At 53.1% G+C, this 141,322-nt stretch overlaps 3 protein-coding genes across 10 annotated transcripts in view; 1 reads left to right on the top strand and 2 right to left on the bottom strand.

The window, feature by feature from the left end:
• Positions 1 to 54,175: 54,175 nt before the first annotated feature.
• Positions 54,176 to 84,732, top strand: PAX8 (paired box 8). The gene is made up of 11 exons (XM_067703954.1): positions 54,176 to 54,200; positions 54,860 to 55,025; positions 57,460 to 57,657; positions 59,484 to 59,572; positions 59,854 to 59,979; positions 60,217 to 60,392; positions 63,583 to 63,703; positions 64,160 to 64,366; positions 71,240 to 71,341; positions 77,839 to 77,925; positions 79,371 to 84,732. Exons 1-11 carry the CDS (start codon positions 54,176 to 54,178, stop codon positions 79,445 to 79,447), a joined length of 1,374 nt encoding a protein of 457 aa, XP_067560055.1. The 3' UTR covers positions 79,448 to 84,732.
• Positions 84,733 to 91,532: 6,800 nt separating this feature from the next.
• On the bottom strand, positions 91,533 to 129,198 carry PSD4 (pleckstrin and Sec7 domain containing 4). 4 transcript variants are annotated; one of them, XM_067704414.1, is made up of 17 exons: positions 129,055 to 129,198; positions 107,128 to 108,212; positions 105,895 to 106,020; positions 105,517 to 105,595; positions 104,644 to 105,025; positions 100,634 to 100,810; positions 100,117 to 100,197; positions 99,869 to 99,981; positions 99,601 to 99,659; positions 99,354 to 99,443; positions 98,285 to 98,538; positions 97,771 to 97,931; positions 96,625 to 96,695; positions 96,370 to 96,533; positions 95,701 to 95,845; positions 95,275 to 95,418; positions 91,533 to 93,754 (listed from the first exon to the last, which is right to left on the bottom strand). In XM_067704414.1, exons 2-17 carry the CDS (start codon positions 108,097 to 108,099, stop codon positions 93,497 to 93,499), a joined length of 3,276 nt encoding a protein of 1,091 aa, XP_067560515.1. In that variant the 5' UTR covers positions 108,100 to 108,212; positions 129,055 to 129,198; the 3' UTR covers positions 91,533 to 93,496. The 4 variants fall into 4 exon arrangements, with proteins under 4 accessions (XP_067560515.1, XP_067560517.1, XP_067560516.1 ...); XM_067704416.1 differs by having other exon boundaries at positions 98,285 to 98,328; XM_067704415.1 differs by lacking the exon at positions 129,055 to 129,198 and adding an exon at positions 119,104 to 119,215.
• A 10,789-nt stretch (positions 129,199 to 139,987) lies between these two features.
• The window catches only part of IL1RN (interleukin 1 receptor antagonist), a 15,222-nt gene continuing 13,887 nt past the window's right edge, over positions 139,988 to 141,322 (bottom strand). For all 5 annotated transcript variants that reach the window (XM_067704410.1, XM_067704409.1, XM_067704412.1 and 2 more), the window contains one exon: positions 139,988 to 141,322. This exon is cut by the window's right edge and continues 19 nt beyond it. In XM_067704410.1, the coding sequence (XP_067560511.1) occupies positions 141,126 to 141,322 (197 nt within the window). In that variant the 3' untranslated portion in view covers positions 139,988 to 141,125.

The following is a 141,322-nucleotide window of genomic DNA, read 5'->3' as shown; positions in this document are numbered from 1 at the left end:
CATTCCAACCATCCTTTTTGTCTCTCCAGAGCCCAGGGCACTATCCCCCTGCCCTCTGCCCTGGGCCCACTTTGGCCCTCTCCTCACCAACACCCAAGAAGCCCAAACTTTCCAGAATTTGGCAACAGAGGAAAATCCAAGCCAACAGCTAGAGGAAGAAGTGGGGGGAATAGAAAGCAAATGAAATGTTAAAAAAAAAAATTAAGCAATACTTGCATTCTCATTAGTAGGAACATGTGAGATGAAGCACGCGACGTTATTAGGCATTCTCTCGATTCAGTAAACACAAGCTGAATAAATTTATAAGTATCAGCATTAAGTGAGATTTAACGGGGAGCTGTTTATCTTCCTCCTGTCAGGCAGGAGGTGACGTTCTCCATGTATCACTCGCAGGCCGTGCAGTCTCCACTTGCCTGCCCCGGGCGCCTGGGAGCTGCATCCCAGCCAGTGACTGGGTGACTTGAGGACACGCGACACCACTCTGAACTGCAGCGTTAAGAAACCTGGGCAGCCTCGTAAGGCTGTTGGAGGATCAAAGGAGGTGCTGTTTAGCCAGCACCTGGTGTGCAGTAGGTCCACAGCCAGACAGTTTCCCTGCTTTCTCATCTCCAGCACAGAGCTGGAGGAAATGTCCCTGCGGCCGTAGGCACCGCCAGCCTAGATGGGGAGGAGACAGGTGACAGGTGCAGGGGATGGCAAGGCAGCCCAGGGGAGGATGTGTACTTGGGGGGGCCTCAGTGTGTATTACCCTGGCTCTGCTGCATCCACGTGTGGGACTTTGTGTAGATGATTCCATCTGGCTAACCCTCCATTTCCTCCCTTGTATCCTGAAAGTCCCTCTGACGCCCCAGCCTAGGTGACAGTGGTCCAATGAGGCCATATGCAGTGAGTACCAAGTGTCAGAGAACAAGGTCACTGAGACCAAGAAGGCTTCATGGAACAGGGGACCTGAATGTTGGCGACATGTGGTCCCTGCTCCTCCGTGATGCCCGCAGCCTGCCTCCTCCTTGCCTGGACTCCACCTCTGCCCAAGCCTGTTCACTGGCTCCCAGATTCCGAAGACCTTCCCAGACCACACAGCACCTCCTGAAGCCGTCAGCTTCCTGTGCAGAGCCTGGACATCAGGTCACGTCTAGGCACCCATCCCATACTCTCTCTCTCTCACTCTCATAAAATAAATCATATTACATCAGATAAAGCAAAACCTGCACTCCTGGTCTGTCTTGTTGTGTATGAACTGCTATGTCAAGAAAAGGCGCAGCAATAGGCCGCCAACAAAGAAGTGCTGAACATGTGACTGACCAAATTTTCAGCTATTGGGTGAGGCTTCCTTTACTGAAAGAAGCCATAAGGTCCCAGCAGAGTCCTTGAGAACAGAACATATACTTGGGCTCCTTATGAACCGGGACATGCTCAAAGGTGTATATTTCCCAACACATGACAACCCCTGAACACTCCTTCCCTTCCCTCCTCCCTCTACTGAGCCCTCCAGACCCCAAACATCCACCCCGGAACAATATCCCTAAAGTTATCCCGAGATGCTTTGCCGCCAGGCAGTATTTCCATGGTGCAGTGTGGGACAGCACCTCACCGCCCCCCACAACACACTGCAGGCAGGTGAGCTCATTTGAGGCCCCCTCTGCCCATCCCAGGAATGGTCAGCAGAGGTCAATGCTATCCTTTCTAAAAAGAAAGTAAATAAAAGCAGGTAGCATGTAAGGGGACCACACAGGGGGCCCCAGGGAAGTCCCTGAATGTCTCAGAACGTCTGCCTCCTTGTCGATGAAGCGAAGGTCTTCCAGTCTTCTTCAGCCCTGAATCTTAAACATCACCATTATTATGCTCCCTGGCTGTGCCTGGAATGAAGACTCTGGGGAACTGAGCTGTAGAGAAGTAGCATCAGCTGCTTATTTATAGATCCTTGAGTGCAAGTGTATAGACTTTTATGGCTGAGATAAGCGCTCAGGCAGATTCCATCGTTCAACCACATTTATAGGAAGCGAGCAATGTGTGAGGTTCTCTACCAGAGATTCTGAAAACATTGCAGAATTAGTGTGGAAATCATATATCCCCAAACAAACAGCATATGAGAGAGAGGGTGCCCTTGGGCCTCACTGCATCTGAAACCAGGCCTAGAGTTATCTATATGCCTAGGTTGTCTGCTACTCATGTTCTTGCTATTGTCGCCGTGAGAGTCCCAGCCTGCAGAATCAAGTGTAGACCAGACTTTCTCAGGCCTCGATAGCCTGAGTCTAAAGCTGGGGTCACAATAATGGCAATAAGGCACATGTCACTGGATGGGTCCCACCCACTCTTGTGGGAGCCTGTCCACATTCAAAGTGCCACAGTATTTCTGGAAACCTCAGAACAAGTTCACAGAAACTGACATGAATGCATGGAAAATAAAGACCAGGAGGGTGGTGGTGTCATTACCAGCAACAGGGAAGCCAAGAAGAGAAACAGTTGTTTCTTTGATCAGGCGATGTGTGTGATTGTGTGTGTGATGTGTGTGTGATTGTGTGTATGTGACATGTGTGTGTAAAGAGAATGTGTTGTGCTTGGGATTTATTACCTTTGAGGCTCTTCAGTGATTTCCAAGCAACAATGCTTGCCCTGAGCTCGAGAGACAGTCGGGCCAGAGAGACATATTTGTTATCTACTTCGAAGAGTGCACTGAAGCATGAAGGTGGGGAGTAGGCCAGAAGAGAGAGTGAGTTGAAAGAAGAGAATACGACCAAGGCCCCAACATTAAAATGCACTTTGAATTGGAGATGGGGAGAGAAGGAAAAGACATAGAAGATGGTATACCTGCAACAGTAGGGAAGGCAGAAGGAGCTGCAGGTGTGCACAGTACCCGGATGTCAGCTCAGCAGAGGGATTCAGGGAGGAGAGAAAAGGTAACCATGACAAATACCGCAGGGCAGTCACAAGGATAGCGACTGAGAAAAGCCATTGAATTTGACATTGATGACCTTCGGGGGGACCATGTGAGTAACAAGGTGTGGAAAGAAACCGAACTACAAAAAGCCAAGGAATGAGTTGGCAGAGAGAACATTTGTGTCCCCACAAAATATACGTTGAAGTCCTAACCCTTGGTACCCGTGAATGTGACCTTGTTTGGAAATAGGGTCTTTGCAGATGTAATCAAGTTAAGATGAGGTTAAGGTTAGGGTTAGGGTTAGGGGTTAGGGTTAGGATTAAGGTTAGGATTAGGGTTAGGGTTAGGGTTAGATGGGCCTTTAATCCAATATGACTGGTGCTCTTATAAGAGAGAGGAGAGTGTCACGTGAAGACCTGGACACACAGAGGGCAGGCAGCCATGTGAATAAAGGCAGAGACTGGAGTTATGCCACCATAAGCCAAGGATTGCCTGAGTGACCCGAAGCTGAAAGAGGCAAAGAATCCTCCCCTAGAGGTTTCAGAGGAAGCATGGCCCTGCCAGTACTTGGATTTCAGACTTCTGGTCTCCAGAACCATGAGAAAGTAGACTTCTGTTGCCTTAAGCCACTCAATTTGTGGCACTTTGTATGGCAGCCTTAGAAGACAAATACAGGCAGTGAGTATAACTGTAAGAATCTGTTCATGAAGAGACGGAATTGAACACTTTTAGCAAAGGGAATGCTCATTTTTCATGGAAATCCTTGAGTGTGTTCACAGACTAAGAGAATGGAGTCCATAGAGAGGGATAAGTTGGAAACTCAAAACAATGAAAGAATTAGTGTAACTATTATATCTCCAAAAAAAAGGAAGACTAGTTAATGAAGTGTAGAGGAGGCAGAAAGAGATTGAATTGAAAACCCAAGCGACAGAATTGGCCTTAAAAAGTGGGAGGGAGGCATCTGTCTCTGAGGCCAACTGTCTTAGCCTCAATTCTATGGAAAGCAGAGCCTGAGGCAAAGATTGAAGTGCTCACACTTTATAGAGGAGAAATGTACAAGCCCAGGACAGTGAGGTTTAGGAAAAATCAGAAGGAAGGGAAGGGAAGATGTGAAGCACTTGATGAAATGCATTATTGTGCAATTTCACAACAAGCTGTGAAGACACACAGTGGGGCACCCATGAGGCATGTTTGCTTAACGTGCTGAGCTTCTCCGTAAGATTTACAAAGAGAAATCAAACCTTGAAATATCCACTGAAAGAGGAGAGGAATTTATCTGACCCCCCTCTCATTTCCCACCAATCAAGATTTATTCAATAGTGAGCAAACGCCCCTGAACTTCTGGATTGCCCCATTCAGTCTTTGTCTGCCAAAACACCAAATCACGTGGTGTGATCAAGTCCGTAAGTGGAGGGATGACTCAGAATGGAATGGGCACCAAACAAGAGAAAGGAGGAATCCAAGATAGCACACAAAACTTGTGGCTAATATAGGTATACCTTATTGCGTTTCACAGATACTGTGTTTTTAGCAAATTATCGTGGCAACCCTGCATCAAAGCAAGTCTACTGGCACCATTTTCCCAACAGTATTTGCTCACTTCGTGTACTCATGTCACATTTTAGTAATTCCCACAATACTTCAAACTTTTTCACTATTGTTATAATTGTTTTGGTGATGTGTGATGAGTGATCTTTTATGTTACTACCGCAAAAATGACACACTGAAGGCTCAGATGATGGTTAGCAACAAAATATTTGTTTTTGGTTTTTTTTTTGCAGTACACGGGCCTCTCACTGTTGTGGCCTCTCCCGCTGCAGAGCACAGGCTCCGGACGCACAGGCTCAGCAGCCATGGCTCACGGGCCCAGCTGCTCCACGGCATGTGGGATCCTCCTGGACCAGGACACGAACCCGTGTCCCCTGCATTGGCAGGCGGATTCTCAACCACTGTGCCACCAGGGAAGCCCAACAAAGTATTTTTAAATCAAGCTGTGTACATTTTTTAAGACATAATGCTATTGCACACTTAATAGACTACAATAGAATATAAACATAAACTTTTACGTGCACTGGGAAACCAAAAAATTTGTATGACTCATTTTTTTGTGATATTCACATTATTGTGGTGGTCTGGAACTGAACGTGCAGTATCTCCAAGGTCCACCTGTACACCAAGACAAAGGGGAGAATGGATGAATGGAAATACAGAACCTTGTTTTTATTTTATTGGGAAAAGGTGAGGAAATTGACATTGAATGGTTATTGATGAGACATAGCTCAAGTAAACCATGGGAAAGGAAGGGGTGGGGAATACAGCTGAGACCCCTCAGCCTTAAGGAAGTAGGAGAAATCAAATATAACTAAGATAAGCCTTATTACAAATGTTATATTATGGAATCCTAGAATTTATTTTCTTTTTAATATTTATTTATTTATTTTCTTTGCACCGGCTCTTAGTTGCGACAGGCAGGCTCCTTAGTTGCGGCACGTGGAGTCTTAGTTGGGGCATGCATGTGGGATCTAGTTCCCTGACCAGGGATTGAACCTGGGTCCCCTGCATTGGGACAGTGGAGTCGTATCCACTGTGCCACCAGAATTTCAGAGCTGGACATTAGAAATCACTTTGCTTGCCTCTTTCACTTTAGAGATAAGGCAACAAAGTCCTGGAGAGAATTAGTGATAAGTAATTTCATAAATTTACAATGCTTGTTAGTGGAGGAGTCTTTCCTCAGTAATGAGCATTTTGTGCTTTTTTTGTGGACAGTTTTGAACCTGATAGTCCAACTCTCTATCATCTTAGTTACCCATGGCGGTGGGAAATCCTGCGAGTCAAGAGGTTGTAATCCAGACACTTCTCCACCTGGTGGAATCTACCTGAATTACAGGTAGAGTCTAGTCAATGGGAAGAAACAGCAGAGGACAGTCTGGGAATCCCAGAAGGACACTTTAAGTGCCCAGACCTCCTTCACAGACCCAGACCAGCTTCTCCTGGACATTTTTCTTCCTTTGCCGTAGTCCTCAGAGACTCGGCATGTTTGCTGTCCCTGCCTCTCCCCGCAACCCACACTGTGTTCCCCACTCTGTAGCTCTATTTCCTGTAAAAGGAAATCAGAACTAAGGAGAAAGAAATTAACAAAACTTGTGACATTTGTCCAGCGCTGGTCCTGGCCTCTAATTCTTTGAAAGATGAACGGCCACACACATGCACACACAGATACGAAGTGCAGGGACAGAGACTCTATACCTGATGGACCTTCTCTCTCTTTTTCCTTGACTCTGAAAGGTGAGCCTTACCAACCTCAACCACTGCCTTCCACCCCCATTGCTGTCATTTGTTCCAACTTCTCTCTAGGAAAGGCCATGTGATCTCTCCCCCAGGATGACTCCTTGTCTCATGCAGAAGGTCCAGCCAATGCAGAATAAAGCAACTACTGGACTGAGAGGGGCATCCGTGATATCTCCAGACTAGCTTCTGGGAGGACAGACTCCCTTTGGGAATTTGACCACAGTTACATTTAAAATGCCAAGAAGCAACTGATGTGTTAATTCACCAGATCTCCACATCAGGGCTAGAGGCAGGCTTAAAGCTCAATGAAGTCAGTTGAGGACAAAGAAAGAAAGAAGAAGAAATTCTATTTTCTTGCTCTAGCAGTGAAAATATTCTCTGAGCCTTCTGCTGACAAAACACTCTTACGGCCAAGAGTAGAATTTCTCAGAGCAGACAGAAGAATGAGTATAGTCTTAGTTACCTAGAGCTGTGTAACAAAGTACCACACACTTAGCAGCTTAGAGCAGCAAACATTTATCATCTCACACAGCTGCTGAGGGTCAGGAATCCAGGGGCTCTGCAGCTCAGGGTTGCTCAGAGGTTACAGCCAAGCTGTCAAGCAGGACTGCAGTCATCTAAAGGTTGGGCGCTTCCCTGGTGGCGCGGTGGTTGAGAGTCCGCCTGCCGATGCAGGGGACACGGGTTCGTGCCCTGGTCCGGGAGGATCCCACATGCTGCGGAGCAGCTGCGTCCGTGAGCCATGGCCGCTGAGCCTGCGTGTCCGGAGCCTGTGCTCCGCAATGGGAGAGGCCACAGCAGTGAGAGGCCTGCGTACTGCCAAAAAAAAAGGTTGGACTTGGTCTGGAAGATACTTCCTTCACATGGTTGTTGATGGGCAGAGTGGGGGCGGAGCTTAGCTCCTTGCTACACCTTCCATTTCACCGTCGATCTTCTCTTCTTGGGTAAACTATCCTCTATCCTTTTAATTCATCCTCAGTAGGTGTGGCTTAGGGTCCCTTTATGCTCCCCTGGTCCCCTGTGTGTCTGTTTCTCATCTTCCTCCTTTGAAGGTCATTAGAACTGAACCCACAACCCAGGGATGGTGGGACTCAAAAGGAGTGTGGAGGGAATACCGGCACTTTTACCTGGGAGGTGCTGTTATTACGAACGCCACCTGAGACTATCATCTTTCTGTCAGCCCTGCATCTGCTGCAAATTGTACCTGCCCTAAAGATCTAGCCCTTGAGGGTCACGCTTTCCGCTTCTTGGGTGACAGTAAGCTAATCGAACGGCCCAGGGTTTGCTACCAAGTCCGATGGGCCTTTGGATTGACATTGTCACACTCTTCTCAAGACAAGCACCTCTAGAGTCACAGTGCCTTCATTAGAGGAGACACCTATTGAGGGTCATTTCAAGCAAGCTGTTCTTTCAAGTGTTCTTTGTTCAGAGGCCAAAGCCTGCAGATTCAAGGGTCTTGCCCAGCCGCTTGCCTTTCAGATAGTCTCCCTGGTCACTGACCGCTGGTCTCTGGAATCAGAGGGTCTAGGTCCAAATCCTGGCTCCAACACTCATAGTTAGGGGACTTGGGTATGGAAGCCCATTAGAGCCTCACTTTGCTCATCTGTGAAACAGATCAACACTCACCTCATCAGTTGTTTATGAGGGTGACATGAGATTATGCTACTGGAAAGTGCCCTGTGGGAGGTGCTTGCTGTCATCATTCATGGCAGCCTCCCCACCTGTCCCGATTCAGCAAGGCACACATGGCAAGGGAGATGGAGAAAGGGGAGCACTCACCCCATTCCGAGGTGCATGGCTGGGAAAACGCTAATGAAAGACTTTTATCTTCCATGTGCTTCACCATCTGGTAGGGAAGAGGAATGAGGTACTAACCTTTTTCACTGAAAACAAACCTCTAAAGGAAATCCTGAGCTTACCCCGCCCTTCCCTGGGCCTAGAATGGTGTTGACTGTCTGTCTGTCCGTCTGGGCTGGCTCCAGAAGGCAAAGGAATCCCCTGGGCTCCCGGTTCCAGAAGCTTCACATGATAAATTGAGTGGGAATGTTGCCTGATTTCCTCCGGAGCATCGCAGGAGGGGCTGACGTCGTGACAGCCCCTGGGTTTACACTCGGGAAGATTATTGGGACACGAGCCAGTGAATAAGAGGTTCTGAACCCTTCCACATGCTGGTCTATGTCTCTTTTCTCCTCTGTCTTTAACATGGAAGACTGAGTCTAATTCCGAGCCCATTCATCCATTCATTCACTGTTTGTTGTCTTCTCTGTGTCAGACACTACATGGAAGAAATCACAGCAGTCCCCAGTATCCCACCGCCACGGCGTCTGTCTCCCAGTCTAAGGAAAAGAAAAGGGATTTGTAGAAAAGGAAGAGCTGGTTCACAGAAGTTGGGAGGTAAATCATCAGAGTCAATCTGGGAAAAGGGATAACAACTTAGCCGAGATAAACAAGCCTTCTCTGCGTCTCCGCTTCCTTATCTTTAGGGATAGGACCAGCCACATAGAGGAGGGTTGACCCCGCTCTTGTTTCCCTGGCCTCGAGACATTAGGACATCCAGAGGGAGAAGCAGGGCACAGACCTGGTGATGGAGGAGACTCAGGTGAGTGGGGCACCGAGCGGGCTGGTGGGAGATTATGGAGAAAACGTCAGGTCTTGAGGAAACCATGAGATGGAGGCAAGTGTGGGGTCAGAAGAAAAGGCCTTGACCTAGAGTTTCCCAGGTCTGTGTCTTATCTTCTCACTAGAGCGTAAGCACCTGAGACGGAAGGAGTCTGGTCTTTCCAAGGTGGAGCTTCCTCTCTTCCTGAGAAAAGATGGGCCTGAGTTTAAACCTGGTGCTTCGAAGCATCAGAACCTTCTTCTGAATACTCATCAGTAAGTGTCTGGCATTGGCTGGCGGTTCACGTCCTGCTTCCCTCTGGACTCCCGTGCCCTTCAGGTGAAGCCTTCCTGCAGTTTTATCCACCCTCTACCCGACATCACGGTTCTTTGTGTAACCTCCAATACAATTCTCCCAATCAGCGATCAGTTCCTTCGGGACAGGAGTTGTGATTTGTCCCCAAATACCGCAGGAACTCAGTCCAGGGGCCGGCAAACACGGGTGATTGGAAAACACCTGCCTTCCTCGTGGATTCAATAGGCGCGCACCAAGGACCAGCCCTGAGGCTGCAGAGACTTAGAGGACTCGCCTTGGCTTCAGGGACCAAGGCAGATTCGGTCTGTAAAGGCCCTTTGAAGAAGGAAGCTGGGGCCACGCCCGCGCAGGCTTAGCAAGTTGCGGCCCCTCTGCTTCCGTTGGCCCGGGGCCGAGCCAGGCGCGGCGGCCAAGGGGCTGGAAAGCTGGCAGCTCCCCGCCCGCCGTGCGGAGTCCCGGGGAGCAACGCTCAGGGAACCGGGGCGCAGTCGGCTCTGTCCCGCCTTCCAGGGCACCGCGCGATGATGCTCCGTTAACCTCCTGGCTCATTGTGATACTGAGGCTGCATAAAGGGAAGGATCCCATGCAAATGAAGGCCAGTGGAGCGGAAGGCTAAGTACCTTTAATTAAAAGGAAGGCACCTGGAGACCCAGCCGGTGGGAAGAGAGCAAGTCTGCCGCGCTGCTGGGGGACGGGGGAGACGGGCCCATGCGGGGCTCGCCCTTTGCTCGCGGCCCCTCCTCTGCAAACAGAAGAGCTGGCGGCATCACCTTGCCGCCTTAGGGCAAGGCCTGGGCGCCTGGAGAAGGAGAGGGGTTTTCTGTCCTTTGCAATAGTTCTGACTTAGTGCCGCTGGCCCGGCACCCTAGGACCAAACTTTCAGACCCCAGTCAAAACTGTCTGGAGGAAATCATTGGCCCCAAGTGACCAAGCAAGTGAGAAACAGAGTGAGGCTCCCAGGACTGCCAGTGTCAGGGCCATCCTGCTGCCGGCCGGAAATCCCAAGTAGCCATGAGGTCAACAGTAACCTCTAGGGAAGCCTTTTAGAGCCCACACTATTCAACATCTTCATCATCATCGTCCTTAACATTTGCTTTTAAACCCTGGGCCATATGCTTTTCTTACCTCATTTAATCCTCACACACCCATATAGGTGTTCTAATTATCCCCATCTCAGCCACTGAGAGCCCCAGAGGGCTGAATCACATGTGTAAGCCCTACAATTGGTGGCAGAGCAGAGCCTCCAAGACTAACCAACTCCAAAGTTCAAGGTCTCAGGCCCTTTTCTTTAGGGGTGAGGGCAACTGAGAACAGTGGAAATGGCATACACGCAGTCCCCTGCGTAGCACCTGACACATGGTTTGTGCTCCCAGGGTAGGAGCTCAAAAACTGCAATGCTCTTCATCCCGTGCCCAGACCTCCCTTCACGTGGCAGGGGGAGTATGTGCTCCCCTGGAGGATGATTCTGGAGAGCCAAAACATGGGATGCAGACATCACCTGCTGGGCCCTAAGAGCCAGGGTTATGGGCAAGGATATCTCGGGTACCTGGGTCCCAGCCTCTAGACCAACATCTTTCCTGCAAAAGTAAGATGGAGAAGGGTAAATGCTGGTTGCTGTCTCTCCCTCTCTCTTTGTGGAAAGGGAGGAGTAGATCCTCTCTGTGCTGACGATTAGAACAAAGCCGACCTGGGATCTCTAAACCCATCATGAATACCTGGAACCCAAGGTGGCCTGGATGACTTCAAGCTCCTTGATCCAGATTCACCTCTTTTTTGCACTCACTACGTACCAGGCACTCAAGCATCTTGCAGTGCACTAAGCAAAGGAATATTCCTCATCCACCTGCCTGTTAACATTGAGGTTGCTGCAGTCACCAAGCTGAATGCTACGCCCTCTCCCTTAGAATCACTTATAGTCAAAACCACAAATGGCCTAGGCAGGTTGGGATCCCTCACAGTCACTAAATGCCTGTGAAATAAAACCTGACAGTGAGTTTTGCCTCAGTGTCACCACGGTCCAAAGCCCTGTAGGACCGCTCACTCCTAGAAGGGCAGTAGCAAACGCAGTCTCGTTGTGCAGGCCAATATTTTACAGATCTCGTTTCAAGATCATCTGCTATCACATATGATAGGCATTATCATCCCCATTTCATAGATGAGGAAACTAAGGCTCAGAGAGGTTAAGTAGTTTGCCCAAGGCCACTCAGCTTGTAAGTAGGAAATGTGGACTGTCCCCTCGACAGCTCTGTCTAACTCCCCAGAAACCCACCCTCCAAACTCTCCCTGAGCTTAACAGGCTTCACCCAGAGTCCAGTAGCTCCAAATCCTGCTGTGTTCTGTGAAGGAAGATCTTTCTCCAGGAGGGGACTTCTTGGGAATTCCTGGACACAGTCGCAACAGGAGGAACATCTCTGGATTTCCGAAAAAATCAAAGTTAGTGATCGACAGTCTTTGCCACCCAAAGTAAATGCTGGAGGACAATGGTTAATGCCAAAGGGTCCCCAAGAGTCAAACAGTCATGGTCTTGTCGACGTCTGCCACTCCTTGTGGGGCCTGAAGCCAAAGTGGGCTTGTTGCTTCCTTCTCACCGGACCTCAGAGGAAGCCGGAGTACGTGGGTCTCACAGAAAAGACCCCTCCTTCCCTAGGACCATTGGGACAACACCCTCCCCAGTTCAGGCCCCTGTAAATTAGGGCCCCCAAAAGGTTCTGGCAGTGGTGGAATGGGGTGTGGTGGCTTGGCAAGGGGACCTGCATGTTTAGCACAATAACCTGATAATGTGGCTTGTTCCAACCCAGCAGTGCTCGCACATGGTCACATGTCCCCTGGGCAGGAGGTACTGTGACCTTGCCCAGAGATCTGGAGCCTTCGATGGAGGAACTGAATGCCAAAGAGGAGGAAGGGGGTCTGGCTGACTCCCACTGCCCCTGGGATGGGGGGACAGGGAGGTCACTCCCTGTATACCTCCCACTGACCCTGGCCAGGACCTGAGCCCAACTCCCACCCAGATTCTGCTCAGGGGATCTATAGCTGCCCGGAACAAAGAAGAGAGAGGCAGGCAACATCCCCATGGAAAAAGTTAAGGGCTACTGAGTTTCTGCTTCCACCACTAATTGCCAAGAGCCAATGAGGGGCACGCACAGCTGATTTTGTCCAGATTTTGTCCTGTTAGCTGCTGTGTGTCCAGTGCCCAGCATCACGCTGTCACAATGAGGTCATTGTGTTATCCCTGCTGCTCACATATGCCCCATCAAATACTCACACTAACACAAATGTTTACTGAGTTCCCCCTGTGTGCCAGGCACTGTTCTAGGTACAGAGGACACCAAAGGATGGGAACACCCTGGCTTCATGCCTGTTACCTGCTCCTGGGGGAAGACAGGTGATAAACAAATGAATAAGTGACACACATACTACGTCAGATGGCGGAGAGAAACAAAGCAAAGTAACAAGGATAACGAGTTCGGGGGAGACGCTTGCCGTAGGGGGACTGGACAAAAGGTCACTGAGAAGGTGATTTGAGCCAGGAATTGGAGGTGAGACAGCAAGCCCCAGGCTCACCGGGGAAGGACCAGCAACGGAAAAGTCCAGAGTGAGAGCTAGCCTGGCGTAGGTGAAGCAAGCAAAGAGATCAGTGTGGTTGCAGCAGAATAAAAGAGGGGAAGAGAAGGAGACGTATGAGGGAAGTGATGGGGGGCAGGTGCCAATAGAGCAGGGCTTTAGAGAACAGTTAGGAATTTTGTCATTTTCTCTGGGGAAGCTGGGGAGCCACTGAATGTGAACTGGAATATATTAGAATCTCGTACATATACATGTATATAATATGTAGCAATATATATTATATATAGCAATATATACCATATAATATGTATTATACATAGTATTGTATGTTGTTATATAGTAGATACACATAGCAATAGGTAGGTATTAAAATGAGATAATGGATAAGGTAGCATTTATTCACTGCAAAGAGTTGTATCAGGCCTTCCTCACCTTCTGAGATGGCCCACACTCTGTGGAGTGTGTTTCTCTCTAAATAAATCCGCTTCTTACCTATCACTTTGTCTCTCACTGAATTCGTTCTGCCCTCAGACATCAAGAACCTGAGCTTCATTAAGTCCTGAAACCAGGTGTGTGATCTCAGTTGGAAGACTGTGGGTTTGGGCCGGATTCAAGTCCCTGTCAGGGTTTTGGCTGGGTTTGAGTCCCGGCTCTGCGGGTTGGAGCCCCAATCTGGGTTTAGGCTGGGTTCAAAAAAAAAAAAGAGTTGTATTAGTCTGTACTATTATTACAACTTCTAGGGTTTCAAAGTGCTTCCACGTACACTGTTTCACAAGAGCTAGTCAATGAGATTAGCAAGGAAGATGTCCTTAAGCCCTTCGTATTGAACATGAGAAAACATGGTATAGAGATATTGAGTGTTTTTCACTCAGGACGCATCTGCAGGAGATATTCCTCTGCACTGGTACTTGAAAGCCCGTACACTTTCCACCTCCCACTTAGTCCTTCTTTATAGAGTTGGGGACACCAAGGCCCAGATAAACCGAGTGACCTCCCCAAAGTCCCACAGCCTTGGTCCCACGTCTGGGACCCTAAGCTCCTGACTCAGCCAGTCCTCTTTTGTTACTGTCCTACATAGAGGCAGATACCCCTTGTGTAACTTTCCACCCCCTCCTTTGTCGTGGTCACTGTTTCTTTGTCACTCAGCCACAGGGGTGCTATCTGTGTCCAGATCAGGTGCTATCTTTACACACATGCCTCCACCCCAGCCCATCAATGACAGCCTGGGTCCTGGACCAACATCTCTGTTCTCTCTTGTCTGATCTGTCATCAGACAGAAACGTCCCCTTGGCCATTGAGAGGTTTCAAGGTGAGAGGAGGCAGATCTGCCTGCACTTCGGGGGACCCAAGGTCTGAGCCCTCCAGAAAACATAGGAAGATAGGATCGGGCTAGCACTTATATTCAATCTGGTCCTCCCGGGGCTGCAGCTCACCACCACCAGGCCAAATATGAAACTGACAGTCAACAGGTGACCATGACAATATTTCCACCACCCCATTCCCATCACAGCTTCTCTCCACCCTGACTGCTCCCATTAGCCCGCAGGGAATTACGGTACCACAGCCTGCCCGAGCCTGCAGCCTGGCCTCCTCCAACCCATTCTCACCCTGCACTAGGAAGAGCTTTCCAGAACACGAGTCTGGCCACTCCTCCCCCCCACCCTGCCCCCACTAAAATCTCTTTAGACACGCCCCTTTGCTTTTTAGGATAAAGTCCCGCAGTCCTTAACATGCCTAAGGACTCCTGTGATCCAACCACGCACACTTCCCAGTCCCATCTCTCAGTCCTCACCATACCTGTGTGCACACACATCCCCCTTATAGTTCCACTTTATTTCTCACTACAGTGAATTCAGTTCGCTAGCTGTGCCTGCCCCATCTCCCCTCTTGCCCCCAGCCTCCAGACCTTCACAGGTGTTATTTTTTTTTCCTGCTCATGCCTGAATATTCTACTTCCTCCCTTTCCTCTGTTTGTCTGGTTGGTTCTGCCTCTTCCTTCAGGGCTCTGCTAGAGGTCGCTTCTGAACAGCCAAGATGCTGTGAGGTGCCCTCCAGATCGTGGGCTGCCCACGTCTCCTGCTCTCCACTCCAACCCCATCACAGCAGGGAGCACACCTCCCTGCAGAACCTATTTGTTCCCTGAAGACATGATTCTTGTTTTGGTCACCACTGTGTTCCCAGGCCCTGGCATTGTGCTCAGCACTTAATAGATGTTCAATAAATATTTGTACAACAAAATACATGAAGAGGAAGTGAGGTGTGGGGTAGGGAGGGAAGGAAGGAAGAAGACGAGGGAAAGAGAAAGGGCTCTCCTGGTGAAGTCATCCAGGTGTTATATTCAGCATGATAATTGCTTCAAATTCATCATCCCTCACATTTCTTAACAGTTTACAAATCACTTTCATACAACCCTGCTGATAGGACGTGAATATTATATGCATTTTTTACTAAGTATGAGAACCTGAGAATCAGAGTGGGTGAGTGACTTTCCCTACGTCACACAGCTCAGAGCAGGACTGTATCATAAACTCAGGTCTCTCACAACTCCTCAGGCTCCGGAATGGAGAGGGCGAGTCCCAAGCATGGGAGTCCAGCTCTCTCTTGAATCTTGAAGGAGAGACTATCACACGAAACTCAGTCACCCAATTTGACCTGTGAAGGTGGCCTTGGGATCCCAGGGGGCTAAAAACCACCCTCTCTTTATTCCCTTATTAGTCTGAGGTAGTCCAGAATGCTCTCGGGATGAAAATATTCCCCAGTCAGGATGCCCACCCGGAGCTTCTGTACACTGTGGTCACCGCCCCTGGATGAGGAAACCTCACAGGCACTTTCTCACTCTGCCCATCCTGCCTACCTTCCCTCTTGAAAGGGACATTCAAGAGTCATGGGGTTTCCCTGGTGGCGCAGCGGTTGAGAGTCCGCCTGCCGATGCAGGGGACGCGGGTTCGTGCCCCGGTCCGGGAGGATCCCACATGCCGTGGAGCGGCTGGGCCCGTGAGCCATGGCCGCTGAGCCTGCGCGTCCGGAGCCTGTGCTCCGCAACGGGAGAGGCCACAACGGTGAGAGGCCCGCGTACCGCAAAAAAAAAAAAAAAAAAAAAAAAAAAAAGAGTCATGAAAAGAGAAGCCAGACTAGGCTTGAGGGAAGCCAATTAGTTCATCCCTATTTTAAAGGTGCCCACCCAGTGCTCCCACAATCCCATTTCTCATTTTCAATTTCTCCAGGAAAATATCCACGTATGTGCACAAAGAGTTCATCGCAGAACAGTTTTGATATAACAGAACAGCTGAGAGAGAAATACCCATCCAAAGGAGGAGAGTTGCTTGGACTCTATCCCGTTCACATTTTGGGCTCTGACGGAGAAGTTCTAAACGACAAGGTAGAGCTACATGTCTTGAAATGCACAGATGTTCCAGACATTGCTGAGTGGATAAAAGCAACTTGCAGAGCACAACTTACTTCCGGGATGCTGCTACGCATCTTAAAACACACACTCCCCGCAAACAGAGGTCATTATTCCTATAGTTACAGACATAAGGTATGAATAGAAAAGGTCTGGAAGAACAAATATTGAATAGATAACAGGGTTACCTCGGGCTAAGGGTTGCAAGAAGGGAGACATTTATCATTATTGTTTATTTATGATTTATTATGTGTATAAGCTAAAAGTAAAATAAATAAAAGCAAAGAAAACTAGAGAAGATTCTGGCTCCTCAATGAATCAGAAAAGTGGCAGTTACCTTCCCCCACTGGGAAGCTGAGGCCCATGCCTGCCCCTCCAGGAAGGATGCCTTATGTTCTGGTCGCCACCCTCGGAGCCAAGGGAACAGTGTCTGGGAGGAGAGTTCTCAGGCTAAATAACTCGGCAGCCCCTTCAGGGAGCAGAGCTGTTCTGGTCCATGTGGGCAGTCTCAGGGACCCTGGGGTAAGTGCACACCCACAGATCGGGGTGGAAAGGGATGAAGCAGCTCACAAGTGCCTGGGGACCCTGTGCTCTGATTGTCCCAGGAACCGGCAAGTTCAATTCTTCTCCCCAGTGCCCTCGCCCCACTGTCCTGTGGAATCTTTCGGTGTCTCCTGGGGTCCTGAGTATGGTGACAGTGACACCACCTCAAGGTCCATGAGCAACACTCTCTATCACCTGTATTGTGACTCGTTTTTTGGTTTTTGGCTGTACCACTCAGCATGAGGGATCTTAGTTCTAAGACCAGGGATGGAATCTGCGCCCCCTGCAGTGGAAGCGCAGAGTCTTAACCACTGAACGGCCAGGGAAGTCCCTGTGACTAGTTTTATTTCCAGTCACTCACCATTTCTGAGCATTCATTGTGCCCCAAGTGCTCTGTCTGACCTACACATCACAACATAATAGAAGAGAAATACCATGATTAGTCTCACTTCTCAGACTCAGAAACTTCTGCTCAGAGAAGGTGGATACTCGGCACACGTTCACACAGCCCGCGCAGGACTGTGCCAGGATTCCAGCTCTGAGCGTCAGATTCCCAGCCCCACAGAGAATGGTGACCCCTACCCTTTCTCTGCATTGTGGAGGGGTAGGTGCCAGGATTCAAGGGGCAAAGGATCCTTCCCCAGGTCTCTGGGCTCTATCCTCCGGAGTGAGCTTGAGGGAAGTGATTCTACTTGGAAAACTGAAGTCTCAGAGCAAGAGGCTGACTGTCTGTAAAGAGATCAGGAACGTGGATGAAGCGAACAGAAATTATCAGACCCACAGAGCACACCCTGAGGTTTAAGATGAGGAGTTTAGGACAAAGAAAAGGAAATGCTACCTTATGTAAAGATGAGGTACCTGAAAATGGAAAGAAGTTTTTAAGAAGTTTCAGAAAAGGTATAGGTTTTTTTTTTAATTGTGATGTAGTTGATTGACAATGTTGTGTTAGTTTCAGGTGTACAGCAAAGTGAATGTGTTATACATATACACATATCCACCTTTTAAAGATTCTTTTCCCATATAGGCCGTTACAGAGTATTGAGTAGGGTTCCCTGTGCTATACAGTAGGTCCTTATTAGTTATCTATTTTATATATAGTAGTGTGTATGTGTCAATCCCCATCTTCCTGTTTATCCCTCCCCCCTTTACACCCCAGCCCCCAGTAACCATAAGTTTATTTTCTACATCTGTGACTCAATTTCTGTTTTCTAGATAAGTTCCTGAGGATCTAATGTAAAACATGGTGACTACAGTTGATAATACTGTATTATATAATTGAAATTCACTAAGAGAGCAGAACTTAAACATTCTCACCAAAATAAACAAACAAATAAATGAGATGATGTGTGTGTTAATTAACTAGATGGTGGGAATCCTTTCACAATGTGTGCGTATATCAAATTACCAGAAAGCACACCTTAAACATCTTACAATTTTATTTGTCAATTATACCTCAATACTGCTGAAAAAAACAGAAAAAAAAAAAGGAAAATGAATAGGTGGATGACGAACTCATTCTTGCTTCAAATGTGTTCTGTGTCTGTGCTCTGCTAAGTGAGTGAGAATACAGTCACTGTGACTCCCACCTTAGTTTTATTTTTCATTCTTTCATTTACCTGGCCTGTCCGTGGGCCTCGGAAGGATAACTCTCATTACTAGATGTCAAGCTTCCCAGTAAACCACTGGTGGCCCCCAAAACTGACAAACAAGACACTTTTTCTAGTTTGTTCCCTAGTTTGTTCCAATAGCTTTCTTGGAGCTATTACAGCTGTCGTGCCTGTAATCAGCCCATGGGGGAGTGGAGAGAATGCTGCCACAGGTCTTAGATGAGTCCAAGTTCCCATTCTAGCTCTACCGTCCAGCGACAGGGTGACCCAGAGCAGCCCCTATGCCCGTGTTGCCTCAAAACTCAATTTCACTGGGTGTTGTGGAGAATAAATGGGCTTATACGGAAGGCACTCGACAGTTCCTGGCATTTAGTAATACTTAGTAAATAATAGTAGAGGTAGCTGTTGTTCTTAGAAGGAGACACCGTGCTTAGAGTTCCCTCAACCTGACGGTGTGTCCACCCTCTTATGGGGACCAAGGGTGGCCACACCGCTACGACACTGGAGCATGGAGAAAAAAACAGGGGACCAAAGCCCTGCTCCTCCAAACGCAGGGAAGGCAGGGGCTGTAGGGTCTGCAGGAGAATGAAAGAGGTCTAAGTGGGAGGAGAGTTTTGAAGCCAGCCAAGGCCTAAAGCATGGCAAGTGGCCCAGGATTACTCAGCTCAGAATACGGGAAGCCTTCCAGGGGGCAGGCAGTGAAGGCTGGGGGCAAGAGGCAGGTTAGAGCTCCCAACACTTCTCTCTCCCTCCGCTTCTCCCGTCTCCCCCCACCCTACCACCAGGGTCTCTGGTGCTTTCATCAGGGCCCTGGACACTGCCAGGCTCTGTTCTGTGATTTCTGCCAACAGCAGGAACCTCTGGCCTTCCAAGGCCACAGAGAACAAAGCCAACCCTGAGTCTGATGCAAAATCCAGGACCTGGGTTTTTTCCTTGGCGTCTCCCCAAGAACAGCTGTCAGGACGGCAGCCCACTCCAGCACCTTGGCCCATTGGCCTCAGAGGATTCTTGTGTCCTGACCCCCGCTGCTCTGGGCTGGACTCAGAGGCCCGGCCAAGGGGAGGGCATTCCTGCCTGGTGAGCTGCTCTTTTCTCTTGGGGCAGGAAAGTTTTCTGGCCATGGGAGTCCGACCTCACCCTGGCCACTCCCTGGGATCCAGAAACTTCCTTCCTGATGGGATGTGGGGTAGGTGCTGGGGACTGAGGGAACTAGGCTGGGGTGAGCAGAATTTCCAACATTAAGGCCAGGCCTGGGTCTCTAGTGCTTATCTGGACATCGAGTCAGCCACCTACCAGCTGGGTAACCTCAGATCTGGTACGCACTTTTCCTGGGGCTCAGTCTTCTCATCTGCAAAATGGGTTGCCAAGAGGCCTAGGTCATTATTTGTAACTTTAAAAAAAAACTATTAAAAAAGAAAAACAATTGACCTGTGTTATCCCCTCTATACATTGCTCCTTTCCTCTCCTTCTGTTACCTTTCTCTCTGCTTCCCCAGTGGGGTTCTTTCTTACTCCACCCCGAAAATACCAGGTCCCCAACGGCAGCCCAGGTGGCAGCCACCAGGGGCTTTGGGGTGGGCAAAGATCTCCAGAGACCTGTGCCCAGGACACATCTCCAACTCCAAAAGCCACTGGACAGATGCCACGGGTGGCTTTTTCCAAACTGCTTTTCCACTTTCCTTTCACCTGCCAGGACCTGTATTTCTATTTCTGTGTTTTGAAAGCCTGGGGGTGGGGGGAGGAGCGCAGGGTAATTAATGATTGATTCTCTGACACAGCCACCAGGAGGCCTCAGGGCAGGCTGTCGGCCATTTCCTGAGGTGTGGGACTTGGTAGAAATCCCAGCACAATTGGACAGGTGTGTCGGGGGAGCGGGTGGTGCCCTGAGCGCTTCTGCCTTCGGCAAATGGTGAGATCGGGGAGTCTGGCCCTCCCCCTCTGCCACTGGTTCTGCTTCCCTCTTTCTGGGCCAGGGACTATTCATCGCTCCCCTCACAGACACCCCCGTCCCACAGAAGCTCCCACACCCACCCTGCACCCAACGCACAAGCACAGGCTCACTGGCCCTTTCCTGCTCAACGGCTCACCTGTCCATCACCCAGCAGTCACACAGCTGTTTGAAGAACTCACGGTGCTGCTGGGAAAGGATTAAAGGAACCAACATCTACAACAAAATTTTAGAGGAGTGTCACCTCTACCCTTCTTGGAAGTATCGCCCTGCCTTTGTTGTCTAATAATAATTAACTTTTGTACAGAGCTGCAGTTTTCAAAGGGCTTTTACCATCATAATTCTATTCACCGTCACAACAAGGCTATGAGGTGGGTCTCACCCTCCCCACTCCTCACTCACACCCACATCCTACAGAGGAGGAAACTGAGGCTCAGAGAAAGGGAATGGTCCCATTTCACACAGCCAGGGCTGAAACGCTTGCCTTCTAACTCAGGGTAGAGAGCTGCTGTTTCCTCCCCAAAGGATGCACTTTAGTCCCGGATTGTTTACCATGTAGGGGAAGGTGACATGGCAGGTAAGCAGGGGGCAGGGATCTCCCCCAAGGCTGTTGGGGGCAGGTATCTCCCCCAGGGCTGGCCTCTGGGCAGTTGGCAGAGAGAAATTTCTGAGACTTTATATCAAAGGGGAGGAAGAGGTCCTGGGTTCCCTCTCCTGGGATACAGGGAGGTGAGGGGGAAAGAGAGGCCCCTGACCAAGCGGAGGGTCAAGGACCTGATCCAGAAGGAGGCAGGATTCCACCTGCACAGTTGAACACCCAGCCCAGGGACAGTGTAAACTCTGAGCTGCTTATTAAAAGACCCCAAACCCCTTCCTTCCCAGCTCTGCCAGCTAACATGACCAACTCATACTGGTTTCCCTGGGACAGTTCGGTATCTTAGCACCCAAAATCCCACATCTAGGGAACGTCCTCAGTCTCAGCCCTAACGAACCCTCCCACCAGTTTGGTGGATTTCAGCTGAACCGTGGAAAGAAAGACCATCTTATGAAGCTTCAGTGGATCAACTTAGAATTTAAAAATCACAGAACACTCACTGGGGTTAGGCAGCTACCTGGGATGTATATTAAACTCTTTGATTGTTGAACTGCAAGATACTTCATTTCTACGAAGAAACACTTAGATCTGTGGGCAGATCTGCCCAATGTTTAAAGGAAACCAGAGTTACTCTGTCTTCTCGATTTATTTTCATACTGGCAACGAATTAAATATTCTTGGGAAAACACTGAGTTTAAAAAATCATAACTGGCTTTAAATCACAGCTTGCCAGGTGATAGTCTCAGCGTGAAAGGCTTACGGACATCAAATCCGAGAAGAAGGCAGAAGAAGGTGTTTTCGTTTTGAAAAGCATGTCCTCAATTTCCCATTGCTCTGAGTGTCATAGCCAGGATGCTAAATGTATTTGGAAAGTTTAATTACATCAAAGGAAGGCTTGAGATGTTTATGCCTAACTAGAAGGATCATGAATTTTTCTTGTTTGCAAAAAAACAGTGATAAAAGGCATTTTTAAAAATTTTATATATTATATATATATATATATAATTATATATGTATCATTTCAACCTCTACATTTGCAAAGGGTTGGGATACTGGTTAATAACCGTTCTCTTGGCCTTACTTGAAAATAATTAGGTCCTATTCCAATCCCACTGTAATTAAAAAGCAGGACCAGACCAAGAGGCAGTGGAGCTCCTGTGTTCTTACTGCTTGTTGGCTTTGGAAGAACTTCTCTGTGGAGTCTCCTACTGGCCACCAGCTGTCACCTGCAGTCTGGGGAAGGGGTGCTCTTAAGGTGTGTGGATGTGTTTTTTGCATATTAAGTTTCCATATTAAAAAGAATTTTTAAAAAATGAACTCACAATTGGGACCTGACTGTCTTGATAACTTGCTGTTTTTGTCCTTTGAGAAGTTTTGCTAAACGGGGGGGAGGGAGGAGGGGACCTTGTTTTGTTGAACAGGAGGAAAGCATTGGCAAGAACGATGCAGCAGTTTTCAAGGTTATGGGTACCTGTCAGCCCCTCAGCTCGGGCAGACGCTCTGAAGTTTGCAGAACTGTTTGGATGAGGGCTCGTCAGGCTCACCCTGGAGCATTGCCTCCGCCGTGGGAGGGGAGCCTGGGTGGACGGTCTCTGCATGGCCTCCGCACTCCACCGCTCCCCTACAGACAACAGGGCAGGCACCGGAGCAGCAAACTGGCCTGTGGGGTCCGTGGGACCTACACCAAGGCCCACTTTCACCCCAGCACCTTTCTTCCCTCTCTCTCTGGGGTGCGGCCGGGAGGAGGTCTGACCAGAGAAGTGGAATATCTGGACATTTTGAAACCACAGAGCGATTTTAAATAACAAGTTTTGAGACACATTTAAAACAATAAAGCGCGAATTGTTTTTTGTTTAGAGCCATGGATGGGGTGAAGGATCCATTTGGAACATACATAGTCTTTTGCTTTTCACAGAATCATTAATTTCTGCTAAATCGAGAAACAAGGAAGGCTGAGTGGGAGGAGGAAGTGGATTAACCTGAAAGAGAGAGATTTTTTTTTAATTAAGAAAAATTGTGTGTATTAACACACCCGCGCACACATCCTTCTGAGTCACCCCAGTTGCCTCGGCCCCATCCCTTCCCTCTCACGCCGGCAGCTCTAAGCCTCTGTACCCCAGAGCTATCCCCCCCCGCCAGGCCAGGAGCATCACAGTTCTCTCAGATAGAACCCTGAGTCCAGAGCACAGCCTGAGGCTGGGGAACACCCAGGCCTTGCCCCGCCGGCCTGCTGGCGCTGCAGGACATTAGCTCGCCCACACGATCTTCCCTGTACCCGCTTCCCCCGACAGAAGAGAAGACCTGTGAGGAAGGAGGGGGGCAGCTTTCACCCCCCCTAAGGGCTTCTCATTCCCACCCCAAGGGAGCCCTTCTTATCCACACCCAGGCCCACACGGCCCCAAGGCTGCTGATTCCTGCAGACAAGGCAGGGTTCAGCTCATCCTGTCCCTTTCTAATACCCTTCCACACTGAGTTGAAATCTAGGCCCTCATGGCCCGTCCTCTGGACTCTTCTCCCAAGTTCAAAATCCTCAGAAAGCAAGGAAGGAGGCTGGCGGCTGTGTGTTTAGAAGGAGAAAGGTGTTCCCGTGGAATGGGTTAGGTGACCATTTTCATTAACTTAACAATGTGAGGCGTGGATCCTGGCTGGTGCGGAAGGAATGGGTTCAGGGGCTGTTCAGGATTTTGCCCTGGAAGAGGTCCACACCAGTGGTGAGAAGGTTACACCATCTTGCCTCCCGCCCTGAGAATAGGCATCTGCCTTAAGAACCAGGCATATAAAACAAAGTTCCCTCCCACAAAAGAAAAGGTGATCCCCTGAGCAGACTAGGGGTGAGAGGAGGGGACACAGGGTGCACAGGGGTGGCGTGTCTCTCACTTCTGGTGTCACTGACCCCGGGGGGACCCAGAGACCCTCACCCTCAGGCCCTGAGGCCTCCATCGCCCACTCCTCAAATCTTTCCGGGCCTGCTGAGTTAGGGCCCAGCTGCCTCCCTCTCCTCTCTCCACTGGAAACAGAAGCTCCAGCGAATGTTTCTAACTCCTGAGTCCACTCAGCCATGTCCCCCTTGCAAAATCCTCCCCTTCCTGCACCCCCCTGCACCCAGCCAGCCAATCCGCGGCCTGCGAGCCTCCCCAGACCCATCTCTCCGGGCCCTGGCGGGATAAAACCGGTCGGCGATGCCTGGTGGATGGGAACAAACTTCGGAAGGAGGAGAGACGCGGGGCCCAGGGCACCCTCGCGGGCGGACCCGGGCAGTGAAGGCCTGTGGCCTGCCGGCCGGCCAGGTATGCCTCCCAGGGGTTGACTGGGAGAAAGGGATGATTCGAGAAGGGAGAGGGTCCCAGGAAGCCCGGTAGCCTTTTTTCTCTCAAGTTAAACCGGCTAAGGCTGGGCTGGCCGAGGTAGAGGGCACCGGGCTGGAGTTTGGGGCTGCTCAGAAGATGCCAACGCCGGATCCTCCGGCCGGGCGCATGTGTTAGGCCGGGCTGAGGTTGGCCACACTTCACCTAAAAATCCTGAGACTCCTGCCTCGCGATGAGAGCCTCAGGGGTAGGGCCTGGGGAGGAGGTCTAAGGCAGCGGGCAGGGAGTCTCATGCCCCTGCCCCTGGGTCTGTGCAGGGCAGCGGCGTGGCGGTGGGCGCAGCGGGGACCTGCGTGAGGAAGCCCTGAGCCCTCGGCGGGCTGCGAGTGACTCCCCGGCGATGCCTCACAACTCCATCAGATCGGGTAAGGACGCGGAGTGGCCGGGACCCCCGAGCCTTCGCGTCGCCGTGCGTCCGTGCGTCCGCTCGGGTCGGTGGGGCTGGGGAGCGTAGGCTCGCGGCTCGCTGGACCCCGTGCGTGGGGGGCGCAGCTGGGGACGCCTCCGGCCTGGCTCTCCGCGGCTGCCGTCTCGCCGCTCTCGGGCCCTGAGATCCCTCCCGGCCCTGCGGAGCTGCCCTCCGCAGGCCTGGGTTTCTGCGGACCACCTGGAGCGGCGAGGACCTCTCCGTGGGGGCAGAGGGGTGTCCTTCACGCCCCAGCCGGGTCTCGCCTGGCCCATGAGAGTGGGCATCCTGCACGCTCTCAGGCCCTGCGCCGCGGCCGTGCAGGACTTGCAGCTCCCCTGCCCCCGACCTCTAAGCCCTCGTCCCCGGGTGCGCCCAGCTCTTGCCCGTGGCTCCCGGGCGGGACCGTGAGCCCAGCGGACCTCTCCAGACAAACGGAAAGGAGCCCGCGGTCCGGGGCCTGGGAGCCGAGAGCGCGCTGGGGGGCTCTCGGACTCCTCCTTGCCCAGCACCGGGCAGGCGGGGACCCACGCTCGGGGCGTCCGGCCTGCGAGGACTAAGCCCCCCACGGGGCGAACTCTCCTCCCCACCGGCGCCCGGGCCCAGGCCCTTCAAAAGCGCTCAGGGTGTCCCTGGCCGCGACTCCCGCTCTCTCCCACCTCCTGGCCCAGGCCGGGGTGGTCTGTGCCAGGAAACAGCCGCAGGGTCGGGGCCGGGCGGCGCGGTGGGCACGGCCGGCCAGGCGCTCAGCAAGTGTGGACAGCGGGCAGAGGCGCGGCCTGGCCCGCGGTGATGGATGGAGCTGGGCCGGCCGCGGGGAAGGCGATTTATGGGGCCAGGGCGCAGCGCTATCGATTTGGGCCGGTGGAGTGAGAGGAAATCAATATTTCAGATGAATTCTCGGCGAATATGAAGTCCCGCTCGGCAAACGGGACATTTGTTATAATAAGCAGGGTCGGATCGGGCGCGGCGCGCGGCTGAGATCTCAATTTAGCCCAGAGCGCCGCGGGTCCGAGCTTCGCCCGCGCTGCTTCGGGTCTGGGGGCCGAGGCTCCACGGGCAGAGGCGCAGGCCCCCCACCCCCGGGGCGCCGGTAGGTTTCTCCTTCGGGTTCGCTCTACCACCGGAGACGGAGTCAGCAGCACGCTGCCTCCCCACCCCGGTGCCCCTAGGGGCCACCGCCGTCCTGGCCGCCCTCTGCGGGCGCCGGGCCTCCAGGGGCGCGGAATGGAGACCTCACAGCCCTTCCCCGGGAGCGGCGGGGTCGACGAGCCAGGGCACCGAGGGGAGCGCCTGGCACCCCTTACTCCGCCCCCACCCGCGCCCGGGCGCCACTCAAGCTCCTTGATCACATTTTGAGGCCAGGACCAGGTTTTAGACCCTTAGTCTTTAGCCATACGGGGGTATAACGAGAGACGTCAATCCACTCGCCTCGGCATCATCAGGACGGTCTCCGAGGCCGAGCGCGCGGCGCCAGGTGCCAGAACCCGCGCCAGGCTGGGTCCCGCCGCTTCACCCCCAAGCCCCAACCAACCCCCGACCTTCCCCTGACCTTTCTGGCGGTGATAGGAGTGGGTGCTCCCGGACCTCGAATTTACCCTGCTGGACCAGACCCTTTCCTCTATGTCGCTGCTCGAGAAATAAGACGATGTCACGGTCCCTCGGGTTGGCTTGATTTTGTTTTCGCTACCTATTTTCATTACAGAAGCACTCGTTAGAATAAAAGGAAATAAAGAAGGAAAGAAGGAAGGACACAATTATTTTTACTTTATTTTTAATCAGCAAGAGACCCAGATGAGGAGACACAGTTTTTCCATTAGCTCTGAGGCAATTCGCCCGTGGGTTTGGGGAGGGAGCCGTCCACCGCTGGCAGGGCCTGGGACAGAGGTAATTTTCTGTCTAGAGGAGCCAGAGGGGCTTCTTCTATCCTCTCCCCAAAACAAATTAAAAAAAGAAAAATCTGAGGCAGAGGGAGGATGAGACTTTCTCCTTTAATTTAATGCTAATGAAACAGAAGAAAATTGCCTAAAACGTAGCTCAAAATGTTCAAGACGGTCCCCTGTTTCTTTTCTAAATCCTCTCTAGGCAAACCTGAGGGAGAGACCCTCTGTCTTTCTAATCAGTTGACGCCATTGCCTATATTTAGAGCTAAATTCATAAGCTGAGCCCTCCTGTTTTTATAAGCCCATTTCTCTTGTAGGTCTTAGAGACTTCCCTCTTTTCCCCAGGCACTTCCATTTCTGAGTTCGGCTCTGCCTGGCCCCTGCCTGGAGAGCGCCCCTTGAAGCTTCCCCTGGAGCAGCGTCCGGGGCGAAGGCGGCCGCGGGCCTTTTTTCGCGGGAGCGAGGCCACGCGCACCGTTTCCAAAAATCCGAGACGTCCGAGAAAAGTTTTGCGCGGCCTCTGCCTCCCAGGCCGCTGTGGCTCACCCTCTGCGGCTCGCTTCGCAGAGAGCTCTTTAAAGCAATATATATATATAATATATATAAAATATATATTATATATATATATATATTTTTTTTTTTTTTTCTGAAGGGATGTGGAGAGCGAAGAGTGAATGATTCTGACCTGCCGGCGGTCAGCAATATAAATGGTCTGGAAATCTACTGGGAATTTTGTAGCATCAGGGAACAAAGATCCTCTAAAACAAGAACGTTTTTTTCAAGAGTCAAAGATGCACGAGAAAAGCCACCTAAATACTAAAATGTAAACAATACTGTATCCGTGAAGAAGAGAGTTTAGTAAAAAGCAAGCAGGTTGTCATTAAAAGTTATGCTCAATAACTTCCGAGAAGTCCTCTCCCCCAGCTCCTGAAAATAGGTTATTCAAGAAGTCAAAGGAGGCTTTAGATCGAGGAGGAGCCTATCTCTAACTTCCTTAAATCACAGATGTAAAACCCCTGTTCCCTCCTCTTGGTTTTAAAAAGGGGCAAAGGGAGCCAGAGATCTATTTTCTGCCCAGGTTTCTTGCCTGGGTTGAAAATAAGGTCTCAGGATGAAAAACAGTCTTGAGGAGCTTGAGGACCATAAAGAGGTATTGGGGTTCCTCAATTCATCTTTGTTTCAAGATGGTCCGTCCTCCCACCCTCCTCAATACAAGTTAATTAGGAGATAATTTAGCTACCTTGTGAATTAGTTTTAAGATAAGTATCTTTTCAAGCTTTGTCACTTTAATTGCCCTACTGATTGATAAGAAGTAATTATTTCTAATTGACACTTTTTGATGTTTATTGGAAGCATTTATTTGGGACATTTTGGGGGTGGAAGGAAAGTTAATTAATTTTGTCAGTCTATACCCGAAAGGACTCTACCTAATTTTGCTGAAGAGGACAAAGGAAGTGAAGAAAAACAACACAAAAATCAATCTCGGAATTTTAATGATTAAGAGATATTTTGGTTCAAAGGAAAGCGTCTACTATTATAATAACATGTCAAAAGTTTCTGTTTATGACCTCAAATCTTGAATTTTAATGTGGCACATGTTTTATGGGTATGCATTTTTCCAGGGACACACTCATGATCCCCTTATACGCTAACTTCATTTTGGAGGTTACTCAGCTCTGTAATTAATTTTTGTGAATAGTAAGATCAGTAGAACTCAGTACACTCAGAATAAATACCATCACTTTTGGTAAGAGCTAACTGTAAGAAAGATTTACTAACAATCATCCTTGTTCTGTAATTATTGATAGAGTTGGGTATAAAGGTGAAACTTTACTTACAGTGACATGCCTTTTCAGACCTAAACCTCAAACCTCGGAGTAAACAGTTTAATCATTCACATCCTCCAGAATGTGTTACCGTGAAAGAGAAAGAAGGGCAAGACTAAAGAGAAAAAGAAAGACACTGAAGGGAGGCAGTGGGGGAGGGGAGGAGAGAGGGGAAGAAGGTGGCTGGAGAGGGAAAAGTGAAAGAACTTATTTCAGAAATGACGGTAGCCAGGTGCATGGAAACTTTGCCATTCATTATAAGGAAATCAAAATTCTACCTCAAAATATGTCCTTTTGAGTGCGATCTCAACCACAGTCCCTAAGCCACCCCTAACCATCACTGGAACCCCCCAATTTTCTATGCATAAAAAAGGCAGGATCTTTGGGGACCAGCTGGTCTGGATTTTGGGTGTCTAGATGTCAAAGTTTGGATTTGGTGTCCGTGAAAAGGAAGGAAGAAAATACACATTGTCTGCTGGCGGCTTAAGAAGAGATTCAAGTGTTGTTTATTTTTATTGTTCAAGCCCCTGTGATCTTCATTCCTAGTTGTGTACCCACAAGTCTTTTCGTGGATTGACTTGTGACTCTCTGACATAGGAAAACATTTCCACATTAACCCAAAGTGGAGACACACGCTGCCGCACACCCATGCACGCCTGACATCAGAGGGGCACCATCAGACAAGACGCTCTCCTGTGCCCGTTTCTTCAGCCAGTGCCTGTTTCCATCATTTATGTATTAAATCTTGTCTGCTTTTAATGATGTTTCTCCCAGATTACGTGGAGCTGCAAGAATGAGGAAACATTTTAAATGAAAAAGAAATTTAAGACGTACAAACAGCAGATAATATCGCATACCAACCTCACTATTAGTGAAACTGAAAAAAATATATAAATAATGCGAGAAAAAAACCCAGCAAGGGAGAGTTTAGTAATGGAAAATTCCCCCACAATTAAATGAAACAGTAATTTAGTGGAGATATGCCTGGATGAATTAGCATTTATTAATTGGTTCTCATAAAAACAATTTGTGTGTGTGTTTGGGGGGGGAGTGTTTAAAGTATGGATTTTTTCATGGGAAAAGTACCTCAAATATTCATATCGAATTATGTAGTGATCACAGTCTATTTTGTGAAAAATCCCAATTCTCTCACTGGAGAATTTCACCTGCACAGGGGGAGTGCGGGGGTAAGGGAGAGGAACCCCCTTTAGATCAAACGAAGGAAGCTGGTTCCCTCTTCTCTTGGGACATTTCCAGGCGTGAAACCCGTTGGCGGAGTCGGCTATGCTTAGGAACATCCAAACCGGGTCCTGAGTAGGCTCCCAGGTGACCCGTCTCCTCTGGGACACAACTGACTGAGGCAGAGGAAGCTGCTTTGTGGCTCTGCCCCTCCCCACCCCAGCTTGCTCCAGCATCCTTGCCAGCTCAGGCAGGAACTGCAGTTTGTAATCTCAGCGAGGAGCTTGCTAGGGTTGACTGGTGCGGGGATGTGTTTACTTTCTCTCGCCACAGTTGGTCTGTCTTCAGTTCTAAGCATTTTAAAGCTGCTCTATTTATCAATCCAAGAGGCGCCGACTTCTCAGTTGCGTTGAGAAACCTTTGAGCTCCGAGGTTCTGAGTACACAACAAGCCAAAAGATAAAAGACACAATTTCGTTTAAGAAGAAAAGAAAAAAAAAAAGATGATCTTAAAAGGAGAGGGCAGGGGAATATGCCCCCATTTCAGATTGCAGTTTGCTTTTGTTTTAGTTGAGACTTGGGGAAAGACTGAGTTACCAGCCCCCAGGAGCCCGCACTCCCTTCAGAGATAGAACTTGGCGGTATAATGCACTCTCTGAAAAGAAGAGAATGCAAGCCCATAGTCAGAGCTTTCTGGGGGAGTGACTCTTTCTGGAGCACCTTAGCCCAGGTTCTTTCGGAGCCGGGGCCAGAAGACAGTCTGCTTAGGAAGCGTGCACCATGCCTGCTTCCAACAGAGGTGCTAGGTGTTTCTCCTTGGGGGAAGGAGGACAGAGAAATACGTCCAAGGGTCTCCTGGTTCCTGAAAACTTCACCCTCCCAGGCCAATTCCAGTTTCTCCAGTCCACAGTCAGTGACCCTGGGATAGAGTTTCTGGGTCAGGGTAGAGTGGGCAGGGGTATCCACCCTTCCTTATGTATCTGCGGTCGTGGCACTTTTAAGTAGATCTTTGACCATTTGTAATTATGTCCTGAGGTCCAGAGTTAGGGCTGACAAGCCTGTTCGGGTTTCTGAAAACCCCTCCTGACCTCTCCCTTGGCCAGGTGGCCCAGATGAGCAAATGTCTCTTACCTGGATCAGAAAAATCTTCATGGGAACGTTTCTATTTTAAACCCACAATTCATGTCACCGAGTCTGGGCTTTACCCTGACTGGGGCTCCTTCCCCAGGAAGAACAAAGGACCTGGGTAGAACCCGGTGTCTCCTTGCTGAGGCATGTCCAAGACGAAGGGGAGGGAAGTTCAGGAGTCCCCCAGGTATATATGGGTCCTGTTTCTCCTGAGGATCCTCCCATAGTTCTGAGTGCCATATAAAATGGCAAGGATTGCCAAGGCTCAGCACAGGCAGCCCACAGCCGCTCCAGCTCTGCCCATGCCACGTTCATATCCAAAGACAGAGACACAATACACAAAGTGCTGGGCACACCCTGGCACTTAGTGAGCCCTCGGTCAATGGAAGCTCTGATTATTATCTCCAAGGGCTGTTACAGGTGTGGGATTCTGCTGGGAGAGGGCACATCCGTTGTCTCATTTAATTCTCAGGAGTCTACCAGGCAGGTTTGTTATGGACGTTTTTACAGCAGAGAAGAGAACTGATGCTCAGTGAGGCTGATCTGACTCCAGCTGCCTTTCCACTGCCCCCCTTCCCAAAGGCCAGCTCATCAAAATTCCCTGTAGCACTAGATGGGTTCACGCTTGCAGCTCCATTGGGAACTCGGGCCAGCATCCTTGGTGAGGAGGTTCAAGGACTCCTGCCGATAGCAACAGGCAGGACCTTCAGTCTGTCAGCTTGGTTTCTTCATCAGTGTCCCTAAGGCTCCAGCTCAATGAAAACAGGCTGTCTCAGTCTTCCCATCTGCAAAATGGGAGCAGTGGTTCCTATCTGGTGTCCCTCCTGGAGGTCCTGTGAGGTGGAAGGAGATGGTCAGCCACTAGAAAATGCAGAGAGAGGGAGCTTTCTTTCAACACATCCCCCCAGGCTGCTGTGTTTCCACCTGCACCAAAAAAAAAAAAGCAGTTACCCACAGGCACCTCAATAAATTGTAGGCCAGCAGGTATACTATACTCCCTTTGTATCTCCAAACCACACTGGGCCTCCCTGACTGGGTGCATTTCAGAGACTTTGGAGTTAGTGGGTGTGATGGAAACAGCTCCAGCGTTACTGGGAAGACCCGCCCGTGAAGTCAGGGGCTGTCGCCAGGTGCCCCCCCCCACAGGCAGCAAGTGGGGAGCACTTGAGGTGCTGGATCTCATTTCCCCAAGTTTAGGTTCATTCCCTCTGCTGCTTCCTGGGGGTCCCTCTCACTCAGGGGTTCAAAATCAAGTCGTCTGCTCCTTTGGCGCCTCGACCGAGGTTCCACTTGTACCAGTACCTGGAAAGGGGGTAAATTTTCCTGTTGCCCCTTTAGGCTGTGGACAGTAGCCCCCCAGCTCCTGGCTGGTTGCATTTCTTGGATGCAAACCCATCTTTGATTTAAGCAGAGAAAGAGATGGAGAGAGAAAGACCACTTTTTCCCTTCCTTCTTTTTAAACTGTTCTTTCTTCTCCCGTCCTCAGCCCCAGTGCTCATCTGTGTTCCCTTCTGCACTTGTTTCCCTAAGTGGCCTTGGAGTGACCTGAGTCATTAGTGCTAATTAGTCCACTGCCACGTATTGTTGCTGTCAGACCAGCACAGCAGAGGAGTCGGGAGCTGGTTGGGTGACGCACTTAAGAGAAACAGCTTAATCTACCGTCATCGTGTGAACTGCGTGTTTGCCCACCGCACGTGTTGCGTTGGATTCCTCAGCTTCTCTGGAAGAACTATTATTCCTCTGATCAACTCAGGGGCGGCCTGTGAGGCATCAAGAGGGCGAGAGACTTTTGAGGTCACTGTGAACCAGGCCCTGCGGCCGCCTCTCCATCTCTGCAGGCAGCAGGAGGGGCTCCGCCTCAGAGGGTTTACCTGTGAACCACACCTCACTGCTTTCTCCCTGTGTGACGTTAGGCAAGTCAGTTGTCTCTCTGGGCTTGAGTTTCCTCTGTATAAAACACGGGGATATTGCAGGGTTTCTAGGCAACACTGAAAGTGAAACCAGCATCCTCCTCTGGCACATAGCAGCTACTCAAGAATTTTTCCCTGCTCCAGTACAGGGGTCCCCAGGGAGGAGGGTCTCCCCAAATTCTCCAGCACAGATGTCCAAACATTCCATGGTCTCAGTATTTCCTCTGAAACTCTCCATTAGGAACTTGAAAACCAGTGTCAAAATTTTGCTCCAGTTAAGATTTAGGACAGACCTTTTAATATTCCACCTGGATAAAATAATAGACCTACAACCTAGGGGTGTTGGATTCAGTGAAAGAATTCATGGGAAGTGCTGACTCAGAGCCCTGGGGCGATGATCACCTGCTACGCCAGCCCAGTCTGGAAAAGGATTCCTTATTTCATTTTACCAGAAAACCCAATCACAGGGGAAACAGTAGGCTCATGATAGAATGGGCTGCCCGTGGACTTTAGGTTGCAATCCAGAACCTTCTAGGGTTTTGGTAGAATTGGTCTTAGGAAAGATGAGCTAGAGTGGGCATGCATCTATGTTATGTGTGTAGCTGAGATAGGACCACAGGGAGATGTGCCTTGTGTACTGGTTCTTAATTGACACAGAACCGTATGTCTATTTAAAAAAAATAAAAATCCACAATTCTTCTGTCTTCTTCTCTCTCCTTCCTTCCAGCCCCACCCCTACCTCCTGTCCTATATTTATTTTCCAACTCTGTGTAATAATAATCCAGCTTTGGCGCGATAGCAAACCCTGGTTGACATTTAAAAGCCTGGCATTAGCTGAGCATCAAATCCCTGACTCCAGCTCTGTTTTGCTCTTTCCCTCGAACCTGAGACTGTTCTTGATGACTGTCGAAATGGAGGTGGCAGGAATGGGGTGATCTCCTGACACGTCCTCGGGCGCCTGGCTGTGACTTCCAATTGGAGGAAGAGGCTGGGAGGGAGGAGGCTGGGGCAGGAGAGGAGGTGAAGTCAAGCTGGAATCTGAGGGTGAGCGGTTTCATTCAATTTCACAGACCCTCACGGATGCCACCTGCTGTGTGCAGGGCATCACACCAGTGATGGTGGCGTCCACTGCCAGGCTATTCCAGGTAAATGACAGGGGTGAGAGGCACCTTCTCAGGGCAGGGAGCTGAAGTCTTGTGATTCTCTTTCAAAGGCAGCAGACCCACAGCGCCGAGAGGGGAGATAATCAGACAAAACAATTCAGTGGCAGGACGAGGACTGCAAGCTAACAACCCAGGTGGTGGGAGCACCAAAGGCCATTTATCACTGTGTGTCACTCACTGTTCCAGAAGGGCAGCAGGTGAGGCCGTGTTGGATCAGCCAACTCCACGATGGTCTACACCGGGGCTCCAAATGGCTGGCAGAACGTTGCAGAATTGTAGGTGTACGTGCCGTGGAGATGTGCCCACTTGGGCCAGGTCAGAACCCTTGCTGGACCCAGTCACTGCTTAATCCCCGTGTCTCCAGAGATTTGCAGACTTTGTATAAGGCGTCTCCCTTTAGACAGTATGACAAGGCCTGTGTCCTTCCAGTCCCCGTGCTCTCTGGTGATATGACAGTGTCCCAGAGATCCAGAGCCCTACAAGCCCCTTGTCTCCTGCTGGCCTCAGAGCCGGTTGGACAGGTACCCCCAGCCGAGACAGGCCTGCCCTGGGGCCTCGGGATTCACCCTCTCGTGAGTGTCCCCCGCTTCACGGTCTTGCTTGCAGCCACACAGTCGCTGCCCTGACTGCTTTGTCACAGTTGCTTTCCTCGGAGCCTGGCTGGGTCGGGTTGGCTGGAAGGCGTCCACCTCTCCGGGAGAGCCCGGGCAGGAGCGCGTCATGCCCCCGCCCACACGGCTCTCTGTCCCCGCCTCCCTGGAAGTCACTCGCTGTCCCGCCGTGTACACGCGATTGCACACAGCATTGCACACAGCCTTCTATGGTTTGCAGACTGTTTTGTGTGTGTTCATCGGTCTGCCCCGTGTAGATGTTGCCCATCTTGAGGCCCGGGAGCCTCTTTCCCCCCTGGATGGAGGTGGCTGAAGAGGTGGGGCCTTGAGAGTCCAACACATGTGGTTTTGAATTCCCATTCAACCACATGCACCCGTGTGACCTCAGGAGCCGTTTCCCTCGCTGGTGAAGTGGACCCGTGGCCCCTGGCTCAGCAGCCTGCTGGGAGGCCCAACAGACCTCATGCCTGTGATGCAGACAGCCCAGCTATCCTCAGCCCACCCTGCTCAATGCCACCTCCCCCTAAAGCCTTCCTGGATTCCTTTCCTCCTCCCCAAGGTCCCTAGCACTTTATTTATTTATTTTGGTGGTACGCGGGCCTCTCACTGTCATGGCCTCTCCCGTTGGGGAGCACAGGCTCTGGACGCGCAGGCTCAGCGGCCATGGCTCACGGGCCCAGCCGCTCCGTGGCATGTGGGATCTTCCCGGACTGGGGCACGAACCCGCGTCCCCTGCATCGGCAGGCGGACTCTCAACCACTGCGCCACCAGGGAAGCCCTAGCACTTTATTTTTATGGCATGTTTTGCAGCCTACTTTGTGTAGGAATGTTCATCTCTGTGCCTCTCGCCTTCTAGACTTGAGTCTCACGTGTCACAGGAGCCTTATAGGTTTCATTACACCAAGTAGTCTACCTAGACCCGGCGTCGTTCAAGGCCAGAAAAGGTGAGGCCCTGACACCACATTTTACCAACAAGGAAACTGAGACCGGGAGAGCTGTGCCTTGCCCCAGACCCCATGAGTATAACCAGGGCTCTCTGAGACAGGGTGCTGCCTTTCAGTGGGTGGCACGGGGTAGAGGGAAGGCTGACCCAGGCGGATGAGAAGGGGCCCCTACAGCTGCTGATGGAAATGGAAAAGCCCAGTAAGAACTGCCCAGACACACAGACACAAGTGCACACACATATACACTCATACACACACTCAAACGTATGCACATACATACACAACACACGCTTCCATACACACCAACATACAGAGATACACTCTCACACGTTCACACATACACACAACAAAGGCTGGGTCAAGGGTGCGGGACAAAGCCACCCAGGGTGCAAAATTTAAGGAGCCCCCCACTCTCGGGCTCATTAAGGGGCAGGATAGGCCCTGAAAGTAGGCGCCTCCTTAAATTTTGTACCCTGGATGCCTGGCTGTCCTCACCCTGGTCTGCGTTCTGTGATACACACACCCACCTACCCAGTTACACACACATTCATACACACGTGGGTGACACACACACACACATGCCCATGTGCATATAAGACTCACCCTCTCACACACATAAACACACGCGTGTGCACGGAACACTGTCCTTGGTCTGGGGGCGATAAAAAAGGCGGCCAAAGAAGTCCATACTCTCAGACACCCCGAGAGACACAGCCATGAAACTATAGGAGCAGCTGATGATCCCAGACTGAGTCCACGACACTGGACATAGTAGGGAAAGCAAGGTCCCAGAGGTCCGGGGCACCTGCTCTGTCTTGGGAATCAACTGTAGTCAGTCTAGCATGGGGTCACTGACTTGTGACCTCCCTGTTCTTGAAACCTACGGTTCGAGGTCTGGGCAGAGAAACTCCCTGTCCAGCCATGACTCCTGCAGGCCCCCCACTTAAGTTATGGGATGTCGGTAGCCATGGGGCCCGGCAGAGACCTTGTTTTCAAATGAGACCCAGGGACAGGTTACCTGTCTGGTCAGTGTGGGAGCCACTGGCAACACTTGGGCTCTGGGGTTTATGGTGACTCTTCCCAGATGGGGACAGAGTTACCAAGAGGGCAGACAACAGCAGCAGGACCTGCCTGTTCTAGAATCTGGCCTGTTGGTCCACCGAGGATTGCAACACGGAAGGCAGGTGGCTGAGGGCTGTCACCAGTGGGGTCCTCTGCTCAGACCACGGGAATGTCCTCACTCCAAATCCCTGGAAGCTCTGCCCAGCGTCTTTAGGAACAGGCACGCCCGTGCACTAAACCCACGGGGGAAACGTGAGCGGGAACCGCAGTCTTGTGGACACACGATGCCATGCTTGTTGCAGCACTGTGGGAACGGATCGTCACGCACAACGTGGTGCATCAGGAATACTTTGTGCGTTTGATCAACAAATACTTGTATAACTTGCATAAATCAGTGATTCTCAAACAATGTTTTCCTGTCTAGCGGGCAGAGGTGCCCACTCATTGATATAGTGAAACAGAGTAATGGTGGCAGGAAAAAGTACATTTGTGGATAAAATACCTTTGAGCTAAAGGTGTATTTTTTTCCTTATATGATGGCCACTACCGCGTGTTTTCCTTGGGACCTAAGATTGGATTCAGCAGCACATTCTGATTTTCGCTATATTGAGCTTACTGTTTTGTGGTGTTCTCAGCAGAACACTTTGTGGGACCCTCTAGATGCCCTGTGCCCTGGGAACAGCTGGACTGCATGTGAGGCTGGAATTGCCTGATGTCCACATAGTGGCTGTGATGCCCCAATTCTGTGAAATGATGAGGTCCCCATGCCTGCGTCAGAAGGCATCCGGAGCATTTCCATCATGGAGAATTTGTGTTGCCACCATCCAAAGAAAGGAGCCACATCCCTGTGCCCCCTCCTCTCATCTTTACTTTCCCGAAAAACCCCCTTCTTCCCAGGCACATGGTCCAATATAGCACGTGAGCGTCAATCATTTAAGGAACCCAGTTGCTTTGTGGGTTGTAAAGACATACACAGAAAAGGTGGGCTACTGGATCCGGGTCTCCTGACACTCAGCTTCACTGGGTCTGCATCCACTCGCCCATCACACTCTGAGCAGTTGCCCCTTTGTCTCATTCTCAGCTTCCTTCATGCATACCTAGAGCCATAACATCTCTGCCTGAGATTTTCTCTGAAGATCCTGTCACCTCTGAAATTTCCATCCCAGTCACATGTCTTATTCAGCTCAGGCTGTTATGACAAAATGCCTCAGACTGGTTGGCTTAAAATACAGGCATTTATTTCTCTAGCTCTGGAGGCTAGAAGTCCAAAGTGAGGGTGCCAGCATGGTCAGGTTCTGATGAGGGCTCTCTCCCTGGCTTGCAGACAGCTGCCTTCTCACTGTGTCCTCATATGGGCTTTCCTCAGTGCATGAGCCTGGAGAGAAAGAGAGCTGTGTTGTCTCTTCCTCTTCTTATAAGGGCACTAATCCCATCATGAGCGTCCCACCCTCATGACCTCCTCTAACCTTAATCAACTCTCAAAAGTCCTACCTCCAAATACTATCGCAGTAAGGGTTAAGACTTCAACGTATGAATTTGGGGGATACAAACATTCAGCCCATAACACCAGCCATAGAAATCATGATTTATCTTTCTCCAACTCAGATGCGCAAACCACTTGGTCCACTATCCAGAGATGCTACTATTCCCTGACCTCTACTGTCCTGTGATGAACCTGTCTCCTCTCCTCCTGGCCTCTTTCTCTCCCAAATGGGTGCTCCATCTGGACGCTGTGCCTGCATCACCTCAGGTTTTACTCCAGCTCCTAAGGAAGCACTGGGTGTCCCTTTGGTCTCTGGCTTTAACTCCGTGGCACACCTGCACCAGCCTGGCAGTGCCCAGTGCACGTCTCTCAACGCACCCCCTCAACCATGCTCGGTTACTTCCAGTTCTTATGACGTGCTGTCCCCAGTCATGCATCCCCTGGCCACAGAAGCCTGGAGTTTCTAACTCCAAGTTGTCTCAAAGGGCATCATTCCCCTAATATTCAGTTCAGTAAGTAAACATCCACCGAGCCCTTCGGTATGGCAGGCATGGAGTTACAGGGCTAAAGAGACCATGCTTCTGCTTTCATGCTGACATTCTAGAGAGAGAGGAAAGCAGATTGGACTTTTAGCCACAAGTGGGGAGAGAAAGGAAAGACTTCAGTCCAGAGAGACACAAAATGCTGAGCTAGTGGGACAGGGAGACGAGCTGGGCTGTGAATGGGGTGGGGTAGGGGGAGCTGACCTGAGACAGGGGCAGGAATCCAGCAGGGGACTCAGGAGGAACCAGTAAGGGCAGAGATGTGACATCCTAGGAGTGTGGGCAGGTTCCAGGGCCCAGGGTCCTGGAAACACGGGAGACAGCAATGGGCCGAGGGGACAGCAATGGGAAGACAGTTGGGGCTCAGACACACTGTGGGGGACTTAGACCAGAGAGGCCAGATGAAGAGGTCCCCCCTAACCCTGCCATCAGGAAGCCTGGGTCAAGTGCACTCAGCGTGCATGTGGCGGGGCCGTTTGCTCACTGTGCGTGGAAACTGCCACTCCCAGCCAGCTCGCCTTCACACTTCCCTTGTCGCTGACTTCCGTATTCCTTTTAGTTCTCTTGCTAGAGCTGTGTACCCACTGACTGTCCTCTTTGGGCTCTGTGGTGCTTTTATTGAGTGGAACAACTTGGCAATAATCTGTGATTGCTAGATGATTTACATTATCAAAACGTTCTGATTTCCCACCTTTCCCCACCCTGTTCCAGAGAATCTGAGCCTGGTGATTTTCCGAAATAATCTTAGAGTCCTGCTTGCCCTTCCTCTTAATCCAATCATTAACAGGCATTTGTGGGCAAACCGCTGGTGTACGACCCGAGGAGTTTCGATCCCACCCCCCTGACCCTATTTCCCACTATTTCCGTATGCAAACCCATGTTCCAGCTAAGTAGTCTTGTTTCCAAAACACAGCATGTACATCGCCACCTCTGTGCCTTTGTCCCTTCCGTGGCAGCTGCCTGGAACCTCGTCTCCATCCCCACCCCCTTGACAAAGCCCTGTTCAGGTTCTACTTCCTTAACCAGACCCTCTCTGGTACCCTCACTTTTAATGACCTAGTGAGGGGTCCGTAAATCTCCGTGATGGTAGTTTTCACATAATTCTCCAATAACATGTTTCACTGTCTTACTAGTTAACCTAACGTGTACACTTGAATTTTGTAAATGAAGTTTTCCCAACGAGAAGTACACTTGATCTTTTCCCATGATATTGCTGTAACTACTCTTATTTTCTTTATAATAAGTGGTCATTATGGGACTGAGGAAAGAAGGATAGAAGCCATTTAGGGACACCGAGGCAGCCATTGAGGCCAAGGCTGCCCCACCAGGACGCCTCCCTGGTCCTGGGGCATCTTGCCGGCCTGGGCTCCAATACAGGGTAGCAAGGCTGGGCAGACGTGACCACTGGGGGTGGCAAACAGTGGCAGGCCTGGGCAAAACTCACCTGGTAGTGGGCCTTCCCGGTGGACACTGGGTATCAGCTTGGTGGTTGACCAGATTCAGGATCCATCTGTGAGGACCAAGAGTTACAAACTTCTGTAGATTGGGGATAAAATTCCCCAAACGATATCTGGCACACAGTAGATACATGCTAGATGCTTAATAAATATTTGCTAAATGAAAGAACCTTTTTGAAAATTAGCTTTATACAAATATTTCTCAAGTGTGGTCTCTAGCATCAGAAGCTCCTGGAGCTCTGTTAACCAATGTGGGGTCCTGGAATCTGCGTCCTTCACAGGCTCCCTGTGATTCTGCTGTAGATCAGCATTGGGGAACCACGGATCTGGAGTCAGCCCACCTTGAGTCCCAACCACAGGTCAATCCCACGTGGAGCCTCTCATGCCAGCCTTCTGAAGAGACAGCCCTTCTCCCTGCCCAGCACCCCCTCCACCCAGAGATTTCCCATCTGGCAGTAGACGGAGTGGGTCGAACTCAGGTGCACTCTCGGGTCTGCTCATAACTGGCTGTGCACAGCCGTTAACCTTCCAAGATGGTGTCTTCATCTACAAGATGGGTTCAAAGTGCCAGGCCCTCCCCCTGCCATAGAATGATTGTGAAGATCCGTCCCCAGTACAGCCAAGGCCCAATTGATATTTGCTGAATTGAATTTCAGAATCACTTACCTGACAGCACTTTGAAAGGGCACTGCAAATGTTGGGTGAGTTCATAACCAACCTTTAGACTGGATCCAGAAAGTTCGTGAAAGGAGGAGAAGCCTGGAAGTCCTGGTGGATTTGGGGGAAACACAGCCTGGCTGGGCAAGAGTGATGGACGCCTACAGGAAGCTTTGCCGTGTGATGTGTTGATGCTCTTGCATTAAAGAGGAATTTGCCACTTGACGGAAAGATCGGAAATGGAGCAGGATGGCGGCTCTGTGGGAGGATGGCGGTGTCAAGGGAAGCAGGTGCACCTAGAGAGGGTCAGATGTTAGAAAGTGATTGCTCTTTGCCTGTGACAGAGGTTGCCTTATACTGGACAGTCACTTGGAGGGGTGGAGTGACTCCAAGGAGAGGCTCCAGGAGAGGAGCCCAAGGGGGCTTCCCCAAACCTCCTGTGCCCAGCTCTGAGCTAGAACTTCGTTAATCTGTGCATGCATTTGCTGGGGCTGCCGTAACAAAGTACCACAAACTAGGGGGCCACACAACAGGCATGTATTGTCACAGGGTTCTGGAGGCTGGAGGTCTGAGAACAAGGTGTTGGCAGGGTCGGTTCCTCCTGAGGGCTGAGAGGGGGAATCTGTTCTGTGCTCCCCTAGCATCTGGTGATATGCTGGCCGTCGCTGGTGTTCCCTGGCTTGTGACAGCATAACTCCAGTCTTCACGTAGCATTCTCCCTCCCTGTGTATCTCTCTCTGTGTCCAAATTCCCCCTTTTAAAAGTTCACAGCCACGTTGAATTAGGGCCCACGCTAATGACCCCATCTTAACTCAATCATCTGCAAAGACCCTATTTCCATATAAGGTCACATTCCGAAGCACAGGGGCTTAGGACTTCCACGTGTGAGTTTTGGGGGGACTCAATTCAATGTATAACAATCTGAGTGTTGCAAGTGATGGGTCTAGCTCAGCTGTAGAAGCCCTGGTTTGGGACCGACAGAGAGAGGAGAAGTGACACGTGTTCTCGAGAGCCCTTCTTGTTTCTCACAGCCCCATGCTTCCACAGAGGAAGGGACTCTGCTTCCCAGACCCAGAACCCCCAGAAAAGAGCTTCAAGACTGGGTTCACCACAGAAGAAAATCAAATGACAAGCAAACTGATAAGAGGATCAGGGCTCTTCCGGGGTGCGCCTGGGCACGGAACACATTCTATCCAACCCCACCACCGTTTTCCTTCACTGTGGCCAAGATGGCCCCAGTTGAGATGGCACTGAGGTCCCAACGGGCCCCCCTGGGATGAGGAATGAATGGGAACTTGGGTCAGAAAAGGTGAGCTCTGCCCTGGCTCTGCCAGGGACTGAGTCTGTGGCATCAGGCAGGTGGCCTCCCCTTCCTGGCTAGGGACCCTCTCAGACATGCCCCGCAGCCTTGCACACGTACACGTCCCCTCAATCGTCCATCATCAGAGCATCTCTCTCCACTGTCATGCAGGTCACACACAGTCCGAGGGCCCATTGTGTGCCATGTCCCTCGTCTTTCTACAGGTGGCCTCAGGGCCACCCCCTGGGAGTCTCCTCCATGGAAAAGTTGCCCAAAGTCCCCCCACAGAGCTCTATCTGCACCCCTTCTGGTAGTTCCTGGCCTCTATTCCCAGACCTGAGGGCAGTCCCGCAGGTGTGGATATTAGGACTAAAGGGACAGTAGAGATGGTCTGTGCCCTTCAAGCTGGATGAGGAAACTGAGGCACAGACAGGAGGGTCCCAGAGCGGCCAGGACCCAGGTCTCCCAGCTCTCAGCCTCCCGTGCCCCGTTTCCTCCCTGAAACCACAGCCTGCAGGCTGATCCTGCTCCTCTGGGCCTTCCTGTTTCTCAGGCAGCCCTGAGTGGCTTTACAGTGTATAATCCGCTTTGCTACCATGCCCGGTTCTGGGGAACCAGCTGTCGACAGGTGTGGAAGCCACAGACGTGCAGTTTTGTCACAGATTTTGCTCAGTGTGTCAGGCTCACAAGGACAGTTGTTCTTCATTTGTTCCTACCTGTTTGGCTCCACAGGGTGGCCAGGCCCCCCTCCTGCCCCCGCACCAGGCCTGAGGGCTCCATACCCACCACACACACACACACACACACACACACACGCACATGGACAGGAACAGACAGACAGACACACACACAGGGACAAGAACAGACACACACACACAGGGACAGGAACAGACACACACACACAGGGACAGGAACAGACAGACAGACACACACACACACAGGGACAGGAACAGACACACACGGACAGGAACAGACACACACACACACACACGGACAGGAACAGACACACACACACACAGGGGCAGGAACAGACACACACACACACACAGGGACAGGCACACACCACACAGGGACAGGAACAGACAGACAGACACACACACACACAGGGACAGGAACAGACACACACAGACAGGAACACACACACACACACACAGGGACAGGAACAGACACACACACACACAGGGGCAGGAACAGACACACACACACACACACAGGGACAGGCACACACCACACAGGGACAGGAACAGACACACACACACACAGGGACAGGAACAGACAGACAGACACACACACACACACAGGGACAGGAACAGACACACACACACACAGGGGCAGGAACAGACACACACACACACACACAGGGACAGGCACACACACACAGGGACAGGAACACACACATACACACACACGGACAGGAACAGACACACACACACACACACAGGGACAGGAACAGACACACACACACACAGGGACAGGAACAGACACGGACACATACACACACACACAGGGACAGACACACACACACAGGGACAGGAACAGACACACACACATACACACACACAGGGACAGGAACAGACACACACACAGGGACAGGAACAGACACACACACATACACACACACACGGACAGGAACAGACACACACACACAGGGACAGGAACACACACATACACACACACGGACAGGAACAGACACACATACACACACAGGGACAGGAACAGACACACACACACGCAGGTATAGGAACAGACACACACACACGCAGGTATAGGAACAGACACACACACACAGGGACAGGAACAGACACACACACACACACACACACAGGGACAGGAACAGACACACACACACGCAGGTATAGGAACAGACACACACACACACACACCGGGACAGGAACAGACACACACACACACACACACAGGGATAGGGACACACACACACACTCATACACACAGAAATGTGCGCACACACCCCATGGGTATTCCATGGGGTTGTGAAAAGAATTGAAGGAGATAGTGCTTCTGAATGGATTTTAATGCTTTGAGGTTCTATAAGGTGTCAGGGGTGATTAACCTGTAAGTTCCTCAAGGGCGAGCACGCCGTCTTCTAGTCAGAAACCATCTCCCCACATACATGTAGCCTGGAATATTATTAGACGTAGAGTGGGAGCTCGTTGAATTGAAATCTAATGAACTGAAAATTGCTTTAATATAGAATCATTAAAAAAAAAACCCAGCATTAATATCCACAGGCCTCTGACCCCAGGGGGAGTTGAAGGTACAGCACAGTGATTTGTGAAGATGCTGGGATTCCAAGGGCAGGTTCAGTGGGTGCTGACACACCTGCCTCATGCCCACTCTCCCCCAGATGCAGAGGCCCTGGCCCTTCCCACTGCAGCCCCGGGTGCGTGATGCCAGGAGTCTGGAGGCATCTAAGAGGCTCAGTGGGAGGGAAGGAGTCAAGAATGACCTCTAGGAAACCTCCAGAAAGCACTGGCAAGTTCCATTTGCAGCCTTTGACTGGAAGTTCGCATTTAATCAGTTAATTCATGCTTTCAATAAGTATTTGTTGACCATCTAATGAGAGGACATAGACTCTGGGCAATCACCAGAGGAAATTTTTTAAAAACACAGACACCATGGCAAGAGATTATGGTTGAAGTGACCAGAGGTGGAAAGTTTCTGAATGCCCCGGGAAGCACCGCTCTCCTGTCCGCGATGCAAGCTTATACAGTCAGATAGGACACTGCACCTGCCCTCGAGGAGCTAGGCGTCCAGGGGACAGGCAGAGCACTGGCCCCAAGAAAGGCCAATAACGACCCTCAGATGGAGTGCTGTGAACCAGGGGGGTCAGTGGAGAAGCAGGTAGGGGATAGTGCAGGTTCCTGAGAGGTGGTCCTGAGAGGCTTCTGTCCTGGGAAACATGGTGGCCGGGATGCGGGATGCGTTTTAGCCGCCCCAAAGCCACATCCGCAGAGAGAAGCCTTCCCCTCTTCCGGAAGAGGAGGGAGTATGTCTCCAGTCTGGGAAACAGGGATGGAGGAGAGATGGTGCCCAATATTAGTCACAGGGAGAAAGTGGCCCGATGCAGTTTGGCGTCCTGGTACAATCTATGGGATCTGAGAAGCTTGCAGAACCCTCCAGAAATCTTTGCGACAGCCCCAGAGGGTAGCCCAGCCTGGGAAGCCTTGGGCTGGGTGACCCCTCAGGGCTCAGAACACAGCACATCTCGTCCCGCTTGCCGCCAGCTCTTCAGCCCCCTCATTTCCGAACCTTCCAGACTTTCGGGACAAGTCAGGGCCTCTCATCAAGTACTTTTCTGAGGCAGCTTAGAGATCCACGGACATTTACAGCAGCTCCAGCCCTGGAAATCCACTCCCTGGGTCCCTTCCTGGGAGGGAAGTGACAGAGTTAATCTAAGGGCTGAGGGAGGTGGAGAAAGGCCTTGAAACCAGTAAAGCCAACCAGATTAATAGAAGAAGAGAGGAGGTCGGGGGGGGGGGGCCCGTTAGGAAGACAAAGAGAAAATCATGCCGGAGCAATAGAGAGGGAAATCTAATATCAACGAGGGAAAAATAAATGGAGATTAGGGCAAACAAATTAGCTTTAATGGGTTCAGTGCTAATACAAGAATAACAGCCGAGCTGCGAATGCCTTTGAGGGGAAGATGGGATAAAGAACCAGAGCAGTCATGCAGGCGACGCTAAGGACGACGCAGGGATGCAGGGAGGGGCGACCAGCCAAAGGAGTGACGGGGGGGGGGGGGGGGGGGGGGGGGGGGAGGGCGGAGGTAGAGAGGAGGGAAAACTCAGGGTGAGTGGGTGGGAGAGAGGTGCAGGGGAGGGGTCTGCTGTCTTGGGCAGGAGTGGAGGGGACTGGGGAAGGGGCTGAGAAGAGCAGGGGCATCAGCAAGGGGTGGAAATAAAAACCAGCAAGGCAATGGGAGGAGACCGAGGACAGAGGAGGAGACACCCGAGCAGCAAAGACTGCGTAGAAAGGGAGTGCGGATGGATGGAAATCGAGAGAGTGGAGGGGGATAAACCAACGTGGAAGGGGGGAGAAATACAATGTAATTCCGTTCATTCTCTGGCTAAAGAAAATCATAAAAAAGGAAAAATTCAGCCCCAACCAAACGAAAACCCAGAGGGGCTTCTGAAGTGGGCTTCGCAACGCACCCATGCTTGGTAGGTGATGTGAAGACACATTCGCCCTCAGAGAAGGGTCTGACTGTCCATCTGGAATAACCATACGTTGCCAGGGACAGTGCCGGGATATCCGGGAGCCCTCACCTTGAGTCTCAATTCTGCCCCAGTGCAGCCTTGGGCAAAGTTACAGACAGTCTCTACTCTCATCTCTCCATCTGTAAAATGGGGATAATGTGCTGTTAGGAGAACTGAATGAGAAGACGCAGTTAGAGAGCTCAGCCTGGCTCCCGAGTGAGCCCCTCCCACCATGCTGGCTGTCAGTCTTGTTCGGAAGCGTTGACTCCTGGGAGAAGGGGGGTGAATACTGAAAGTAGCCCTTCCTCCCTTCCTCCTTCCCCTCTTTCCTCTTTTTTTTAAGTCCAATCTTGGAAAAATACCAGCCAAGTTTGGTTCTTTCCCACCTAGAGACTAATCCAGGAGAACCCTCCTTATCCCCACTCTGTCTCCTTCCCTCTGTCCCTGCCAGCCCTCTCTACCCGTTGGACATGAAAAAATAGGGCTGAACCCTCCTACCCTCTGGGCTGATCTAAGGCAAGAGCATGCAAAGAAGCCAGACTTCTTACCTATTATCCCAGGGGCTCTGGGGGACCCTCAGACCATCCAGAACTTCAGAGTGTAGGAGGCTGGAAGCTGGTCCTCATGGTCTCACAACCTGGGGGCCTCTTGGGCTGAATTAAAGTGCATGGAGGCCCCACAAGAGGGACAGTGGCCAACAGGCCGGGAGAACAAATCTATAAGAACAAGCCCAGGAATCAGTGAATAAGCGCCTAGCAGGGAACCCAGGAGGGGAGAGAGGAACTGGGATTACTTCCTGCCCCTCAGGGCATTCCAGAACCTTGCCCTTTGCTCATCACTAAGGATTTTGGAAGAGGAAGAGCAGAAAATGATCCAGGCAGGAAGATAGGGTAGATGGGGTGGGAGAGCTTTGTCACTTGCTGAGAAAGTAAGCTCATTACATTGAAACCATTCCCAGAAAACTATAACATCCAAGAGGGCAGAGACCCACCTGTCTTGATCCCTAGGTGTTCTCGGAGCCTGGAGCCATGCCTGGCAGGGGAGCAGTGATGGTCAGGTGGTAATGGAGAATGTTTGTCTGAGTGCTATATGGGCATTGTGTTACGTAGATCACACAACACACCTAGGAGGTGAGGCGGAGAGAGGTGAAGTCCGTGTCAAAGTCAGAGGTGGAACAGGGCTTTGAATGTCAGCAGTCTGTCTCCTGAGCCTACTCTGCTAACCTTTACCTACAGAGATGCAGTGCATGAAAATAAATGAATAGATGAACCTCAGGCACTCATCAGGGTGAGAGGACAGATTTGCAAGCTGCTTAACAGTGTGGGCTTCTATGAGGGACTGATGAGTGGGCCATGTGACAGGGGGCAGAAGGCTGGAGGATGGTACAGGGCCTTCCTCTTGTTGCATGTGGTTCTTGTCAATGTTGCCTCAGCAGCAGGTGATCCAGAGACCAGCAGTCCCGGAACCAGCCTCCCGTGCCCCTCAGATATACCAGCAGCAGCCAGGAGGCACCATCACCTTGGAGGTCCAAGCCCCAGCTCCCTGGGCCCCTCCTCCAAATGTCAAAGTTCTGATGACTCCAGCCTCTTCCTTTTCTTCCCCAGTCCTACGAATGGTGGTTTCTTCCACAGTTACTGTCTCAGGGTTACCGCAGTGCTCCTCTGCACTCTTTCTTACAGCCTCCAATGCCTAGAAAAGCAGGTCCTTCCATTAAAGCCCCTCTGTTGAAATACCTAGAAACAGGTTTGTGTTTTCTGACTAGCCCCTGACTGATGCTGTACTTAAAGGTCTGAAGAAACAGGATTCCAAGACTGGCTTGGTCGTGTACTTGGCCTTGAACCCAGAACACAGGGCTGAGCTCCCTGGCAGTGAGATCTGGGGGAGCAAATCTTTTTACGGATAGGACCCTGACACACATCAAGGGGTAGCATCACCCTGCAGCCCTGAGTCAGAAATTTGTCAAGTGGGCCTCTGAGTCTGGGATGTCCGAGTTCCCCAGTGGGATATAGCTTTTGCTACTAAACTTAGGTCCTCCCTAGCTGGAGCTGTCTCTCGTGATTCTTTCCCTAGGGGCATGCTGAAATCTCGCCACCGGGGCTAAAAATTCCTTATCATTCTCCATAACCCTCTACAGCCAGGGTTAGAAGGAAAAAGCTTCCCAACTTAGAACCCGAAGACTCAAGTTGGTGACAGTTTTCTCATCAGTGTAAACTGGTGACAGTAGCACCTATCTCACAGAGTTCTCCTGCCTGATCAACAAGGCAGTGTGTGGGCTGTAACGCTCCCTGCAAAGGTGTGAGCCCGACAAGTGTCACACGTTTAATGTTGACCTTGAAGGTTGGATGTAAAAGCCAACAGGAAGGCCCCTGCATTCATCCCATGGCTCCTGCAGAAGGAAGGCAAACCTCTCTTTTCCTGTGCCATGATGTCTGGACTCCTTTTTTTTAAAAAAAACAACTCATGTCTAAGAGTATATGTCTTTGAAAGAGACAGAATTCTGTTGAAGGCAAAGAATGTGTGGGCTTCACTCAGCTCGCTTTTGACCTGCTTTCTTTCCTCCCTCCCTCACTCTCTTCCCTCCCTTTCCTCCTTCCTTCCTTCCTTCCTTCCAGTAGTCAACTTAACCAGCATTTAGTGGGTACCTACTGTGCGTCAAGCATTATACCAGATACTAGGGTTTCAGAGATAAAGAAGCCAGGCAGAGGGAACAGAATGTGCAAAGGCCCCAGAGCAGGAGGTGCACCGATAGCTCCAAGGTCATGCGCAAGGCCCGTGAGGGAGTGGAGCAGGGAGTGTGGTGGAAGGTGGCATGCGATGGAGCTGAAGGGCAGGTTTTATGCTTGCGTGGCAGCTGGTGTCATGACCCACCAAGACAACCCTAGAGGAGGTGCCTCTATCACCTGGAGGTTTCCGATAGGAAGTTGAATATAAAAACGGAGGAAAGGGCTTCCCTGGTGGCGCAGTGGCTGAGAGTCCGCCTGCCGATGCAGGGGACACGGGTTCGTGCTCTGGCCCGGGAGGATCCCACAAGCCGCGGAGCGGCTGGGTCCGTAAGCCATGGCCGCTGAGCCTGCACGTCCGGAGCCTGTGCTCCGCAGCAGGAGAGGCCCGTGTACTGCAAAAAAAAAAAAAAAAAAAAAAAAACGGAGATCTGGGCTGGAGATACCTAGATGCCCACGATGCCATCAGTACAGGGGTGGGAAGTGAAACAATGACAGTAGGTGGGATCACCATGGGTGATGGTGTAGAGCGAGCACAGCACTGGGATCTGAGAGAAGCCTGGGAAAGAATAGATAACACAGAACAAATGAGGGAAGAGAACTGCATTAAAGAGAAACACGAGGAGCCGGGACCAAGGACCAAGCCTTGTATGGAAGCCTCTTTAAGAGGGAGAACTTAGCGCCCTTACCACCTGCCGTCCACCTAGTTCCTAGCATCTGAGCACCCGCTAAGCATGAGGCATGGCGTGAGGTGACCCCTGAACAGAAGGGAGGAAAGGAAGGAAATGGGAACAGTCAAGTATGACTACTTATTGAGAAATTTGGTTGAAAACAATAGGAAGGAAAAGGTTCATAGTCAAGGGGAGGTTTTGTTTTGTTTTGTTTTGTAAGCAGGGGCTGGGGAGGCAGCATAAGTGGATTTAATTGTGTTTGTAGGTCCAGGGGATGGACCTGGTCAAAAGGGAGACGTAACTCATATAAAAGACGTGGGAGGATGGTGTATGGAGTAGGGTTCCAGAACAGGTGGAAGGAGGAGGAATCAGTGAGAAAGGGACGAGCATCACAAGCAGAAGCTTTACCAACCGACTGTCTCTCTTCTCCGGTTACCCTCGGGAGACGTGCAAGGCGCAGAGACCAAGGTCATGCAGCAAGTTGAGGGTAAAGCCAGATGCACGATGCTGCTTCTCAGTGCGCTGGCCCCTCCGTCCTAATCCAAGGGCCTAATGTGCCCAGGTAACCTATCACCTCATAGATGCTGGAGGGACCCGGAGTGTAGACTTGGGGCGGAAGGTGGGACAAGAGGTTGGAACACTGGGTTTCCATGGTCCTGGAGCATTTTCTCTAGGAGTGTTTTGAGGCAGAGGCCCTGGTCTCTATTCCAAGGCAACGGGGGCTGCTGTGAGGTTACAGCGGGAGATCACAGGCCTGCAGGTAAGCATGCTGGGGAGACAACATCCCTGAACTGAGATTGTCAGAGACTGGGTAGTGCTGGCACTGCCATTCCTTGGGGAGCGAGGGTAGGCGTGGTGGCGAGATTTACAGGACATTCCAAAGCAGCTGCTGAATCCCCCACTATAGTTCTGCCAAGGCTCAGACGCTCACCTTGACACTCTTTGGGGCTGAAACAAAAATCCCCAGGTAGTTAAGTGGAAATTTTCACAGCACAACACATTGAACCATTGTCACTTTCGGACTGGGCAGTGATGTGAGGAATCAGACGGAAGGTGAAAGGGGAAAGTACCCACCGATGGGACTCGAGGGTCCCGCGGTGGGGAATCGACTCACCAACCATCACAATAGCCCCTCACATTTGTAAAGCATTTTTCTGCCACGTGTATTTACTGCAGGGGTTACGGGTTCAATCCCTGGTCGGAGAACTAAGATCCCGCATGCCGTGCACATGGCCAAGAAAAATAAAAATAAAATTAGAAAATTTTCTAAAATTTTTAGAAAAATAAAAATAAAATTAGAATTTAAAAAAGGATTATGGGGCACAGGGAAATTATCCTACATCTCAAGGGTCTGGGTATCCATACATATAACAAGAGTTTGGGGCAATGACCTCTCTCTTGTTCTCCTACTCTGCCTACTCCTCAGAGCCCTGTAAGGGGTGAAGAATGACCAAAGAAAGGCCTAAGACCTCCCCAGATGGTCACTTTTCCAAAGTATACATTTCTGGACAGCAGGCTGCAGCCAGAGCTTTGCAGACTCCCTCGCTGTAGGCTCAGCGTTCTGTGTCCCCAGGCAAGTTGGCATCCCCTCGTGTGCGGACTTTACACTCAGAACCCACTTGGGTCCGGCCAGGCCGGCTCGTCTTTCTCCTCCACCCTCCAGACCATACAAAGGGCCTGAACAAAGGGCCTTTGTTCAGAAAGTGTCAAACCTTTTCCTGGGTCACACCTTTCCCCGCTTCCCACTCGTTCCTGGCTTCCGGCCTCAGAGCCCACCCTGTCCACACGGAAAGGTGGTCAGCATTGTGGGCGGCCGGGCCCTCCCTGGGTCAGGAAGGAAGGATGCACCCACCTCTGGGCGTTTGACGGTGACTCGCCCAAAGGTGTCTACTCCCCCGCACCGGACACAGGAGGGACAAAAGCCCTTCCGTGATGGGGACTGAGCTCCAAACCTCAAACCAGAGGTCCCGTCTCCCTCTGCAGCCAGCAGGCTCTTTCCAAATCCCCCACCCTGATTCTCCGACAGCCACAGTAAATGTCTTTCCATTTCTTGAGAGCACCAAAGTCTTGTGTGTGGATTTTCCTCCTGTGGAAGCTTCTTCCCCTGGTTACCTCCTGGCCATTCCACCCTTCAGCTTCCCTCTGACCGCTTACGGGCTCCCCTAGCATCTGACGTATCTTTTTCAAGAAACTTCTCCCTTAACATGGTGATTTCCAGTTTATCTGACTGCATCCTTCCAAAGATTGTAAGTTCCTCGAGGGCCACGTTTCTCGTCTTGTTCAAGGTGATATCCTCAGTGCTTTGATTCATGGTAGATACTTGGTATATCTGTGTTGAGATCAAAAGAGATGAAAACTGTAATATACAAACAATAAGAATTATTATTCTAAGAAGATGGGGCTAAGGTGGAGGTATACATGTAGTTAGTTATTCTCTGAAATTTTCTTTACCAGCTGTTGGCCTAGGTCAGCAGCAGACACTGCAAATAGTGTTATTTAGCTCCCATTCAGTGGATGAAAACACTACGGTTGAAAAAAACCCCAAATCTCTCAAATGATAAAATTAAAACAGGAAGTAAATGGAGTGTAACCCTTAAAAAATTGTATTAAAAATATATGGAGAGAAAGACATATATCATATGATATCACTTATATGTGGAACCTTAAAAAAATGATACAAATAAACTTATTTACAAAACAGAAACAGACTCACAGACTTAGAGAACGAACTTATAGTTACCGGGATGGAAGGGTGGGGGGAGGGATAGATTGGGAGTTTGGGATGGACATGTTCACATTGCTATATTTAAAATAGATAACTAACAAGGACCTACTGTAAAAAAAAAAAAAAAAAGACTACATGATAAAAAAAATATATGTGGAGGGATAAACAAATTAAGAAGAAGCAGCAGCAGCCTTGGCGAAAAAAAGAAATTACTCCTCAAAAGGAGATTTAAAGAATTTTTTAGAAGAATTTAAGCAACTTTACAGAATAAAAGAAACTAGTGAAAAAAAAAATTAGAACAGGCAGAGTCAACACAGGAGTCTGACCCAACGCCCTTTGCACAGTAACACAAAGAACTTAGAAGCCAATAAAATAAAATAAAACACCAGAGACTTCACAGTTTAGGAGCCAGAGCTATGAATACATCTTTCCCTGGTTGATCTAGTAAATAACCTTTCAGGAGGGTTCCTGAGAGTTTGGGTTTCTAAGGGTCCTGATCAGCCCTTCAGGAAGATTTAGGACGATGGCCCGCACGCTTCAATGGAGAAACAGGGTAGATTTGTTTTTAGGCATAATTCCCAGTTCATGCCACCAAGAAATGGCGTTTGGTTTTTTTAAACCAGAAGGGTAAAGAACTCCACCTGTAGGAACCCTCGTTTCTAGATGTAGAGAACCTAGCACAACATCTAAGCTCCATGGATCACGTGGGAGCCTAAATTCTGGAAAATGGGGACAAAGCTGGGAGGCCTTGTCTGTTTGGGTGGCTGTCTGGCGCCCCCTTGTGTTCAGTGTCTGGACCCAAAAGAGCCGAAAAGCAGCACGGATGGAGTGAGGGTCAAATGGCTGAGCTATTTTCCACCGACAGCCTGTGGCCAGTGAGAAGCCAGAGGAGCGGGCTCAGGAGTGGATGCAGGCCCCTCCGCTGACCATCTGGGATGTGTTCCCAGCCCTGGTGGAAGCACACTTGCTAGGACAAGCTGCCTAGAACGGGACAGGTGGAAGCAGTGCCCAAGGTCACCCAATTGTCTCCACCAGGGAGTTGGATCATTGTGTCCCTCCTGCTGGGTGTTTGGCCAGCGGGCTTTTCCTCTGGACTTAGTGCCCAGGCCAGAGGCGCTTATAGACTCTTTTTAAAAAAAGCAACAAAAAAACAGATATTCACTGCTCTGCTGAAAACAGCTTGGGCCCCTGAGGAGACATTGCAGGGGCAGTTTTGAACGTGCTACGCCAGTGGGCCGTAATGGGCACGGTGTGCCTAGCAGAGGTACATCCCACCCTCGGCCATAAATAGCCCTTAACGGGCTGACGCAGAAAGCCTGGCATTGGCTCTTCCTCCTGCCCTGCCCGCTCCCTCTGACTCCCATCCCCGGGGCTCTGCCATCCCAGATTACCAAATCATGCCCCTGGTGTGAAAAGACACCCTCGGCTCCCGGGCAGTGGCACCTCCAGTGTGGAACTGCATGGCTGGTACCAAGCTTCCGGGCTCAGGTCTGGCCATAGAGTGGGGCTCACCCAGCAGCTCTGATGGGAGCCTTAATCCCTGGTTAGATCCTGGCTCTCCCTCATATAAGCTGAGTCACATCAATTGTCACTGAAAATCTCTAAGCCCCAGTCTCCTCATTGGCAAAAGGAAGATCTCAGGCCTGAAGTTAGCCCAACCTGTATCTAGGGATTTTAGAGAGTTAAGTATGTTGATAAATTGAACAGACACCTTCTTGCCTCTAAGCCTTTGCACATGCTCTTCCCACTGCCTGGAACAGTTTTCCTCCTCATGTCCTTCTCTAGTCTGACGTCTCTTTATCTTCAGTCTCCACTTAGACTTCTTCAGAAACCCATCTATGGTCCCCTGAGCCTGGGCTTGGTCCCCTCCAGGGGTTCCCATAACCCCCTGCATGTCCCCGGTCCCAGCAGTGACCATGTGGTATGGTCATTGGCCGGTCTAGATCCTCACTTGAACCCTATGAGCCCAGAGCAGGGATCACATCTGCATTATTCACCTCGACATCTGCAGGGCCTGGTGCAGCGTTTGGCACGTAGTACGCACTCAATAAATATGTGTTGAATAAGTGGATGGGCTCAGAATGAAACACAGGCTGGGGCCAGAGGGTAGAGGCCAAGTCAGGAAGGCGGCTAACGAGACAGGCGCACATCACAGCGTGTCCACGTTCTGCACCACTGCCCACAGTCCGACATGTCAGTCCTGGAAGCCCTGGAACGTGGGCCAGTGAGGTCTCTGCCTTTGCCCTTTCAGTGCCCCTAGCAGAGCTCGGGCCATTCAGGCTGGGAACCCACGGACAGGGCCCACTCTGTCCAAGCTCAATCAGAGAAGCTCTCCTTTTATTGTTTTGTGTCTGTGTTTCTCAACGTGACTGTGCTTAAAAACCCGGCCCTATGGTTCAAAAGAAGAACGAGAATGAGAAACTTAAATACCACTGATTTCATCCTACGCCCTCATTTTATAGATGAGGAACAGAGACGCAGAGAGGACAGGGGGATTTTCCCCAAGGTCACACAGCTCAGTATCAGAGTAGGAAGACCCTGAATCCTCAGCTCTTCAGATACTTTCTAGAGGGAGGGAGGGAGGTGTTGGGGTTGTTATTTGGAGTGAGGTGCTGAGGGTCTGAGAGGAGACCCCCCAAAAGGTCCCCAAAGTGGGATGTCCCCACTCTGTGGCATCATACATGCCCCTCACCCCGCCAACCCGAGCTAGCCCTCCTCAGAGGTGGGAAGCAGGACGGGGTGCAGCGGGAACACCAGAGGGGGTGCCCAACGGTGGGAGTTCAAGTTCAGGGGCTCTCAACATCCAATGTCCACACGCAGGCTGATTCTCTGCCCGGTGGCCCTGACAACCGTCCCCCGGACTATTGTGTTTCAGGCCACGGAGGGCTGAACCAGCTGGGAGGGGCCTTTGTGAATGGCAGACCCCTGCCCGAAGTGGTGCGGCAGCGCATCGTGGACCTGGCCCACCAGGGCGTGAGGCCCTGCGACATCTCCCGCCAGCTCCGGGTCAGCCATGGCTGTGTCAGCAAGATCCTTGGCAGGTAAGCACGAAATTCACCCCTCACCGCCCTCCCTTTCAGGGACTCGTGGGGCGTCCTGCTTGGGCCCCTCAACAGGACCTGAACAGGATGTGGTGGTGCTTCTGGGCTTCCCCCATCTGCTGCCTTCTGCGGTTTCCCGCCCTTCCTTCCTCATTTGTCCATTTCTCCTTCCTTTCATTTCTCCCTCCCCCGTGGTCTCCTTTGCCCCATGTCCCATTTTCTATAGACTTCTTTGTTCCTAAAACAGAATCTTCTCCAAAGGCCCTCCCGCTGCTGAGACCACGGGAAGGGAGCCACTGGGGAGGGGACACACGATCAGAGGTCTAACCCCAGCTTGAGGGACGTCTGAGTTTGTGTGTTTCTCAAACCCTAACTCCCAGAGTACCTGCCACAGAAGCACCGGGGTTGCTTGAGGAAATGCAGGTCCCTAAGCCCCAGGCCAGGCCTACAGCAGCCTCTCTGGGAGCCAGGCCCGGACGCTGTGATTTTTACGAGATGACCAGGTGACACTTACGGACACTAACTCTAGAGCAGCAGTTCACAGCCCTGGCCGCACGGTAGAGTCACCTGGGGAATCTTAATCTGAAAAAGAAATTGATGTCTAGGCCCCGGCCCACCCCAGTTAAGGCAGAACTTCAGGGAATGAGTCCAAGTTTCAGTATAGTGTTAAGCCCTCCTCGAGTGATTCTAATTTCCTGCAACCAGAGTTAAGAACTGCTAACCTTGGGCTTCCCTGGTGGCTCAGCGGTTGAGAGTCCGCCTGCTGATGCAGGGGACACAGGTTCGTGCCCCGATCCGGGAGGATGCCACATGCCGCGGAGCGGCTGGGCCCGTGAGCCATGGCCGCTGAGCCTGCGCGTCCGGAGCCTGTGCTCCGCGACGGGAGAGGCCACAACAGTGAGAGGCCCGCGTACCGCAAAAAAAATAAAAGAACTGCCAACCCAAAGGTTCAGGAGGGACCCGAAGCAGCGGAGCTCTGGACCGACGCAGCCGCGTAGTCCAGTCTGGAGGCCACTTCGGGTGGGAAGTACCCACACATGGGGGAGTCGGGGCTTCGCGTCAGCTCGGTGTACCCGTCTCCCTTACCCAACCTGTAAGTGGATTCAGGAGGAGTTCTGGTTCAAAAAGACCAAAGCCTGATCTGTAATTGAACGTGGAAAGCCCTGCTTTCCTGGCCGAAGTTGTCAGGAAAAAGCGTGGTCCCAGGCTGGGGTCAGGAGATGCGTTCCCAAGATGGGCTGCAGTATCCCACGAAGGGGATGAGCGCCGGATGGTGGTGACACATAAAGGGAGTTTTTTGTTTTGTTTTGTTTTTAAAGAAGATGTTGGGAGTAGGAGTTTATTAATTAATTTATTTATTTTTTGGCTGTGTTGGGTCTTCGTTTCTGTGCAAGGGCTTTCTCTAGTTGGGGCGAGCGGGGCCCACTCTTCATTGTGGTGTGCGGGCCTCTCACCATCGCAGCCTCTCTTGTTGCGGAGCACAGGCTCCAGAAGCACAGGCTCAGTAGTTGTGGCTCACGGGCCTAGCTGCTCCGCGGCATGTGGGATCCTCCCAGACCAGGGCTCGAACCCGTGTCCCCTGCGTTAGCAGGCAGATTCTCAACCACTGTGCCACCAGGGAAGCCCATAAAGGGAGTGTTAAAGAGACAGATTTTATTTCATGGCAGAAGAGACCAGAGTTTCCCCAAGGAGGGGAGGCAGGCTATCCTGCTGAGGGATGCTGGGAAGGGGAGTGGAGACCCTGGGAGAATAGGCTCAGCTTAAGGGAGCTGGACGTGGCCAGGGCTCCAGGCCAGACTGGGGTTCCAGAGTCCATGAGGAGCAGCTTCAACTTGAACTGTGTAACCTGGTGGGAAACCAGTGGCTGGGGGTATGGGGTGGGGTAGAGGGGTGGAGGGGTTTTATGGAGAACAAAGGTGAAACCAGCAAGACAGGGCAGAGGGCCCAATGACCCCGCTGGCTTCCTGGGGAGGGAGGGGTACAACCAGGATGGCCAAGGAGAACAGTAAGTCCTGCTTCAGCCGAGAACATCTGGACGGAGCAAACGGCCGCTGTGAACCTGTATGTACCCGCGGAGCACATTCGTCAAAGTGCCCTTTCTAAGAAGGGAGGTGTTTTGTGCCCCATAAGGCGGCTCTCGCAGGTGCTCAGACGCAGGAGACTGGCCAGGGGGACGACGGGAAAGACAGAAGCCAGGTATCCCTGGGCGAGGTCTACTGAAGAGAGTTCTGGTTTGGCAGGGCAGAAACCTACCCATGCAAGGGCAACAGGCAGTGCCAGGAACAGCGTGTTGGAGGCCGGCCCTGGGGGCACGATTCAACCCCCCGGCCCCTCCCCAGAAGCCTCGGAGGGGAACGAGAGTCTCTGGCTAAGTTCCTGCCCGAAGACCCCACCTGCTTACTGGGTACTTCTTTGGGGTTCTCTATTGGAGTAGGTACTACGAGACTGGCAGCATCCGACCTGGAGTGATAGGGGGCTCGAAGCCCAAGGTGGCCACCCCCAAGGTGGTGGAGAAGATCGGGGACTACAAACGGCAGAACCCGACCATGTTTGCCTGGGAGATCCGAGACCGGCTCCTGGCCGAGGGCGTCTGTGACAACGACACTGTGCCCAGTGTCAGCTCCATCAACAGGTGAGAGGGACACCGCAGCCAGGGGCCGGGAACCCGGGCTTTGGGGGAATCATGACGGAGACCTGGCTTGAGTGGAACGGAGCCTGGGAAGGGGCCGCATGCTGAAGAGTCAGGCCGGAAGTGCCCCGGGCCCAGGCCAGGCACCAGCCCCTCCAGCCTCCTCACTGCCATGGGCATCCCCACCCTCACCCCTCTCCTCACCGCACTGCCCTCTCACCCCGTCCCCAACCCAGACTGTACCCACTGCAGTCTCCTTCCCCACACACCACATGCGCTTTCATTCAATAAAAGAAACTTCCTCTTGCATTGATCCTTTCTTGAGCGAGGCACAAGACCCCCTAACTGGGCCCTCATCCAAACACCCACTCATGTGTTTAGTCATTTAATCATTCACTCACCACCTCAATCAATCATTCACTTGCTCACTCACTCATTCATTCACACATAAGTCACTCATGTGTAGGCCCTGGGGACGCACAATCCTTGCCCATGTGGTGCTTACAGTCCAGTGGGAAAACACACTAATCGAGTCCTAATCAAGTGCCCATGCAAACAACTGTAAGAAAAGCAGCTCTAAGTTTGGCTAAGGAGAGACATGTGAGGGTGTTGGGCTGGCAGAGGGTGACTTTGTTTAGGGAGGTTCTGAAAAGATGCCTGGAGTAAGAAATAACTAATAAGAGTTAACTAGGTGAAAGGCTGCGGGTGGGGGATAGTGAAAGGAGCTCTGAGACAGCACGTGCAAAGGCCCTGTGGCGAATAGGATCTCATACGAGAAGCTGAAAGAAAGCCAGTAGGTGGAGGGAAGGGGAGCATGAAGTCGGCTGAGGTGCAGATGTGAAGAAAAGGCTGCAGTTCAGAGGCTGGTGACCGTGCTGCGTATTCTTGCCTCTGACCCAGAAGCAATGGGAAGAATCTTGGCAGACGTTAAGCCCGAGGCTGACTTGCATTTCAGAAAGTCCACTCTGGCTGCAATAGAAAGAAAAGATTAGAAAGGGTCAAGAGCAGAGAGGGGTGGGCCAGCGAGTGACCCTGGAGGGAGAGTTTGGTGCTGGCAGTGAGGGACGCAGAGAAGGATGGATGCTGGAGAGATTTACAAGGTCAAACCCACAGAAACTGATGACTGGCTCGATGGAGAAGGGAGGCAGGCAGATGCTGAGCCCCACGTGCATTTATGCCTTGAGTGACCAGGGGGACTAATCGTGAAATGGGAACAGTGCGAAGGACCAGGCATGAGGAGTAAGGTCTTGGGTTTGAGTGTGGACAGGCTGAGTTTGAGGTGCCTTTTTTTTTTTTTTTGCGGCACGCGGGCCTCTCACTGTTGTGGCCTCTCCCGTTGCGGAGCACAGGCTCCGGACGCGCGGGCTCAGCGGCCATGGCTCACGGGCCCAGCCGCTCCGCGGCATGTGGGATCCTCCCGGACCGGGGCACGAACCCGTGTCCCCTGCATCGGCAGGCGGACTCTCAACCACTGCGCCACCAGGGAAGCCCTGAGGTGCCTTTAGATACCCAAGTGGGATCTCAAAAAGGCAACTGGGGCTTCCCTGGTGGCGCAGTGGTTGAGAGTCCGCCTGCCGATGCAGGGGACGCGGGTTCGTGCCCCGGTCAGGGAAGATCCCACGTGCCGCGGAGCGGCTGGGTCCGTGAGCCATGGCCGCTGAGCCTGCGCGTCCGGAGCCTGTGCTCCGCAACGGGAGAGGCCACAACAGTGAGAGGCCCGCGTGCCGCAAAAAAAAAAAAAAAAAAAAAAAAAAAAAGGCAACTGGATCTGGGGCATCCAGGAGCCCTGTTTCCTTCTCTTCTAAGGGCCTTTCTTGTCTTCCTTACAGAATCATCCGGACCAAGGTGCAGCAACCGTTCAACCTTCCCATGGACGGCTGCGTGGCCACCAAGTCCCTGAGCCCAGGACACACGCTGAGTGAGTACCGAGGGTCCCTCAGGCACACCCAGCCCCTCGCACACACACACCCATCTGCGTACACACCCAGAGTCACACACAAACACGTCCACACAGACACACCAGGGGTGTAGACTGAGCCCTTCCGTGGGGACACAGCCTTGCTCTGAAATATTCAGGGGTGGAACCACCTCAGGCAAGAACCCTGGCACCAGCGGTGCCCCTGACCCCTCCACGGTGGCAGCAGGGGCTCTGAGGGGTGTCAGTTTCACATCCTGACCCTCCGTCTCGCCCCACTGCAGTCCCCAGCTCGGCCGTGACGCCCCCAGAGTCTCCCCAGTCCGATTCTCTGGGTTCAACCTACTCCATCACCGGGCTCCTGGGGGTCGCGCAGCCTGGCAGCGACAGCAAGAGGAAACTGGACGACAGTGAGTGTTGTGGGAACCAGAGGGCAGGCTGGGGGCGCAGGAGGGCAGTTTGCTGAGGCTCTGATGGGACACAAGCCCCCTGCGGCCCAGGGCTTTCGGGCCTGTCTCTAAGCCACCCTGAGGCCCGGGAGCCTGGTCCTTTCCCTCCCCTGAAGCAAGTCTGCTCCCCAGCTCGGGCCCGGGGGGTGGGTGGACGGGCCCCTGAAAGCTTTCTCCCTGCTTGGGGACACCCGCCAGGTGACCAGGACAGCTGCCGGCTGAGCCTTGACTCCCAGAGCAGCGGCAGCGGGCCCCGCAAGCACCTTCGCACGGACGCCTTCAGCCAGCACCACCTTGAGCCGCTTGAGTGCCCCTTTGATCGGCAGCCGTACCCAGAGGCCTACGTCTCCCCGAGCCACACCAAAGGCGAGCAGGTGAGGGGCCAGCCGGGCGTGGGAGGTTAGCCGACGGGGGTGGGGGGGGAAGGCAGGGCTCTGAAAGCTCCCTAATCAGCCTGCGGCTCTGGAAGCAGCTAGGAGCTGCTTGATGGGCTCAGGGGCCTGCTTCCTGCAGCTCCAAGGCCGTCCCGGGCTTTGTTTCACCAGACGCTAGCTTCTTCCTCTTCATCCTCCCGGCTCTGTGGCCTTCCCTCACCCACAGCCTCTGAGCTTAGGGCAATGCAGCCAACCACGCCATGCCCCTGCCGCGGTGACTTCCCTAGACGGCGGGGTCAGGTCCCAAGCAATAAAGCCGCGGCTCCGGCCTCTACAGCGTGACCTCTACCAGCAGCTCCAGCCCCGCCTCGGGCCACTCACGCCTGCCCACCCCGTGAGCCTTGTTCACACCCCTCTGCCCCAGCAAACGGTGTGCCCTCCTCGCAGAATGCCTTTCCTCCCACTTCTCTGCCTGGAAAAATACCACTCGGCCATTATGACTCAGCTCAAGCACCACCTGGTCCACGAATCCTTCCTCGCTCCTCAGACACGCTTCATCTCGCCCGCACCCCTGCTTCTGCACGTCCGGGTGGCTGTTCCCCAGGACTCATGGGGTAGTGTAATTGCCTAGCGGACAGAGATGTAAAAACGCAGCAGATCTCTTAAGGACAGGGCAGCATCTCAAAACATCTTTTTTTGTCTCCAGCACCTAACATTGCGCCCCTCTTATAACAGATGCTCAATAAAGGCAGACTGAGCGAATGCCTTGAGAAATCCAGCGCAATAAACTACAAGCTACAGGGAAGTTTTATTTCCGGTGCTCAGGGCAGGTGAAATGGCTTATCGTGGGTTGGCTTCTGCGAAAAGCTGGCAGAGATGTCCGAGGTCTCCCACAGAGCCCAACAAGGACTCCACACCTCTGTCCGAACTTCCAGGCCCGCCGGCCTCTCGGTTCATGATCTTTTATCAACGCTGCAGTTGCAGTGTCTCCCTACCTCACCCCACCTGGTCAACCAGCTGAGGATTCCCTGGGCCGGTGTCTGCTCACCCCTCTCTGCTGTCATCGGATCTAGGAGCGAGGCGTGCCCGTACATCTTTAAGATCTGAGTAGGCCAATGGTGACGATGCCAATCATCAGCTGAGCCATTGCCAGTGGCCGTCGGGCTGCTGGGCCGGTGCCAGCAACGCAGCTGGGCAGGCATTCTGCGTCAGCGATGTTATCAGCCCGGGCTGTAGCAACCAGGAGGGCTGCAGGGAAGGCTGGCCGCCAGCAGACCTGCGGAGAGGGCCCGGGCGCTCAGCCTCAAGGCAGCACGTGGCTCCCGGGGCAGGGCGGGGCGGGGGTGGGGGAGCCGAATGGGGCCACAGCGGTGGGCCTGCGGGCACCCGCTGTGTGAGACGGAGCCTGCACGAACCCGCGTCCTGGTAGAGGAGAGAAGCTCTGCTGCTGAGACCCGCTGGGCCGCAGAGCCATTTCCTGGCTCCGTTCCTGAGCCCCACAAGGGGCCCTGCTTGACTACAAGGAGCCCCGAGACCCAGCACCAAAGGTCTTGAGCCAGAGGGACCGCAGGGCCCACCCAGTCCAGTCTCTCCATTTGTGTGGAGATGACCCAGGGCCAGAGAAGGTAGAGAGGGCTTGGGGAAGCGAATGGTTGTGGAGCTCAGACCTGCTGGCCCTGGTTTCATTCAGATCCGTTCACTTTACCTGCTTTAAATACGATGCTCCTATGTGAGCATCGTATTTTCTTACACTCTCTAGAAATTAGGCATCTTGTTCAATTTCATTAAGCCGGGCTCTAAGCAACTCCATCCTGCCTAGGAAGCAGGAAGCCCCCTCGCAAGGCATGGAACCAGAGCGCCATCTAGTCAGTAATTGCTGCTACATGGTAATGGCGCCCTTGTGGCCTCCAGAATTTACTGCCTCTTCCAGAAGTGCCTGGCACACAACCAGAAACTGCTGCGGCCCCTTGGAGAGCCCAGCTCGATGGGAATCATGGAAAGCGACTGCCTTTAGAGGAGCCGTTATGTAACCACGGAGCAAGCCTTGATTTCAGTTTTGCACACTAGTTCACACAGTGCACTTGTGACGTGCGTGATCCACGTACGGGGAGCAGGTGTGTGCTGTCTCGTGCCCCGGTGGGAGGGAGTCATGGTGAGGGGTGATGTACCCTTGCCTTTCATTGAACAGGTTCTTCTTGGAGGCCGTCTTAGGAGATGGCCTGCTCATGTTAGGGGAGGCCGAGTGAAATCTAAAATGAGGTCAGAACTAAGAAAATCCCAAGGTACCTGATAAAGAATTTTTTAAACAAATTAACCCCTCTAATCTTCAAGCTGAACGTGCACATTTATATTTGCTTGGATATGGGGCGGGGAGAGAGAAATCCACCTGTTCTGCTGGGGTATCAGGTGTGTCATTTTATTGAAGGAGAAAATGCCCGGGTCAGGAACTGCTGTCCTCGATTCAGTCTCTGTCTCATACGCACCCGGGACGTTTACCTCTCTGGGCTTCAGGCTCTTGGCATATAAAACAGACAGAATATTGCTCACCCATGTCACAGGGCTGCTGGGGGCAACGGATCAGGATAACACAGGCAAAATCTATTGTCCGCTCTTTGCAAGTGTAAGAAGTGGTCACGATGTTATCCACTGCAGAGCAGCGGTTGAGAGCATGGGCCCTGGAGCCAGACCCCTGGGGTTTAAATCCTGGCTCTGCCCCCTATGAGAGTGTGGCAAGTTTCTTGACCTCTCTGTGCCTGCATTTTTGATCTGGAGAAGAATAACAATGACTGGAGCAAAGCAACCTGAATGGTCTCATGGGCCAACTGCCCCAGCCCTGCATCCTGTTCTCTGCGGGCCCAGACAGGGTGAGGAGACCAGGAAGGAGCCCAGCGTCCAGGCAGGGCGTGGTCCTTGGAAGGAGCTGCTCTGTTCTGTGCCTGGCCTGTGCACCGCCAGCCGGCATTGAATTCCGGGGCTGCAGAAGGGAAGGTCCTGAGCCTGGGACTGGGAGAAAAACAGAAGGGCTGTGACTCAGAGAATAAGGGCCAATTAAGCCGGCTAGGTGGAGTCGAGATTGAGCGGGAAGAGGGGACAGAGGAAGGGAGTGTTTCCCGGGGAGACTGGGCTGCGGGGTTTCTAGGTGGGCCTGCGACCCACGGCCTCTGTGCACTGACTGCTTTTTGCTCGCCAGGGCCTCTACCCGCTGCCGTTGCTCAACAGCGCCCTGGACGACGGGAAGGCCACCCTGACCCCTTCCAATACACCCTTGGGGCGCAACCTCTCGACTCATCAGACCTACCCCGTGGTGGCAGGTACGATGCCCGGAATCTCCTGGGCCATGTGGCCCCAGCTGCCAGGATGGGCTGGAGGGCAGAGCTGGCGGATGGAGAGAAGGAAGGTGTTACGGCCCCGGGCCTGGAGAGGAGAGGGGGGCTATACTGGCTGGGCCTCCAGGTGGGTCCAGAGGGTCTCGCCTTCTATCCTCGGCCCCGGTCCTCCGCCTGCCCCCCAGCGCGGGGCACACGCAGCCGCGTCTACATTCACAGAGGCACAGCAGGGAGGTAGAGCTGCCCCTCCCCTCCTCCCGCGGCCTGAGGGGCACCGCGTAGCCCCGCCCACCTCACCCCTCCACGCCCAGCCTCAGGGAGGAGCCCGCCCACCGGCCCCGCGCCGCCGCACCCATCCCGCACCTCATGGCTTGGTTTGCGCATGTTCCCACCCCATCATCTCACACCCCTCTCTCCTTGTTGTCTCCCTCCCTCCGGCAGATCCTCATTCACCCTTCGCCATAAAGCAGGAAACCCCCGAGGTGTCCAGTTCTAGCTCCACCCCTTCCTCTTTATCTAGCTCCGCCTTTTTGGATCTGCAGCAAGTCGGCTCCGGGGTCCCAGCAGGTGCCTCGGTCCCGCCCTTCAATGCCTTTCCCCATGCTGCCTCCGTGTACGGGCAGTTCACGGGCCAGGCCCTCCTCTCAGGTACGACAGGGAGGTCCCGGGCTGTGCAGCCATCGTGGGGGGAGGGAGGGGGGTCCTCAGGGCCGGACGCCGGTCCCCTGCTGTGGGTCCAGCCCCCTCTCTGGTCCCCAGTCCTCTCCACCATCGCCCCACTTCCTGATTCCTCCGGCAACTTTTGGAGGTGCCAAGATGTGCCCCCTCCGAGCCTGCAGAGTCAGGCCGTCGGGGTGGCAGGCACTCTGGGGGTGCCCGGCAGATTTCCAGAACCTCCACCCAAGGCCCCATGGAAGAGCAGGGTCCCTAAGGCCAGGAGCCAGGCTCCGTAAAGCCCTGAACACTTGGTCTGGGTAAAAAATACAGAAGAAGGAAGAAAGAAAACTTTGGAGGGAGAAAGGCATTGGCTTTGGGAGCCAAATTCTGGATCAAATTTCTAAAGACAGAGGGTAAGCCCCAGTTGGGTCTCCATAGTGGAACTCTCCTTGTGCCCTGCTTAAGAGTGTCACCCTTGGAGGACACTCAGGCGGAGTGACTCACCAACCCAGGAGAGGTGGGGAGCAGGGACCTCCCATCAGGAACCTCATCCAACTCAAAACATTTAAAGCTGGAAGCATCTTAGGGGCATTTAGAGCAAATCTCTCCTTATACTGACGGGCGACAGGCCCAGAGAGAAGGGCCTGGCGGAGGCCCCTGATCAGGACCATGGTGAGGGCTCCGCCTCCATGCAGCGTGTGGGTCAGACCCCAGCAGAGCTGGGTCTCCCTGGCAGAAGGACATCAGCCCGTCTAGCCAGGGTCTGAGCAGTGGCTGAAAAAGTCAGAGGTGTTTGGCTTGGGCAGGGAGAAGGCCTGAGGTGGAGTGAGGGGTAGGGATGGGGGGCAGAGACCCATAACAGTCTTCAGATACCTGAAGGGCTGCCACAGAGATGAGACAGTTTCAGATGTGGGTCCAAGGCATTGAACCAGGACCCATGGGGGAAGCCAGGAGTGGGCCAGCCCCTTCTGGGCCAGTGGTTTTCAAACTTGCTGGACCTCGCAGCACTCTCTTGAAATGAAACCTTTGACAGAAACCAGGTATCCAAACCAGACAAACGAAGAGCTGCTCTGTCTGAAGTAGGGGCTCTGCCCGCGGAAAGCCATTGGTCTTGAAAATCACTGCGGCAAAAGAACCAGACCTCTGCCCACCCAGAGGGACCGCACGGTCCTCTTATTCAAGTTCATTGACCCTTTCTTGTAACTGTCTGTATGTTTTATGTCTGTCTGGCACCTAGGATTTTTTTTTTTTCCTCTGTGCATCCCTGCGTCTAATGAGGGAGGTCCTCTTGGAAGAGGTGGGCACAGAGGCAAAGGATTCATAAAGGAAGCCCAGTGTGTGGGCAGAGAGGCAATGTTTAAGGGTCTGAAGCAAGGAGGAAAGTGTTGACTCAGTGCAGAATTTCAAAAGAGGGTGAAGTCAGCGGAGATGGGTCATTTGTTTTGACCAAAGTGATTAAAGAAGCAAACTCTGTGAGCTGAGTGAAGTGATGTCAGCCAGAGAAAATGGGATGGGGAGGGAGGGAGGGGGGAATAGAAGAGACTCACATCCACTGTAGGGTGGACCGGCCCAGTCACCGGGAAAGACTGCCTGCCTTGTGCACATGGTGGGCCGGGGCCAGGAGGGCAGGGATGAGGCAGGTAAGGGATGAGGGTGTGGGTGAAGCATGTGGTCACGGGGAGCAGTTCTTCACTTACTGTGGGAGCTGTGGAGAGGCTTGGCAGGACCAGCCAGAGAGGAGCGGGCAGGACAGAGGGCAGTGGGAAGCAGATATATCAGAGCACAGACCCGGGTGGTGGTGTGAAGTGTGGTTGCAGCAGCTCAGTGCAAAGTCCCTGCCCCAAAGCTCCCACGCTTTCTCCCCTCCCTGCCACCCTTTTAGGGCTTCAAGCACCCCCAGCCACCATGCAATCACAGGCAGGGGCTCTGAGAAGAGCAAGCAGTGGCCAGGCTTGGAGGGGCTGGGTCCAGGAGGTTGCCGAGAGCAGGAGGCAAGTTAAGGCCGCAGTTCACAGAGCTAGGCCCGCCCTGTGGGTCAGGCACAAGGCCTAGGATGGCAGTATCCATGCTGAGCCCACGTGTGGGCCTGGAGCTCCTGAAAAAGCGTCCCTCCCCTGCCACCTCTGCTCAAGATTGGACCTAAATACTTCCCACGTGGCTGAGCCACCGTGAGCGGACTGGGGGGAGACGGCAGAGAGAAAGCAGCTTGCGAGGGGAATGATCTGGGAGTTCCCTGGAAGTCCAGTGGTTAAGACTCAGCTCTCTCACTGCCGTGGGCCCGGGTTCAATCCCTGGTCGGGGAACTAAGATCCCGCAGGCCGTGAGGGGCAGCCAGAAAAAAAAAAAAGGAGGGGAATGATCTCAAGAGTCTGGGGGCTGGAAACCTATTCAAAGGAGGAAGAGATGAGCTTGAAAAAAATGGAAGGAAGTCAAGCCCAAATTAATCCGAGGTAATGATGCTGCAGACAGAGGAGACGAAGGAGGACCAGGTACATTTTCATTCCATAATGAAATGTCACCTACATGAACCCTCCCAGCTCTCTCCTCCTGTGAGTAGCTTCCTATGAACCCTGCCTGCCACCTCCCGCCAAGTCTTTGCCTGCATCCCCGGGGTCAAGTCCCCTCCCAGTCCAGCGGCTCTGCTAGTGCGATGTCTGGGGTGGTATTTTCTGGGTCTCAACTTCTCCCTAATCAGCCCAGAAAGAAGAAACCTCAGAGTTTGGAGAACAGGAAGATTTCTCCTAACTCTACTCGCAGTTCCCGTCAGATGCCCCAGTATGGGGTCCCAGCACGCTGGCCGAGAGCAGTATTGAGGCTGTCCTTGTCCTGGCTGTACCAGGGCTGAGTCCCGCTCAGCTGACGAGAAAGCCCTGACTTCGGTTTTATCATCAAAGAGCCCGTTACCCGCCTCCATCCTTTTGTGCAAAATTATATTTAATCCTGCCAAAGAGAGTTCTGGATTGCCATAAATTCTCCTTGCTATCAGGGCAAGATAAGGAGTTGAAAAGAGGTCACAGAGAGGGCAGACATCAAAGGGAGCGGATGAAATGGTCTGAAATCACCTCTACCCTCAGAATTCCTGCGAGTCCTGGCTCTGATCCTGGCCTCTACCGATATTTAGAACATTTACCAGTATTTCTGAGGTGCTAGCGTTCTCTTCTAAAACCCCATTTCCCAGCCAGTCAACGTCGACCTGTGTCTGTGTCAGCTTCTTAAACATAGGACTGTATTGGAAGTATATTTGAGTACAGAGGAGATGGAATTACAAACCAAAGATAAACTTGTGGTGAAGAGCCTTAAAAAATCAATTAAGTCCATAAAATAGGCCGTGGAAGGATGCCTCCACCCTATGGCTTCTGTGGTTTCATTTCTAAGAAGGTTGCAAAGTTCTTGGCTTTGGGAGAAAACATGTTTAAGGAATTGAAGCGGAGTCTTGCGAGACTGGTGGGAAAGTTGATGGTACGGAGTCCGGGTGAAGGCCGTCCTGAAGACTGTCTCAGCAGGCTTTTCAAGGGGGCCAAGCTTCAGGGGAGGAAGCCTTCAGGAGTTTGCTCCAACATCTGATTCAGAAACCTCCGTCCCACTGGGAGAAAGTTAAGTGACTAAGGGGAGACGAAGATTAAAAATCTCAGAATACAGGGGAGTGAGGCTGGTGAATCAGTTTCCCAAAGAGCAGTTTGGGAGCTAGTTCTCGTGGGACGGGACTCATGGGGGCAGCTGTGACTAAATTAAATTGTGGCTTAAGGGGAACTTGCACCCTGGTGCTCTGCCCACTGAGCTGCAGAGCTCAAGAAGCAGCAGGACCAGGTGATGGAAAGGGACAGGATAAGAGGAGAATGAAGGGGAATGTGGGACCACAGGGCTCCAGGGCCGGAAAGAGCTCTGCAGAGCACCTAGGCCAGCCCTAGCCAATAGGTGGCCTGAGAGCCGAGATATACCATCAACCCCAATCACGGCAGACACAGATGCAGCCTCAGAATCCTTCTCAACACAATGCACCAGGAAGCCCCCTACCAATCAGTCAAATATTAATTAAGGTGAGCCCAATTTATAATCTGTCATCTAGCCTAGCTCCTCATGAGACAGACGGGAAGATGCAGGTCAGGAAAATTAAGTACTTTGTTCCTCAGCCACAATCTGGACCTAGATGTCTGTCTGTCTGTCTGTCTGTCTGTCTCTCAGAAGTAGGGAGGGAAGAGGAAAGGGAAAAGGCATCAGGCCCGAATCAGCCACCACCCTGTTCCATCACTGTCCTACTCACGTCACATACACCATGTGTCCTCATCCTGCCCGCACGGGCTTCATGTCACTCCTCGCCTCTCATGGGCTCTGGTGCCTGACCAGGGGCTTCATCCAAGGGACCAGGGGCTTCATCCAAGGGTCCAAGGGGCAGAGTCTGAGAGCTGATCGTATTGCGGTCTTTTTTGGAGAAAGATCAGATTTTCCCTTAGTGTATCTTCTGCCTACTTCTCCCTCTCCTTCTAAATATACTGAAATTTCCCTTTCCTCACCTGTTTGGCCAAGCCCTCATTTGTTCAGGCCTGTGTCAAGTGAACTGAACCCATCTGTCGGATTCCAGTGGGTTCCTTTCTGTTTGGTCCCGCACCGACCACTGCTGGACATTATACTCAAACAAATTAGGAAATTAGGGAGTGTTGTTCATTTTTACCAAAACATTCACAGAGTTTTAAATAATGAATCGATGGCTCCTTTCCAATAGGATTTATTCTATAAGGTTTCCCTTGACATGTAACAATTTATAGAATGTGTCCATTGCACGAATCAGTGTTCACCTGTGGCATGACACCTTAGCTCTGAATTATGTTGATAACATTCTGGTAATAGTAATAAGGTGTGTAAGGCTACTCTTATTTTTTATGCCATTTTGCATGTGAAGAAACTGAGGCTTGGGGTACGTTGGTGGCTGGTCTAGGGCACTTGGAAAATTAGTTGTAGAAGCAGAATGAGGACCCAAATCCTCTGGTTCCTAGAGCCTTCCCTTCAGAGGAAGGGCAGAAGTCCAGTAGGCCTGTTCTTGTTTGTTGACCCCCCCAGACTTGGACTTGGCTCCAATGCCCATCCCAGTCTATCCCCATCATGACTTAGCGCCTAGCCTTGCTAATTTAGCATTCTTGCTTACTGCTGTATCCCCAAGTGCTGTGAAAAGTGCCTAGGGTATCAGAGTTACTCAATCAGTATTTGTCAAATGAATGAACTGTCTTCAGGGAACCTCTAGAAATAGAGGTAAGGAGGGAGTTACTGCTGTATTGACAACTTACAGGGTTCCATGCGAGGTACCTTCCCTCCCATTGTTACTAGGCACCCCCTGAAGGGCCCGACATATGAAGGACCTCTGGGGGATGGATGGGAGGAAAGTTGGACAAACAGTGCCATGGAAGTGGTGGACTTGGTAAGTTGGTTGACAGAGGCTCACAGCGAGCCTATGTAAGTCCTAGGAGAGAAGGTAGCCCCCAGTATGGAAAAGGTAAAAACATTCTGGTGATGGTGATAATCTAACACACAGGTTCTCATTCTGGGGTGATTTTTACCCCCCGGGGACATATGACAATATCTGGAGACATTTTGGGTTGTCACACTGAGTGGGAACTGCTACTGGCATCTAGTGGGTAGACCCAGCATCCTACAATGTGCAAGACAGTCCCTCACAGAGAATTCTCTCTTCCCAAGTGTCGATAGGTCTGAGGTTTAGAAACCTTGTAAACGTCACTGAGAGCTAGGACGACCCAATAATTTCATCATTCAAACGGGGGCATTTTGAGAGTGGAATGGACTTATTCCTAAATATGCTGGGACGGTGTTCATGACCTGGGCAGAACAGGATGCCTTGTCACCTGGCCAAGAGTCCTTGGATGGGGCAGAATCTCATGGGCCTGCAGGACATGGGGCAATGGAAGAAGGGACACGGGTGAAGCACTGTGGTTGTTGGCACGTGGTGTAGATGGAGAGAAACTCAGCAGGTCAGGTGGGGTCTCCAGAATGGGAAGGTTTGACTACCTGATGTCGAGGAGAGGCAAAGCCAGGGAAATCAGGGCTTCACAGAGCAGCCTCTGTGTCACCAAGGCCAGAGAATTACCCACAAATTACAGATAAACAAAGAGAAAGATGGTTCTTTTCAGGAATGGCATGGACAGATGTCAGTGGTTCATGGGCATGTGTAAACACTGTCTGTCAGCCCACATCTCCTTTCCAGGTCAGGAAAAGGCAATATGTTTCACGTCTCTTGCAGTTCTGATAGGCTGTATCCACCCGAAAGGCCAGGTCCAGGGGCAGGAACCTCCCTCTGGCTCAGCAAAGAGTGCAATGATTGATTAGCGATATCTGCCACACGTTTGAAAAAGGAGAGTGATGGGCCCACAGGACACACCTTTGCCGTCCCTTCACAGGGCCTTGTTCCCGGCTCTCCTTGGAGCTGGAGATGTGAGCTTTGAGTCCAGTGGCCTCTAACATATTTATTTAGGTCAGGCTGTGCCGGCTGCTATGTGGATGCCATGGGGGACCACAAAGACCCAGAGGACATAGCCCTCAGCCTCCCTCCGATACCATGACATGTTTATGGATGAATAAGATTTGTGTCGATAAAATCATTGGAGAACAGGGAACAATAGAGGACTGCAGTAACCAGGACACCCTGCGTGGTGGAGCCTGTGGCCTGGCCAAGGCCAGCCAAGGAGAGAGGAGCCTGGGCTCAGAGGAGGAGGGTGGGGGAGGAAGTGGGTCTGGAGAAGGACTCGGGAGAGAGCGGGAATGGCAGAGGGAAGGCTTGCTGAGCCCCGGGGGGGGCAAGACAGTAAGCACAGGAGCCCACAGTGGCCCACCTGATGACACTTTGCTGTATTTTTGCAGGGCGAGAGATGGTGGGGCCCACGCTGCCTGGATACCCACCCCACATCCCCACCAGTGTACAGGGCAGCTATGCCTCTTCTGCCATCGCAGGCATGGTGGCAGGTAAGGGGAGGGGCTGGGCAGGAGGGGAAGCATTGCAAAGAGGAAGTGGCGGCCCCAGGCCGAGCAAGAGAGGTGAGCTGTGCCCCTCGCATAGGCTTCCCGAAGGGCAAGGAAGCGTGGACCGAGAGGTGTATCTTCTTATAAATGCCTGGAGAAGAGACTTCAGTGCAGTCCTGGCTCCATAACTCTCTCCAGCTCAGCCCCCTTCTTCCCAGATGCTCCTGTGTTACCCACCGGGATGAAAAGGGAGGGGCTGGGACAGCCTGGTGTTCCGATCGGAGCTCTGCCGTTTCTTCCAGTGATTCAGTGAGCCTTGATGCGGAGGCCGCTGGGGGCCATGGAACACTGTGAGCTAAACCTAATCCTAGCCTACAAGCAGCCCGTGGTCTCCCAGTTATTCCACTCTGGTGAATCCCATCTACCCTTCCTGTAAAGTCTGAGTTTGCGTGGTGTTGGTGATGATGGCGATGAAGACGGTTGAAATACAACCTTCTTCACACCTCACACTCACTCAACCCTGCACGGGCAGGACCCGTGGCCGGAGAGCTCCAAAGGTACTATAAAGTGGGAGACGAGCTGGGAGTACTTCTCCATCATCACTTGGACTGTCCTGGGATCCTCCCTGCCAGTCACTGGGGTCTCTTTATCCACCAGCGTGGTCATCACCCAGCAGTGACCCAGGGTATCAAGGTTTGGGCAAGTAAAGACAATGAGAGTTTCTTCGGGCGAGTCTCACTCTTTTAGGAAACATACAGGAAGGACCCCAGGTTGGATAGGGTCGAATAGAGCCATGCGCACCGCCCAGAGAGGCCTGAGGACCTGGAGCTTCTGGAAGGGAGCTCTGAATCAATCAGGGCATCTGTGACCTTCCTGCCAGCCCTGGAGCAGCCTCTCTGGCTTTGACTCCAGAGACTCAAGGCATTCACCCAGGCCTGTTTCCCTCCCCCACTGGCAGGGGTTACTCTTTACCAGCCACCCACTCGGGTGCCCTGTGCGAGGCAGGTGGGCTGGGCTCTCCCAGGCAGAGGGAGGGGAGGAGGAGGGCGGGAGCGAAGGAGGCTCTGCGCTCCCTGGGAACGCGCTGAGCGGGCACTTGTCGCTGCCTGGTTACCGTGGCGATGTGCTTAATGCAGCGTTGAAAATACAGAATACTGACTCCTCTCTCCCTCCTGGCCCCAGACTCCCTCCCTCCCTCCCTTCCTCTTCTGGAGCGTGAAATGAGATTGGTCCAGATAAAAAAGGAAAAGATTTGGTTATTTTTTTAAGAGTGTGGATAATGGGGCCCTCAATCAAAATCCCAGGCTCCAGTCGGCTCCCCCCATTCCCCTTCCAACCTCTCCACCTTTCCCTGCCGCCTGCTTAGAAGGGGAGGAGGAGATGTAAAGCACAGGGCTTTTCTCTTAATTATGGATCATTCCTGGGGGCAGGCCCAGGGCAAGGGGTGGTTCCTGGGGCCCAGAGTCTGACCTGTGAGGTAGCTGGAAGGCTTGGGCCTCTCATCAAAGGCCCCCAGGTTGTTTCCATAAAGACCTCACCCTGAGTGGGTGTTGTGGAAAAAAAATAAATAACACAAGTACAGCATGGACTGCAAAGTGAATTCCAAGAGGGGGCTTGCTTGGCAAGGTGGATGGGCTCCCAGTAAGTTACATGCAAATCAGTTTTCAGAAAGTACGATGTTATTTAAATGCATCCCTGGTTCCCAGTAACTCCATGGTGCAAATGAATTCTTAAGGAATTTTTTTATAGAAAAAGTATTCGTGTCCATCTCTTACCAGTGGTTACAATCTCCAAGTTGACTGAAGCGAGATTCCTTCCATTAAAATCAAACCTTCATTGAGCACCTGCTGTGTGCTAGGTACAGACAGAGTGCTCAAAGCAAGGCATACCAATGACAGTCTTCAATCAATTGTGGAAGGAAGGAAGAGATCATTTGTCAGGCACTTTCTGTGTGCCTGGCCATTCATAGGTATACATTTATTTCTCATTTAATCCTCACCATAAGACTGGGAAGCTGGTATGATCTTAGTTTTATGTAGATAAGGAAACAAGCGTAGAAAAGCGAAGTAGTGCGCTCGGGCTCGTAACCATGCTAAGGGGCTGGGTTGTTCAAGCACAGTTTTTTTGATTTCAAATCTAGCATTCTTTCAAACCTAGCGTACTACACCACGCTGCTTCCCACCATACCGGAAATAATGACATGTGTTATAGGAGAGCGACGTAGGAACCAGACCAGGGCACAGATTTCTTTTATCCATTCATCTTCTCTTGTGCCTTCTAATTGTTGTTGCTGTTGTTCCTGTCTCATTGATACAGTTAATGACCCTCTAACCAGTTCTGGAGCTGTACCGAGAGCTCCGATAGATGGATCCATCCATCCATCTCTCCATCTTTCCATCCATCCATCTTTACACACAGTTTTACATACATCCGTGTATCTTGTCATCTATTCTTCCATCCTTCTATCATTCATCCTTCCTTTCACCCATCCATCCATCCACCCATCCATCTACCCATGCTTCTATCCATCCATCCCTTCTTCTATCCTTCCATCATCCATCCATCTATCCATCCACCTTTCCATTCATCCATCCGTCCTTCTATCCATCCTTCCATACATCTTTTCACATATCCATTCTTTCATCTATCCATTATCCGCCCTCTCAACCATCCTTGCATCCTACCATCCATTCACCACTTTTCACTTAACAGATGGTGGTTGAGGATCTATGGTATGGGATGCTGGGGATATAGCAGTGAACAAGACAGGAGCTTACAGCCTAATAGCGGAGAAAAAAAGTGTAGTAAGAAAGTCAGTGAATGAATAAACAAGATAATTTCAGATAGTGATAAGCACTTGGAAGACAATAAAATGGGATGATGTAATACAGAGCCACAGGGAGAGAAGATTACTTTCGATTGGGTGATCCAGAGAGGCCTCTCTGAGAAGGTGTTCAAAGCGGTCAGCCAAGTGATAAACCGGGGCAGACCGACCCCAGCCCAAAAGAACAGCGAGTGCAAAGGCCCCAAGGCGGGAACTGGGTTAGCATGACCACACAGAGAAAGAGGGCGAGATATCCAAGAACAGTGAGTGAGTGGCGAAAGCACTGCGGAATGAGGAGACGTTGTATGTGGATGGGTCGAATTTGTAAACTACTCAGGCCACTGGGAAAACAAATTGCAGACAGTCAAAAGCGGAAGCACAGAGACCAACTGACCAATTGAAGGACAATTGCAGTAGTTCATACAGGACATAACAGTGGTGGGGGCCATGGAGGTAGCAGGGGAGGAGGAGAACAGAGACACTGAGGATGGTAGAGCCAACAGCACTTACTAGGGAACTGGCTGTAGGGGTTCAATGACAGGGGAAACAAGGTTGAGTCCCTGGTTTGGGGCTTGGGAAACAGCATGGATGGTGGTGACATGTGGGAGGTTAGACGAGGAAGAGGTAGAGTATTTGGCATGTGGAAGTCAAGAGTTCTATTGGGTCATATTAGGATTGAGACACCACCTAGATAACCAGTTTAATACATCAGTAGGCATATGATGTGTGTCTGAAGTCAGGAAAGAATCCTGACTAGGGCATAAATTTCAGCCATTGTACAAAGCTGTTATTTAATGCCAAGGGATTACACAAGATCACTAGAAAGAGAATGTGAATGGAAAATCACAGCAGGCTCACAAACCCAGCCCTGGGATTCTTCAGCATTCAGAGACATAGCAGAGAAGGAACGAGCAAGGCCAGGGAGTCAGAAAGGCCCTTGGATTGGGAGGCCAACCAGGAGGACTGGCATCATGAAACCCAAAGGCATGGAGGGAGTGATGAACTGAATCAAAATCGACTAAGAGGTTGAGGGGGGTGATGGACACGGAAATGACCACTGGAGTGATCGGGGTAGAGGTTGCAGAGATTTGAAGAGATCAGCGTTGGCCTGATTGGAGGGGAATGAGGAGGTGAGGGCAGAGACCATGGAGCAGAGAAGGGCTGGTAGCTGGAGAGGAATGTGGGGTAAGAAGAGGATTTTTAAAAGAGAAGATGGCGGAGCATGTATGCTGGCTAAGGCAGTGATGAATTGGAAAGGGAGACGTTGATGAAGAGGAAAGAGAAGGGATAAACTGTAGGGACCAAATCCTCAGAAAGGGGAGTGAGGCAGGATGCAGAGCAAACAGGATGGGTTGACCTTTCATGGGTGCAAGGACATTTCATCTGCTTTGGCTGCAGGGGCCTTGACAGATCTGATGGTGGGAGGATGCTGCAGCCAGGGGGTGTACCACCTCCTGAGTCTCGTACCCTACTCCAACTTCTAAGTGACCGAAGCAGATAGGTACTCTGTAAGCGTGTGTTGGATAAGTGAATAAGTGAGTGAGTAGTGAGTGAATGCACGAAGAAGTAACACAGGGAGAGGGCAAACACATTGGACTTTCCACCTCTCTTCCTGTCCTTTGGAGCCGCTGAGGTTGGCATTGGGTGAGGTGGAGTCAAAGCCTGAGGGCGTTGCTGGGCAACCAACGTAGAATCGGCTTCTTCCAGGGTGCGCTGAACCCAGCAGTAAGCAGGACAGGCTGCCTTGTGAACGCAAGAAGAAGTGCTGGGGGCTAGGGTCCTAGCAGGCCCTAAGGGAGCATGTGGCCTCGGGCAAATGTCCCTCTCTGCGCAGAAGCTTCTTCACTTGTGAAATGAATGGTTGGATGAGATCATTTCTTTTCCTTTTTACTATATTTAATTTAAAGCAATTCTCTTTGATGTGACCATTTTTAAAGTCTTTATTGAATTTGTTACACTATTGCTTCTGTTTTATGTTTTGGGTTTTTTGCCACGAGGCATGTGGGATGCTAGCTCCCCGACTAGGGATCGAACCCATACTCCCTGCATTGGAAGGCGAAGACTTAACCGCTGGACCACCAGGGAAATCCCTGGATGAGATCATTTCTTAGTTTCTGTCTTTCTATTTTTATCCCTTTGCTTTTCTTCTCCCTCCCTTCTTATACATGTATTTCTTGGGCTCCTGACCTGTGTTAGACTTAGTCCCCGCCCCTAAGGAACTTCCTGTTGCTCAGGCTTTAACACTGGTTGGATGACTGGTGTGAGGCTCTACTGAGCTTTATTTCAGCGCCTACCTAATGGGAAAATCAGAAAAGCTAGCATTTCTTCACTGCTTCTTATATTCCAAGCATGGTGCTCATAAGCATTTGACATGTGTTATCAGATTGAATCCTCAGCAAAACCCCATGAGATAGGGACAATAATCTGCCCCATTTTACAGATGAGGAAACCAAGGCTCAGAGGGGTTCAGTGACTTGTCCAAGGTTGCACAGCTAGGAAGTGGAGCATGGAGATTTGGCTCCAGGCAGGCCAGCTCCAGAGCCAGGCAGCTTCGAGCCTCTCTTCTAGACTCTGGGAAGGAGATCAGAAGGGAACCACAGAAAGCACGAGGCTCACAACAGCAGATCAGATTCTGGAAGGCAGTGTGGATTCACCGGAGCTCAGGGTTGGCGGGAACCTGGCTTTGTGGATGAAATTGTCTCCTAAGTACATAAATGGATGATCTGGGATTTCAAGTTAAGAGCCCTCAGGTCAACTTCTGCTCTGCCATTTCCCAACTGTGTGATTTGAGGCCCCCTACTCACTCGTGCTGTACTCCGATTGCCTCTTCTATAAATTGGCGCTACTGACGAGCACTTTGTCGGAAGCTTATGAGCATAAAGGGGCTTACCGTGTGGGAAAGTGTTTTGCCAACTTTACGCTCCGTCCCAAGCCCCAGCAGTAATTGCGGTGGTCTGCTCTGTTATTTAAAGGAATTCTTAAGTAATTTTTCTGGTAAGTAATTCCTTTGGTGAAGCCAAGAATCCAGTCACAGAAAGAGGTGATGTGATTTGCTTCGTGTAAATCGTACACTGAATTTGCTTGCAGTGGCAGGTCTGAAATGAGACAAACATCTCTATGGAGCCAGTCCCAGGACACAGATGCCCTCCCCTCTCCTTCCCTTCACCCTCAGCAGCCCCACCACCACCAAACACACGCCCCTCCCTCACAAACCATACTTAGGGAGGCTACAAAGCTTATCCTTACTGAGTCCTTCCATGACCCCTAACCCCTCTCACTCCCATTGGCCCTTCCTGGAAAGACCTTTCTACAGAAGGTCCAGGCAGCAGCAGAAGTGGTTAGAACCTGGGCCCTGGTCACAGCACAGCTTCCAAATTCCACCAGACCCTCCATGTGTGTGAGCTTCTGCAGATCCCCAAGCCTCTGTTTCCTCATCTGGAAAATGGGCACAATACTAAAATCGACGTCCTGGGGTTCCTGGGAGGGCTGATCTTGATGGGGCAGTACCTCCAGTCCCTGATGGAAAAGGCACTGCCCCACGTGATGCAGACTGAGGGGCCCCCGAAGGACTGATGGAGGAGGACTTGCTCGATGCCTGCCCTGCAGACCCTTGTCCCCCATCCCCAGCCTTCCATTGGTGCCTCCACCTCATGGGTCTCACATTCTCTTCCCACAGGAAGCGAATACTCTGGCAACGCCTATGGCCACACCCCGTACTCCTCCTACAGCGAGGCCTGGCGCTTCCCCAACTCCAGCTTGCTGAGTAAGTTGCCTCTGGGGCCTCCCAGGCCCTCTGCTCTGCGGGGAGGAGGGGTGCAAGGCTGAGCCAAAAGTTGCCTGAGACCTGGGAGGCCCCAGTTAGATGGAGGGCCCAGGAAGACAGGTGTTTTCCGTCATCCGAGCAGATAGAGGGAAGGCAGGGTACCGGGTTGCCTGGGAGAAGAGGCAGAAGGAAGAGAGACTTGCGTGCACCACTGTCTCTCTTCTCCATCTTCTATTAAATCTTTTGTTTTGTGTAAGATTCAGGGCTCAGGCTTTGGGAGGGCAGTGGTGAGTGGACTCCAGAAAAATCTTGGAGGGGAACTGCCTTCCTTCAGGGACTTAGAGTCCCACAGCTGCAGACGCTGTCGCAGGGGCGCCCTGTGGGAGTGCCAGCTGCCCCTCTGCCGCGGAGCACCCTGATTGCAAACAGTGCCATCCTGTTGCCCGCATTAACCATCTAAGCAACTCAAAGGTACTCACGATTCAGCACCAGAGCCCTTACACAGAAATCCTCTGTTCCACCACATTCCTGTTGTTTGGCTTGAGATATGGACAGCCTTCAGGAGGAACAGAGAGTGAGCTGTGGAGCTGCTCATCAGCCCCTGTCTCCCCCCGGGCCTGGGCTGGGTAGAGAAGCTTTTCAGGAAACCAGGCCCCTTAATGGGGAACGTGAGGGATCCCACTGGAGTCTCCGTGAGGGATGGCCTTAAGGGTCTCAGAGCAAACCTGAACCGGACAGAAGCCGCAGTGCAGTACGGCCAACCGCAAGGGCGCCGTCGCAGGCCTGGCAGGACCATCCATTCCCAAGACGCCCCCTCTCCTCCTGTTACCTCCTGTTGTTCCAGAAATGACTAGGAGGCTGGCTGAGCTGGGTTCTGTTTGCCAGATAAGTTCAAGCCACGCTTCTGTTCAATGTAGCCGGAAAGGCTGACGGCATTGAGACATGCCCTTCCCACGGAACTTTCCCGGGCTGCCCATCCTGCAGGTGTGCGCAGCTGCCCGGTGCAGGCCCTCAAATGTGCATCCCCCTCGACCAGTCAGGACCCAATCCCCCTGCTTCCCAAGAAGAAGATCCTCTGACCTCGCACGTTTTGGGCAAGGCTGGGGAAAGCCCCAGTGATCTCCCCGCGTGAACTTGGTTCTTCAGGGTTCCAAATGTAACTGCTCTCTCTTGCCCTCTCCCTGATACAAGGGTGTTGAAGGTCAAAGGAGTCATGGCGGGAGGGGCAAGAAGCCACTGTTCTCCTTCTGGCCAGAAACTCAAAGGTGAGGCCAGAGAAGGAGGAAATAGGGCCAGAGAGGAGTTAATCTTTGATGATCAGATAGGCCCGAGGGATCAATGATTAACTTGTGCTGTCTTAAAGGTTGGCAGAGGCAGGGAGAGTCTGTGGTGCAGTTTCCCCTTCTGACCAGCAGTGTTGTTGTTCTTTTTTCGAACGTGTCCAGGTTCCCCGTATTATTACAGTTCCACAACAAGGCCAAGCGCGCCACCTACCACTGCCGCGGCCTTTGACCATCTGTAGTTGCCATGGGGACAGTGGGAGCGACTGAGCAACAGAAGGACTCGGCCTGGGACGGGCCCCAGAGAGTCACACAAAGGAATCTTTATTTATTACATGAAAAATAACCACAAATCCAGCATCACGGCTTCCTCCCCGTGTGGTTGATTTAATGAACCATGAGAGACCGGACGACGTTGGAGAAGGCCACGCTGTCCTCCAGGACTCCTTAATGAGGGGCAGGAGTCCCAGGGGGACAGAACCGTCCCGTTCCAAAGAGACAAAATTGGAGGAGAAGTGGGGAGAGAAGAGGGGACAGCCAGAGGCTTGAGAGGGACGGCACATGGGGCCCACGACGGGGTCAGGGGCACACAGAGGCACCTCTGTGGCCCCATCACCGACACGCTCTAGCGGCCGCGGGCTGTAAGTGCTTCGGTCCAGCCCACGAGCCACAGCGGGTGCGAAGGCTCTCCCGCACCGCCGCCCGGAGACGCACCACCTTCTCTGGGCAGCTTGCTTGGCGCTTTCCACTCCTCTCCCTCTTGGCCCACAGGCTGAACCCTGGGTCCAGCCAACCAGGAGCTCTGCCCGGCGGTCAAGGAGCTCCATCCCAGATGCTCCCCACCACGGAACCACCCCTTGGCGGCCAGACCTCAGCCTGGCCGAGCCTATTGCAGCTTGAGACAGACATTCCGAAGCCCCCGGGCTCCTGGGGGTGGGGTGCAGCCCTGCCCAGGGCGGAGCCAGGCACAATGGCTGGGGACCCGCCTCCCCTCCCAACAGCCCTGCCGAGCCCACAGCTACCCCCCAAAGCCAGCCATGGCGGTTTCCTCTCTGGCTCCCACCGTGCCCGCCCTCCGCTCCCCAGGCCCGACTGTAAATACTGTAAATGAGGGTCTGCTTGAGCCCAGCTGCCGTCTTCCTCTCAGTGAACTGTCTCCCTGCCATGTCGGGCTTCTCCCCCTGACGCTTCTTTTTTTTTTAAAAGACAACCACCACTGCCACAAGACTCAATAAACCATTACTCTTGGTCTCCAGCTTTGGGGTTGGCTGGGGAAGGAGGCACCCCAGGACTGGGTTTTTTCTCCAGAGAACCTCAGAGCCCAGTGGCCAGCGAACTCACTTTGGGGGCCGGGCGTTGAGAGGACCACGAATGCCCAAGGGAGGGAGCCCCTGACTTAGCATTCGCCCTCTGCCCCAGAGACATGTTCAGCCCCGGGCAAATCACGTATCCCAAGCTTTGACTGTGCCAACTCTGAGTAAATGCGAGCATAAAATAAGCACGTGGCCCGGTGCCCGGCCAATCACAGACTCCCCACAGGTAGTTGCTGTTGTTATTAACAGGAAGCCAGAGAATCCGCCGGGAAGGTTGGAGGCAGATCCGGGAACAGCTCTGCGCTGGAGCCCACATAAACAGCTCTTAGGATCCCTGAGGTGTGAGAGGAGGGAAGGGAGAAGACAGTTCCTGGGCTCTGCCGGATGGGGCCTCACGTAAATTAAGCCGCCATTTGCCCTCTTTTACATATGGAGAAACTGAGGCTCAGAAAAAAATGAAATAACTTGCCCAAGGCAGGAAGTAGTAGATTCAATCAAGTCCTCTTACCTTAAGTCCAGCACTTTCACCCAACAGCACAGGGCTCTCATCAGGGATGCCAGGGAGGTTCTAGACCCCAGGGAGGTTCTGAGACTGCCACCGAGAGTTTAATATTTTTGGGTTTGGTTCCTAAGTATTTGGCAAGACTGTGCAATCAGGAAGCTGAGGCCAGGAAGGGGTGAGGGAGCTACTCTAAGGACTTAGGACAACCCCCTTCTGTGAAATTTTAGAGGACAAGTCACAATGGTGACTGCCAGGTCTCTGCCTCCAAGAGGGTGCCTGGCCCACCAGCGGCTGCCTGGTGTCTGCGTGGACCCTCTCCGTGAGGGACCCAGCTGGAGCCGGGGGCAGGATGCCCAGATTAATGCCGACAGCTGGGCAGATAACAGCTGAGGTTGAGTCAGGTGGAGGAGGGGCTTCCTCATCCCCCACTAGCACCGCAACCAGGGGCTCCCAGGCTGGGAGGGCAGCGGCTGAGAGACAGGCCTCTGACCTCCCTGGTCCTCCCAAAGGAGAGGCGAGGAATGCTCGCTGCGGATGGCATAGACGAGTGGGCCCCCCACAAAGACCAGTCCCCGTGACTTCTGAGCGGATCTGAGATGAGGCTCAGTTTCCAATAACAGGATATTCCTCCAGCCACGAGCAATGGTGGCAGGACTGCATCCCATTATATCTGGGTTCCTGAGAGCCCTAAGACAGTCCCCACCCAGGAATCACCTTGAGGTGGATGGTGCCCCCCCAGAGCCTGCAGAGCGATCCTTCCTATTCCCAGTCAAACCCTTTCTGGAGACCCTGGTGCGCTGGCAGCCTCTCCAAGCCCTGAATGACAAAGGGACCTGGGCTGCGCTTTTGCGGGCTGACCGCGGTTCAGCGCTCCCCTTCCTTCTCGGAGGTGAGCTGAGCCCCCCGGGACACTCTGCTCAGAGCAGATGTCGGTGAGTGTGCGGCAGGTCCTGGCCAGTAGCGCTCCAGACACTCCGTCCACAGTCAAACCACGGGTCCCCCTTCGGGGCTTGGAAAATACAGCCGTCTGTGTGCTTGGGGGGAGAGATGATCTCAGGTGCCCTGACATCAGGGGTGGTGTTGGGACAAGTTGGCGAGGTACATGACGGGGTCGTGGTGAAGAAAGAGTATGAGGGGAAGGGCGGGGAGGACAGGTGTTGGGAGGCACAGGTGAACAGGAAGCGGCTTTCCTGCTGGGGAGTGTGGGAAGTATCCGTGGGTAGCTGCGTGGGAAGTGGCAGAGAGGTAGTTTACTCTGTAGCAGGGTCGAGGCCCTGGGTTTTCTGAAGGCATATGCGAGCAGTGCGTGTGTCAGTGGGAGAACTGGGGACGAAGCCTGGGCCCGAGGCATTCCCAGGGCAGCGAGGGCCCTGCCTCACTGCCCCCCCGCCACGCCCCATCCCCATTGCACCCTGGAACCATCCCTCTCACTGCCTGTGTGGAGAGTCTTCCTCAGCTTTCCAGGCCCTACTCCCCGGTCTGTCATCCCTACCCTTCCTCCTCCAGTGGCCCCTGCCCTCCTGGCATTGGCCAGGAGAGCCCGGGGTGCCTGGAGCTCAGCGGTCTGTGTGGGCCAGGCAGCTCCTGCGTGGTGATGCGTTTCCTGCTGGGAGACAGAGCAGCTAGAACCCTACCTGGGCCCACCAGGTGGGGCAGAACACACCTTTCTAAGGTGGACTGGAGCTGCTGTGACCCTCTGGCCCCTACCCCATGGCCTGCGGCAGGGGGAGGCAGAGGCAGCTAGGAGTCCTGCCCCAAGGCCAGCCCCTCCTGTCTCTTCGCCAATATTCTTGGCATTGGTTGTTACTAAAAAACACGTACCTTCTGCCCGTCGTGTGCCAGAGACACACTCAACCCTCACAACAACCTCAGGTGAGAGGAGAGTGTGGCCACAGTCTACAGATGGGGAAGTAGGAGGCCAGAGAGGGTGAGGGGCTTGTGAAGGTTTCCCCCCTCCCGCTGTCCTCACCATCCTCCTGGCCCCCTCCCCAAACACTCACAACTTTTCCCACCAGCGTCTTCCTAAGGCTCGTCCTTTGCGGGTGGGCACAGGACAAGGGGGCTGGAGACCTCGGGGTCCCGAGTCAGTGCCCTGAGCTTCAGCGGGGATTGGCGCTCCCTCCCTGGCCCTCCCTGAACTCCCCCATCCTCAAGATAGAATCACTCTTCTCCCATAGGCTTAGTCTCTGTCTGTTTACAAAACTCATTCCCATCCATTTGTGTCTCCGATTCTGCACATCGGCCCCGTTTTGCCCTTGGGGAAACTGAGAGCAAGAGGTGACTGGATCTTTCAAGGTCGTTCAGAGGAGCTGGGGCCACAGCCCGACCCCTAATCTAAGGCCAACTCTGCATCCCAATCTAAGTCCTTGAGTAGCTGGATGTGGCCAGGCTTCTGCAGAGACCTCAGGCTCCCATCACTTTTTAGGGAGGGACAGAGTTATGGGGCCGCCTCCTTGACCCTTAATGTCCCCCCAGGCCGCCCCTTCTCCAACTTTTAGGGTCATAAAGCATTTCCACCGCAGGCAGGGGTCTGATTGTTCCTCTGCCTCAGTTTGTGAGACACCCGCAGACAGGGAGTGACCCAGCCTGGTACCTGCAGCTGCCGCGGTGATTGTGATGAAAGCATCCCGGCCCACAAAGGCCGCCTCCTCTCTTTCCCTCGCACCTTTCTCTTTCCTTTTCCCACCTCTTTTAATCTCAGCAGTCCCTCTTCTGCTGAGTCCGAAGCAATTATTCCTTTGAGAGACCTTTGTGTCTGCAGTGAATGGTGGGGAGGGCTTAGACTTTCCCCGTGTCTGCTCAGAAATGCTGGAAGCATTTCTCCCTCCTTCCATCCCTTCCGCTTGCTTTCTTACTCTTCTCATTACTTTATTCTCCTCCTCTGGCTCTTGGGGGCTCTCGGGACACGGATGCTGGAGGTCCTTATCTCCTGATGGCAGATCCCGATTCCCTACTGCTCCCTGCTCGAGCGCATGCACCCACACACACCACCAGCAACCCCATCGCCACATCTCTAAGCCCCTCAAACCAAACCCGGTGCCTGGCTTCCTGGACAAAGCTGGAGGGAGCAAGGAAGGCCGGTCCCCGCCCCGGCAGCATCCTCCCCGGACGTCCCCCTATCTCCTCTCGCTGAGCTGAGCGGCAAAGGCTAAGCCCCAGCTGCTGAGAGGCTGCCCTGAGATTTGGGGCGAGGGCTGGGGGAAGTGGGGCTTTGTTTTGGGGGAGAAGGGAGGTCAGGGCCCAGCTCCTCTGCATCTGTACCCGGTGGCAGCCGGCCAGGCTGGGGAGGGAAGCGCTGCCTCCGGCTCTCCCAGGGAAATGTGATTTCCCCTTGAGTGAAGCAGACTGTGCAGTGTGGAAATTGGCTCTTTTCTGAGTGAGTGGCGTCTGTTCTGGAGTCGGGGGCGGGCTGGGGCCCACGGGAGGCCGCGCTGGCCCCCGGAGTGAGCCCGGAGCAGCCATGTGCTGAGAACTCATTAGGGATAAATCAAACTAGTACCAGCATGACGCCAACTCCCTTCCCCCCACCGCGCCTCCCGGCGCCCCCCTCCTCTGAGACGCCCCACTTCCCCTCCCCCTCCTCTCCAGCCAAGGCATCCTCCCCCGTGTAACGGGAGCCCAAGCCCACACGTGCGTGCGCACCATCACACACGCAGCCCTGCCTTGAATGAGAACCGCTTTCATTTACAAATAAATCTTTTTGTTTGTTTTAGATGTGTTTGCTTTTTACAGGGAGGCGGGCGTTAGTTAGCTTCCCTAACAGCCCAGGCCTGGGAACTCACATTCTCCTCCAGCCCACCCTTCCACTGCCATCAGGCCCCGATTTTCACGTCCTGCTCGTGCCTCCTGGGGGTCCTGAGTGGAGGCCCCCAGCTGTGGGCAACGTTGGTTCCCCCCATACACCCCCTGAGGAGAGGAGTGCACCCCCGTGGGCCCGGCCAGGAGAGCATCCCCCAGCCCACCCACACGCCTCCCCAGGGGACCTTGCTGCGGCAAAGACATTGTTCATCAGTACCGGTGAGCTCGGTCCGAATGGAAACTTACTTCTTCACCAAAGGGAAGAAGTGAGAGAAAGAGAAGAGGGTAAGAAAGAAGGAAGCGGGGGCAAGGCCCCTTGGCCGCGGTGAGGACTGAGGCTTTACTTGTAGGAAGTACAGCCACGCCCTCCCCCTCTATGCTGATGATGGCGATCAGGGAAAGGGCCTGCTGGCCAGACATTCTAGGGGCTGAGGTTGTGGTGTCGCTGGAGCTGTTAGTTATGGCAATCGTAACACCTCTGTTTACCCCCCTGGGGGACAGCGTTGCTCCAGAGCTCAGGCCTGGGTGTGGGGCTGTGTCCCCGCCCTGGTTGCCTCCCCGGTTGGCAACCCCAGGGAAATCCTCAGCTGCGTAAAATACGTGGCTCGGGCCAGAACGATGTCCAGCTGTCACACCGTGATTCAGTGGCCACCTGGGCAGTGAAAGGCATTACGGGACTCATCTGACTGGTTCAGGTATGAAGCCCTCTTTCGACCAAATTCCCCTGGTAATTTTCCATCAGGCAAACACCGTATTTCCATATGCGGAATCCGGTCTCTGTTCGGGGTGGGGTGGGGGGTGGTTGGCTTCTGGTGGCCCACCCACCCAGGGCCCTGGGCTCCTGCCTCAGCTGGCTGGGCTAAAGCCAGGCTTCCAGAGGATTCCAGGCTGGGACAGAAATCAGAAACCTGAGCGAAGTGAATTAGCCACAGTTCATACAGTCTGGGGCCTGAGAAGGCCTAGTTCTCACATTCACTGATTCACCTGTTCATTCAGAAATAGTTCCTAAACGCCCCCGTTCTGTGCCAGACCCCGTGATAGGCACCTAGAAGGAAACAAGATGAACTGGACGGGATCATACCACCCCCACCGTCACCCAAAATAAAAACAAGGAACTTCAGAGCTTTTATTTAAAAAATGAGACTTATAAAAGTCAGTATAGGGCAAGACGGGAAAGGGATAAAAGCCAAAAGAGAGGGGACATAAAGTGCTGTCCGGTTTCAGGTAAGATTTGCAAAATCCCTCACGGCCCTCCCAGGCCTTTCTTGAGCATCCGTAGCGTCTTCAAGACGCAGCTCTAAGAACACTGACTGCAAGCCCTCAACCTCGGGCCTGAAAAGGGCTATCGTCCTGAGCTTCTGGGTCCCACCGAGGGCTAAGGAGGGCGCTAGGCAAGAAGACTCAACGTCGAGGAGACTCACAACATAAGCGTCCTTTCCCAAACACCCTCTCACCCCACGGCAGCCACTGGGGGCCTGCCCCCCCCACCCCCCGTGACTAACTAGAACCTGATGGCCCCGGTCTTTCTCTGAGCTGCATCTTTGTTGCTACGGTGGGAGTGGGGTCGGGGTGGGGGTGGGGCGTGAGGGGATGCTCAGGGCCTCACTTCCCTGCAGTCCTGGCTGGTCCCCCTCCTTCCCATCTCAGTAACCCCCTGCACCCTGACCACAGATCCAAGAACTGGAGGGAAGGGAGGATGAAGAAGGTCCTGGGTAGAGAGGGAAGAGGTCCGGGAGAGGAGGCGGGCGGATGGCACGTGGCGGGGAGACACCCCCTGGCTGTGAGGTCGACATCTCCATCTCCTGGGTCCTTCCCGGCTATAAGCTCCGGCTCGGGGTGGTTACGGGGACCGGGGCCTTGGGGACACGCCTCACCTCTGTGACCCGTTCCCCCATGCACATTTGCACCAAGCTCTCCTCGGAGGATGGAGGGAGGGGCATTTGGGGGCTGAAACACGACGATGGCAAGAGGAGAGGGCGTCATCGGAAAGGGACCAGGTGCCTTCTCCCCGCAGCCAGCCGGGCGGGGGTGGGCGGAGACCCAGGCCAAGGCTCGGGGCCCATCTGAGCATGTCGCCTGCTAAAGGAGGAGCGGGGGTGGGGGAGGGGAGGAAGGGGAGTGAATAAATAATGGGAAATAAAACTTCATGAAGCAGAAAATAAAAAGCAGATTATACAGATGTGGCAATTTGAAGGATCATTGCCTCTGTCCTCTTTCTAACTGCTGCATCTGGAGGTTTGAAGCACCTTATCCCCTCCCCTCCCTCTGCCAGGTCCCCGCCTGGCTGGAGGTCCCTCCGCGTGCCTTGGCACCTGAAACACTCAGCCGGTGGCATCTCCTAGCACCACACGCTGCTGCCCAGCCTGAGCCTGCGGGGCTGGGGCACGGGGTGAATGGGTAGAAGGGTGGGCCGGGCGTTTTGGGGTGAAGACCCGAGTGAGGGCTGACTGGGGAAAAAGGGGAGCATTTGTGAGAGCAGAGTGTGGGTGAGGACGGGGTTGGTTGTGGGGAGTCTGGACGGGCAGCGGTGACGGAAAGGAGCCTGGATGGGCGGGAACAGGGGGAGGATTTGGCTGGGGCCTGAGGAAGGTCACCCCTTGCGAAAAGGGGGTTTGGATGAGGTTTGGCCCGAGGGTGAGATCCAAACTTCTGTATCTTCGTGCCAGCAGCTTCTTTCTCGTCGTCATCAAAATTCATTTGTTAAGCTTCAATTTGACACCGTGCCAGGTGCTATATAAACAGACATGGTCCCTGCCCTTAAGGAATTTCCAGCCTAAGACACACACACAAGCTGACATTTTGTTTATTTTATTTTAAATATTAATGTATTCCCACCTTGTTCCAGAGAGGATTTGAGACAGCTCACAGGAAATGCATGCAATAAATTAGTGAAATACAAATACGAAATAAAGCATCAGGAGCACAGAAAATATAGAACGGGTGGAAGAGTGGGTCCTGAGCGGCTGCACCTGAGCTGCAAATCGGCCTGGAGTCTCTTGGCGGCCAGGTGAAAGGGTTGTCACGGTCACTTGCCAGGCCTCATTCGCTCAGTGAGGGAGTCAGCGCCTCTCTGTGCATGTACTTCCTCCCCACCCTGTCTGTGTCACACCAGATGGGGACAAAGAGATCCAGAAAACCAGAAGCTTCTACCTGACACCCAAGGTGAAGGCAAAGGCCCATCTGGCTCAAATCTCTTCATCATCCTGGCATGTTGGCTTTCAAAGCAATGGACGACCTGTCACAGAATCATTCATAGAAAAGGGGAGTCAGCCGGGGACAGGTTTAGGGGAGATGATCCTAAGTTCACTCTCCCGTGTAATGAGTAACATCTGTACAGAAAGTTACCATTTCCAGGAGGATTGGTTGAGGGACCACGTCCTGCAGACAGAACTCCAGGTCTGAAACTCAGAGCAAAGATCAGGACTGAAACCTTAGATCTGGAGACTCTTCCCAGAAGCTAAAGCGACAGCCCTGTAGTCAGCCAGGTGAGATCTCTGAGAATCCCCCTGGCGAAAAGGCTGAGTTCAGGCTGGGCCGCGGGGAGGTTACAAGCGGAGAAAAGACAGAAAAGAACATGCAAGAAAGTAGAAGACGAACCAGGAGAACGTGGCATTCTGGAAGCCCAGGGAGGATGAAGTTTTGAGATTTACCTTTTTCAACACCAGGAGTCAGGCCCTGGAATACGATGGAAAACAACCAGCCCTGTTCCCGCCCTTGGGAGGTTTATGTTCTACTGGGAGCAAAAAGACAGGAAAGACAGGAGGGGAGGGCAGGGGAGGGGTGTAGAAAGTTAGGCTTTGATGTGATAGGGAATAACGGGGGGAGAAAGAGTCAAGGAAGGCTTCACGGGGGAGGTGGCATGTGGACGGCAAGGGATTTTGCCTCTTCCCAGTCCTAGCACTCCGAATCTCTCAGCAGATGTTCCCCCCTCCATCCTTTGGGTGGCATTGCCTCCACACCCCACCCCCATCTCGGAAGGAGGCCTCTGATTACCTTAGGCCCCTAGTGATTGGCTCAGAGGTGGGCACGTGGCCCAAGGTATGTTGCTCAAAGAGACTCTACCCTGGGGCTTCCCTGGTGGCACCGTGGTTGAGAGTCCGCCTGCCGATGCAGGGGACGCGGGTTCGTGCCCCGGTCCGGGAGGATCCCACATGCCGCGGAGCGGCTGGGCCCGTGAGCCATGGCCGCTGAGCCTGCGCGTCCGGAGCCTGTGCTCCACAATGGGAGAGGCCACGACAGTGAGAGGCCCGCGTACCGCAAAAAAAAAAAAAAAAAAAAAGGACGAGACCCTACCCTGGACTTGAGATTGAAATTTCCAACGAGCAGATACTCTCTGCGCGCTAGATTTGTACCAAGAAGAGGGAGTCTTGAGCTCTTGGGGCACCTCGGTACCGTGAGGGTTGCCCCTGTCCTCCTAGGCCTGGGAGAAGAACAAGAGAGAAACAGGTTCCTGGCTCAGTGTGGAGCCCGACCTGGACACAGACTGTCCAGTTACTGGAGCTGAACAATGTCCTATTCTGCTAAAGCCCATGTGAGTTTACATCTGTCACTTGCAAAGTCCAGGCAGAGGGAGAGCTGAGTGCAGAGGCCCAGCCTCGGAGCAGGACCCCATGTTTGAGGGCAGAATGTGAACCGGAGTCCAGAGGCGGGAGGGTGCCTGAGGAAGGCCGGCGAGGCCGGTACTAATAGCTAACAGGCTTTCCTTCTGTGCCAGGCATTGTTCCGAGCTGTTTACGTGCATAATTTCACTTAATCTTCACAAGGACTCTGTGAGGTAAGCAGTGCTATTATCCCCATTTTATAGAGAAGCAAACGGAAGCACAAGAAGTTAACAGACTGGCCAGATCACACTGGGCCTTGTGCGGGTTCCACAGATCAGGGCGCACATGGGGCCAAAGGTCGCTGAGAGGTGAGGAAGCTTGATGACTGAGGGTCGTAGGTGGGGAGCAGTGGCTGGAGGCCAACATGCCAGGTGTGAACGGGACCAGGGGAGGGAGGGAAAGGGCTGGCAAAGACCACACATCCGTGGACCTCGGCTACAGGCAGCAGACGGTCAAGTGCACGCTCTTCTTTTTCCTCCCGATGGCGATACTTCAAGTTGTTTGCGAGGCAAGATAATGAAGGGGTAGAGCATAGGCCGAAAACCCAGATGGGACCCCTGAGGGTGAGGTCAGGGTAGGCAGGACATGGGGAGGGGGAGGGGTGTGGGCACGAGGGAGGGGCAGGGTCAGTTCCAGGAATGCACGGAGCATCGCTTCCTCAGAAGGCAGGGAACAGGTGGAGATGGGGGCCAGTTAGATGCAGGATAGCTGGAGGCAAAGGTGTTGGCAGAGGGGGCAGTGGGAAGGGGCCCTTACGCAGAGTGTGGCATTCAGGACACCCCCTAAGTATGGGCAGCAAGCAAGTTGGGGGGTCGGGGGAAGGGAGAGGGATGTGGCCAGATGTGGATGGCCAGGTTGTCCCAAGGTTCCAGGGCATTCTCTTCCCCCCACTCCCTTTTTATTTTAGACTTACAGAAAATTTGCATGCATAGTATAAAACACCTCCAGGCCATAATCTACCCTATTCTAGGCTCACTTACTCAAGTCATTCAATCTTCTTAAAGCCAAACTCCCAGACTATCTCCCAAGCCATGAACCTGTCACTCTTCTGCTCGAAACCCACCCTCCTGGGCTGCACACCAGGTCCTTTAAGATCCAGCTTCAGCCCACCCTGACCACCGTGTGTCTCTCACTCTATCCCACCTCAACCCTCCAGCCCAGCTCCTGCCGAGCAGGACACGCCCCACTTGTTTCCATCTGACTCGGAGCCCCCAGAGGAAAGGACCCAGACCTCGGGCCCTAGTGATCTTAACTCCTCCCTGGTGCCTGGCAAACAACAAACAAATGAATGTCTTCAGCAGAAAGCCAGATGGAGCAGAGATGCTGAGAGACCAGGAAGAGGTTACATCTGGGGTATCTCCTGGTTAGCTGAGCTCCCTAGGTGGGAAAGGAGGAACCGAGGGCAAACTTCAACCAGCCTTATGGAGTCTGAGCTGTTCACCAAGAACCTGTGCCCATCCCCTTCTCCTGCAAAGATATGGACCAACCCAGTGCTGAGTAGGAAAGAAGAGTAGGGTGGACACTAGGTGAGTCTAGGCCCGTGGGGTTTGATCCGTTCCAAACCCAGGACCGGGACTGGGTGCTCATTTGGTTTCCATTTTTGTAGGTTCCTTGGGACAGTTCTGTAGGGAGTTCTAGTCTGTCCCCATAAGGTTCCAGAAACTTCTTCCTCTCCATCTGCAGGAAGATGTCAAAGTCCCAACCCTTTGCTTGGATCAGACCTCCCCAGATGGTGGGAGGCCTGGCTGGGCCACTGAGGGTTTGGGGAAGTGGAAGGGCCTGGTTCTGGTGAGAGGGCGGGGCAGGGGGGAAGGCCTGGGGGAGGCCTAACTTCCTGTTCTTCCAGGAGCACAGCTGTGGCTGGACAACTGGGCCGCCCAGGCTTGGAAGATGCAAGCCCGCCCCCTGGTGGTCACATGTCATAACCACAGCCCAACAACCCACCTCCACCTCCCCAGGCCTCCAGGCCAACGGGGGCCAGGACAGCACTGGCCAGAGGGGGACCCGGCAGCCACGGTCACCGGGCTCTGAAGGCCTCACATGCCCGGGGGGAAAGGGAGATGCCAGTTCTGCAAGAGCAAAGAAGCATGGAAATGTGACACACATGCACACCTGCAAACCAACCTCTGCCTTTTATTCGGGTTTTAGAAATAAGCATACAGGTCAGTGAGGTCAAATAACCCACTCACGGCCATTCAGCCTGTAAGCATCACTCCTGGGCCAAGTCACGTCCACCTGGCGCTAGGCTCCCACCTCAATCAAATGAGACGACCGGACTGCGCCGTGGCTGTTAACTGCCACTGCACGTCAGAGTTGCCCAGGGGGTCTTAAAAATACCTATTGGTGTCCCTGACCCAGATCTACTGTATCTGAATTCCTGGGTGTAGGATGGGAATGTCTCCAGCGTGTCTCTACACTGCCAACTGGAAACCAGAGAGCAGGACAGTCATCTCCTGGAGGCCAGGGATGCGCTTAATCCGTGTTTGAATCCCATAGTACTGGCCCATAAAAGGTAGTTAATATTACTTGTGAAATGAAAGAATGAACACATGAGTGGATAACTAAATGATTCTGAGGTCCCCTCCAGCTGTGACAAACTACATATGTGACCCCTGCACCTGCTCAGTGTGCTACATACACGCCCACAGACATGCACACGCACACAGACACGCACGCACACATGGCAAGGGGGATGCGGCCTGCCACCCTGCGGGTGGCCCCAGCTGCCCGGAACTGGCTGACCCTCCCCTCCCCCTACACCCGTACACACCTCCTTCTTTGTTGGCATTTATTGTGCACGCTTTGGGTGTGTGGCCCGGCCCTGGGCCCTGGCCAGACGCCCTTCGTGGCCCCCGAGTGCTCCAGGCTGCTTGCAAGCACGAAGGGGAGGAGAGCGCCGGCAGGAAGGCCGGAGGGGCCGTGCGTCAGCCAGCAGGCGGGCAGTGGAGAGGCCCCTCTTGGCGGGCCGCCTGCTCGCACACTCGGCTGAGCAGAGACAATGGTGGCTGCCCCTGCAGCCCAGCCTCCTTCCCACAGGCAGAGCCTCGGGTCCGCGAGTGCCCGGAACCGCCCCCGGAGAACAGCCCGACGGAGCACAAGGGGACTTCCCAGGCAGGGTGGCAAAGGCCCCTGGGAGCAGGCTGGGCCAGGGGAGGGGTCCGGGAGGGTCCTGGAGCCCCTCGGGCATGGAGTTTTCAGGGAAGGGAGCCAGGCCTCCGCCCACCCTACCCCCCAACTCTCCAGAGCCCCCAGCGGATACGGACGCGTCACCACCTCTTACCCTCAGCCTCCCTAGGGTCTGAACCCGGAGAGAACTCCTTCCCTGCTCTGGGGAGGCAAAGGCCCCTCGTTCCAGGGCTCTCTCCACCAAGCTCTGGAGGCCGCCACCCCTTCCGGCCCTCACTGGCCGCCATCGGCTCTGCTCTGATGATCAGCAATTGACCATGCAAGGCAGGGCCTCTCTCGTTTGCCCACTGCGAGTGGGTGATGTGTGGGAGAGGAGACAAAGGCAGGGGCCCCAGGGTCAGCCTCACTGAGCCCCTGAACTCGCCGCATCCCTGCTCCTACCCAGAAGGCTGTCCCCCCAGTGGGCGGGGCCTGGTTGGGGTCTCCCAGGACCTCTCCCAGCAGGCCACCTGATTCCCAGAACAAGACCACCCTCAGGGCTGCGGCTCCCCTAGCTTGTCTGCCCAGAGGGCTCTGCTGCCCCGGCCTCTGTCCCGGAGGCCGGGGGTCCCCGAGTACTCTGACTCTCACATAAGCACTGAGCTGCCCGCAGGCCTGGGAAAGGTGTCCGCTGTGGCTTCTGAAGAGATGGAGGGTGACACGGGATGAGCTGTGGGAGCGGAGCCAAATTCCTGACCTCCCATCGCCCTCGGGAGCAGCCAGGGGCAGGGGGCAGCAGTATTGGGAAAACTCCTGTGTAGGAGGGACCACAGGGAAGCAAGGCTATCCTTCAGCGGGGGAGGGGCAGGGCCTCATCGCCACCATGCGCCCGCTGAGACGAGGCTCTTCCTCGGGGCTTCATCCCACACCCACCCCAGGCCGTGGGGGCAGAGTCGGTGAGGGGCATCCGCTTCACAGCGGATTGCGGTTCCGCTTGGGGATGATCTTCCGGTAGGTTCTGCGCTCTGAGATGTTGCGCTTGACCTTGGCCGTGGTGGGGGCCTCATCCAGGTGCAGGGACGGGCTGGAGTGGGACTTCTTCAGGCTGGGCTTGGACTCCTGCGGGCCTGCAGCCTCCTTCCCCAGCTGTTCCTCCCACAGGTCCAGGTCATCCGACGGGCAGTGCAGACGGGCCACCAGCAGCTGCAGGTAGGTCTCGTAACGGGTTTTCTGCAACACACGGGCCCCGCCGCCTTAGCACCACCCTGGCTCCAGGTCGGGAGGGGGCTGGGATCGTGAGGGACAGACAGCTCACATGTGAAGGACGCTATGGCGATAAGGACTCCTGCAGAAAGAGCGCCGGGCCAAAGGCTAGCATCTGCTTAAGCAACCGTATCTGCAGATCCTGCCGTTCCCTGGGTGTTTTATAGTTACACCTGTAAGTCCAGCCCTGGTCTAACAGCCAACACCGTGTAGTGCCGTGACTGACATCTCTGGAGCACGTTACATCGCTGAGACACTAGAAGACCCATAACCCACTAGGCCCGAGGTCTGTGCAGCACTGCACACACACAGTGCACATCTGTACTCAGCCCTAAGTGAGTCTGCGCGGCGTTTTAACAATTGGCATCTGGAGAGTATGACGCTAACTACCCTCATCTGTTTAACACTCCTTGGGCCCCTGTAACTAGCATCCTTCGGATACAGCTCCCAGTTTACCTAGTGCTTTCCCACCCTCCAGCCCGCTGGATCCCCATCCCAGCCCTGGGAGGTCAGGTGGGAGTCACTGCTCTGCTCTGTAAAGAGGGAAGTGAGGCCTAGGGAGGGGTGGGCCTTGCTAAAGGTCCCAGCTGGTCAGAAAGTGGTAGAGAGAGGCTGGAATGCCGCGTGCAGAGCTGGGTCCTATCGGCCACACGCCGGGGCCTCTGGGAAGTGGCGCGCTCACAGCGATGGATGCAGCCAGTACGCCAAATGGATAAACCAGAAAGAAAGGGAGAGGGCAGCGCGAGGGCCGGTGGGCACAGCCAGGAGGTGACACTGACACTCCCTTCTCCCCCCTCTGCCCCTGGGTGGCCTGTGACCCCTTCTGTTCCCACAATGCCCCTCGCCTATCCTCCTCCTGAATTTGGGTGCAGGGTGCGTGCTGGGTGGGAAAAAATGTTTCAGCATCGATCACAGAGCTAATAAAGGTCATTCCTTAGTTACGACCATACACGAGGCACGGATGTAATTGGAGTCTCTTGAAAATGTATCAGGTTTGGACAAGTCGCTTAATCTCTCTGTGCCTCAGTTTCCTCATCTGTAAAATGAGGATTACCGCCCCTATCCCCAGAGTAGTTAGATAATAAGATAATCCATGCAATGCGAGCTTCAGAAATACTGCCTATTATTATTATTAGGTAGGTATTAGGAGAAATAATTCTGTTAAAATATAGGTTTCCCTTCAGTGTAGGAAAAGCCAAATATACTCTTGGGAGCAAAGACATGTATGAAAGTAACATTCCCTAAGAGTGTTTCCAGACAAGCAGCTGCTATGTGCCCCCAGGACAAGAGGGGAAGCGGCCCGAGTGCACACGGACACACACAATTTGCGCACGCGTGTGCACACACTCGTGTGGAGACAGCGCACACAGCACCCCGTGTTCTCACAGGAGCACCTCCCCCTGCCCTGAGCCAAGGCTGCAGGGACAGCCACGGCCACGAGAGGGCGGCAGAGGGTCCAGGCGGAAGGTGAGGCGCGGGCACCTCACCTCGTACTCCAGGTACTCCTTCCGCAAGCGGTAGTCCTCCAGCTCTCGGCTGCGGCCCCGCCGCTCCGGTAAGTTCCTCTGCAGATCCAGCAGGTCGTCGGAGGCAGCATCCAGGCAGCTCTCGTGGGATCGATGCTGCTCCTCCTGGGAGCGGGAGACAGTGGGGGAAGCTGCTCCGAGCCCTCCCACTCCGTTCCGGGCCCAGGTGGGCAGCCCAAGAATCCCCCCACACCCCCGCCCCCCGCCTCCGTTCCTGGGCTCAGGTGTACACCTCGATCCCCGATCCCGGGCCTAGGTGTTCAGCCCATCCCTCCCCCTCCCCCCCCAACTTTTCCTAGGCCAGCTGCACAGCCTCTCATCTCCTTCCTAGTCCTCCGGAGTGCACCCCCCTCCCGCGCGGCATCCCACCCCTCCCCCGGGCCGTACCAGGGAGCTCTGGGCGGGGCCCACGGGCAGGATGGGCCGGACGAATTTGCGCTGGGAGCCCACCGCGGCGGGGAAGGGCGGCGCCGAGTGCGTGGCGGCGGCCAGGTTGATGCGCGCCATCCAGGAAGTCATCTCCTGGGCAGTGCTGCAGGGAGAGGCGGCCGTCTGTCCCCAGGACCACAGAGGCCGGTGCTATCACCTATCCCCGCCCTCAGCCTCCCGTGGTCTGCACAGCAGCCCGGCAGCTCAGGACTCAGAGCCGACAAAAGCCAGAGAAGTCCTGCCACTGGCCGAGGTGGTTGACCCCCGCTTGTGGTTTTTCTCAGCAGACAAAGAGGCAAATCTGGGAAGGCAATAGAGTTTATATCAAATGCCAAAAAATGATCGAGGGTTCGTGACTTCCTGGAATCCTCTGTTTGGAACTGAGAGGCTCAGTCGGACTTTCGGGGAAGAGGTGGTGCAGTGGCGAAGTGAGCCAAGGGCAGGGGACGGAAGCAGGAAGCCCCGGCTTCCAGCTGTAGCCGGACCCCGGCCAGCAGCCCATCTCAGGTGGACTGGTCAGGACGCCACCTCCCCCCCAGGGCGGGGCCGGTAGCCGTCAGAGGATGAGGGGGGTCAGGGAGGAAAGCTGGGGCCTTGCCGCTTGCCTGTTCCCCCCCCGAAACTCACGGTGCCTGGAAGAGGTAGAGGCGCCAGTCGGCCGTGCGCAGCTGGAAGACGTGCGGCTTCTTGGTGTAGTGGGTGGCGGGAGTGGCCAGCGAGTGGTGCACCCCTACCGGTTCGTCCACCATCTGCCCCAGCAAGCTCTCCCCCTCAAGGCCGTGGTCCTCTCCCTGCCACAGGGCACACGGGCTCAGAAAAGAGGTCTGCATCAGTTGCTCGTCCTCCCGTGCTGCCCATCGCGGGTGCAGACTCCCTTCCTACCTTCAGGAAGTAGAGGACCATCCCTCGCAAGACCGTGTGGAGCATCTTCCAGCCGCGCTTGCCCCACGGCGCTGCCCCAGGAGCAGAACACAAAGGTGGGTGTGGTGGCCGCCCCTCTGGACCCTCAGACACACACTGTCCCCCCGCTTCCCCTCCACCAACTCCAGTCCCTCCCCGGGGTGTAGAGCGACATGCCTGAGCACAACAAAACACAACCGATCACACAGACGGGCAGTACCGTGTCTCACACATGGGCGACCACTCGCAGATACCAAAACAGCACTATTTACAAACAACCACAAAAGCCGAGGCTCATACAGACCGTCCTGACTCCAAACACGCCCCCGCCCCGCCCACTGACTCCAAACGCGCCCCCGCCCCGCCCACAAGCACAGCTCTTCTCGGACATCATTCTGGTCCCATCAGAGAGGCCCAGGGGCTCAGATGCTAGGGCGGAAGGCCGGCTTCCCCACGGTCACTTCCTGCCCTTGCTCATGTGACTTCTCACGGCCAAACGCCAGTTCCCTGGCGGGTCACCGTACCCCAGCCCATCTGGGATCCCATTCCTGCTCTGGTCACGTGGCTGCCCGGCTCCAGAGCCTTCAACAGTCTGCAGGATGAGGCCCAATGCACCTCACGCCATCCTCTTTCACACGCCCCGTGCTCTTTTCTCGGTGGGGATCCCTCTGCTCAACTACAAAGAATCAGGCCCTCTTTTCCTCCAAGGTTCAGCTCAGAGACCATTGCGTCCCAGAAGCCTTAACTATCCTGTCCCCCACGTTCCACCCCAAAACAAAACCAGAAACCTTGCCCTCCTGCACACGCCACACTCGATGGAGGCCTCCCTACACCACGCAGCTCTTTCTTCCTTTTATACCAGACACTGGTGTGCTTGTCTAATTCCCACCATAGCACAGGGGTTCGGGGGTGGGGGGGTCCCTAGGTCTATCTTGTCTCTGCACCCCTCCCCCACCCCCAGCACATGACACAGACCCCGGTTCACGGTCAGCACTGAGGCAGGAACATGGGCTGCCTGTCCTCCGCCTGTGCTGTCTCTCTGCACGGTGTCCCTGAGCACGGCACTTGCACACACACCCCGTTCACGGGCAGACAGAGGCCCCCGCGTGGCAGCAGGCAGACACTCACTCTTCTTGCCGTCCGCATCCTGATGCATCTTCCGAGCCAGGATGCCCTGCTTGTAGGTGGGCGCCGTGGGGTCCTGGACCAGCTGGAGGAAGGGGTTGCTCGTCTTGCCAGCCAGGGAAGACGGCTGGGCCTTCTCGGGCCTGGCTGCGTCTTCTTCATCCCTGGACATCAGAGAATCAGGCTGGGGGTGCTGACCGGCCAGAGGCCATCGGGAGGTGCCCACCACCACCTCAGGACCCCCATCCTCTCTCTCCTGCTGGGAAGCTACACCTCAGGACACCCCCCCCCCCCCCCGGAGAAGTCCTCCTCCAAAGGCAACCCATCACTGCCTACCATCCCCATACCCTCGCCACCTCTGGTTCCTCAGGTGTTCCCCGGCCCACTGCCCCGCCTCTGGCTCCAGCCACATAGAGGGGAGCCCTGTCCAGGGGCTCCAACTCAGTTCTCCAACTCAGGTGGGTGGGTGGAGGGAGGGCAGGGGAGAGGGAAGGGAAGCAAGATGGGTCTCACTTACACAGCCCACTCGAGCTTCTCACTTCGGATAGACCAGTAGAGGGCCTGGAACAGAAACATACAGGTGGGCCCGGGAGCCTCGGGCCATGGGGTGCACATTCCGTCTGGCAGAGGTAGGACGGGCGTGCTGCAGCCTGCTGCCTCCACCCCGACGTAGCTGCCCTTCTGCCCCGAGCAGGAAGCAGCCCATGCGTCCGCGCATCCGTGCACACATGCAGCAATGTACGGGGCATGTGCCGAGCCCTGTGCTGGGAGCTAGAGACACAGGGATGATCAAAGCGATCCTCGTCCTTACTTGAGCTCAGCGAGGCCTGAACCAGTTCCCTTGAAGGGGAAACGAATCACCCACATACCATCCTGCCCAGAGGGATCTGACACGACAGGAACAGCTGACTACCGGGGCCGTCAGTGTACGGCGAGTGAATGAATAAACGAGGTGCTGTGACTTTGAAATGATATGACCAAGAGTCCTCATATCAATGTGGCTGGCTGGCTTCTGTAGCCCTGGCCACGCCCAGTGGGGCACCGGGTACCTAGTAAGTGTTCAATTAATGTTCACTGACTAGACAAGAGAATAAATGCTCTTACTGCTTAGGAAGGCAGACTGTGGGCCAGGCCCTGGCCTAGGCAGGTTGTGATAACAACCCTGTAACATGGTCACTCGCCCTGGAGGAAGCGGCCTTGGCTAAGGAGTGAACTGAATCCAAACCCTGGAACCTCTGGCCCCCGAATCCTAGCTCTAGACTTTTACTACTTGAAGCTCTGCCCTGAGAACCAAAACCCCAGGCCTAAGGATCACCCAGAAGCATGACAGAACATTGTAGGGGCCCAGCCTGAGATTCTGATTCAGTAGGTCCAGGGCTGGGGGGGGGGGGGCGCTGTGAATTCACACAAGCTAATAAATTCCAAGGTGACGCCGATACGGCTGGCCCGGGACCCACACTTCTCGTTCCCTTCAGTGAGGAAGGCCTGTCCTCTCCAGGGTGTTTCGGCAAAGCCGGGCGTGAGCTCACGTGGCCCTTGGGACAGAGAGCCAAGGCTCCGGGCCCCTGAGCAGCCCCCGTGCGTACCTTCAGCAGCTCCTTGGGGAAGTTCCCGCCGTCCCGCAGGCCGCTCAGGTTGGTGATGAACTCCTGGCAGCTCATGCTCTTCCCGAGGTTCTGTGGCCATGTGGACAGGGGCGTCACTGGCACACATGCCCGACCCCAACAGAAAGACCCCCGGCCGGCTACTCCGAACCCTTCCCAGGTCCCCAGGGCCCTCCCTGACCCCATCCCAGGCCTCGGTTCCCCTTTTCCAGGAGCCCCAGGCTCTCACCTGTCCGTGCAGGTCCGTGTTAAGCAGCATGACGGCACAGGTCAAGGTGTGCACGCAGTCTGCCCCCCAGAGAGAAAGCTCGTTGGAACCGGGACTCCTGCATTTCCTCTGCCCACCCTGGGCAGGGTGAGCCCCAAATGCTTCTGGGCCCCCAGAGCCCCCCAAACACACTCCCACCAGCCACCACCCAGTGAACCCCCAAGCAGACTGGGGACACTTCCCTGCCATCCTTCTGCCCGGTTCCCCCAAAGGGCCGGCGTCTCCCTACCTACTGAGGAGAAGAGCCCAGGGTTGCAGTGATAGAAGCGCTTGGAGAACTGGTAGAGGATCCGCTCGCGTTCCTGGGTCTCCCCACTGAGCACCAGGGCGTGGAGGAAGCCCCTGGAAGGAGGGCCAGAGTCCAGGCAGAGCCCAGCAGCCCCAGAGCTCAGGGCCAATCAGATTCCAGCCCTGCCGGTGGTACCACTGCCCCCCACCATCCCTCCCTCCTCCCCAGAGAAGGCCCCCAGCTGTTACCGGAGCGCACGGTCCAGGCTCTGGCCTCCAAACTGGAAGAAGGACAGGTACTTCTCAGCCACCGTCCTGCTGAAGTCGTTGCTGTGGAGGGAAAGTGGGGATGAAGCGTGCTTTGGGGTTCTGGACTGGGGGCCTGCACATATCCTGGGGCCTGAGAGGGGCTGGGGGGGGTGAGATCAAGGGAAAGGCACAGCCAGGCTGGACCCTAGTTTCCAAGAGGGCACTGGCACCCATCCGACGCTGAGTGGGAGGGACATGGGTTTGGGGTGGGGGAGGCAGGTCGCCGGGTCCGGCGGCTCTAAGCAGGGGTCGAGGGTGACACGAATGTGACTAAGAGGAAGAGGCAGGCATGGCAAGGGTCTGGGGGGCAAAGGGGTGAGGGGTGCAGTGGACGGGACAGGAATGAAGGCTCGAGAGGTCAGCGGTCGGGCTGGGGGGACACGGGCGGGCAGGGAGCCCACTGGCTGCTTCCCTTCCTGACTCGACCTCGGCCTTGCTCAGGTTCAAAGCCCCTTACTTCTTCTGCAGGTAAGCGGCCACTTCGGACTTCCGGAAGCCCTCCAGGCGATAGAGGCGGGAGGCCAAGTTCCAGGCCACCTTGTCGGTCCTGACGCCATTCTCCACCTTGCCTCCAGCTGGCGGCCTTTGGCCTTCCTCTGGGGGCTGCGCGTGGGGCACGGGGCTCTCAGGAAGCCTGCGAAAGTCCATCAGTGACCTCAGACTCCCACTTGGGATGGACACAGAGGGGCTCGGGGTCAAGCATCCTTGAGGTCAGTCGTAGGGGCGGGTGTGCTCAGAAGTCCACGCCCAGAGCTCAGGGCAGGAGCTGGAGCTCCAGGGCCTCGTGTGGCCGGGGAAGAGCCGGACCAGGGCCTCCCCCAGGGAAGAGGCAGGGTCACAGCCTGCCTGGCCTGACCTGGGCGCCCGGAGGGCCCAGAGAGGGCAGTATTCACACGAAGCTAGCAAGGGCTGGAGCGGAGCTCGGTACCAGCACTTCCTAAGGTAAACCACAGGGATGTTCTGAGCCGAGTTCACCTCAGGTGGCAGGTGCAGCCCTTTGAAGACCCCAGTGGTGTTTAGTCCATCCCAAGGAGGGGTGGGAATACCTCCCCAAAGGTCAGCAGCCACTCGTGTCCCTCACCTGTCCCGCCCGCCCCATCATGCCTCCTTGCCGCCCTTCCCCTCCCCCAGCTCCAGCCTCCAGCCTCCACCCCTAGATCTGGAGCCAAGGAAGGTGCAAGGATGAAGCAAGAACGGAAGGCGAGACCAGCTTTAGGGACGGTGATGCTGGGGTTGCCACAGGTGGTTTCCATCCCCTGCCTTCCTGTATCGGCAGCCCTGTGGTACAGGAGGGGGCCTTCCAGCAGGGGCTTTGGATGGTGCCCTGCAGAGGTTGCACAGGCCCCAGTAAGCCTCACGGTAGACTCGGAGAACACTCAGAATCCCAGAAGTCACCCGGCCCCATCTCTACCTGACTCTTGCGTTTTCCCTGCAACATGGCAACCAGGTATTGGGGTTTCCTCATTAGTGGAATAGTCATCCACTATTAGGATGCAGTTAGGGAGTTGTACAGATAAGAAAACTTATCACGGTATGAAAACGTTCACCGACAGACTGCCCACTTATAAAATGCAGCTGCACCTGACAGCCCTTTCCGCTTAACACAAATGTACGTCTCTGCCCCCAACGGGGTCAGCGTCTGTGCCGGTAACTTCTCACTGCTTCCTGAGGCTCATCACATCCAACAAGGCAGGGCAAACGTAATGGAAACCAACTGAAAAGTGAAGTTACAAATCTTGCCGGAAAGGATTCTGTGAAGGCCGTGAAAGTGATGCTGGAAGATTCCAGGGATCACCTGGGAAGCCACTGACAAGTGAGGAACGGGAAGAGTTAGTCCCGTGAACAACCGAAGAGGAGAAAATGACAATAATGACACGCTTGTCACATCTAAAGAGAGCTACTTAGATTATCAGCTGACAAAGCCCTCAAATACTTTTACAAAAATGACCTAGACAGGGCTTCCCTGGTGGCGCAGTGGTTGAGAATCTGCCTGCTAATGCAGGGGACACGGGTTCGAGCCCTGGTCTGGGAAGATCCCACATGCCGCGGAGCAACTAGGCCCGTGAGCCACAACTACTGAGCCTGTGCGTCTGGAGCCTGTGCTCCGCAAGTGGAGGGGCCACAACAGTGAGAGGCCTGCGCACCGCGATGAAGAGTGGCCCCCGCTTGCCACAGCTGGAGAAAGCCCTCGCACAGAAACGAAGACCCAACACAGCAAAAATAAATTAATTAATTAATAAACTCCTACCCCCAACATCTAAAAAAAAAAAAAAACACCTAGTCAGTGAGTGTTGTTACTCAAATAATATCTAGATGGGAAGGCACTTTGAGGAAAAACACCCCACAGGGCAAATATAAATTGGTATGGAATTGTATACTTTAAATGGATGGATTGTATAGTATGTGAATTATATCTTAATAAAGCTGATATAAAAAAATAAAATAAAATAGGACTTCCCTGGTGGTCCAGTGGTTAAGACTCCACACTTCCACTGCAGGCAGCATAGGTTCGATCCCTGGTTGGGGAAGTTCCACATGCCACCTCAGTGCGGCCGACAATAAAACAATAAAATAAAATGATAAATTAAATAGACCCTTATGACCTCGCTGTGAAAGTTAAGGATGAATGAAAGACATCTCATTGGGCCACCAAATTAGGCCAGGAAAATTAATCTCCTATAGTGTATTAAATATAAGATTAAATAAATTTACTTATGTAATATTTAGTGCCATTTACCAAGAAAAGCATCAATTAAACCTTTTTTCATTATTTACTATGAAAGTATGGTTCTCATTTTAGGTGGATTTACTTTTATTTGGGGTTGAATTAACTTTAATTTTGGGTATCATGAACCCTCTCTTTTTAGACACCTAGAGACTCTTCTGATTAGTCTGAACTTCTTCAGGGACAGTGTAGCTTTCCAGCTGCAGAAGAGGCTTCTTTGGTTTCTCTGGTTTCTGGCACTGCCTGGGGTTCACCATCACCCAATGACTTCGAGATGGGAGTGGAGTTAATCTTCCAGTTAGTCCAACACTAGGTCCACGACCTGAACCATCACTAGTTTCCCCTGGTCTCATTCATATGACCCCTGTTTGGCCAACAAAACCCCTTCCCCATGTAGAGAACCTAGGGGCTGACAGCCTTCATGCAGCATCCTTGGGGCAGGTGGACATCTAGGATGGTTTCCAGTTGGACTATTCCTACCCCTGGTCACAGTTCTAGGGTTACTTAGTCCTGCTATGGACCCACCAAGATCCACCATTCCTTTGGTCCCAATCAAACCTCTCCTTGCTGCTCCGGCTTCCCCTGAGATCCGAGTCAGCGCCCTGGGCCTCCCAGACACATCCTCAAATTCAAAGCGGCACGTAATCCCCACATCACAAGCTCTGACCTTCCCTCTCCCCAGACCTGCCTAGCATGGCCCCCATTTTTCTGGGCACATGGCCTTGGTCAGGTCAGGTTCGCTGCACACACCCCTGGTCCTCTCCTGGTGTCCAGCCGTGGACACGTCTCCCTGGCTCTGCCTCGACACATTCAAGTCCTGCCCCACGTGGATGACTGTCTGCTCTTTGGTTTCTTGTGCTACCAGACCCTCCAGTCATATAATCCTGGCTTAACAGGTATTAGTATGTTAAGTCACAATGTGCTTTTCTCACGTCACCTGACTCCAGTCAGAATGACCATCAACCCAAAGTGTACATATAGTAAATGCTGGAGAGTGTGTGGAGAAAAAGGGGCCCTCCTACACACTGGAGTGGGAATGTGAATTGGTGCAGCCAATGGAGAAGAGTATGGAGGGTCCCTAAAAAACTAGAGTTACCATATGATCCAGCAATACCACTCCTGGGCATAGACCCAGAGAAAACTATAATTTGAAAAGACACATGCACCCCAATGTTCACGGCAGCACTATTTACAATAGCCAAGACATGAAAACAACGTAAATGTCCATCAACAGATGAGTAGATAAAGAAGATGTGGTATGTATGTGTACACACACACACACACACACACACACACACACACACTGGAATATTACTCAGCCATAAAAAAGAATGAAATAATGCCATTTACAGCAATACGGATGGACCCAGAGATTATCATACTAAGTGAAGTAAGCCAGACAGAGGAAGACAAATATCATATGCTATCACTTATATGTGGAATCTTAAAAAAAAAAGGATACAACTGAATTTATTTACGAAACAGAAATAGACCCACAGACATAGAAAACAAACTTATGGTTACCAAAGGGGAAAAGGTTGGGGGGCAGGGAGAGATAAATTAGGAGTTTGGGATGAACTGATACACACTACTGTATATAAAATAGATAAACAACAAGGACCTACTGTATAGCACAGGGAACTCTACTATTTTGTAAGGACCCATATGGGAAAAGAATCATACCGGGTACTCTTAAATGCCTGCATCGTTAGGAGGCAGAGGGTGGTTAGAACGACACTCACCCTTCTGTAGAGGTCAAGAGAACGTCGGGCTGCCTGGCTCCAGCCTCGGCAGTCCCGGCTGGGCCGTCACTCTTTACTTCCTTCCCTGGGCTTGGGGCCTCTCCTGCCTTCTCTCTCTCCAGGGAAGTTGGCGCTGCCCCATCTGTCTCCAGGAATGAAGGGCTTGAAGTACCTAGCATCCACGTGGAAAGAACGCTGCCCCGGTGGCGGCCCCAGAGCTGCGGGCTGCCTTCCTGGGAGGACAGGGGGCTGGGCCGGGGGCTGGGGCCTCTGGCCTCAGACTCAGGGCTGCTCGGCTCCGACGAAGAGGCTGGGCTCCCCCGGGGGCCAGGGGACACAGTGCAGGGAGCAGACTCCTGGGCACACTCTGCACGCCTGTCACCTGAGGAAGAGTGTAGAGTGAAGCTGGCACGGGACGAGGGGTAGGCTGAGGGCCAAGGGGCAGAGCCAGGGAACAGCCTGGGATGCCACCCCCAGCAGCTCCCCCGTCCCAGGGCTCCTCCCTGGAGCGGCACATTCTGTCCCCCGTCGGGCAGTGACACACCACACGTAGGGACAGCGGGCAGACGACTCCCAGAACTTCAGCCCTAAGGTAACCGGGGTTTCAGGGCTTGCTAAACCACTGAGACCCAGGCATCCAAACGGCTGGGACTTTTGTACATTTCTTCATTTACTCTATGAGATGAGTATTTTAAAACCCATCGTACTGATGAAGCCACAGAGGCAGAAGCAGGATTTAAGCCCAAGTCTGTCTGGCTCCAACACAAAACAAGGGGACTCCTTAATGACACCCCCGGGGAAGGCCCTCTGTCCCCACTCCAGATTCCAAAGCCTCCAACCACCCAATTTCCCAGATCCCATATTGGATCTCACCTCTGTCCTGGGGGCGAAGAGGCCCCTGGGGCCAGGAAGGAACCTCCTTGGTCTGCCAGCCCTCGTGACTGGGCAGGGCCTGTTGAGAGAGACACAGACGCATCTGTGAGCCCCGGAGGCACTGAGAGGTGAAGGGGGCAGTGAAGGCATGGGGGAGGAGAGGGAGGGAAGAGGGACCATGAGTATACAGGGCCCACCCCCGTCCCTGCTGTCCTCCCACCCAGACCTCACACCCTGGTCTGGGCCTCAGTTCAGAAGTGGCACCCCAGATGGGACCCACATCCTAGGGGTGCTGGTGCTGGGCCCTGGAAATCACTGGCTTCATGTTCCTTCTTTACAGATGGAAAAGTTGAGGCCCAGAGAGGGGAAGTGACTTGCCCAAGGTTGCACAGGATACGTGGCAGGGCTGGCATCAGATCCCACACGTTCTGTTTCCCAGGTCAATGCTTTGTCCACACAGGATGCTGCAGCCGGGGCAGGGGCAAGATTGTCTCCCAGAGGGGTCTCGGGAAGCAAAGGAGAAGAGAGAGGTTTGCCCAAGGGAAACTGCTCCCAGGGCCTTCCCGACACCCTTCCAGCCTTGGGGCCTCATCCATGCTCACTGACTTCTAGTCTTCTCTGCTCTGTCTGCTCAGATGGCCCTGTCTCATGTAGCATCTGCCCAAGGAGGGGCTGTGCTGTAGAGAGGGGGACAGCCCCCAGGCACTGGGCTGGGCCCTGCCATCCCAGATGAGTGCAAACGGCCGGCTCCCAGGACAGGGCTCCCAGGTCTCCCTCTGAGGACTCCAGGGGCCCTAGAGCAACCAGGCCCCAGAATGCACATCACAGGACACAGGCACAACTGCCCTGCACAGGGACCCCAGCCTGTGCATGGAGGGGCCTGGGCAGTGTCAGCAGCTCCTCTGATCTCGGGGTCAGCTGAGAGCTGCTCTGGTTATGAGCTCTTCCCCGTTGCTCTCTGGGACCACAGAGATTAGAAAGTTACAGTCCTGCTCTGCCATGTTGAGTTTCCTTATCTCTTAAGCAGAGGCCTCCCTGGGGAAAATGCGCTCACATAACTTGTCCCTACGACTTGTGCCAGTTGATATCAAGACCTCTGCCATCGTCACGTGGGCCTGGTCGGGTGACACTGGACGCACTGACTCACGTGAGCTAAAAGTAACAAAATGCTGCAATCTCTCCCCAAAAGAGAGGACTCTTAAAGCAGACATCTCCCCACCAGGGGCAGAGGTCACCCCAGCAGGCTGACCACTGCCCTGTTACAGTTGGGAATGTCTTCAAGGTGGGAGGGGGAGAGCCCGAGGTGGGCCTGGAACACGCGGCAACCGGAGGAGCTGTCTGTTCTCCAAGTGTGTCCACGGAGCTGGCGAGATGGGAGACATCTGTGCCTTAACATTAATTGCCGTCATGTTCAGTTGACAGGATGGCGCCCGTAAAATTCCCTCTCATTCTGAAGGCCACGCTGGGCCTGCCTTTCTGCGCTATTGCTCCAGGATCCCCAAAGGCCCCAGCACCTGGGAAGAGAGTTCTGGGCCTGGTGACCACAGAGGAAGGCCCTTCCTTCCGTGTCCCCATGCACAGCCTGGGGATGGTTCCCAGGGCTCTGCTTACCTCGCTCTCCTCCTGGCCGGGAGGTGCTGCGGGAGCCCCCTCGGTGGTGCCCACCACAGCCCAGGAGGAGGAGTGCAGCCTGCAGGTGGGCACAGGGAATGGCGGTGTGGTGTGCCCGCTGGGATCCACTGCGCTGTCCCCCAGATCCGGCTCCCTGCCCAGCTCCCACGGCACACTGCCTCCTGGGGGTGAGGGCTCCAGGGTCTGCGGGCTCTGCGGCCCGGTCCTCACATCTGTGCAGGGATCTGAGAACCCCCAGGAAAAGCGTGCTTCAGACACACTGGGGGCCGAGGAAGGGCTCTCCAGGAAGAGGGGGTTGTCAAAGAATATGCTCTCCTCCTCGGGACCCCACTCCGGGGACGACTCTGGCGCGCCCTCCCTCGGCCATGCCGGCTTCTGGTTCTCCCCTTCAGGCCTGTTGCTCTCTTCCCCCGAGGCCCCGTGCACGTCCACGGGGGTGCTGCGGTGGAGGCCTGAGTCCCGGGGTCCCATCGGGCTGGAGGGGAAAGTGGGGAGGTCAGGAGACGCCGTGGGGAGGCAGCATCTCAGCTCAGCTCTGATCCCTTCCGTCTTCTCTAGCTCCTCCTGAAGGTCCAGGACGCACATCTGGGCTTGCAGGATGCCCGCCCAGAACACCACCTGGGTGGACGTGCTCTGGCTCTGCCTCGGGCTCCCCAGAGGATGGCTGTCCCGGGGTGACCGGGGGAATGCCGCTTTCTGCCCTGCCCCCTCCTGGGAAGAGCCGCTCCCCGGGTGCGCGGGCTCTGGGCTGGAGCCCCCGGGATGAACATCTCGCCTCGTGGAATCAGGAGGGTCAGAGGCCCAGGTCTGCTCCCCGCAAGGTCCGAGAGGGCCAGGGCGGCCGCGTGTCTGCCTCAGGTGTGCTCCTGGGTGGAGCTGCATGTGGTCTCCCAAACAGATGTCGAGCAATTCCATGGGTTTGGGGTGTTCACAGAGTCCGTCGTCACCCATCCTCCACAGAGTAAAGCTGCACAGGAGTCCCCAGAAGCGTCTGCCTTCACAAGCCCATTGTGTTGATCAGAGGGATCGCCAGCCAGGGGGGTGACTGGGACCCCACATCTACCCTGGAAGTACCCAAAGCAAAGGCAGGTTAGCGCTGGGCTCTCAGCCCCTGGAAGCACACGTCCAGTGAGTTACACGTGGTTTCGAGCGCCTGCCACATCCATAACCCAGGCCAAGGGCCGCTGCCCTCCGCAGCACTGAGGGGGTGAGAAGTGCGCCACACACGCCGTCTGACCCACAACTGCAACTGCTCGCACCTGCCCCAAAGACACTCGTCTGGTGGCTGAGGGTGGCCCGAGTGGCTGAGCTGAAAGAGATGAACTGGGCAAGCCAGACCCTTCTTTGGGGAACCTGGATTGGAGAATGTCAAGGCTAAGATGGTTGGTAGCAGGAGCAGAAGGTGGAAATGTCTCAAAATAGCGGGAAAGGGGGGAGGGCGAGGGGGGAGGGGGAGCAAAAAAAAAAGAAAAAAAATAGCGGGAAAGTAGCGGCAAACCAAAAAAAAGGATGGGGAAACCAATGTACGTGGGAGCCAAACAGACCTGGACTGGAGGTGAGGGGAATGGGACAGACTCGAGGGAGAAGCAGGGAGCCAGGAATGAAAGGCTGCAGCTGGTCTTGTTTCCACCTCCCACGGCTCCTGTCTTTGGGGGCCTGCATCCTTGCCACGCTCACTGGCCGGTTCTCAGTTACAGCCATGCAGCCTGGCTCAGGAGGAAGCCCAGCCTGGGCTGTTGCATGAGGAGGTTTCAGCCCACGGGGCAGACCTGCCGCACAGGGAGGAGACTGCTGCCTTCTGGGGAGCGGGAAGCTGGGGCTGCCCCATGCCTGCTCAGAGCTGCCCGGCGCGTCGGCTGCATTGGCACTCTGCACCGGGCCTAATCGGATGTGGCCAAGGATTTTCATGGGGCGTTTCCTAGAAGCGCGCATCTCCATCCCCTGCACGTGGTGCCCAGGTTACAGGGCTTTCGGGGTGGCCCTGCTTCTTCAGAACAACTGGCTTGTGGACACTGTGAAACTCGTAACCCGACCTGTTTTCCCTCGGTACTGGCCCTCAGGAAGTGCAGGTTAAGTCCGCAGGCCCTATGCACGCATTTCCCGTACTAAGTGCACCCCAGACCACGTCACAGCTTTTATTTTCCCTTTGCCTCACTTTCCTCACTCACATATCTCTATTTTGAGGACTGTGTGTACGTGTAAGCCATTCTGAAATATTTGGGGGAACAAAAGCACACACACGCGTGAACACACACACACGCACACACACACACACACACCCCTGCTCCTGACTTGTAACCATGCGTAACTTCCTGATACTCACTCCCACCTACTTCATGGCCCACCACGAGACACTCAATCAACGGGAACACTCAGAGCTGGGCAACAAAGGCTGGGTGGGGTCCTTCTGTTTAAGGTCACCAAGAAACCTCGGCCGGGCACTGTTCCTTCTTTCAGGAGGCGCCCGAGAGAAACGAGAAAGGACCCGCACGAATTTAAGTTTCTAACTCCCCTTGAAAGCATCGTCCCACAAGTCTCTCAAAGGGTAAGCTGGGACGAAGTGAGAGAGTGGCATGGACATATATACACTACCAAATATAAAATCGATAGCTAGTGGGAAGCAGCCGCATAGCACAGGGAGATCAGCTCGGGGCTTTGTGACCACCTAGAGGGGTGGGATAGGGAGGGTGGGAGGGAGGGAGACGCAAGAGGGAGGAGATATGGGAACACATGTATATGTATAACTGATTCGCTTTGTTATAAAGCAGAAACTAACACATCATTGTAAAGCAATTACACTCCAATAAAGATGTTAAAAAAAAAGTCTCTCAAAACCAGAATCCCTTTCTGGGCTTTTACTGCTCCCTCTGTTCCAATCCTCATGTTCTTCACTGTGAGCACAGCAAGAAACTGTAATTGCTGAACTGGGGCTTCAGGATTCGGAAGCTTTAGACCCCAGGAAGGGCCCATCTACCACTGAGTTCTCAGCTGGCCTCCCCAATAGACTGGGACTTCCCAAGAGGTGGGGCCGTTTCTTACTTTTCATCTTGTATTTGATGCTCTGAAGCCAATAGATTTGAACTCTGCTCCTCCTATGGGTCTCCAACTCCTTTAGCTCAGCCTCAGTCATCATTCGAGGCTCTTTCTCTCCATCCCAGGGGAGAGCCCTGCTATAGTCCTATCACCAAGAGAGAGGGAGGGAGTGCACCCAGAACCCATTGTCTATACTCGGGCAAGCCCTCTGGATCCAACCTCCCTCCCCAGGCCTGTCTGGAGAATGATGAAGTGTGAGAAGGGAGGTGAGACACCCCCCCGCCCCCCGCCCCACCACAGGCTTCTCAAGCAACCAGCCCTTAGGGTACAGGAAACTCTGGGAAGGCGGCTGCATGTAGGAGATGGTAGGCAGAGGTGCCGGGAAGCACCAACTTTACAGGCACCTGAACACGAGGCATCTCCACCTCCCTTCCCAGACCCCTTGACCCTCCGTCCCTGCCAAGACCTGGTCTATTTGTGCCTAGCTGGCTCCCCTCTGGAAACACCCCACCCTGCCCTCCCTCCTCCACACATTCTATCCGATGTGCGCCCGCCTTAGGAGCATCGCAGCATTCCACCCAAATGACATCAACTCCCCTCCTCTCATTAGTGAATCACTTGACAGGAAAGTTCAAATGCCAATCATGGGAATGGGAAATGCTGGGCAGCGGCTGGTGGAAAGGATGCCCTGCAATTTTTAACAAGATAGGAGTCCCACACGTCCCTCTTTGCCAATAGGTCCTTATAAATAAGTATGTATATGAAACGAAGCAGCCACACAGGTAAATGTTAATGACCAGGCTAGACACAAACGAGGATTGGACTGGCCTTCCCAGAAGAAATGGGGTCTTCCTCCATGGATTCCAAGGGAAAGAAAAATCAGAGAAGCTGAGGCAGCTTTCCAGAGACCAAAGGAGAAGACAACAGATGTCTGGGGCCTGAGGGGAACTGAAGGACCCAAGGGAGGTGAGGTGGGGACCTGGGGGGGAAGCAGGGACAGACAGATCCAGCACGTGGTGGGGAAAGAGGTATGTCTGCACGCCATCCCTCTCTCTCTTATTTCAGAGCATTTACTCCACAGGGTAATCCCTAGTGTGTTAACCCACGTGGTTCTAGCTTGCCTTCCATTCCCAAAATGTAATCGCCAAGAAGGAGGTTCTTTGTGCTTCCCGCTACTGCTGTCTCGCTGTGGAAATGGTGACCGACAATCGTTTTAGTGACCAATTGTGTTATACCCACTCCAACGTCAAAGTTCTGGTGGTATATCGTTAGCCTCTAGTTCCAGTCGTTAGAAAGTTGAGGGTTAGTGTTGACTTGAGAAGCTCAGGACCACTCATGAGACACCTGGGGTTACAGAGGCTGGTGGCGGGTGTCCTGGGTCCAGGCAGGCAGACAGGTGCACATGGCCTCTCAGTAGAGTTGTCACATTTAGCAAGTAAACAATAGAGGATGCTCAATCCTGGGGACGTATTTATACTGAAAACGGACTCATTATTTATCTGAAATTCAAATTCAGCTCTGCGCTCTGTCTTGTACCTGACAACCCAACCCTATGTCAAGAGTGCCCAACCTACGTCAAGAGTGCCCCGCCCCTGTGGTGTGCCACTCACCCAGCTCACGCTTTGCAGCCCCAGACTCAGTCTTGTGGGCTCAGTTCCACGAGTGAGACACGTGGTGACATCGCCTTCCTACTACTAAGGAAACAAGGTTCAGAGAGCTTCAGAACTGTGCCCGGGTAGCTCAGCTGGTGGGTGGAGACGCTGGGATCTGAACCCAGGTCTGTAGCTCCCTTAAGCAGCACTCTCTCTTCCCACCCATAAATCAATTCTTTTGGGAATTCATGGATTGAATGGAGCATGAATTTCTTCTGATGCGGAGTCACTTTAATTCACCTGTTTCCCCCACTGTTCAGGGCAGGGCCTGCCTGACTCAGAGGTGGCACTCCAGAAATGTTTGTGAAAATAAGAGGAAAGATGGAGAGATGGAGGGATGGATGGGTGGATGGATGGATGGGTGGATGGATGGATGGAGGGATGGATGGATGGATGGATGGATGGAAGGGTGGAAGGAGGGAAGGAGGGATGGAGGGATGGAGGGATGGGTGGATGGATGGATGGATGGAAGGGTGGAAGGAGGGATGGAGGGATGGGTGGATGGGTGGATGGATGGATGGATGGATGGATGGATGGATGGATGGATGGAAGGGTGGAAGGAGGGATGGAGGGATGGATGGATGGAAGGGTGGAAGGAGGGATGGAGGGATGGAGGGAGGGATGGATGGATGGATGGATGGATGGGTAGATGGGTGGATGGGTGGATGGATGGATGGATGGATGGATGGATGGATGGATGGGTGGATGGATGGAAGGGTGGAAGGAGGGATGGAGGGATGGAGGGATGGAGGGATGGAGGGATGGAGGGATGGATGGAAGGGTGGAAGGAGGGATGGAGGGATGGAGGGATGGAGGGATGGATGGAAGTGTGGAAGGAGGGATGGAGGGATCGATGGGTGGATGGATGGATGGGTGGGTGGATGGGTGGGTGGGTGGGTAGGTGGATGGATGGATGGATGGATGGATGGAAGCATGGAAGGAGGGATGGATGGAAGCGTGGAAGGAGGGATGGAGGGATGAGGGAGGGATGGATGGATGGGTGGGTGGATGGGTGGGTGGATGGGTGGGTGGGTGGATGGATGGATGGAAGCATGGAAGGAGGGACGGATGAAAGCGTGGAAGGAGGGATGGAGGGACAGTTGGATGGATAGATGGATGGAGGGGGTGGATGAACAGATGGGTAGGTGGATGGGTGGATGGATCCTCAGAAAGCCCCCTCCTCAACAACCTTCCTACAGGACTGGGGAGACTGAGGCTTGGAGAAAGAGATTTAGCCTCATTACAACATGAAGACTCCCCCCTGAGGGCCAGTCTGGCCATGAGCCAATCACACCTTCCTTCCAGGAAGCCCAGAACCCTTAGGGCAGAGCTTTTCCAGAGGTGGCTCCTGCCAGGCCAACCCAGCAGCCAAAATGCTCATCTGGGTTCTGGCTCTGAGGCAGTAGCTGGACAGAGAGAAGGAGACATCAGGACCGGTTCAACCACCTTGTCCTGTGCTCTCCACTAGAAATGCGAGTTTAAGAAGTTTCTCTCTCTCTCTCTCCCTCTCTCTCTCTCTCTCTCCCTCCCTCTCTCTCTCTCTCTCTCTCTCTCTCACACACACACACACAGAGGAACTGGGGAGCAGAGCCTAGTTCTCATGTGTCTAGCATTTTCTTGGTTTACCTTTTTTTCACCCTTGAGGCTTAGCGATATGGCTTTTGAAATCGCTCAGCCATCTTAACCAGAACAAAGGAGGGAGAAAGCATCTGCCACAGGCTTCTTAGGTAGGCCTTGTTATCTCTGAAATAAGCAGCCCTTCATTTTTCTAAGCATCGTGGTGGCTCAGGAAGAGAAAACTTTTAAGGAAAAGCTCTGGAAGAAGTGTGATGGCTCTTTGGAATGCAAAAAAATGCTCTGAGTCCAGAAGCCAGTGAGAGGAAGTATTAGGGAGGAAGCTGAGGATGGGGTGGGGCGGAGAGAGCCAATGCTGCACTAGGCAGCCCCCAGGGCTCCTGTCTTGAGCGGAGTAACCTCTGCAGGGGCTGAGCCTGCATTAGCTGATGGGAGGTAAAGGACACAGAAATCCACGGCTCGGGGACCAGGGGGACGTAAGTCCCTCCCACCACCACCCGCCACCCACCCTGGGCTTCAAGGCAAGGTCTTTTTGGTTGTTTGTTGTGAGGGCCTCTCACTGTTGCGGCCTCTCCCGTTGCGGAGCACAGGCTCCGGACGCGCAGGCTCAGTGGCCATGGCTCACGGGTCGAGCCGCTCCGCGGCATGTGGGATCTTCCCGGACCGGGGCACGAACCTGTGTCCCCTGCATCGGCAGGCGGACTCCCAACCACTGCGCCACCAGGGAGGCCCAAGACCAATGTCTTTTTGTTCTTAGGGCAGGAAGGAGCCCAGATGGCACCTGCATCATCGTTTTGAGAGTGGGTTTGCTTTCCACCCCCCGCTTGGGCACAGAGCCTGTGCCCTGAGGTGCTGAAGGCCATGGGAGGCCGGGGGAGAGCCTGCCTGAGTGCGAAAGATGACAGCGTGAATGTCCTGCATTCGGCCCCCACTCACCCTACACCTGGAGGCTCACAGACTAGACTCAAATCCTAGCTACAATGGACGAGCCATGTGACTCTGGTCCAAAGCTTCACCTGGTTCCTTGCCTGTGAAAGAAGGAAACAAGATGGATAAAGCTCCTTGAGAGGTTTGCTATACAGTGGGAGGGGGTCTGAGTGCTAACGCTGGACCCAGCCCTTGGGAGGTGCTCAGAAACACTACGTCATGCTCAGACTAACTTGGCTTGCAGCCAAACAAACACGGACTCCCTGTCCTCCCTGACAGCACGGACTCAGCCCAGTGGGCTCCCTCAGTTCCCCAGGAGTCGGCCCGGGATGTCCTATCCGGAGTGTGCATCTCTCTCTCTCCCTTTAAACTTCCAACTCAGAAAACTGCTTCCTTTTGCCCTGGAAATGTTTCCTTCCTACGCAAAAAGCAAAGGCTCCTGGCCCATCCAGGGATTTAGGAGGTGACCTGTCCTGTCCCTCAGCAGCCCTGGACGGAAGCCAGGTTAAGGGTGCTGTCCCTGAGGACAGCTCCCCGAGCGTCTCCAGTTTCAAGGTGCAGGACAGACGCCCCTGCCTGAACCCGGGGCCAGAGCACCCAAGGTACTTGACTGGGGGCCACCCCACATCCTGCCCACAAGGAAGGAGGCTTCATGCAAATGCGCAGAGAGAAACACACACACACACACACACACACGCGCGCGCGCGCACACGAGTTGGTGCTGAGAACCCTGAGGTGGGGTCAGCTGAGACTCAGGCAGAGACAGAGGATGGAGAGGGCAGAGAGGACGGGGTAGGGGCAGAGAGGATGGGGGGAAGGGTGGGCGGAGAGGGCCAAAGGGTCTCCAGAGACGCTACTGCCTGTGAAGGACAGCAAAGGCTCAGGGCCAGGCTGGGCCTCCCTCACCCCTTCTTGGATCTCCCCCTCCCACTACAGAGAGCCTAGAGCCTGGATTCTAATCCCTAGGCTGGTTCCTTATCTGTAGAGGAGGGAGCCTGTGATGCCCTAGAGCCCTGGGAGACAGGCCTCCTGGCTAAGGCCCCTCGGTCCTCTGGGGTACTTATTATCAGCTGATGACAGGTCACCCTTGCCAGCCTTTTAGCGCAGGACTGACTCCACCCACAGGATCTCAGGCCCTAGAATAAGGGGGCAGTGGCTGAGATGAACAATTACAACTAGAAGGCCCGACGGTGTCCCAAACAGGGAAGCCTTTGAGAGTGAGCTGGTCCCTGTTACCCAACAGGTCGACGGGCCTAAACCAGCACTGCCCAGGCAAACCAGCACGCTGGGCCCCTCCCCTCCACCCGTCCTCCCTGCGGGAGCCCCGAGTCTGAGCTCCTACGATGACCGCACCCAAAGCCCCAGCCCGAATGGCTTCCTTCTCTCCAGGGTCGAGGGGTCAAGGCTCAGAAGCCCTCTGGCCACAGAAGCCCCTGCTGGGTACCAGTCCCAGCAGCCACCAGGGACCTGGGGAGGCTCACGGGAGCTTTAGGAGGGAGGGGCCTTGGCCACTTCACGACTGCAGACCCCCAGGGGCTCCGGGGAGGCTGGGGTACGTGGGAGCCAGAGCAGGAATCCCAGAAAGGGCCAGACTGGGAGGGGTCGGTGGACGGAGAGGAGGAAGGGGAAGGATGGGGCTGCAGCCCAAGGTCGGCCGCACAGCAGGTGCACACGCAGGGGCCTGTGGAGCCCTTCTTCCTGCCCACCTGCCCCGGCGGTCACCGCCAGGGCCCACACGGGACTCTCCACATCCCCGCCCCCCGGCGCCCTCCGAGCCCCCCACCCGAAGCAGGCCCACCCTGCTCACCTCCAGAGGACCCGGGAAGGGGTGTGTGGGCCCGGCTCCCCGGGAGCGGCCCTGCTGCCCCGTCCGTCTGGCCTGTGAATGGGGAACGTGGCAGCTGCAGCTTCCGACTTCCGTTCCCCTCACCACACTCACCCCCCTGCTGCCCCAAGGCCTCTGGGGCTCCCCAGCTGCGCTGCACCTCACACTTCCTGCCCTGAGACAAGAGCACCCGCTCCCAGGCCTGGCGCCTCTGGCCCCAGCCCCCTGCCCCGGCTCCCGGGGGTCCCCCACCCTCCACGCAGCCCCGAATCAGGGGCCCAGGAGAAAGAAAGAGGAAGGCGCAGCGCCCCGGACTGTGAACACGCCCCATCCCTCCCCCCCACGTTCTGTCACCAGGTTCTCATCTCTGCCCAGCTCTCGGGTCCTGGCAGGGCACTCGGTGGGACTCGGGAGGGCCCTGGGGCTGGTAACTTTTCTTGTTCCCTCAATCTGTGTACGGCCGTCTTGGGTAGGTAATAATGGCACCTGGTGTAACTGTCCTACAGTGACAAAGGGTTCCCCAATAGCCCCTGAGTCCCCCCTCTCACTTACATTATGAACTGTTACTCTATCCATTGCATGGATCCAGAGGCAGGCTCAGAGAGGTTAAGCCACTGCCCACGGTGGCACAGCTGGGAAATCACGAAGCTGTGGTTGGAACTCAGAGCATCTGACCGCATGGACCGACTGTCATCCATCTCCCACGGCTGAATTCCCCACGTATGTCTGCAGGCCACAGGCCACAGGGGTCCAGGAGTCTGAGTCGGAGGCTGGGGGAACCACGCTCACCGGACCGTGCTCTCCTCCCTCCGCACCATCTATTCTCCGGTCTCAGTGACCACCAGCTTCCCTGCTGAGGGTCCAAAGACCCCGGCCCCCTCCCTGAACTCTAGTCCTCATAAATCCAACCTCCCAGAAGACTCCTCGACTTGCAAGGCCCAGAATCCAAGGGCCTCAGACCCAGGCCGGCCTGGCCCACAGCGCACAGGGCGTGGCTCCAGCTGCGCCCCCCAACACGCACGCGCACAAGCACGCTCACGCGCACGGCGAGGAGTCCACAGGGACGTGCCCACCAGGCCTTTCTCTGGGCACCCAGAAGTCTGAGATTCTCTGCTTCCTGGACCCGTGGAACCTCTACTCCTGCTCCTCCCCGGGGACATCACTGCTCTGTGCGGCCCTAGACCTGGGGCGAGGGGGAGAGGCAGCGAGGGGGTGGAGAGGGCCTGGACCTGGGGGCGGGTCGATGCCCTCCGTGCACGTGCGGCACCAAGCCAGGGCAGGGGAAAGAAAGGGAAGGAGCTAAAGGCTTGGGGTGGCCTCTGCCGCCACATTCAGCAGGGGCTGCGAACCCTCATTCAGAGCTGGACCCCCAGGTCATCATCAAAGTGACAGGCAGGAAAAGAGGACACACTTTGTATAACAGTTCATCAGGTGCGGTGTTATAACACTGACACGTCCGAACACGTCTTGGGGCGGGGGGCCTCCACTGCTCCCTTTTCTGGAGCTCGCAAATGTTAGCGGCAGGTTTACCTCCGGGTCAGCGCAACGCAAACCGGGTTCGTAGCCTCCCCAGCTGTTCGCCCTTCTGTGTGGAGGATTTTACAACACTTCGCCCAGCCAGGCGAACCAGAAACCTAAAGTCGCCTCGGCCCAAACGCAAGCCCTCCCTCAGGCCTCCAGCCTCAGGGTGTCCGGCACGTGGCCACGGGTCAGTCAGCGCCGGCCCCACGCCATCCCAACGCGAGAAGCTGCTGACCGCCGGGAATAAAGCACAGGACCCCTATCCTCAGGAGCTTCCAATCGAGTGACAGACAGAAAATAAACAAGCGACGAAGTAATCGGTGTGTGATTATAAACTGTGATAAATGCTGGCGGGGGGATGGGACGGGGAGAAAGGAAAGTGAGCAGTGGGGAAGCTCACTGCGAAGGGAGACCGGGGGCACCTTATTCCCATAAAGAGGAGGCAGCACGTAAAGAGTGCAGGGTGGGCATTTTCGGCAGATGAAACTGCATGTCTCATTTCTTACCCGAGACCGGAAAGGTCTCCAGGAGTGAAGGGAACAGAAAGCCAGCCAGCTTGGCCAGTGCGGCTGGCCTAGGGGAGGGTGGCCGAAGAGGATGGGGCCAGATCCCGTGGGGTCCCCAGGGCTAAGCAGGGGAGTGACAGGCGTATTTATTTTTAAGATCACCTGCTGCTGCATGGAGAACAGACAGTGGAGGGCGCAGTGAGAGCAGGGAGACCAGGCAGGGGCTCTGTGACAGTCCAGGGGAGGTGGGACAGTGGTTTGGAGGGCAGCAGAAACGGCAGAGAAGGTGAGACAGAGGATGTGGGATCTATATCGGGGATGCTTGGGAGAATCTGCCACGTAAGTGATGCTAGAGAAGTCCAGGTCAGCTTCTAGATTTCTGGCTTGAGCAACTTGGATGGGTAGTAATGGTATTTGCTCAAATGGGAAAGATGTGGGGAGATGAGGCTTCAGGGAGCAAACCAAGAGTTTCATCTTTAAATATTAGGTTTGAAATTCTGCTGATAGCAGATTTCTCAACTTAAGTGACAGAAGCCACAGTGGGATAAAATATTCAGTGCGGTGATCGAAACGTAACTGCCACCCCAGAATTTCATATAGAATGAAAATATCTTTTAAGAACAAGGATGAGATAAAGACATTTTCTGATACACAAAATCTAAGAAAGTACGATCTCAAACTAAAGAAAGCTCTACAGTATACACTTTAGGAGGAAAGAAAATTCTCCCAGATGGAGGGTCTGAGATGTAAGAAGAAATTATGAGCAAAGAGTGGTAAAGATGCAGTAAACATTAAAACTGTATAAAGCAGTAACAATAATATATTGGAAGGTTAAAATAGAAAGATATAATTTCAAAAATAAATAAATATTAGGCTTGAGATATCTGTGAGATACTCAAGCAGGAGTAGCTGGTACCTGGAGTTGACTGGAGGGGCTGGGCTGAAGAAAGGAGCTCCTATGTGACCAGCAGGAAGGTGGTCCACGTGGGGGCTGGCGGAACCTCCCCAGGAAAAGCCCGCAGAGGAGAACAGCAGGGGCTGTCAGGAGGTAAGAGAAACAGCGTGAGGGTGTGTCATCACCAAAGAAAGACAAGAGAGGAGAAAGATAACTTCAGAAGGAGGAAGTGGTCGGCTGTGTCGAACGCTACTGGAAAGTAATGCAAGATGAGGAATAAAGTGACCATCGAACGAGGGCGCACGGAGGTTACAGACAAGCTGGGGGTGGGGGCTGGAGGCACGATGCGGGCAGAAGCCAGGCGACCATGAGGTGAGGACTGATTAGGAGCCGAGGACAAGGGTCTTCCCCCTCCACTCCCAGCCCTGAACCCATCCCAGGCTGGGCTCCCTGGGGCTGAGACGCTGCCGGTCAGCCCGGGCACCAGCGATCGGCTTCCTCCGTGTACTTATGAGTCTCCTTCCTTCCCCTGACTGTAAACTTCTCAAGGGCGAGGACTGGTCCACTCGCCTCTATCGCTACCCAGGTTGTGCAGCAGAGGGCCTGGCTCATAACTGCTCCCAAACCTGATGAATGCATGAGTCAAAGCTGCTGTCTTCTGACCCTCAATCACATCGAGCAGCACCGTGGGAAACGGAGTCGGCCTCTCCGCTCTCCTCCCAGGCAGCAGGTCTTATACGTGACTGGTGTGTGCATTTGGGGGCATTTGGGATGTGGCCGGGGGGGGTGGTTCCTGCTTACAGCAAACTCCTCGAAGAGACTCCCAGACTCCTGCAGCCGCCAGCTCTGTTCCGTCTCCTAGCACTTTCACCTCCTTCCCAAGATGCAAGGAGCAAAACTGGATGGGTGGGGGAGGGGCGGGGGGAGGGGCGGGCCACAGGCAAGGGGGGCCTCCAGCTCACAGGGCGTGTGGTTCAGTGTGGGCAGGCGCAGGGCAACTAGCTCTGGCGCCCAGAGCCCCTGCTGGTGGGGAGCTTTGATCTTTGGTGCCCCCTCCCACTTCTGGGGGTCCCCGCCCACTGTCCCCCTCCCCAGGGCCCAGCAGACACGCAGCCTCCGGACCCAACCACAGCCCAGGGGCAGGCAGCCTTCCTGCCTCCCTTGAGGTGAGTGACTTCCTGTTTGCCCGCAGCGGAAGCTGCTCAGCACAGGTGGGGAGGTGGCATCAGAGCGCAGAGGGTGGAGTGGAGCCCACCTTCCAGGAGAGGAGCTCTGGGGCTTTCAGCACACAGCCTGCCCTCCTGAGAGGCAGAGCGGTGAGAGGCGGGAGGCAGCAGAGGAAGGGAATGGGCACCTGGCTTCTCACTACCTTACACAGAGGGCCCCTAGGGGCTGCCACTCACAAGGCCCTTTACAAACAGCATCTCCAAACCCTAGAGTCCGGGGTGGGGGTGGGGTGTTACGATCCCCACGCCACAGAACAGATAAGGAGACCGAGGGTCAGAGCAGCCTCTCAGGCTGGACTTGAACCCAGGACTGCCAAACCAAATGCACTGTCTGCTATACCCTGTCGCCATTTACACGCTGCTGATACGAAGGAGTTGGGATTGCTTTCCAAGGGAGCAGGGCTCCTCATGGCCCAGCCTGAGCTCATTTCTACAACGCAGACCTTATGAAAACTCCAACGGTGATGGAACTCACTACCATCGTTCCGGGGGTACCGGCTACCAGGCCGGGGGAGAGCCGGGGCCAGAAGCATCTCGACGGGCCCCCATGTCCCTGAATTTGTCACTGTAGAGGTTCTGTCCTTTAGGGAGGCCTGGGAGTAAGGCAGCCACCTGCTCCTTCCTCCAGAAAATGCCCTTTTCCCTCTTAGCTCTCAGGCCTCCACAAGCCCGGGCCCTCAGGGAGGACAGACAGGAGGACACTTGCCTTCCTAAATATTTCTCTGCCAGAGTAGATGGTGACAGTCCCACTGGCCAGCAGCTGGGAGGGAGGGCCAGGGTGAGGGCTTCTAGGGACTGAGCCCACGGCAGGGGCCACTGGTGCCCCTCCCTAACACCTGTGGTCTTAGACTGGGAGGGAGACGTGTCCCAGAGGCAGGGCAGTGAGGAAAGGGATCACGGGAGAGCGGCAGCACCATCACCAACCGCCCTACACACATGGGCACCAAGGCTGCCCTTGTTTTCCTGGGCAAGGGCCAGAAGTGATTATTACGAAAGTGAGTGACAGCTTCTATCTCTTGGACTCGGCTGCCCAGTCCCGCAGTGGGTACAGTAACCTTGCTGTGGTTACTGTGGACAGGTGCCCAGGCCACCACTCCCTGGCCTTCTTATTCCTTGGCACCAAAGTCCGGCCCCAGCTGCTCTCTCCCAAAGCCACCCTGTATTTTCAGATTAGCACTTTCCCTGCAGCCACTTGTCACAGGTCTGTCCTTCTTAGGTAAGCAGAGAGTAGGGCTCTACAGTTATTCACATCTGTCCTTGAGCCCCCTGGGCACCCAGAAGATGCTTACAAACATCTGTTGCAATACATGTGCGCTAAGATACTTATAAAAGCAAAAATGCTCACAACCTCAACATCCACCAGGAACCAGATAAATAAATTATGATAGAACCATCGAGCGAACCTCAGCAACCTTTATCTTGTTTTTGAAGAGTATTTCATGAAGTGGAAAGATTCTCACTGCATATTATTAAGTAAGAAACTTGATTGTATATTCAGTATGGTCTCAATTTTTTTTAAATGTGCATATTGGGCTTCCCTGGTGGCGCAGTGGTTGAGAGTCCGCCTGCCGATGCAGGGGACACGGGTTCATGCTCCGGTCCGGGAAGATCCCACATGCCGCGGAGCGGCTGGGCCCGTGAGCCATGGCCACTGAGCCTGCGCGTCCGGAGCCTGTGCTCCACAACGGGAGAGGCCACAGCAGTGACAGGCCCGCGTACCGCAAAAAAAAAAATGTGTGTATTTAGGCAATGAAATACCAAAACACTGGTTGATAGCGGCTATCTGGGTGTGGTAACAGTAGACATGATGTTAAGTTCTTTATGTGTTTTTGGTGTGTACCTGCTGTTTAAAATAAACACGTATGTACAAAAAACAAATAAATAAATAAATAAGTATGATGTTTGTCATCAGCAAAAATAAATTAAATTTGTTGAATTAAATAATGATTGAATTTCCCTGCTCACTCTAAAGACTGGGAGGTCTTTGCCAACCCCCCTACCCACCAGGTTGCCAGTGGACGACCAGAGTGAGACGGGGGCGGGCCTAAGAGGGTCTGCATGGGTATTTGTTGTTTCTGACCCCTCACTGCTACCACCGCTCAACTGCCTGCAGGGTGACCTCTCTGACGTTGGTGTAGGGATCTACTCGGAGCCCCAGAACTGGGATGAAGTTTGAGATGAAGACATTTGAGATTTGACGGTTACAGTAAGAAGCCTTCTCAGAGCTTTCCTTATCTGACTAAAAGCAGCAAATTCTGAGAAATAAGGCAGCCATAAATTCCTTCTGCAGGGCAGATCTATTCCCAGAAGGGAGAACTCAATAAAATCTACCCCGAACCCCTTCTCTAGGAGAGATTTATGGCCCACAAGGAGACTGCAAAAATACTCACACCTGTGGAGACCAACATTATCACTACTTTGTCATTTCTCATTTGTTCTAAAAACCCATTTGTCTTTGGAAAAGAAACCTATTTGTTCTTCCCAGAGAAGGCTTTTTCTCCGCGCTCCCTCTTCCCTACTAATTTAGGTATATAAGCCTTTAACACTTTAACAAGCCAGCTACTTCTCTGACTGGCTCCCACGTGCAGGCCAATGAACCTTTTTCTACTGTTAATCTTTTGCCAGTTTAATTCGCAGGTCCCAGGGACAAAATCTTAGAGGGTAGGGGAAAAGGTTTTTTTCCCCGTCTCCCACAAAGCGAAGATGATCTCCTCCACGAATCCACTAATCTAAATCTGTGTTTGCCTAAGTAGGCATATGGTACACATAATAAACATCTTTAATAGCTAAGCATGTATTTGAATATGCATTAAAAAAACCCACGATTTCACAGATAGTGTTGCTAAGGATCTCGCTAAAGTAAATAATGCCTACTTCATGTTGTGTTTTTCAAATTGTGTGTATTCAAGGAAAAATATGAAATAAAAGAGTATAGGTGGAAAACTCTTCTGTCAAAAATCATGACAAGCTATGTAAATGAGTGGGCTGAATCCAGCCTTTCAAGCACTTACTCTTTTGGAGGAAGACGTGTCGAGGGTCTTCCTTATAATGCTAATTAGCCTTCATCAGCCATTGACTGACGAAAAGGAAATTCAGGTTGCACAACCAGAGGAAAAGCAAGGCTCTGGTGTTGCATAAAAAAGACAACAGGTGGGCTCCCCTGGTTGTGCAGTGGTTAAGAATCCGCCTGCCAAGGCAGGGGACGCGGGTTCGAGCCCTGGTCCGGGAAGATCCCACATGCCGCGGAGCAACGAAGCCCGTGCGCCACAACTACTGAAGCCCGCGCGCCTAGAGCCCGTGCTCCGCAACAAGAGAAGCCACCGCAATAAGAAGCCCGCGCACTGCAAGGAAGAGTAGCCCCCGCTCACCGGAACTAGAGAAAGCCCACATGGGGCAACGAAGACCCAACACAGCCAAAAATAAAATAAATAAAAATTTAAAAAAACAACTTTATGAAAAAAGAGAGAGAACAGGTATACGCTGACATCGCGAAGGAGGGAGACAAGACTCAGAGGGGGTTTTGTCTGGGCGCCCCCCCCACCCCCAAAAGGTTGGTGTTACCCTGGGGGTGCTCTCACATAAGCCTGCCCAGAGCAACAAAGCCCTAGGCTGCCCGGTGCCCTCTCTGTGCCAGCTGGAACAGATCATGTCTATCAACAGTTGCCCACAGGGACAGAGCGGGCAGTCTGGCTTAGCAGCTTCCAGCAGGAACGGCCCTGGGGCCCCGAGCTCCTCCCCAGGGAGACAGCCCGCACACCTGTGCTTCCGGAGGCCTCTTCTCTCCTGTACGCCTCAGCCCTTCCACTCATCCTCCAAGGGCACACTGAGAGATGCCAGGAAGGCAAGGACCCCTCGTTGGCCGTCCTTGTTTACAAGGACCCCCCGCCCCACCCCTGCCCAGGTTCCCAGGCCGAGAGGATGCTTCCCTGAGATTGCGGAGCCAGCAAAGGGCAGAGTTCGAAAGTGCATCCATGTCTCCTTGCTGGTCCAGCCTGTCCATCCACTTCTCAAGCCTGTTCACCCACAACCCGGGGCTTTGTTCCAGTGGGGCCTAGTTTGCACTTAATGCTCTCCCATCGTGACCTCACCCACTCCCACACGTTCATCTCCTACCCACTCGCTGAAGGTTCATGAACCCTCCCCAGCCTGGAGTCCTAAATGCCAACGGAAATCCTTTAGCCAGGTGAGCAGGACTTCAGAATCAACAGGTGCCCGATCACCTGTCCACGTGCCCGTGGGCATGCCTCCCCGCACCCCCGCCCCGTGCCCAGCCCTGCGCTCCAGGTCCTGTCTGCAGCATCGCATGTGCCCCATTTCCCAAGTTAGCAGGCACCCTTCATGCCTCCAGCGTCCAGTCCTGCTGGTTCTCCGTCCCCGGCAGCCCCTCTGCTCGTCACCTATCCGGAGAGCCCCAGGGACCTCCTGCCTCTCAGGTGCACGTCCACAGTCTGTCCCAATTCTCCTCCAGGAGCTCACTCCTGCCCTTGAAAATCCTTCCTGGCTGACCCCCACCTCTCCTCATTGCCTTTAGGGAGAACCCAACAGGGCATTTGAGACCCCCAGCCTCTCCTAGGACCACACACTGCCACCCTCAACCACACCCCCAGTCTATGGGGCTCCCCGGAATAGTTCCTGGAAATTTCACACGTTGTCGTGTCCTCATGCTGTGCTCCTGGTCAGCTCTGTTCCCTTCCCCATCCCCCTTTCCACCTATCCAATCCTCTTCAGCCTCCAGGGCTCACCCCCATCATGCCATTTCTCCAAACAAGCTTTCTAGACCAAGCCGGTAAGAATCGACCGTTACGATAATTCCATAATTCCAACCACGGAAAGCAGTGCAGCGGTCAGAAGCAACAAACCGAGTGTCCAGGGAGCAGCTAGATAAATCTTCTTAAAAAACAGCACCGGCTTTAAAAGTAAGATCATGATTTGTAGCACAGTACAAGGTACGTAAGTTTAAAATACACGCATATATAAATCAGCATCATATATTTCTCTAAAATAGTCCAGATCCCAGGATAAACGTATCATAAATATATCAGAGTAGCTGCTGTGGACAAAGGTAGGGAAGATGGTGAAGGGCAGTCAGCGGGACTGGAGTTGAGGGATGAAGAGAAAATCATCATAAGATCCCTTATAATTCAATAATAACAACAAGACAAAAATCCAAGTTAGGTCACAGGCCAAGGACATGAACAGTCCACAGAAAGAGAAAGACAAAGGGTTTAAAACATACAGGAGACTCACAACGCCGCTGACTATAAACACCTATTAAAACGACCATGTGATGCCATTTCTTTGGTCTGCCAAATCGGCAAGAACAGTTTATAACACCAAGCTGGCATCAACGGAAATCTAAGATACACAGGGCCTTTCAATCAGTAATTACACATTTATGGATGTCGCCTGCTGAAACAGTCACAGAAGTGAGCAAAGATGTAGGTACAAGTATCCTTAATGCAGAGTTGTCTGTCACAGCAAACAAACAAATGAAAATGGGGAAAACAATTTAGAAAACCATAAAGGACTGGCTAGATAAATATGTTAAATCCATTCAGTGAGATATTACACATTTCTTTTAAAAGGATGAAGCACATCTATATGTCCTGAATCTGAATAAGTATATTAAGTTAAAAAAGAAGGGGGGCGCGGTACAAGGTACAGACATGAGTATTCTTTTTTTTTTTTTTTGGCCGCCTGCACGGCACGCGGAACTTCCCCGACCAGGGATCGAACCCCCGTCCCCTGCCATGGAAGCGTGGAGTCTTAACCACTGGACCATCAGGGAAGTCCCAGACCTGAGTATTCATATTCTCATTATTTGCGTAAAGAAAAAAGAAAGAAAAGAAAAAGTATAATATGTATATGTTCATTTACAAATAGAACATAGGTCTGCAAGTATTCTCAATTGCCTCTAAAAAAGATAGGGAATCACAGGACAGGAGAAGGAAGGCGATTTCTCACTGTGTTCCTTAAGGGCTGTTTGAACCAACACTTGTAAAAAGATTTTTAACACAGGCAAGTAGTACCTTTCAAAATATTTTTAAAAGAACTTTTAACCCATGCAAATATTATCTTAAAAAGCAGAAAAGAAGTGGAATGCACCCATAAGTCCTGCTGTCTTCTCTCTAACCAGCCCCTGCTGTGAGGCACCCTGGAGACCCTTTCTACTGCAGACAAACATCCCTTTAGCCAAAACCTCTCTCTCTCTCAGAGCACTTGGCTCTAAAACTGCACCACTCGATTATAAGTCCTGATTCTTCACTTACTAGCTGTGTAAAAGTGGGCAACTGTCTTATTCTCGCTGGGCCTCAGTTTTCTCATCTGTGAAACGGGGTGGTCCATACATCACAGACGTGCTGTGAGAATGATTCGTGTTTGCACACGAAGTGCTCAAGAGAGCCTGGCATATAGTACATGCCCGATACCCTCTCCTGTTTTCCTTTTAAGTCTACTAATGAGATCGTTCTTCTGAAAAACAGAAGATTATTGGCATTTTCCTAGAAGGCAACAGTTTTTCTCCCCATATCAAGTCTTTACTGATTTGGAAAACTTGGTGTGTACCTCCCACTTTAGCCCATGTTGTTGGATGGACGCTGCATATAAGGAAAGTCAGTGATACCTCTCCTGCCAAGAGACACGCTCTCCATCTCTGGTGATCACCTGTTCCCTGCTAGTGTAAAACTCCAGGCCTGACCCTGAGTTTTCTTGGGAGCATGTAAATCTTCCTGCCGCGGCAGTTGAGAGCATCACCTGCCTTCCTGCATGCCTCCGGTCAGCAGGCTGAGCCCCGCCCCTGCCTCCTCTAATGAGAGCCCCAGAGATGCCTGCTCACCTCTCAGAGCCACCATGGCCTCCTTCCTGTTCAGCAATGCCCAGCCTGCTCCAGCCTCCTTCATGTCTCAGGGCCTTTGCACTTGCCGTTCCCTCTGCCTGGAATGTTCTTCTCCCAGCTAGTCACATGCCTGTGTCTTGTCTACATCCAACTCCTCAGCACAGCCTGTCCTGACCACCCTATTGAACCCAGGAGGTCCCCTCACCTTCTAACCCCTTAAGCTGCTTTGCTTTTGTTCACAGCATTTATCTGACATGACATTAAAATTGCTGTTATTGTTACCGTCCATTTCTCTCCACCAGAAAATAAGCTCTAGGGAGGAAAGACTGTCTTGTTCAGTGATGTATCCTTAACACCCAGAAGAGTGCCTAACATGTAGGCTCTCAGTATTTGTTGAATGAATGAACAAATAATCGAGTCAACAGGATATGTCTTCTGGGGAAGCTTAATCCACCTCAGATTTAAGCCTCCCAACAAGAAGGACACTCTCAGGACTCCACAGGGGGGCTACTCACCTCTCATCCTTTATACACTGATCCCTTGTAGGCAGCTCATAAGTCCCTGTTCATGGTCACAGAGGACATCCTATCCTGTGCCCCCAGAATTTGAGGGCCTGAAGATGGTACCATTTTCCTACCTTATTTAGAAAGCCTGCTTGCTACCTTTTCTAGCTCAGGGCCGAGTTCTCTGATCTGTTTCACGGTCATGCCCATCATCAACCTGTTTTGTTTCGTTTTGTTTTGTTTTACAGCATTTAATCACTCTCTGAACTAATGTGATTCATCTCCTTACTTATTTTCTCTCTCCTGCAATTCATATAAACGAGAGCAGCTGTATTCCCACTGCCTTCATGCCTGACGAGTGGTTGGCACTCAGTAAATATATGTTGAATGAATGGATGAATGAACGAATGAATGAATGACCCTTCTTCAGAACCCTCACATAAAGGAAGAAAGAAATGAATCACTCGGTACTATCTGCTGTCTAAACCTGACCTTGACGTTTCTTATGTAGAGGGGCTCGAGACATCCAATTAGTTGCTAATTACATCCAATCAGCTCTGGGCCAGGGGAAGGACTGGGTTAATGAGGTCAGGGGCAGGTGGAGCCTTCAGCTGCCCTGGCCTTCACGTTGATGCTGCCCACCTGACCTAGACATGCAGGCCATGGACCCAAGGGCCTGGGTCAGCACACTTGGCAAAGTGGGAAAAAAGCACCTGCAAGGAACTCACAGCCCTGGCTCCACTGTTTTACTGAAAGAAGCTAAACTCAATCCTAGAGCCAGAAAGAACCCTAGAGGGGAAAGTGAGTTTGTCTGCTGGGCAGAGACACTGTTTACCTTCTTAGGAACCTCTGGTGTTTTCTGACCAGACACACCCAGGAGGGCCAAGGAGAAGGGCCAAGGAGAGCCGCCAGCATCCAAGGGAGTGGGGAAGAGCTGGGCTCTCCTCCATCCCATTGCGCTCCTGGCGGGGGCAGCCTGCCAGACTGGCCAGGCTCCCAGCAAGCAGGGAGCAGGGAGGAGGGCCCCGCCGGGTCACCGGCCTAGGGGCCACGGAGGCCAACGGGAGATAAGGAGTTAGGCCCTCGGTGTCGCCCAGGTCTGATGCTGGATGGTTTTAAGGGAGCCTCCTGCAACCAGGTGCACCCCGCCCGGCTGGAAGAGCCTGTGGAGCCACCGCACCCCAGGCCGGGCAGTTTGACTCTCTCAGGGAGCATCCCCCTGCTGTCGGCGGCCCTGCCCCCTGATGAGGTTGAACGCTGAGGACCCCACCAGCCCTACTCGCCTCTCGCCCCTCGGAGCCTCTTCCCGCTCTCCCCGGCTGCGCAGATGCTCCCTCGCTCGGCGGCGCCCCCAGTGCGCGGCACACTCTCCGCAGCGAGGCCGGCGCGGGGCCCCACCTGCCCTTACCAGTGTCCCGCTGGGCTCCTGCTCCGGCCGCCCGCCCGCCCGCCCGGGCGCCCCATGGCCCGGAGCCCAGGCGCGGGCCGGGGACGGCGGGGAACGCGGGGCGGCGGCTGCGCGGGGGACCAGGCCGGTCCAGCTCCGGCGCGCGGCTCGCGCGAGGCACTGGGTTTCCGGCGGGGAGACGGAGGGCGGTGGCCGGGCCGGCGGCGCGGGGCGGGGCGGGCGAAGCCGTCCGACTGGTCTGACGGCGGCGGGCGGGCGCCTCCTGCACGACCTGCGCTGTCCCCGTTGGGCCGCCGGCGCCCCGAGCCCTCTGTCCGGTGTCTTCCTCCAGCTCGGAAACCAGCCGGAAGCCCAGACCAGCCCCAGACGGGTGCACGCCCCGAGCCGGGTCAAAATCCGAGTCCCTCCAAGCCCATTCTGTGCCAGTTCTTTCGTGGGCGCCAGAAAAAACTGCATTATCTCAGCTCAGAATTTCAGCTGTCTGTAACTGTTGACTTACAGACAACTGGTGAACTTTCGCTAGCTGGTTTGGGGATCGGTGGCTTGGAAGCAAATAGTTGTGTCTTGAAACTTCCATTTGTTCCATTTGTTAGCAAACATGTCCTCAGACGTAGTGATATTGGCAAGAAGCTCTTGTTTTTTAATGTTCCACTTGATGCCACTCTCTGGTTTCCATTTCTGTAACTATATAAGACACCATATGTGAAACTAGAAGCTGATTCCATTTTTCCAGTATAGCCAGTGATATTTCAGCTTCCATAGAGATTGACAACGTGGAGAAGTCCGTCTCTATGGGATGCTGAAGGTCCTCAAGCAACAACAGCAGCTAATAATTTATGAGTGTTATTGATGCGCCAGGCACTAGCTCTCTACCTGTCTTAATACTTAATCCTCACAACCACCGTACAAGGTAGGCAGCTTTCCATACAATGAGGAAACTGAGGCACAGAGAGGGGAAACAACCTGACCAAGGCCACATAGACCGTCATCACTGTAGGATCAGCGATCCTACAACTTATTAGTAATTCACTTGTTAACGCTACAGACATTTATTGTGCACCTACTGTATGTATGTCAGACACTGACTAGGCACTATGGGATAGAAAACTGAACCAAATACTCCAAAAGTTTGCAGCCTAGCAGGAGAGATAAGCAGTGATGTGATGTAGATAGATGGGGGCTGGGAGGTGAGGGGTCACTCCCTGAGGGGAAGAATCCTGGAGAGGAGGGAACCACAAAGGGAAGAGGTCCAACGTCTGCCTGCAAACTTCCCTCAAATCCGTGGCTGACTCCTGAATGAACACGCATGAGGCAAGGATGCACATGACCCAAAGGAAAAGTATAGCTGAGCAGAGATTTGAGCAGTTAGCTGCCTGCTGCTGGGGAATGTGGAGTCAAGTCCTGCTACCTTAGAGGGGGTTGGCAAGCACTTTGGACTGTCCATTGACACCTCAGAATGACCACACTTAAGGGGTAAAGACTGCATTCCAGGATTAAGGGATCTACCCCAGGATTAGGGGCAAGCCAAGAGAAATCTAAAACCAAGCCCCCGCAAAACCAACTGCATTTCCAATAATTTAACTTCCTGCTAGAACAAAAGTTGACACTCTTCAGAGGAAAATAAAAGAATCCAGGGCATCTACAATGCATCATTCACAATGCCTACCATACAATAACAACAAAATAGCAGACATTGTGAACAGAAAATGTGAACTGTGGTCAAAAGGGGGAAAAAAACCCAGTCAATTAAAATATACCCACTAAAGGAAAACTGTTTTCCTCTACACTCTCAGTACTTCTGACATCAAACATGTGGGTTTTCCCCTCACATTAATCAGTTCTCCAACTCTTCAGACCAACAGAGTGTCCTACAATTTAATTATGACACTACCCAGAGTTAGTGCAGACCCCACAGGTTAAAGCCTCAGTCTCACAAGATTGCCCCCCATTGCAAGTCCCAGGTTGTCACCTGTACTTCTGACCCACTGGCTATAAATTGAGGACTCCCAGGATCCCCTCCTCAGGTTTGTTAATTGCTAGAATGGCCCACAGAACTCAGGAATCACATTACTTACTATTACCAGCTTATTATAAAGGATATAACTCAGGAGCAACCAAATGCAATGAATACATAGGACAAAAAGAGAGTGCAGAGTTTCTATACCATCTCCAGCCACACCACCCTCCTGGCACATGGACGTATTCACCAACCCAGAAACTCTTCAAAACCAGTTGTTTAGGGTTTTTATGGAGGTTCCATTACGTAGGCATATGATTGATTAAATCATTGACCACTGGTGACTGAATTCAGTCTCTAGCACTTCTCCACTCCCTGGAGGTCAAGGGGTAGGACTGAAAGTTCCAAACGTCTAATCACATGACTGGTTCCCCTGGCAACCAGCCCCCATCTGTAGGACCTTTCCAAAAGTCACCTCATTAGCATAAACTCAGGTGTTGTTGAAAGCTGCCTGTTATGAATAACAAAAAACTCTCACCTTTGTCACTGCAGAGCTATTTCAAAAACTGGGGACAAAACAAACAGACAAACAAACAAAAAAACCCCAAGTATTACAACAAAAGATGCTCCTATCACCTTCTCACTCAGGAAATTACAAGAGGTTTTAGGAGTTCTGTGTCAGAGACCAAATATGTATTTTTTATTATATCACAATATCACACATACAGACAAATAAGATGTTGGAATCAAAAATTAAAAATTAGATAATAATAAAAATAAAGAATTAAAAATAAAAATTATGATAAAAATGTTAGAGAACCTACAGCAAAAGGTAGATATAAAGGTGAAGAGAGAGGGAATTTCAGCAGAAATACGATCCCCATTACTTTTAAAATAAACAACCAAAAGGAATATAAATATATCTCCTCCAGGGAGGGAAACATCTCTATCTGTATTAACCTGGAATGAAGAGATACCTCAATCTTTCCCTGCCAGAGGGGAGATAGGCAAGTTTGTCACGTTCTGCATAAGATCAGAGCCTCCCAACATTGGGCTTCCTCTGCTATAGCATGGCCCACTGTCTGTGCAGGCAACATCTGGACCTCATCGTATCTCCCTGTGGGAATTGGGGTAGGGAGACCTAAGCAACAATGTTCCTCTCCTATTGCTATGAGTCATAAATTATCTCTTATCTTCTGCCAGTGTCTATGAAAACTGTGACATGCTAACTTGCTGGCTTACAAGCAGAGTAAAATCAAATCTTGGATTTTTTCACAGTTCCTGACTTAACAGAGATAAAGAGAAAAATCTTATAAGGACCCAGGGGAGAAAATACACATTGCATACAGTGACCCAATGATAGGAATAACGGCTAACTTCTCATCAGAAACAATGTAGGCCAAAAGACAATGGGACATTGATTTTAAGGGCTGAAAGAAAAAAATCTATTAACTTATAGCTCTGTATCCAGTTAAAAACATGTTTTGCTTTTTTTTTACAACTTTATTGGAGTATAATTGCTTTACAATGGTGTGTTAGTTTCTGCTTTATAACAAAGTGAATCAGTTATACATATGTTCCCATATCTCTTCCCTCTTGCATCTCCCTCCCTCCCACCCTCCCTATCCCACCCCTCTAGGTGGTCACAAAGCACCGAGCTGATCTCCCTGTGCTATGCGGCTGCTTCCCACTAGCTATCTATTTTACGTTTGGTAGTGTATATATGTCCATGCCAGTCTCTCACTTTGTCACAGCTTATCCTTCCCCCTCCCCCATATCCTCAAGTCCATTCTCTAGTAGGTCTGTGTCTTTTTTCCTGTCTTACCCCTAGGTTCTTCATGACATTTATTTTTCTTAAATTCCATATATATGTGTTAGCATATGGTATTTGTCTTTCTCTTTCTGACTTACTTCACTTTGTATGACAGACTCTAGGTCCATCCACCTCATTACAAATAGTTCAATTCATTTCTTTTTATGGCTGAGTAATATTCCATTGTATATATGTGCCACATCTTCTTTATCCATTCATCCGATGATGGACACTTAGGTTATTTCCATCTCCTGGCTATTGTAAATAGAGCTGCAATGAACATTTTGGTACATGACTCTTTTTGAATTATGGTTTTCTCAGGGTATGTGCCCAGTAGTGGGATTGCTAGGTCATATGGTAGTTCTATTTGTAGTAGTTAAAAACATGTTTTAAATAGAAAGCCAAGTAAAAATATTGTCAACTAAATAAAACCTGAGAGTTTTTGTTCATTGCAGCACTCTGAACACGAGACCAAGGGCCCCATCTCTGCACACAGCTTCCTGTGTTTCTTCTCTAAACTGGGATCAGACTTTACTATGCCTACACAATGTTGCTTCTTCTTGGGAATGTGTGTATTATTGAAACGAATGATGACAGGCCAGATTTTTCACTGGGGACCTAAGGGCAACATCGAGTGCTATTTGGGGACACAAGTGCTACACTGGTGGCACAAAAGCTGAGAAAATAGATGTTCTTTTCCTTTCTTGGGACCCTCTTGGACACCTGGAGAACTGGAGACTCTGGACTTATCTGGAGAGATTGCTTGGCACAGACGTTGATGGATAAGGAGAGGAGGGAAGTGGAGGGAGATTGGGGATGAAGGTTGTGACAGACATGAGTGAGGGTCCCCCATTGGGTCATCCAGAAATACTGGGTGGAGAGAGGCTTCCTATCAGAGGATGGTGAGGGGCTTAAGGGGGAGCTGGATCGGGACCACGACACGCAGGTGGTGTGATCTGCTTTGCTTCCACAGGCTGGAGACACTTGGGTTATAACATTATTAAAACGGTTTTTATAGAGAGCTTTTATACGGAGTACTTTCACATATGTTATTTAATCGTCCAAACGACTCCGAGAAGTATAATGATTTTGGTTTTTCAAATGAATAAAATGAACCTCAGGAAGCTTAAGTAGCCCTACCGAGATTTTTGTGGTTCTCACAACAGGGACACAGAGACACCCAATTTGTCCCCGCAGACCCCCATATCTACCCCAGGAGAAGGAACCATTATTTTCCCAATTCACCCCACAACACACAAGAAAGAAGACAAAAACTGGAAATACCAATTAACTATGGGAAAATACTACCAATTACGCGTGGGTATTTGAACTGGTTTCCACTCCTGGCTAAGCTCGCTAGGGGGCGCTCTGTGTGTCATCTCCCGCACCTGGAACTGATGCGGAGTCCTTGCTCCATGAAGGTTGTTGAATTAATAATCAGGCACTGATGTGGGGAAATGTCCTTGCCCTAATGGAGCTTGAGATGTAGTAGGGGAATAGACAAATAAGCAAACAAGCAAATATATAACATGTCAGGAAGTAATCATTGCTAGGAAGAAAAATAAACAGGCCACAGAGAGAGCGAATGAAAGAGTCACAGGTGGCTTTGGGTGAAAGAATGCTATTTTAGGCAGGATAGTCAAAAAAGACCTCTCGGATAAGGTGCCATTTGTGCAGATGTCTCAGTGAAGAAAATGGAAAGGGAAGAGTAAAAGGGAAATGCACATGAAATTAATATACTTCAGAACGTATTTGCAACAAGTTTTACAGGTATCCCCCGCTTTTCGAAAGTTTGCATTACACCGCTTCTCTTTTACAAAAGACTTACTTAGTACCCGTTTTCACCAATGGAATCCGAAGAGGATTTTCGCTTTTACAAAAAAAGGAGAAAAGCAAAAACAGCATCAGCGTTTGTTTTGCAGCCAACCGTTACAGAGGCAGCACACACTCCAGAAGCAGGAGTAGCACCTAAGCACCCCTGAGCTCCTTCCCTGGGAGCTATACTCAGCATCTCAGCATCAAGGCACCATAGCTTTGAACTGTGTCTGTGAGCATCTGTGCTTTAGCTCGATTTATTTTGTGCATCTGTTAGCAAGATGTGTCCTAAGCTAATTTCTTCTTCACTTTATGCCATTCATGCTTACGAAAGGTTTCACAGGAACACTCTACTTCCGGACAGGGGAGAAACCTAAAATCAGTTTCAGGTAAGTGGCTAGGTGCTCTGGGGGGTTGCAAAATGCAAAACACTTAGTCCGTACCTTAGGTTATTCAGGGGACGGCTGAGACACGCCCACCTGGAAAGACCTCATCAGTATTATGCAACTCAGCGCTCTGAACCGCAGGTCCTAGTGGAAGTTTCAAGAAAGTGGGCTTAATGTGGGCTGGCATGGACGGTCCTCAATGCCTTCATGGAAAAAGGGGCCCAAGAGCCTGGATTTGAAAGTTGAGTAGAAACTAGTTGGTGCAGAGAAAGAGAGGACACTCCGAATTAGGGCACAAGGTGGTGGAGGGGTAAGGGATTCAGAGTTTCCAAAGCCTGTTCCTGCCTTAGGACAGACTATAATGCTAGCCATCACTAGCCAAGCCCAGCAGGGTCTAGCCCCTGCCTACCTCTCCCCCGTCCTCGTGCTCCGACCACATGGCCTGTGACACAAGGAAAGAAAACATCCATGACTCATAAGGAATGCTGCCAAGGAGAGAGAAGAAAGTGGCAGAGTGACTCCATCACGGCCCATGGAAGGGGGTGCCTGACTCCAGGACGTAGAACTCCACTCCCTTTGCAGGGAGACCCGCAGAGTGGAGGTGGAGTAACAAGAGAAGCTGTCTAAGTTCACTGGCCACCAAGATCATTCCTCCACTCTGACTTCAAGTCAAATTTTCCGAGTCATCTGACCCTGCGCGGACTTTCCCTGGGGAGAGGGTGCAGGCACCGCTGTTCACTCTATGGATCTAGTCCTTATGGTAATGAGGGTCTTGGCTTTTTTGTTTATCTGTTATGGAGAGCTCCAGCCACCACCCTCCAACATGAAAAAGTGCACGTCTCCCTTGCAGACATGCCGCAGGGGTTCCTGTGTTGAGTTCCGGCAAGGTGGGTGTGTGTTCTTTCCTGGGTGGAGGTGTGGATGTGGGTAGGGGGTGGGGTTAATTCCACATGTCAATCAATCATCCAGGTAAGTGGTCCTTAGCTGGAAACAGGACTACAGTATGTTGGCTTTCAAGCAGGTGTAAGAAGACCCTTAGAATCTCTCAGGTCACACCCTTTGGAGAATAGACATGGATAAAAGACAACATTTGCTGGGTGCTTGTCAGTGATCAGACTCCTATGTGTAAATAGCCCATATCAGGACTAAACTACAGCTCAACTGACAGGTGAATGACAATAAACTTTCCGTGGAGTGAAAAACCAGGTTTTTCTTAGGGAATCTTTGAAAGACTAAATCTTCACCCCTGAGAGCATAAACTGAAATAGTTATTTGTCTTCCCAAGATTTTTCCCAAAACAAGAGAATAATCGGACTATCTTCAAGAAAATGCTGACCCCTGGTGGACATTTCTTGAACTGCGTTTTCAAACCCACCCACCCTCCCCGCTCCCGCCCCCCCAAGTCTGGGTAACAGCAGTAGACCCAGAGGCAAAATTTTCTTTTGAAAGTTGAACATCTCTCTAAGTTTTCTCGGGCTAAGAACCCCAACAGAAATAGGGTATTTCACTAGCTCTCCAAACTTTTCTGAAAGTTGGGTTTAATATCAAGCATGTTGAGATCTGCCATTATGACTTAGGGATTTCATCGTTACGTGAAGAGAAAAGACAAAATTATTTGGTTTGCCCAAGATCTGCAAGGATTTAACACCTTCAGTTATAGCACAATCTATGTCCCCCCAAAATTAAGCTCAAAGTGTCTTAACAAGACTAAGAAAATAGAAAACCTTCTTCTCCTGAAACCAAATCCCCGTAAAACGGAGTTCCTCTGCCGAGTTTAGGATTAACCTCTCTATCCAAAACTGTATTATTCCCTTTCTTGTCCCATACCTCTCCCGCTTCAAGATTGAGGTGTGTCAAGGAAAAGAGGGATTGTAACCAAGCAGGAGCCTATGGGGCCTTCCCAGAACAGACCCACCCTGGCCCCCCGCATGTCCTCTGCTGACCTTTGCAGCTCTCTGACCCAGAGATTCCTGCTGTGCTACTGAGTGACATCGCCTACACACAGGAGCTCCCCTCCCCCAAGTCCCCTTGTCCTCCTCTCCTTCTAAGCAGGGACCTGCTACTGTGTAGCCTCTGGACGGACCCCTGCTGTGACGTACCTCCCCGAAAACATCATCCAGTAAAGTTTTTGTGTGCTGCTGCCACCTGGTGGTCAGATCTTCTTCCTCCATCAGCCTCCAGATACCTCAAGCCTCCTAGACTCGGAGGCCTTTCCCTTTCTCTAGGTTTCTTTTAAAACTTCCCCGGTCCGAGTCCTCTCTCTCCTTAAATTTTCTGACCAATGAAATACGTTAAGCCCTACTGAGAGGTCAGTGGCCGATTTATTTATTCACCAAATATTTATGGAGCACCCAGTATCTTCCAAGCTGGGTACTTAGAATACACCATGGAACAAAACCGATGAAAGCTCTGCGTGTGTGGAGCTGATGTTCTAGCAACATGAGGGCGGCTTAAAGCTTTTCCTCTCTTAAAGAACATTTCAAGCCAAAGTGAGGAGATGGTAAGAGGGGAGTTTTCGGTACCATCAGGGAGCTACTGGGAGGGATAGCAAGGATGTTTGGGTTTGTAATTACAAGAGTCAGTTTAACAACAAAAATGCCAAAATAAAACCCAAAATAACAAAAAAACCATGAGGGCTTCCCTGGTGGCGCAGTGGCTGAGAGTCCGCCTGCCGATGCAGGGGACACGGGTTCGTGCCCCGGTCTGGGAAGGTCCCACATGCCGCGGAGCGGCTGGGTCCGTGAGCCATGGCCGCTGAGCCTGCGCGTCCGGAGCCTGTGCTCCGCAACGGGAGAGGCCACAACAGTGAGAGGCCCGCGTACCGCAAAAAAAAAAAAGCCAGAGCTTATACATGGTATGAGTGCTTCCCTTCAAAGCAGAGCTGCCCAGACTTTAAGATGCATCCAGTCACCTGGAGATCTGGTTGAGAGGAGGACCCTAAGTCAGTAAGTCTGGTGTGAGGCCTGGGATTCTGCATTTTAACTCCCAGGTGAGGCTGCTGCTGTGCCATGGACCACCTTTTGAGCAGCAGGGCTTTCAAACAGATTCCTTTGAGCACTGATTCCTGCTGGACTAATACTAGTAATCAGAACATTCCTACGGACCACAGAAAGTTGTTGCAAAGATTAAATAACTCAGCCCTTTGCATCGGCTGATTTCTGCATCAGAGGTAGGAAAACTGAGACTCCAACACTTTAACTAACTCATCCATGAGCACAGTTGCAAACAGGAGAGCCAGGAAGTGACTCCAGAGTTCCCGGGCTCGCATGCGTGCGTGGCTATGTGACTGCCTCGCCTGTTGCTAACCTACGGTTGGCTGCTTAACCAAATCGCATGGTGTCTGAGCCCTGGGCTTCACCTCCAGTTTCATGAGGGGAGGATGTCTACGGAGCCTCACAAATGTTAGCTGCTATTGTCACCATGAAGCCTGGAAGGGTTTTCTGCCTTGAACGTCCTCCTTTTACCCAGATTGAAAATATATCAGCCACACTCACACTCTTATCACACACGGCGTTTCACTCATATCGTCTCACTTCATCGTGTATTGTCCCTGTGGAGCAAGCGGCTTCTTCCGTTTTACACACGAGGGAGAGAAAGCTGAGCAGTGGGGCGACCTCATTGTCGTCTTAGGATCTGGGACCTAGGCGAGATCTTAAAGATTTTCTCCAGTCGGTTGCCCTTTTTTTTTTTTGGCCGTGCCACATGGCTTATGGGATTTTAGTCCCCTGACCAGGGATCGAACCCGGGCCCTCAGCAGTGAGAGCACGAGTCCTAACCACAGGACTGCCAGGGAATTCCCAATCAGTTGCCTTTTAACCTGCTCAGTTTTGTTTGTTTGTAGCAAGGACATCTCTTCAGATAAAGCCCTGCAGGGAAGTCCAGTTTGGGAAGCAGAGGGCTGGGTGGGAGCTGAGTCCTAGGGATGGAGCCTGGCCTCTCCATTCCCCTTTTATGGGCTTTGTTTCCAGGGACCTCAGAGAGGCATCCAGGGAGCTCTGTCTGGAAAACCCCAATCTAAGTCAACACTCTTCCTGGGAGAAGGAGGGACCTGGCTTAGGAAAGGGAGGTGACTTGGCCAACATCACACAGCAGGCTGTGGGCCCAGCGGGGCCTGACTCTAGGACTCCCGGGACCCAGCCCAGAAGTCGGCAGAATCCCAGGAAGGGACAGCGCCCCTTGCTGGCCTGACTCTATTTAGCCGAGGGGTGTCTGATAAACGGTCATTCTTACAGTCCTGCATTCCCATCTCATGGGGCCACATTCAACATTCCACCCGTTAATTTCACCATTTCCCAGGTGCCCCCTTCCCTCACATCCCAGGATGGGGGGAGGGGGCAAGGCTTTTTATTTTTAGACCTTTCAAAACTGTGAATATAACATCCATACAGAAAATCGCCTAACCACGCCCATGCCAAGAAACAGAATGCTGCCTGGCCCCTCGGGCCACCGCCCCGCTTTCAGGCAGGGCGCGTCCTTGCTGTTCTCTGTGTCTCTGCATCCCTCCCCACGACGGTTCCATCTGCCTGTTTTAAACTGTCTGTAACTGGAATCGTGCTCTACGCATGCTTTGGGGATCCTTGAAGCCCACAAGGTGTTTGTAAGATTCATCCGTCTTGTGGCTGCAGCCAATGGTGGTTTATCCATTCTCTTCGCTGTCGAGCGTTACCTTGTATGTACGAACGTACACGGTTTACGTGTTCATTCTTCTGGTCTGGGGGGTTGGGTTGTTTCCAGTTGGAGGCTGTTGTGGACGATGGTGCTGCACACCTTCCTGGCAGAGAGCTTTGCTCTCCTGTTATTCGAGGAGAGCGAGGCCCAAGGAGGAAAGGACTCAGAGGAGAGACACCCAGGCCCGGCCCCAGGGTTTGAAAGGCCTGTCGCTCGACATTCCACCCCGCCCCCGTTTTCCAGTTCTCTTTGCCCCAAGCCCGGCAAGGCCATGGACACAGCCAGCAAAGTAGATGAGTTTTCAAGTTTTCAAGGTTTTATTGTAAAACAAAGCTCAGGTCACAGGGAGTAGGAAACTTTCCACTCAACACATACAACACACGTTCACTGAGGGCACCTACTGAGGGCCAGGCCATGTGCTTGGCCCTGCAGAGACCTAAGACATGGGGGGGGCGGGTCAAGGTCCCTGCTCTCAGGGGCTCACAGGATGGTGGGGAGACAGACAGAGGCACAACATCTTCCAAACAAGTCTCAGGGTGTCGGAAGTGCTAAAATGGTCAAGGAGCGATTCATTCCTCCCGGGAGGTCCGGAGAAGCCACATTTGTGCTGTGTCTTGGGAGCTGGGGGATTCTGACGGGAGGGCAGGGAAGGGGACAGCACTGCAGGCAGCTGCAGGAGGTCTGCAGTGGACACGGTGCTCGGGGCCTGGGCCCGGGGGCGGTCTAGACTTATAGGAATGTTCCAGAAAGAAAAACACTAGGGGACCAACCTAGTCCACTAACTTTTCATTTTTACAGGTCAGGGCATCACAAAAACAAGAAAGACAAAGAGGAAAAGCTATCACCTCCTTTCACCATCATTTCCTAAACAAGGGGATATTTTAATCTTCCACCCCCCTTCCAGAAAGGACATCATCTCCAAATAAAGGACTCTCTCTCAAAGCTGGCTTAATGAAAAAAAAAACAAAAAAAAACAGGAAACGCTTGTTTTCCATTTTGCCACAGAGCCTGAAACTCTTGCCCCTGGAAAAGTACCAGTTTGCAAAGAGCGGAATGGGAGCCCCTTGGGGGCAGGTCAGCGAGTGGCCTGCGGGCTCTGGGGCCTGGAAGGGAAGTGAGGGAGGGGCTGGGGCTGGCCAGGGCGCCTGGACTTTACCCTGAAGGTACAGGCGACCCTGAGGGCTTTGATCGGGGCCGTGATCCCATGTGCACTTTAGAAAGACCTGGCGGAGGCCTCGTAGAGGCTGGGTAAGTAGAGGAGGCTGTTCCCAGGGCTCTCGTACCTCCTTCCGAGGGCTGCCCCCGCCCCCGGCCAAGGCTGCCCTGCTGAGCGCTCACTGCAACCATGGCAAGCCCCCGGGTGGGAGGGAGAGACATCTCTGGAGTCATAGATGTGCTGGGAGTGGGGGGCAAGGGATGCTGAACAGCACCGCTACTGGTCCTGCTGGAAGTAGAACTTGGTGACCTGGACAGCATCTTGAGGCGTATTGGTGAGGCCCACGGGCTGGTCGGTCTCCAGCGCGGTACAGAGGAACCAGCCGGGGCAGGCGGCCGACTCAAAGCTGGTGGTGGGCCCGCTGTCGGAGCGGATGAAGGCGAAGCGCTTGTCCTCCTCCTTGCTGCTGTTCA

This window comes from Pseudorca crassidens, chromosome 14 (assembly GCF_039906515.1).
Source record: "Pseudorca crassidens isolate mPseCra1 chromosome 14, mPseCra1.hap1, whole genome shotgun sequence".
NCBI classification, from domain to species: domain Eukaryota; kingdom Metazoa; phylum Chordata; class Mammalia; order Artiodactyla; family Delphinidae; genus Pseudorca; species Pseudorca crassidens.
Note: the sequence above shows the minus strand (reverse complement) of the source record. Positions and strands in the feature narration are given on the sequence as shown.

Bases quoted from the DNA above. Each gene is read 5' to 3' on its own strand.
- PAX8 (XM_067703954.1), top strand. From the start codon at position 54,176: ATGTCAGTCCTGGAAGCCCTGGAAC. The intron at 55,026-57,459 runs GTAAGCACGAAA...CTATTGGAGTAG, and splicing joins GTCAGCAAGATCCTTGGCAG to GTACTACGAGACTGGCAGCA. The intron at 60,393-63,582 runs GTGAGGGGCCAG...TTTGCTCGCCAG, and splicing joins GCCACACCAAAGGCGAGCAG to GGCCTCTACCCGCTGCCGTT.
- PSD4 (XM_067704414.1), bottom strand. From the start codon at position 108,099: ATGGGTGACGACGGACTCTGTGAACACCCCAAACCCATGGAATTGCTC. The intron at 99,660-99,868 runs GTAGGGAGACGC...TCTGGGGGGCAG, and splicing joins TGGGCTCTTCTCCTCAGTAG to ACTGCGTGCACACCTTGACC. The intron at 99,444-99,600 runs GTGAGAGCCTGG...ACATGGCCACAG, and splicing joins ACACGGACCTGCACGGACAG to AACCTCGGGAAGAGCATGAG.